Here is a 143,698-nt window from a genome sequence, read left to right as displayed (position 1 = left end):
TTCTCATCAAAAATTATTCCAAGATATCTAAAAGATGTTACTTGCTCAATAGGTTGGTTATTAATTTTCCATTTATGTCGGAGTTTTCTCTTGGAGAACACCATAATTTTTGATTTAGTGTAATTTATTATTTATTATTCCTTGCCCAATCTGAGATCTTGAGAAGATTGGAGACCCTTAGAAATAAGCTAACAGAGATGAATGCTCAGGAAAAAGTAAGAGAGAAAGAACCGGCAACGGACCAATTAAAGAAAGAGAACCTCTCTGAAAAAGCCAAGACAGACCCCATGAAAGATTACTCTTATAATACCTCTGCAATTGCAGAGATAAACCTGTTAACAACAGATCTAACACAGTGCGCAAGGGATAAACTACCATCTAAGAAGGAAACCATCCTTATGGCAACCATGAAAGACTACCCTTATAATACCTCTGCAGCTGCAGAGATAAACCTGACAGCAACAGATCTAACACAGTGCGTAAGGGACAGCAACAATCTACCATCTAAGAAGGAAACCATCCCTATGACAACCACAACGCGCTCTTGGACCAGCATGAGATACCTGGATGAGGATGAACTTGGTATCAGTCAAATAGAACACCTCAAGGTAGATTCGCCAAAAAAAGGAGTACTGATCACTAATGTTAGCACGCTGCACCCTTCAACTGATTCCATTGAGTACCTGGGCGATAATACATCTATGGATATTGCCAAAATGAATGAAATCCAACCAACAGATAAAAAGATAGGCCCAAAAAATCTTTCAAAGGCAAATTGACTAAGATCAATTTTTGGCAAGACAACGTGCAACCTTGCCTTGCTAACTTGGAATATTGCAGGTTGGCAAAAGAGGGTTTCTGACCAATCCTTTGTTAGCTTAAACTTTGCATTTGGGGGGACGTTTTTGGTTGGAGAACTGCATTGCAAAATCCAGAGAACAAATACATGCACTAAAACTTTTTTTTTTCCAATTTGGAATAGATGCAAAAGTCCAGGGATGTCCCCATTCACAGCAATTTGTTACAAATATGAATGAGCTGATGCCACTCTTTGGGGTGATTTACAACAATGGATGGTATAATGGTATAATGGATGGTATAATGATTTGATTGGATGGTAGAGGCTTTTTAAAGACAGGATTTTTAAATCATATGAAGAAACAAGCAAAGAGATAGTAAAGGTAAAGGTAAAGGTACCCCTGCCCGTATGGGCCAGTCTTGCCAGACTCTAGGGTTGTGCGCTCATCTCACTCAAGAGGCCGGGGGCCAGCGCTGTCCGCAGACACTTCCAGGTCACGTGGCCAGCGTGACAAGCTGCATCTGGCGAGCCAGCACAGCACACGGAACGCCGTTTACCTTCCCGCTGGTAAGCGGTCCCTATTTATCTACTTGCACCCGGAGGTGCTTTCGAACTGCTAGGTTGGCAGGCGCTGGGACCGAATGACAGGAGCGCACCCCGCCGCGGGGATTCGAACCGCCGACCTGACGATCGGCAAGCCCTAGGCGCTGAGGCTTTTACCCACAGCGCCACCCGCGTCCCCAAAGAGATAGTAGTAGTCATAATAATAAAATTTATTTATACCCCGCCCTCCCTGGCCAGGACCAGGCTCAGGGCGGCTAACATCAAAGTATGATACATTAAAAACATAAATCAAACAATCAATTAAATTACAGCTTAAAATCACATTTGGAGCAGAATAAAATCAGGTGGCAACCCACGGATTATAACTATAGGGGATAGGAACATTGAGTGGGACAATACTGACCATCTTTATTTCAATACTTCCAAGTCAGACACATTGCCCTGTGCTTGTTGATAAAAATTGGCCCTTTAAGGAAAGCAGAACTTAAAAGCTTAATGATAAAAGCACTGAAACAGAAATTACTGAGAAATATATATAATATTTTTATGATCATGGATTTATTTAAAAATCAACATATCAAACCAGATTTATTTAAACATGTTAGACCAGATGGAATGAGGGAAGATATTCCTGAAGAAGCATGGAATTGGGTCTGGCAGAGCTTTCCACAGCAGACTGTGAGCACAAGGCTTTGAAAGAAAGCTTTTATAAATTGATATTTTGCTGGTGTTTAACACCCACAAGACTCAATCGCAGAACCAGCCCACCCATGAAACGTAGCCTCAGGCAGCACCTACCAAGAGGTGCTACCCCATTCCACCTTCTGCCTCCCCATAGGGGCAGAGGAAGGGGGTGTGGTGGGGGCAGGCCGCTCCGGATGTCACCACTGAGGGGAGAGACAAAATGCTGGGCAGCACTCACCACGGGGTCTGCAATGCACCTGAGCCAAGTGTCTCTCCTGAGAGTGACACAGTGGCTTGAGTGCCTGCAGGCTCTGCGCTGCCCCAAATGGTCCGCCCGCCGCCTCCCTCTCAGCTGTAGGGCAGCTGAGTGGCAGGAGGCAGGCAGACTCCTCTGAGGCCCCACGGAGCATCCTGCCCCAGCTGGCCCCGCCCTGTGGGCAGCTGTCCCTACCCCTGCAGGTGGCTGGCCCTGCTCCCAGGCCACTCCAGGCGCCCAATCGGCTTGCTCTGCCACTGCCTCTCCCTCCTGCTGAGTTGGATTCTTGAGGAGAAGCTCTTACAGAGTTTGCTCCTCTGTTGTGGGGACGGTAGCAGGGCGTTTCTCCTTAGGGGCCAAAATGCCTTAGGCCACCCCGCAGAACAGCCAACACATGCTGGAGACAAGAAACACATCATATTTCTATGTCTTTGTTTTGTCCCAAAATAATGATCATTTGGGTGGGCAGAATAATTGAAAGTGAAATAATAACAGGGTGCAGACTTTGGGCTAACTCATTCAATAGATTACATGGAAATATGGTCTGGTCTTACCAGAGGTCATGGAGCTCACCATGCACCTTCTAATAGCCACTCAGCTAGCAATCTGCTATAAATGGTGGAGGGGACGGACTCAAGGGCACCTACAGTAGACAATTGGTCATTATAGTCATGGAAGCATTCCTATAGGGCAAAATTAACCAACATATTGAAACTGAAGAATAGCGGGCAACTTAATGACATATCAGTACAAGAAGATGTAAGAAAATATCTGCCCAATTGTATTGTTGGAAACGTTTTAAGGAACAATCTTTTTTAATGATGTCTCTGACCTTTTGCTGGATTATACAGATGTGTTTATATTTTTATACTTAAGCATGTGGGATGTTTCTTTATATTTCACATTTGTTTTATGCTTTGGTGCACCATTTTTATTTTAAGCAAACTGAACCAAATTGCCTGCTCATTTGTAGCTCATGAAAGTGTTGATTAAGGACTGGGGTCATGCTTTTATTCCCTGACATCGTCTCTTTCCTTTGAACAGCTGTGTGATTCGGGTGGAAGGAGAAGCCAGGGTGTGCGCTTCTGCTTGCTATTAAGAGCTCGTTGCAATTGGGAAGCCAACATAATCAGGGATGTTGATTTCTGTGTTGATTGGGAAATATCACTGAGCCCATTTGTACCAAATCTCAGGGTTCCAGATCATTGAGAAAAACTCCACGGGTTAGTCACTGAGGCCCAATGCTCTCTCATACCATACTCTTTTTCTTCCTCAGAAGCTGCTAAGATAATTCCCATCTCATGGCAAAGTCAATGTCTTTGATCTTCCTCCTTACAGCTGGGGATCTTAATGGAAGCTTCCCCCTTCTTTTTTGGAAATAGGAGGTCTTGGCCTTTATTCACTTTCCCGAAAAGTGAAAATAATCAATACAGCTTTAAGTAGTTATGTGCACTCTAGAGAGGGTTGAGGAAAAGGTGGTATGGCGTTTCTGTGCAGGCCCAATATGGTTACTGACCCATGAAAGAAGGTTTGTGGTTAGCTTGTTTATTTTTATGTTTTGTGGGCATGAAGTAACTTTGATGGTTCAGCAATGAATATTTCATCCCTTGTGGGAAAAATTCTTCTATGACCCTTTCCCCCTCAAACTCTGCACGGGGCATGAACCCACAGCCTTGCACAATGTTTCCAAGTCAGTTCTTTAGAACAGCAAAGCCTGCATTTATGCAGTTTTCTCACTGAGAGTGTCTACATTAGGCAATCTGTCCTACTGTGAAGCAGTGAGGCAGCTACCTTAGGCAGAAGATGCTGGGGACAGCAAATGACAGGAAAGTATTGCATATCCTGCAACTGCCCCAATTAAATTGGGACATCCTGGTTCACAGAGCCCCAAAATGCATGTTTTGGGGTAAAACATGCAAAATTGTGACCCTGCGCAAGATCCGTGATCTTGCACAGATCGCACGACTTTCACGGGAACAGGGCCAGAAATACGAAGGTCCCAGTTGCCGCAGTCAACAAAGAGGAAAAAAATTCAAAGAGAGAAGCAAACCCAATTTCCCCTCCAGCCGTAACTGCTGTAGTGGTTAGTGCCTGGTCTCAGTTTTGGGGCAAGGTTCAAGAAGACAACTCTTCTTTTACTGGAAAGAGCTGCTCTGACCTTCTTCTCTGACAGGTAATAGGAAACAGCTTGTCTCCATTTATTCCTGGCTCTGCAGTGCATCACGCCTAACTTAAGCTGCCATGTTCCATTATTGTGCTGCTCTGATGTGTTTCTTGTACCTCTGTCTGGAAGCTGGATGAGAATGCTAGTAAGTTAAAAGCTGAGGGCCACCCCTCTATGCTCCTTGAGTTGCTGCATTTGAAAGTAGACAGCCTTGCAGCTCAAAACCATAGAGCAAGCATCCAGCTGAAAATAGATGTTCAAAACAAGAGGGGTGGGGGGTGATCCTAAGAATGCCTCAAGTAATTGAATGTTGCTGGTAGTTGACGGCTGTTTATGAGAGCAAGCATTCCAGTTTGAGAGAGCAGGAAGCTGTCTTGCTCAGACATCACGACAGAAACAGAAACCACCATATTCCTGACCTCTTCCTCTCCAGGCAGCACAGCAAAGCTCTGTCTTCTTCCTGGCACATCCTTCGGTCACTCCAGGGAGTCACGATGCAGATTTTCCACTGGCGTCAAATGTGCATAGATTTATAACCTGGGGCTCATGAGAGCAGCTAAGGAAAAGAAAATGTTTTTTTAGATAACTGGCATACCTAAGAAATCATCTAATATGGGTCTTGATACTGAAAGGTCAACCATTTCCCAAAGGGCGTGAGAAATATTTGATTCCTTCAGCTGTGTGTATATAGTACTATATTATGTACACATAAGAAGTCACCTCTAGCTTAATAGCAACTTTTCCACTCAGAAAGTTAGAGATGGGTTGATGTTCTTAATCAGGCTTCTTCTTTTTTTGGCTGGGGAGGGCGGGAGATGTCCAACGATTGTATTCTTCAATTGCAATTATCCAGAGCGTAGGAGCGGTGACAGAAGTGTGCACTAGTTCACAAACAGCCTCAGAAGTGATCATACCTAATAAAGTAGTTGCCATGTAGTAGGAAGGGGATCCTAATAAAGGATGAGCACCCCAGAATTGTAACAAAGGGTTATATCCAACCCTGCACACCTGAAGTTTCTACACAAGCAATGAGATTTCCCCTTCCTCTCTTCTCCCTGCACACCGTCAAAACTAGGAAACAGCAGCATTTCATTGATCTCTTTGAAACAGCACCATTATCGATATGAATGAATGAACCTATCGGCCATCCACTTCTTTAAGGGGTGGACTGACCCCAAGAATAAGTAGAGACGAAACAGTAATGCTGCATTTCAGCACACATTTAAGAAATGAACAAACCTCTCTGCATTTGGACTATGGAAATTGTCAGGTGCTGGTGGTGGTTGCTCGTGAGTAACCAGGCAGGACTCCGACCTGTCTTTTACAGGTTTTATTGGTGAAAACTATTTACAGTGCAGATCCACAAAGTTCATGTCCGTCTCAGTCACTTGCTGAATCCGGGAGTGGCCCCTTCCGCTTTCTCCCCCAACATAAGAACTTCGGCACCCCAAGCCTCCTCCTCCCCTCCTTGCGTTTCACCCCTCTGCGCAAGCTGGGCGACGGTAGCGTGCCTCCCTCCTGGCCAGCCTGGTGAGGTGCTGGGGCTCTCAGCAGCATCCTCGAGCCCTTCCCTCGCTTGGCTGGCCCCTTCCCTCTCTTCTCCACTGGAGGCGTGGCTTTTCCCACCGCTGGAAGAGGAACTGCTCCTCAGGAGTTTCGGAGGCTCCCCTCGCTTGTTCCGATGGCAGTCCCCTGACAGAAATGAATCCCCATTACTCAAATACCCTTCATAAAGTGAGTACATGTAGCTGCTATACAAAAAAACCCTGCCCCAGTGGTTATATATTGGTGCTCTCCTGATGCCTTCAGAGAGAATATCTCCACATAGGCCAATCTTGATAAATATTCAAAGATCGGATCTCCATGCAGGAGAATTTGCTGGCGTAAAAAAAAAAATCATTGCGAAAGGAAAATCCATGTACGAAGATGTAGTTTTTAGCAACACATGAACAGTTATTTCACCTATTTGCAAGTGTATCTCTGTACCACCACTTGGACTGGAGCTCTTAAAAAGCTATCAATGTTGCCTTCCAAAAAGATTCTTTTTCTTTTCACACCAATGCAGATGAGAAACAGTATTGTGCATAAGGTGCCTTTGCATGCTAGGCGCAAGACAGTTCCAATTACCTGGCTGCTATCGGTGGACAGAATGTGTTGCTGGTGATCGCTGAGCTTGGCTGCTAGCTGCAGCCAGGTGCTTTTCATTCATCCTAGAAGCACCGTCCCTCAAGCCCTCAGCACAGCAAGATGACAATTGCCACACAACTCCCCCATCACAGGCACATTCCCAAGGATCATCTTTCCTTAGGAATGAATTTGTTTCAAGAGCGATCGGGTGGCAAACAATGTACTCTGCCAGCTGGGATTTGCAGTTTCTGTACTTAGCTTTGGAGGTAAGGCATAAACCTTCTACCCTCCTGGCAGCTTTTGCGTAAGCATGGATGGAACTGTTGAGCGCTATCTGGCAGTGCTAGTGGGAAACAAAAGATTTCTGTAGCTAGTCAAATCAGCCTTGAAATGTTATTGACTATGTTAATGTTGCCAATATACATGGCAGTGGTCAAATAAATAAATAAATAAATAAATAAATAAAGTTTTGTTACCAAACCTGACCTGAAACCTGAGTGTGGTGCTGATAATGCCAAGGTCACAGGTTCGATTCCCATACAGGCCAGCTGCATATTCCTGCATTGCAGAGGGTTTGACTAGATGATCCTTGGGAACTTTTCCAACTCTACAATTCTCTGATTCTATGAAACCCCCACAGATCTATAGAAGAATCAATGTGGAGGCCATGTTCTGTTTCTAAGTTGTGCTGCATCTTAATATCCTGCTCTAAGCAGGGTTTCCAAAAGCTGGGTTTCTAGCTGTTCTTGGACTACATCTTCCATCATCCTTAGCTGGCAGGACCAATGGTCAGGGCTGATGGGTAGTCCAAAAACAGATGGAGACCCAAGTTTGGGAAATCCTCATCTAGAGTAATAGATGCACTGGGGGTTCTCTTTCTCTTTCCTTGTGAGAAGGAAAATGCTCCAAATGGGCCTCCTTTGTTTGTCTTTAAATAGGAACTACAGTACTGTAAATGCTGAAATACAATCTCTCCTGATGACCTTGTTTGAATTATTCTCAGTTTTACAGAAGGAGTTTCCCTCCATTTTCTATTTTCCTATCTCCACTTTATAGGAAGAAGCCTTCCTGAATGTGCTCTGCCCTCTAGCCAACTCAGGGCACCTGCATGACAGCAACTGTCCAGTGGGATTGTCTCATCCATTGCATCCGCTTCATGGGAGGCAGGACTGCTGTGCCTTGGGTGGGGAACAGAACAAGATGGTCTTTGGTTTCTGCCAAGTCTCTTTCTTTCTAAAAGCTACTTTCTAAGATTTTTAACCTGTGGAAACAGAACCCAGGAAATGGTTATCGTATCAACAGGTAGCCTGGTCTGCTCTACCAGAGACACTACGAGGTTGGGGTAGATAATATCCTCTCTTTCCAGCCTAAATTCAGGGGAACATATTTTCAATTCTCCTACCTACACACACACACACACACACACACACACACACACACACACACCATGTTCAGGAGGCAAGGAGAGGAGAGAAAGTAGCTTCTCCTGTGTTGGGATAGTGGAGGCATCCCAGGCCACCTTTTTAGGCCAAGTTTGATTAGAGGGACATGAAGTCTCCCTTATATTTGCTGCCAGGCAAAACAAAACCCTGCACATTTTGAGGGCAGATGTGCTTCCCTCAAAATCCCGCTTTCCTTCCAAGCTTTATTAAACAAATCTTCCATACCCTGGCCTTTGTTGCATCCAGGGTAACTGGTACACAGAATTGCCTTCCGCTGCAACGGTTATTAACTGCATCTTCAATTACATGCTCGGCTTGTGAAATCCCTGCAGGAAACCACACCCCAACCACACTTCTCTTTCAGGTGTTTTAGTCATTTATGGTAAGCTTATGTAACCCTCGGGCCACCCAAGGGCCAGTTTCATAAATTGTGGAGGGTTGTTCTCATTCGTCTCATGAGGCTCCACCCACGAAACCTGGGAACCATTTTTGACCGGGTGACTTGCCACGCCACTCACTCACATCGGGAGTGTGTAACGCCAACCATCTGTTTACTTCAACTTAATAAGTGAAAGAGAACAAAGTTTTCTAGTAAATATCAAGTTCTCTTCCTCCACCCCAGCTGTGGCACAGAGTTCACTATGCAATCCAGGAGGTGACTTACTTTGCAGCCTGGCTGTCCTATTAATCTGCAAGTTACCGGTAATTGGTCAACCAATCTGGAGTGGCTCAGGCTTGAAATCTGGAAGCCACCAGGTCAGGATTTTTGCAGGAAAGAGGCAATTCTATTTGAGCCGTGTGCTCCATGTCACCTTCTCTCTGCAGGTAGTTTGCTCAGCTTCTGTTGCAGGTTCTGCTACTAGGCAAAGTCGTGGCTGACTCTGGGGTTGCGGCGCTCATCTCACTTTATTGGCCGAGGGAGCCGGCGTACAGCTTCCGGGTGTAGCAGGAACCCCCCCCCAATCATTCAGTTTGTACAAACTTCACACACACTCACACTTACACACTACATACGCTACGCTTCTGTTATTAATTCATAGAAAATGAACCATACATCGGATTTGCGCTGTTCCACTTTTATTTTACTCCATGAAGGAAGGACTACAAAATGGGGAAGGTTTGATACACGACAGCCATAATCCCTTGAGCATACCAGCATATCCACAGGAGCCCTGCCCAGTTGCTATGCCAACCCTGATGGTCCCAGACAGAAGACCATCAAGATCACAAAGAACTTGCATATGGGAGTGGATTCAGCATGGACTGGAGCAAAGGACAATAATCAGCTCTTCCCTCTGGGGGCAAGAAACTGCAAACTCTCCTCTGTCACCTGGAAAGTACTCATGGGGAGGGGAAAAGGGGGAACCAGCCAGGTGACAGGACACTCAGACCACAACTCCTCCCTCAACCCCTCCTTTCTGTGATGTATGTATCTGAGGGGTGGTCTTAGGTTACACCCCTTCTGTGATGTTTGTATGATGTTTCTCGGGGTGGTCTTTATCTACAGGGTGGCAATTTCAAAAGTCTTTATAAGGTCTTGCACACCATTTTTCTTTGTCCTTCCTCTCTCCTGCAAGTGAGGGGAGCACCCTGTTGCAACAGTTCAATAAAGGCCAAGCCTACAGGCTGCTGTTTTGCTCCAAGTAATCCTGGTTGGTGTCTTTGTTTTTGCCCAAGGGAGCCCTCGGATTTATCCGTTAACACGGGTCATGTGGCCAGCATGACTAAGCCGCTTCTGGCGAACCAGAGCAGCGCACGGAAACACCGTTTACCTTCCCGCTGGAGCGGTACCTATTTATCTACGTGCACTTTGACGTGCTTTTGAACTGCTAGGTGGGCAGGAGCAGGGACCGAGCAACAGGAGCTCACCCCGTCGCGGGGATTCGAACCGCTGACCATGCGATCGGCAAGTCCTAGGCTCTGTGGTTTAACCTGCAGCGCCTTGCTGCAAACTTACCTGAAGAGTGAAGTAGCTGTATTGATTCATTAAAGGGGCGGATGGGATGAGAAGAGAAATCGCCAAATCACAGCAGCGTGGACCCAGGGGCATAGCTACTTGATAATTTTTCAATACGGTGGCCTCCTCAGCACCACACCACACACATTTTCCATCACGGCCCTCCACACTTCCATACCTATCCAGTTTGTTTGCTGTTCTTGCATATCATTCTACTGCAACCACACATTCTTATTATTTGTATTATACATCTTGTGTCATGTTGCCCATTTTCAATTTCCCGCACATGGACCTTGCATGAGCTACCCATTACCTCCCCTAAATCTCCTTGCACTTCTTTCAGCGGAAAGAACGGAAATACACGCATAGTTCTTACTTTGAAATTTTTATTTTTTAAAACGTATTTCCAATAAATTGTTAAATTGCTACTTTGCTTCTACTGAACTGCATTGCTCATTGTTATTGCAAATGCATTGTGACAGGCAGCATCGCTGTATTTCACACAAATTGCTGCAGAATGGTTGGGGCAAAAAATAGTGCAAAAAAGGGGAAAACTTTCAGCAGAGTACTCCTGATGGGGCTCAATTGCATGCCATAGCAGTGATTCTTCCACTAGGTGGCTACTGCTCAGATTGTGTCTTCCTTCAAAAGCTTGCACTTCTTTCACCAAACAGTTCTTAGGGTCTCTAAATGAGTTTGGACAGCGATTAGTTACACATGCTAACTCTTTTTGTAGAGACCAAAGCATAGCTATGGAATTTTGACCACTACCAAAGCTTTAGGCAAACTTGTTTATTAGCAAGAAAGCATTCAGCTGTTTCTTTGCTTTTTTTTTTAAACTGTCCTTCTAATTCTAATTATTATTATTTTTACAATGGAGTCCAACACTTATCAACTTTGACATGTTCATTTGTGTGGCAAGTTCATACTAGTATTTTAATGCATGCAAAGCTCTTAATTCCTGCAGCAGACTCCAGATTTGAAGAAACTGGAGAAATGCCACCCCCTTCATAAATCTGGGTTTAGCATTAGCACAGGTTCGAGCCTATACAACATGAGTCTGTCATCTCGCCTGACTTCATGAAATTGAAAACAAACACAGCCTTTGTCCTGCTATAAAGTGCTCCCATTAATGAAATGAGAGCTTATGCAGTCCATCACAGGGTATGTTGGATTTAAGCTACAAGATCTGGTTTCAAAGCCCTGCTCAGTCATGCACAACTCACCTTTTCTTGGGCCCAAGTTCCTCAGCTGCAAGGGCTGGAAAGCAGCTCCTAATGATTCCTGCTCCTCTGGTTGTCTCGCTGCTTACAGTCTTCTAAATGCTTCAAGAACATTAATGCAATTTCTCTCTTAAAATCCTTTGTGACTGTGTATGGAAAAATAATGTACTCATTCACACTTTGGGGACATGCAAGAGAACAAAGAATAAGGTTGGATGAGTCTATGCCTTGGGCCCAGCACTGTCTTGCATGAGCAGGAAAGCACTCAGTTTCCTACTGCAGCCCCCGGTGACCCATCCCATGCAATTCCAAAGGGTCCATTTACCCCCCAGAATGACGTTGTTGTTGGCATCTATCTGTCTTGAATGACAATGGAGTGGGCCTCCGGGGGTGAAGTCAAATCACTGTGTTAGCAGCACCAAAGTGACCACCCTGGGGCAGTGTGTATGGAGCTCCTGGGCTGCCCAGATGACAAGACCCTCTTCTTGGCCTCACTGATGTGGTCCAAAGGAAAACAGAGTAATACACTGGGCAATAACTTGGCTGCAGGAGTTGCCAGAAGGAGGTATACAAGGCTTCATTCAACCATCTTAGGGACCCCACTCTGGATTTGTGTAGGGTTTAGTCCTTCGTCTTTTCTTCTCCCAGATGATGTAGGGGGGCTGCAATGGGAGGGGGAATGAGACAGAAAAAGCCTAATGCATGAGTTGAGTTCTACTCAATCATCTCTAGATCCAACCTAATATGTGTAGAATTCCTAACCTCTGGCTAGGTTGTTGAGCTGAGCACCTAGGCACCCTCCTCTTTCACCTGTGCTAAAGGAACTACACTGCCTGCCAATTAGCTACCTGAACAATTGGGATCAGGTTACCTGAAGGACTGCCTGCCCCTGTACCAGAGCTGGTCCAAGACATTTTGATACCTGAGGCAAAGGACAAGATGGTACCCACCTTCCATGTTCAGAAGGTGATTGGACTGAGAGCTGACTCAAACGTCAACACTGGCAACAGCATAGCGGCATCCCCCAGCACACCTGAGGGCCGCTGTCTATTTTAGAGGGTGTTTGGCAGGCCACCTGGAACATCCACTTCTGCCCTCCAGTGAAGTGGAACAGCCAAGAAAGCTGTACTTTTGTTGCCCCTCAGCAACGGCTGCCTGAGGCAGTTGCCTCCCTCTACCCAATGGTTGTGCCAGTCCTGCCCTGTACACACCTGTAATATCATTTCGATCATCTAGATATATTCTGCACAGGGCACCACACCTTGCAGAATATCAGAAGACAGTGGCTCGAAAATGGGCATTTTCTGCCATTGTCCCTGCACTCTGGAATGTCTTCCCTCTGCCATACCTGAAGCATCATCCATCAGGTATTTGGTGTACATTGTAAAGACATATCTTCTTTTTTTTACCAAGTTGTAAATAAGTAATTAAGCATATTTTCTTTAAAGAAAATGCTTTGTCTTGTCATGTACAAAAAATAACAGATCAGCATGGTTTGTTTATTTGTACTATTTGTAAAATTTAATTAAAATTATATAAAAAATAAAGACATACATTTTTGCCCTGGCTTTCCCTGACCCATAAGATTGAACACTGTTATTACTAGATTTTTGTTTTTATCTCTGTGTTTATTATGTTGTTTTACTGTTGTTTTGTACACCACTTGGAGATTTTAAATATTAAGCGGTTTAGAAGTGCTTTTAAACAAACAAACAATGAGCTTCCATAAGGGAGTACTAGAAGGAGCAGAAAATCAGATGCAAAACTGCACTGCAAACTTGGCATCCTTTCGTATTTACATTGCGCTGAGTTTCATTTGAGATTGGTTAGGCTAAAAATAAGAGTTAAGGATAAATGCATTTTCTTTCAGTGTGCATATCTGTGTGTTCTGAATATCAAATTTCACCTTGTTTCTTGATTTGCAGCTACTGAAATGTAAGGCAAATACTTGATTTGCATATTCATGGTGTTTTGATCACACTTTTGAGCAGTCTCATGTCAGTTTGGAATAAGGAGATAGGAAAGTGAGATACAAGGACAAGAATAATTAAAAACTGAATAAAACAGCCCAGGAGTTCAAACAAAAGACTAATCTCTTCTTTATAGGCATGGAAAGTTTAATGGGATTCATCTATTTCAATACATTTTATTAACTTCAGATGTTATCTAGTGTATTGCTTATTTTCTCATAGGTTTAGGGAGCCAATTTTTTCTTCTTATCTTGGTGCTGATATATGTTCATAAGATAGAACATCCTGGGAGTTAAGACGAGAATATCATGGAAGGGAAAGGGGGGGGGGAGTTTAGAAGTGTCTATCCCGGATCACTAATCAAATACGTAATCCTGTTTGTTTGTTTGTTTGTTTGCTTGCTTGCTTGCTTGCTTGCTTGCTTGCTTGTTTGTTTGTTTGCTTGCTTGCTGTCTACCTTGGACCAGCTTTCTTTTTCATTCTCACTAAAATGGTGCCTGTTCCACTGAGACCATTTGAAACTGCAGTTATTGTATTTTCAATTACTACATGCCCTGTTGAATTGCACACCTGGAACCAGTACTTTTTTCTAATATATATATATATATATATATATATATGCAGGTTTTGGTGTCCTCGGGTGTCTTCCCGTGTAAAAGTTGGGGTGTCTAGGCGACGTTTCGACGAGGTCTCACTCGTCATCTTCAGGCTGGTGCTTTCGGCTTCTTGTTACTGGAACAGAGCATTCCTGTACCCGTGAAAATCTACGAAAGCAAATATATATATATATATATATATATATATATATATATATATATGTATGTTTAGGGGTACTCTCATTTTCCTACTCATATTGAAATACTGCCCCTCAATGAGGCCAAACTTAGATTCACAAAATGTTTAGGGGTATGCGTACCCCTGCGTACCCCCCAGAAAAAAGCAGTGCCTGGAACTGTGACATTTTAAGCGATGTGCCACTAAGTGCAGCACTACTGTGCTTGTACCTTGGCAACTTTAATTATCTGACAGGCTTGATTCACACATGAAATGGACTGTCTGGAGAAAATGGCTTGGATCTACAGTTGCATGTGCTGGACTTCCTCACGCTTCCTCCCCAATGCCCCTAAAACACCTTCCCTGAGGATCTTTCCAATGGCATTGTATTTAGTTATTTATTTCCCAAAAATGTAGATACCACTGGATTGTTTGAAGAAAAGCGGTTTACAGAAAATATAAAATTATCACTTAAAAAATTTACAGCCAGAATTTAAAATATACGTAAAGTACAGTGGTACCTCAGGTTAAGTACTTAATTCGTTCCGGAGGTCCGTACTTAACCTGAAACTGTTCTTAACCTGAAGCACCACTTTAGCTAATGGGGCCTCCTGCTGCCACCGTGCTGCCAGAGCACGATTTCTGTTCTCATCCTGAAGCAAAGTTCTTAACCTGAAGCACTATTTCTGGGTTAGCGGAGTCTGTAACCTGAAGCGTATGTAATCCGGAGCGTATGTAACCTGAGGTACCACTGTATACGTAAACCATGTGATCCTGTGTGGCTCCTCTTCTGTTTCCCAACAGTGACTTTGCAGGGATTGCCCAGGTAGATGAGATAGATCTGGTAGGATCTAACCCAGAATGGGGCAAAGGTGTTTGCTTGTCAAGGAGAGGCATGAAGAGAAAAGATACGCCTGCACCAAAATCCTTCCACTGAAACATTAACAAAACAATGAAAACGATGGGGAAGCAACACAATTCCTCAGCTAGAACATAAAATAATATACTGTGTTTTCAGAAGTAATGGCCAGAATCCCAAAGCTATTCATTTTAAGCAGCTTGTGCTAGTCCAAAGGAATTTTTAATTTTATGCCTATGAATAGTAGGTCCCCATGCCATCATTTCACAAACTGGTTTTGAGATAAAGCACAGATTCAGGTAGGCTGGCTGCCATTTGGCACAAAAGCTGCTGGCTGAGAAGAGCAAGCTCTCTTAGGCTCCTTCCTCCTCTAATAATTCCAGACCACTTTTCTTTTCGCTGTGGGGGCCACCGGCTGATTGCCATCCAGCTGTCACGTGTCACAATGTTTTCCACTTCGTCGTGAATGAAATTAGGGGGCTTTTTGTGGTATATGAATTTCCCCTTTGCCATTGAACATAAAAAGGGAGGAAGAAAATAAACTCAAGGATAAACGGGTTTTATTTGCCTGCATATATCTACAAGGCTGAAACATAATCATTATTTTTTTTCATGTTGGTGTCTATGGTGTGTGTGTGTGTGTGTGTGTGTGTGTGTGTGTGTAGTGAATATAACAATATGGTGAAACACACACACAAAAGTTAGCAGAAGAAAGCCAGTGACCTGAAGTGTATTTGTGTGAGAAAGAGAGAGCACAGGAAAGAGAGGTGAAATTTAAATGTCTTGAGAGAGACTCAAGACTCATACATGAGAGATGCACTTAGAAAATCTCAAAGGGGTAGATTCAAAGGGGTACACATCCACATGCCCCCTCAAAATATTTAAGCTTTTCAAGTATCCCCTTGGAATTATGAGGGGTGGGGGTACCCTTGAGGCTTGCTTCTTCTTTAAATCTTTTTTTCCCTTTAAGCAAAACTATTTTTTTAAAAAAACAGGGTGGTGGTTTTTTTTACATAGTTCTCCTTTCTGTGCTAGTTCCTTCTTCCTTTGCCAACAACCTCCTGACCAAAAATGTACATATGAAAACGGAAAAGGGATAGGGAGCAGTGAGAAGACTTCATGACAATCATTTTCCAAAGCTGAAACTTAAGCTATTCCCTGTAGTACTCCATATGCAAAACATGGTTCTACATGGCAATAAACTTCTGCGATTGATTCCACACTAGGGCTATTTATTTATTTATTTTCTTGCATTGCATTTATATGCTATCTTTTTTACTGAGGTGGCTTATAATTTTAAGGGACTAAAACATGTAAATTTGGCCAGGGACAAGGAGGGGATGAACTGGAACAGGTATTGATGTTACCTCTGCCTGCCTCACTCCCCTTCTTCTTTCTCCTCAAGAGGACAGATGGTGTCCATTGGCCTTGTGGTTGTGGGGTGGGAGAAGGGACTGTTCGGCTGGAGCAGACCCTATTGTTGTCTGTGCCTGCTTCCCTTGCCTTCTTCTTCCTCCTCACAGGTCAGATGATGTCCTTCTAGCGCTGCTGAAGCACTGCTTTTCTGCAATCAGCTGAAAACAGAAGAGAAATGGTGGTTCTAAACAACACTTAATACTGCACTACGTTGTCCAAAAATCCCCTTCCCAATTGTCAAGGCTCTGCCACAATGTTTATTCACATGTATGTCCCAGTCAGGAAAGGCCCTCTGCAATGTAGTACTTTCTTCTTTGCAAGTTATTTCTCTCTTTTTTTGCTTCCTGTTCAGTGTGGCTAGGGGGTTAGCAGTAAATTGCCAGCGTCACATGAAACAACAATCCAACAGACCTTAGCTACAGCTCCTTGTTAGAGAAAGCTTAACCATAAGTTGGGACAAAAGGCTATGCCAAACCTTGATTTAGCTCTGCAGTAAAAAAGGACCAGGGAGGAACAAAGTTGCTCCTCTCTAGGAGCCTGCACATTCTCTGTAAATTAGTGTGCAATCCACATTTTTAATATTTTGTTGGAAGCAGCCCAGAGTGGGTAGGAAACCCAGACAGATGGGTAGGGTATGTATAAATAAATAAATAAATAAATAAATAAATAAATAAATAAATAAATAAACAAACAAACATGTTGTCAGCTTCTCTTTCTAGGGAAAAGGAGCCATTTAATAATTGGTTTCCTGTCACTTGTTTCTCTTTTTCTTTCTTTCTGTAGTAAAGAGAAGGGGGGGGGGAAATGTATTAGAGCCCTCCACTTCCCTCATGGGAACTAGATGAGTGATTAAGGGGCTAAAGCATCAATAGTGCTTGACCTGTCCACAAATCATTGTCACAAATCAGGCCTGAAAAAACATGAGCAGACAAAACAGAAACAGTGACTTTGCAACATCATCTGGATTCTCTGGTGATTTGACAACAGCGTCATCTGCATTCTCTGTCAAATGTGAGTGGACAATGAAAAGTGTGTATATCTAAATTGGACAGCTTCCCAGATCTGTGCAATATCCTTCATATAATCACATCAGAAATAAGAAAAGGCGAAATCTGGAAGACACTAGGTCACTTATCACACTGCTTTGAAAAAGAGCAAGATGTAATTAGCAGCAGCGACTGACAAAATGCAGAGTGGTAAAACATGGGCTAAACTGCAGCTCCTATGTTTGAAAAGCCAGTGTCAGAACAGCATCTTGGAAGAGGTTTTCTGAGAGGACATGTGTACAATGCAATGCAACCCAAATGACTTGTTTCTTCCACCCCACACAAACGCAGGCCAGAAAAATCCCTTAGCACTGCTAAATCTTCATATAGAACACGTATGCCTTTGTTTGAACTTACGCAGTCACTTGGCCTCAGTCGCAAAGAAGCTAGACAACAATTGTCAAAGTGTTAAACTGTATCTACAGGGGTGTGAAGGGCCTGTTCACACCATGCTGAACTAATTCTGTCAATAAAGCATTTCCTCTGTCCAGTCATGAAGGCAAGGACAGGAGGAGGAGAGCCAGGGCTGGAGAGTTTCAGAAATGACCCAAGTTAGCAATCTAGAAAAACATTTTTCTGTAGGGATTTGTTTTCATTCTTCACAGGGCCGTGCACAGCTTAGAGGGTTTCAATGCTGGCGTTTGGTGTGTGCAACAAAGGGGATATTCCCCCTCCTCACCTCGATATTCAGTTTATGTAAGGAAAGCAGAGTGGGTTTTGAGAAAGGGTTGCTTCCTGTGTTTAAATTGAGCCCTGACTGTTCTCTCTCACACATCCATCTCTTTGACATCTAAGAAAATAGACATTTTCTCTGCTTGTTGCAACAGAATCTATTATTCACAAGAACATTTTTTTTTGTCCAGAGAGTGTGATTAAGCCTGGAGGATACAGCAGGGTTCCTTTAAAATTGGCATTGGAACTGAAGGCAGCACTTGCTGGTTCTCTTCCCAGTGCTTTGTCCTACCTTAAAGGTTTGGTCAGTGGGGGATTTAAAGAAAGCAAAATGCCAATACTCTACACTTAACCTGAACTTACAAATGCTAGATAGTGGCTGCATTCAGAAACAAGCATTGGGCTCAGGCATTTCTACCCTCCTTTATTCTCCTTGTTTGCTGCCTTCCATGCTTCATTTCTGGTTTGGATCGAACAAGGGTCCCCCATTATGACTTAACTGGGGAGTTGCACTGTCACCAAGCCAACAAAATGTATAAGCAGGATTTAAAGGAAAATGGATTTGATGATAAAAAGACAAAATTTGAAATAGAAATATTAAACGATGAATGTAAAATAATGCCTAAAATGTATAAAATACTTCTGGAATGGCACTTGAGACAGATGGATGCCAACAATGCTTTTTGTAAGCCACTTTGAGGGCTTAAAAAAAATACAATCCAGCAATATATAAATATTGTGAAATAAAAATAACAAATAGGTGGAAACTTCCCTGTACATGTATGTGGATCTTTAAGGATAGGCATCCATTGTCCACCCTTAGCGTGTTTGCTGCAGAGTCACATCAGCAGCAATCATGTGGCGAGCATGATTGTCATGTGAAGTGTGGGGCTGCTTGTAGTCAATGGCAGCTGCTTGTATCCTTAGTGGTTTAGCCAGTCACATCTGTGCACACACAGAGACACACACGGCTGTGTGAGGGGGCTATTGTTTTGGTTTTGCTCTTATTTTGATTCTATATTTTGTGTTCTCATTTTTTATTGTTATGTTGTGAACCTGCCACAGAGGGAAGGAGTTGAAGCAGCCTCCTCCGGTGGTAACACCAGGGGGAGGTGGAAAAGAATCCGATGGCCACTGAAGCCATGCAGCTGCCACATTCAGCTCTGTCCCCGGCTCCTCCTGATGTCCTGAAGACACATGCACGACGTCAGGTAGTTGGGACATCACGTACGTGACATTGCCTCCTCCCCAACTGCCCTCATAAGCTGGCTCCTCTGGGGTCTTCAGTTTCAACAAATCAGAAACCCTGCTGTCTTCTGAGCAAAAACGCAGACGTCTTGTTGTATGGGAGGCAAACAATTCCTTACCTTAGTAATGGTGGTCTGTAGACAAACAAGATACAGTGGTACCTCGGGTTACATACGCTTCAGGTTACAGACTCCGCCAACCCAGAAATAGTACCTCAGGTTAAGAACTTTGCTTCCGGATGAGAACAGAAATCGTGCTCCGGTGGCACAGCAGCAGCAGGAGGCCCCATTAGCTAAAGTGGTGCTTCAGGTTAAGTACAGTTTCAGGTTAAGAACGGACCTCCAGAATGAATTAAGTACTTAACCCGAGGTACCACTGCAAGTACACAGTGAATATAAATCTCAACGATGCCCCTTTTAGAAGCAAACCTTCATTTTCAATTCCCATCTTAAATGCACACACACACACACACACACACACAGAAATGGTTTCGGGTTCTATGAAATTTGGATGATCACTTCATGGCTTTGGGCTTCTTGAAAGAGATGAGACTCATGAGAAACAAGGAAGAATGGCTAGCTATTAATAGAATGGCAGATTTTTCTCCAGGGCCATAAAAAACACGCACCCTCAAACCTTGTCACCCAGTTGTACTTGAAGCATAGCTCAAGAGAGCTTATCTGATTTTGGACGTCATTCCCACTAACATCTGCACATGCTGTTTCATTCCTCCCTTTTTCTGTTCTAAGTTATCCTAAGAGGTGCTTTCTGACAGATAATGTGAAATGCCATCTTCATCACTAGGTTGCAGAACTAATGGTTATACAGGTTGTCATCCTAAAAAAGGAACATTGTTAAGTTGTTGATAAAAAGAACTGCTGCACACTCCATGGACTTGCTGAATTGTGGAGTCTAAAGATGGAGAGGGTCCTATTAATGACTGAAATCAAAGCAAAGCAGTTTATTTTAGCCAACACTCAAAAAGCTATATAAAGTTGCATCCCATAAATGCCTATGGGTTCAATCTCTGACTGGGATGTCAGTATCTGCAGTTGTCTCAAGACTAGGAAATAAACAAGGCAGCAATTGGAATGGAATTGGCACTGTTTCCATTCCTCTGCAGTTGAGTTTCTGTCAAATACTACATTATTTGTCTTGCTGTCTGCTCTTTAACATAAGTTATATGGTTAACTATTTACATAAGTATGTAAATTACATTCACTTCAATCATAGCTGTCAACTTACAGATTTGAAAATAAGAGACCAGCAGCCTTGAAAATAAGGGACCAGCAGCCAAAATAAGGGATTTTAGTCAACCAGTTAAAAGGGACCAGATAATTTTGGAGAGCAGCGCCGGTTTTTAGCCCTTCATTTCCAGAGGTTACTGCTCAAGACACCAGCCGATGAAACTACTTTTCGCGCAAAACGAAGTCCAAGCTACGAAGATGCTGCTGCAGTTCTGTATCTTTTCTCTCGTGCTCCATTTGCAGCTCTCAATTCCATCAGGTGGGGCGAGAGGAGGGGGGGGAATAGCGCCCGAAGTAAACCCGCAGATCAGACCATCTATGCTAGTCTACCACTACAAATCTATGGGAGAAGCGCTTGTGGTCCTTCCCTTGCAGCCCTTGGAACACCTGCCCGTGCCTCTGCCTCTGCCTCCTCCTCTTCCTCCTCTCTCTGAACTGCTTTCTCTATGGTTGCCCTCGCTCTCCTCTCAAGGCTCCTCATAAATTCATAGACCATGTCAGGCTGACCATCTCATTCGGGTCCTTCGGTGGCGCAGCCGCAGTACGTCCTAGAGAGCGCAGCGGCGTAGGGCAGAGGGGAGGCCCCAGGCAGAGACACTCAGTTCAGCAGCCGCGAGGAGGAGGATGGTGGAAGGGCCCAAGGCTCCCAGCAGTCCCGGCGGGGAGGGGTTCCTGGGGGCCGAGGCTGCTGAGAGGAGGCTGGAGGGGGGCGGGCCGGGCAGCCAAGCAACACATTTGGAGCCTCCCTCCTCCCTGGCTGGCAGGGAGGGAGGGAGAGGAGCTGCTTCATTTGAAACCCGGGAAATTTAAGGGACATCCATCAATAAGGGACAGCAGCGGGACATGGCACTGGGATAAGGGACTGTCCCTCCAAATAAGTGATGCTTGACAGCTATGACTTCAATGTAAAGGAAACATCAAAACAATGTTAAAAAAAAATAGAGGAATAGATTATGTATCATTTGTTTGCAAACTTAAAAAACAAGGGCAGTGTGAGCAAATACCAATAATATTGGGACTGCCCCAATAGTTCTCTCAAGCCTTTCATGGATGGTCCCTTCAGGAGCTGGTGGTTATGAGCTCCCTGGCCTGGGCTTCCTTGCTTCCACCTTCCCTCAGGATACAGCCCAGAAACAATGGAAGACGCTAATGGGGCATAAGAAACCTCCATTATGCAATCCCTCTCAGGACATAAAGTCCCCCCGGCCCTCAGGGCTTTGCCTAAGCCATGCTCCTCAGAGCACATTCCCTCTCCCTAGGCCACAGTTCTCACCAGCCCTATCCCCAGATCTCTTCAAGTGCTTTTGCATGGCTGGAGTTTGTTCTTGAACTGTGGTAGTGACTCTTGCTTTCCTGCATGGAAAATGGGGGTGTGTTTGGGAATAAACCTTTGGCTTTACCTCAGCTGGAATATAGACTATTATATGAATGTACAAGTCACATCCATTGCTATGCCAACTTTATGCTCCTGAACCACCCACTGTTGGCATGTGCCTCCTACTGAAAGTTTGCTGACAGCTGTTGGACTGAAAAAAAATACACCCCACTTATCCTAATTTATACAAATGCCCCATATTGCTGGCCTCTGGAGATCCATTGTCAATATGTTCTGGGGACAAATACTTACCTTGTTCCCTGGTCCTAGTCCTTGATATGCCTATTCTGCAGAACAGAGTACATTCTATGGGGCTTGAGCTAGATTTGTGGCCAGGTGACCTCCAGAGTTAGAATAACACAGTTATTCCAGGCTGATTCGATGTGTAGGGCCCTCAGACCAGAAACATACATTTTATAACTGGTGGTTTTTAGATTTTCCATCAAACTAATTGACGATCAGGGGTTTTCTGAGCATAGGTAAAGCGTCATTTTCTTACCACCAAGTAATCACATACATATGCATATGTATACATAATACATATGCATACATAATACATACATACATACATACATAATACATATGCATAACTGGGGAGATTAATCTTCCTGCTCAGAGGTCGGACCTTCCCTCTCAGACATTTTGATTAAATTACGGTAGTATTCGCACATTGTGTCATATGGGCAAATGTGTTAACCAATAATTCTGAAGATGTACCTTTGTCCACCAGAAACTTGTTCTAGAAGGAGGCTCTTTCCTACGCTTTACTGAGCCAGCAAGCAAACAATGGAATATCACAGTTGCACACGTAGGAAATTATTTGTTTCATTAAATTGCTACAAAGACTCTGCCATTTGGGTTCATTCCAGGGTTCTTATTGTTTTCTGGCTTATGGTGGCGAAAGTAGTAATTGTGACTAACTGACATTCTAAGGAGCTGTTGACAGGAAGCCAGTAATTAGCCAAGATCTGGGACTTACCATTTATTGAGACCCATTTGAGGCTGTTTTTCTGGGAAACATGGAAACCAGAGGATGTCTTGGTGACCTGAGGAACTGTTTATTTAGTATTCATCCTGATTTGTTTCCAGGGAGATCAGACAACAATTGGTTATTTTGTGAGCATTCATTCTGATAGGTTTGCAGGGAGGTGACATGACGTTTCATCAAAGCAAATGTTATCCCACTTTCTAGTGGACTTCCCTGTCACTTGCCTCATCACAAAAAGTCCAATCATTTGGGAAGCATGTTTGTTGTGCAAGCACAAGACCTCTGAATCAACTCCAACTGTGCAACCTGAAATTTAAAGTATGTGATTGAATCCCACCTGAAAATGATGACATTCTAGAAGCTCCTTGGCTTTCTTTGGTGACTTTGGGAGAATACATGTATTTGGTTATTCCATCTAGACTCTTTTCATGCTCTCTATACTGAAGGATTAGGATGTTTGTCATGTTCTTTACCTGACCTTTGGTTTCCTTCCTTCCTTCCTTCCTTCCTTCCTTCCTTCCTTCCTTCCTTCCTTCTCAGCTTGCATGTATATTCTTTTCTATATTAGCTTTTGAAACTTTGTGGTATATCAAAACTTCTCTTCTTTTTCCTGCTTTCTTATTTAGGAGATAAAATAAAATGTACCTTCAGGAAATGTAGGTTCAATTCTGCTGTCCACAGAAACATCACCATTCAGCTGACAGGAGCAGCTATGCATGATGTGGCCTCCAGTCTCTTGATTTCCACGTGAAGCCAGAGGGCCTGCCTATCTAGTATCAAGGCTAGGAATGCCTTCTGGATTTGTTTGTTTTAATGGGAACCGTGGTTTAGCTTTACTAATTTTGACAGGGAGTGTCCAGAATGAATCTAGGAGTGGTGTTAAACTAAGTTAAGTGAATCTGTTGAAATGAATGAACTTAAGTTAGTCATGTCTATTAACTTCAAAGGGATTCATTCTCTTGTTCCTTTTATCTAGCAGGCTTAATAGCAGCTCTGGAGGCAATAAGGGCCTGTGCCTTAGCATTCATTTGTACAGGTTTTCAGAACCAAAAATGTCATCAAGAAATGTTGCATCAGAAGGGCACCTTAGAAGAGCAGTTTGTTTGATTTGGTGATGGTGCAGAAATTTACACAGTTCCAAGTGGTTTGCCAAAGGGAAAGACTTAACAGGGTGAAGAAATCAGCTGAGTTAGCCGAGTTGAAGAAGACAGAGGATGAAAACCCTGAATAACAAAGCAATATTTTAAGTGGGTTTTGAAGCGCTCACAACTATGGATGCCCAGGGCCAACATAAACAGAAGACAGACGATGACAGAGTAGTAAGAACAATCAAATAAGACAGAAACTAGTACTTCAGCTTGCTTAATGGTTTCTGAAAATTGTATCTGAAAAATGATGGGGATTGTGCTGTAATTTCCATACTTTAGGGGGAAAGTATAGTTTATTCTTTGTCTACAGTAGCAATCCTTTCTTGGACTAGTTAGCCGCTGCAATTTAGGTGTAAAAATGTTAGGTGTCCACCTAAAATGAGAGCATCTCATGAGGGGAGTACAACTGGATCAGACAAGGGTCCATCACGTCCAGCTTCCTTTTCTGACAGTGGCCAGCAAGATGCCTTTGGGAAGCCCTTGAGCAGGGCATGGAGACATCAGCCCTAATCATCCCCCATAGCTGTTGTGTTCATGTGTATGAAGTGAACCTTTTACACTTCCAAAGGAGCCCTGTCCATTAAAAAAAGCCCACTTCAACTTATCAATACCAAATCACTAAAACTGAATTCTAAGTAGGCAATTTCCTCCCAGTGTGATTTTTGAACAATGAACTGCAAAGCATTTTAGAATCAATAAGATATGAGTGCCAGGCAGGGGGAGAAAGTAAGGCGGCTGTGCTTTTCCCTGGTACTCACAGGCCTTAGGGCCTAGTTCTCACTGCGGCAGCAAACATGCATCTAGATCAGAGACTGGGTCTCAGCCATTCCCATCAGCTACCCTCACCTGGTTTAGCTGGCCAATCGAAGCTGTTTCCTAGGCTGTGGCCGCTGTTGCATGCTGACAGCTTCTAGAAGCCAAAGGTGAGAGCTGAGTACTGAGTCGGGACCAAAGGTAGACAGACAATAGGAGAACAGTGAGGTACTACCCTTCCCCTAATACCCCATACATATTTTATTTTTCAAACAAATGTCAAACATATTTAATAATTGCATCCATTAAGAATCACATCAATCAAGTGAGGCTTTTAATTGCAATTATGTCGTGTTTTCACTGTATATTCTCTGTCAATTTCACTCAAGTTATTATTTTCAGCTGCAGAATTCCCTGATATAATCCCATTTCACAATATTATAGGATATGCATCATGTACCAGTCTCCCCACCCACCCGCATTGTCAGTGCTAGGTGGAAGGTAAAGTAAATGAATGAATAAATAAATGCAACTCATCTGCAAATGAAGCTCAAGTGATTCAGGTCTACTGCGTTTGCTGGGCTTGGCTGACGTAGCTAGCATGAGAAAATTACAGACACACCTGCTGAGGAACATAAATGACTAACGCTCATCAGATGAGTCCTAGCTTCTGCGGCAGTGGGCTAAAGTAAACCTGGATCTGACTGGCAGGTTGTTGCTGTTGTTTTAAAAAAACCCCACTTCTTGCAGCCCATTCATTGTGTCTTTTTGTAAGCCTTTTGTCAAAATAAGAATGCATCAAGAATAGTCTGTTATTAGGCACTATCCTTTTGTTAGCATTTACTGAGATAAAGCAGCTGGATTCTTAAAGCACACAACAATTTAACACACACACACACACACCCCATAAAAGAGAAGAGCTCAAATAATCTAGCCATTCAGCAGATTGTTTGTTCCCTATTGTTCTGAAGAGACTTTTAGATTAAAAGCCCTGTATTTCCTCTTTTTCTTTCTTCTTCTATTCACTTTACTCTTGTCTATGTTTTGTTTTGTTTTTTGATGTCCTTTTCCTTTACTGTAACTTATTTTCCTTTAATGTAATTTATCTATTGGGGTTTTTTTTAAAAATCTGATGCTATTTTATGTGCTTTTAACTATTTTTTGTATTTTGTATGTCACCTTGAGACCTGGAAGGTGATTAGTGAATAAATAAGTAATATTAATTTAATAATATTTAGCTCTTTCTATAATTTTCTTACAAGATCTAATTTATTAGGTTTCCAATTACCTTTTTCTTGACCTTCCATAAAGAATCCTAGCCATAACTTATAATGCCTAGTTTTTATATTCTGGTCTTCTGTAAGTTTTCACATAATTCAATAAGCACAAAAGGGGATGTAATGGTACTTCAGATCCAAAGATCTCAGTGAGCACAGCAGTTACCATTTGCCAGAGCCTTTCATATTTTGAAAACGTTTCTCTCCCCTACCCTCTTGCTTATCACAGCAAGTCCCTCCTTTGTGGGTCAGTTCTTAATTTGGTACTCTTCCATCTGGGTGTCAGGCTTCAGGGACTCATCTTCTCACCCACCCCCACCCCCCGCAGTAGATAAGCAGAACAAAGCGAAGGGAGTCTCCTACCAGTTTGAAAATTTAATGATCATAGTGAGAGAACAAAGAATCCATTCCTAGGAAAATGAAGGTGCTCCCAATTAAGGATTCCACCCACTTTCCCCCAGTCACCCACATCAGTTCCGCGTCTTGCAACCTGATCTCTCAACCACTTTGCTTTCTGTGCTGCCACCTTATCTGCTCTCCTTGACCTTGGGCTGTGTGGATGTACGCTTTCCAGCGAGAGAGAGTCTGTTAACTGTCTCTCTCCCAGTTCCTCTTCTCCTAGCTGCTCACCACTCAGTTTTTCCCAACTTCTGTCTTCTGAACTATGTCCCTCTGCAAACCACTGCTCCAAATCTATACTGTCCCACTGCTCCTGGGAAGATTCAGGATCCTGATCAGGAGCAGGGGGAGGAGGAGACTCCCACCATTCCTCCTCAGTGCAGCCCTCAGCACGATCCCTGACACTGGGCACCTTTTGTTACTGGCCACAGGCCTGTATTCTGTAACTAATGCAGCCCTGTGGCTCCCACAGATGCTTTACAATCACAATCAGACCTCTCTTTTTCTTTAATTCCTTGCCTTGATTGTAAGTTATTCTCACTTACCCACACCTTACATTTAGAGATATAGCTTTCTCCAAAGCTATTTCCCAGCTTTCCTGGGAACAGTCATTTGTTATGGGCACTGGCAAACTACACTTCCCAGGATTCTTTGCAGGGATGCATATGCTTTAAATGTGTAGGAAACGTGCTTTCAGTGCGCCATAAGACATACTTTCCAGGGATGCTCAGATTTTGACTCCCAAGCTGTCATGGGAGTCAACTGACTTGCACCAGAATGTGAGGGGGGGGGGTGGAAACCCCTTGCCTTTTGGTCCAGCACTCTGGCATGAGCCAGCTGACTCACACCAAAAAAATTGGGACATTCTAGGATCCAATCAAAAGTGGCTTCTGTAATTCTGGAGTGTCCTGCTGAAATTGGAATGGTTGAGCAGTATGGTGAGGAGTATGGTGAGCAGCACCTCGGATAACAATACAGCATGGCTACTTCTGGGTTGCAGTCCCAGAATTCTCTGCAACACTGTGAAAAATCCCTGAGCACAAATCTTTACATCAGTGGCCTCCCTACTAATATTGCCATCCTAAACAGCCATTCAGGAAACACAGCAGTCCCTGGTTGCTGTTAAGGCTTTGCTAGCGGTGATGATCATTTCCCAGGATTCTTTGCGGGAAGCCATGACTGCTAAAGAGGTATAAATATGCTTTCAGTGTATGGTGTTGATGCATACACAGTTAACTGGGGGTCTCCACAAAGACTGCACCAACTCTAATCAAAATAAGGCTTACGCAGCATTTTGTTAACACCTGACCCTGAGGACTGTGTGGTGAAATATAGGACGTGTCAGGAGGACAGCAGTTATACTGATAACGAATTGTTCATCCCATCTCTTCATGCACACTATCAGCCTTTCAGCTTTTCTGCTCTGCGCGAACACAGCTCACGGCTGCTTGGTTGGTTTTAGGGTATGTGTGTGTTTGCCATTTGATTTTCCTTTGTTCGAATGACAAAAAGAAAAGGAAAGCAAGAAAGGGAAGGAAACAATGGAGATAGGATGGGGAGGGGGAGTTCCAAGCCCAAATGCTGTGCAGTGTCAGGAGTTCATTAAAAGTGGAAGGTTATAGCTCTTATTGTCCCTGCGTCAGTTCTCCCCTTAATGAGCTCTCCCCGTGACGCCAGGAGGAGCCTGTTAAATGTCAGCTATTTACTGACTGTATAGAAAAAGGAAGAAAAGTGGCTGTGTGCGGCTAGCCTGTCTGCCTACAGTCACCTCTCCTGAATAATCTGTTATGAAAGAATCAATCCAGCCTGCAAGTTGGCTACAAAGCCAGCCGAAGTCCAGGTGGGCTTTTCTTAAAAGGAAGCCACAAAAAGATGAGGAAGGTTCTGCTTGTCAGGTTCCGTGACCTTTCTTCTTTATTCCTCTACTGCTTTCCTCCCAAACTTTCCTCCCCATTCCTCCATCCCCCAAATGGATATCTCCATTTTCTTTTCTCCTGCAGTTGGGAATACACAGCCTAAATGGCAGGGACACTTTTCCTTTCCTTGCAACCACCAACGTTTATGAATCCAAGAGGGTAACAATTTATGGAGATGGTGATAAACTGCACAGCACATATCTGAGAGCTCACATAGTCACCAACGCAGACACGGGTGCACAGGTGGCCTGGCCACACAAGGGTCAGGGCTCAAGCCATCAGTGGATCTTGAGCTGCTGCTCTGAAGAATTTCAGCTACAGGGTTATCAGCAGTCAACTCTGGGCCTGTGAGGGGTTTGCAGAGAGAGAAGCAGGCAGAAGAAAAACTGGAATGCAGTTGCTGCCAACCATGTAAGGTTAAAATCACGTATAGTAAATGTGTGTAGGATGCGATTTGATTGTAACAAAGAAAGAATATGATGAAACCCTGGAAATACAATACAAAACAACAACGAAAACCACCCCTGTACAGCACATTGATTTCCCTTATTTCCACCAGGAGCACCACACAGTGGGAAGTTCAGGGGAGCTCATGTCTTGCTTATGCAAAGCCATGGGCAGGATATTCAAAACAGGCAATGTTACACAAAATGCACAACAAAAGTAAACAGATGTGTGTTTACTTTTGTCCTTGAGGAACAATATGTGTGAACAGCAAACAGCTACAAAATGGATGTGAAAAATGTGGGTTTTCAGTGGCGGTGCAGGAAAGCCCATTGTGTTGTTTAACATGAATAGTAAGCTTCCTGTACCTCCATTAATGCTCTGTTGTCCATATGAACTGAAGATAGAGGTAAAAACTTAACTATGCAAAATACATTTTGGAGGTTTACATCAATAATCAAGGAAGGCAGTGACATGGAAGAGCATCTCATATGAACAACGGGGAATCAATGAGAGGACAGTATGGATGGGCCCTAAGACACAGATCACTATACAAGCTGAGGAAGCTATTTATAGTACATCACATGGAAAGACAGTTGCAGGTGGCTGAAAATAAATCATGTATCAGCTTGAAAGGTCTGCTGGTCTCCTGTCAGATACAGTGTTGGAGCATGGCTTCCCATATTCAACCATGCATGCTGATAGTGAGAGATTCAGGTGCAATCTGTGGCAACTGTAGTAAGAAGAGTGCAAATCCTGGGCTAGGAGAGACCCCGGAGAAACACTGCAAGCCATAGCAGACAGTAGTGAGCTAAGTGCTCTTCAAGAGCAGCCCCTTTCGCACTGCCAAAATGTAGCGTTATTGAATTCAGGTGGAGGGTACATATCTGTGCATAGGCTCTGTTCAGAGAGGGACATGAATGCACAAGGGAGATCAGATGCAAGCCCCCCCCCCCCATATTGGAAGAACACATGAGGGACTCCATCACAGCTGCCATTCACACATTTTTGAATGTATCAGCAGTTCATTGTCTCTTCTTGGGTAACACAGCAAGGATAAGAGCAGAGTAGGAAGTGCTTGCATCTCCTTGAGTTCAATCAACCCCCCTCACCCTTCCTCTCTCATTCCCCATCATTAAATACCTTTTATCTGAAATGTTGATTTGGTAAATGAGCTGCTATTCAGCGTGCGAGGAGGGGGAAGCTTCCTCCAATTTTCGCTCCATGTAGTGATTGCGGCACGGAGAACGAATCTTTGCAAAATGACAACACCATGGGGCAAATCTTCAATGAGATATATACACAGATTTTAAACGCTGCAACCGTCGTTTACATTAATGGGAGCCGTATGGCCAAACCGCTGAGCTAGAAGTGGGGGGACGGGGGGACGGGGACGCGTCTTGCCCCCAGCCTCTCAGGTGAAAGGAACTGGAGGCATTAGGAGAGGGAACAAAAGATTCAATTCGGCCTCTGTGTGAGACTGACAGAAGACCTATCACTGAGGAAGAACTGTCACTCACTGCTAGCTAATCACAGTGACAGGCAGCAGGGGACAGGTATTGAAGGCTCAGGGAGAGGGCCGGAAACCTTTTGTGCATCGGTGACTGGAAATTCTAAATGAGATCCGCTGTGGTGACAGAAAGCACAAATCTCAGCAGCTTGCAAAAAGAGTGGGGGAAATGGCAATTATTTAACACTAGTTAAAAGCCTGTCCAAAGGCAGGCTGGGTTGGGGAGGTGGGGGGTGATTGAGCTCTCCTCTCTCTCTCTCTCTCTCTCTCTCACACACACACACACACACACACACACACACCTACCTACTGGCACTTCAACCCAATGGCTTCTGCTCTTGCATCTGGAGGCCATTCACACCAGAACCACATAGCCCTATATTCCTTGGCAGCAAAGGAAAATACTTATACCTCATCCTTCCCCAACAAACCCAAGATGGCTAACAACTTTTCTTAAAGAAATTAACTCCCCCCACCAAACAGTTTGATGACCACAACAATAAATGCAATAAAAGGTTAAACAGCAGAGTGAAAAGATGAAGAAATACAAACCACCCATAACAAAACCCTTCACTTTTGGAGAGGAATTAAGACCACTCCCAACTATTCATGACCCAAAAGTCTTCCTAAAAGGGAAGGTTTGGATCATCCGTAGATGACTACTAGAGAGTGGATGGTGAGATGATTCAGGGGTGATGTAGGCAACGAAACCACACTAGATATGTTCTTGTTGTTCTTGTTGTTGTTACTCAGACCAAGAGGAGGCCAAATGCTATAATTTCTACAATGTCTGTATGGCCCTGATAGCACTGTGGTTTCCAGCTCACTGCTATTGTTCAAACAATTGTCATTTTTTAAAAATCATTCTTCTTCAGGCTGCGAAGAAGTGGGGGCTCATATCACATAGACAGCCGGGTTGGTTGCCCTCTTGGAATCCTCCACCAGGTGGATCCTGCTGAACTCAGCTTTATTTAGGTCGCTGGAAATGTCAGGGGTTCTCTAGAGCCCCAGAGGTTGTCTCATTCTGAGGATCCCATGAGGTTCAGTCGTGCTAAATAAGTCACCATGTCCATGACTCATGGCACTTGTGGCTTCTGAGAAGTGATTCAGATATGAAATACTGTTTTGACTGTGCTAATTTGAGGATAATCTAAATGGGTGAGAAATTGGTTTTTTAAAAAAGAATAATAATAATAATGTTATTGAGCCTCATTTCTCAGGGGGCTATTTTTTTCTTACTTGACTGAACATTCTAGACTAAAAATCCTCAACTTGGTGTAACTAGAGAGTTCCCCAATACAGTTGCGTAGCATGGGGAGGCAACAGGGGTGGTTGGCTTGGGCACAAAATCCTAAAGCAGCTTTCTGCAGGCCTGCAGAGACTGAATTTACAGGAAATGAGGTCCTTGTGGCAACGGGATGCCTTTTGAGATGGGTCGTTACTTGAAGCTTTTTGAAAAATTATCTCGATCAGGGGTTGCCAAACTGTGGTCCATGAGCTTCATTCAGATAGTTTTCAGCATGTCTTTGGATTTGTGGTTGAAGACGGGAGACAGTATAAACCTTGCATGAAATATTCATATTGACTTTTAATTGGCTTTTTATTCTTCCTTTTATTTCTTATAATTCATTGCACTTTGATTTCCATGGAATTCAAACTGTAACGCAATAAATAAAAGCAATAGAAAGCAATTAAAATGCAATTAAAAATCATCCAGCATTATAATTGCTACAACAGGCAGGAAAAAAAAATCATTAAGTGGTCCACCAAGAACCTCAGCAATTAGTAGTCTGTGGGGCAAAGTTTGGGAACCACTGATCTAGATGACTTAGCTATGTGTCTCTGGGTTTCTGATGAAGGTGAGAGAGTAATAGATAAATTGATTTGAATGCCCCATTCAGAGAAATGGGGCCATGCACAAAATAGGCTTTTTCTTTCTTTCCTACTCTGTTCTGTCAGCTTCTTTTCTCTTTCTCAAGACCCATGAAGTCTACTGGTGTTGACTATATAAAGACACAAAAGGGGAGGGGGAGAGATATCATTTAACATCATGCACTCAGAGTACAATGAAAGCACCTGTGTTTTGACAAGAAAACTCAGTACATGTGACATGAAAATTGCACAAAAGAAATGGTAGATCAAAACAAGTACAGCTCAGAGGAAGCAAATTTAAATTAAGCAGTACTAGAACAAGGAATGGTCAGCTTTTAAAATGGCACATTTTCTTGTTAGCCACTTTCTGCCACAATGTAACCCTTGTTACAGAGTCTACCTTCCCCACCCCTATGCACCCAGAAGAAACTGGCTTTTCTGAAAGTTGAGATGCCATAATTCACCACAGGTGCACTGATGAATAGGATAAAATGATACAAAATCACACTTGAAGTATGCTAATCCTTGAAAAGTTAATTTCTAGTTTCTGAAAGTGCTCTTACAACTAGTAAATATAATAGCACCCTGAAATGCTATTAGAAATATATGATTTATGAGCTATGGTATCTCTCAGTGGCTTCAAATTTTGTGTGTGTGTGTGCATGCGTACATTGTTGCTGATTGAAAGTAACAACAAAAAAGCCAGTGCTGTTGAGTTTTTCAATACCCTCATTCAGATACACCACTGAAATTCACACACAGCCCTATACACTCAGAAGATGTGTCTGGAGTGAGTTTAGGACCTGCTTCACCTATCAGAAGACAAGTACAGTCGGTTTGATAGATTGGAATATGGGAGGTTTCCATCCAATTCCATCACCCATATATCTTGGGTACCAGCTGGCAGGTAGATAGTGTCACCCTGCTCCAGTCCTATAAACTGATAATGGAGCTGATGCATGCATCAACACCAGGGATGGGAAAATCTGTCAGTTTCAGTTTCTCCCAATTTCTCATTCCCTTCTCCTAATCTTTAGTTTAGTACAGTCATACCTCAGTTCCAGAACACCTCCGTTTTGGAACATTTCAGCTGTTCAATGACGAAAACCTGGAAGTAACTGCTTTGGTTTTTGAACGATTTTCCAAGCCAAACAGCTTCTGGGCTGTGTTTTTCATTTTTTCCTATTGACTTTGCAGCCAGTCCATTGATCCTCGGTTTTAGAATTGTTTGGAAGCCGAGCAGTCTTCTGGACCAGAGTAAGTTTGAAAACCGAGGTTCCACTGTACACTACATTTCTGCACCAGTTCACAATCTCTTTCTTTTTGAAAGTCCCCACACACAAAAATTATCAGCAATTTTGTTTCTTCTAATAGACATATTTGTGGTGGTGGTTTTTTTGTTGGGAAACTGTACTGCAAAATATGGAGAATTGTGATTATCAAAGGATAGCCGCATTTTCATTTACATAGTCTTTTGGGAAGTGAAAATTAGCAGTTTAATGCAAACCGAACAAAATTTTACCCCCATTCCTAGTGATAGCCTATTTCTTGCTACATACTGACTTCTGTGGATTTATCTGGCCCAGAATTGGGTTTCATTGTTGATAGCCTTCTTGTCTATGAAAGATGAAGATCTGCAAGCAAAATCTGCATTCCTTAGCCAACATTGGATGGGGCCCAAGCACTGGATGGTTCAAGGACCAGCAGACTGGAAAGTCATGGGTTGTTGTTTTTTTTGGTGCATTATGTAAAGCTGAAACCACCACTTTTAAGTAATTAGTATTAATGTGCTGTTGACTTTGGCTCTGAGTCACTGAATCAATGAAAGACAACACTTTTCCACCTTGCTCAGCTGTGACTTTCGCTGCTACTTAATACTTCAATTCCTTTTTGAACTTTTGGGTTGCTTGCTGAAGGAAGTTTTTGTTTTCTCTCAAGTGTACTTCTTTTTCACAATAGGTATCGCTTTCTTACTCAATGACCTTTAAAAGAAAACATACATGATTTCTTTTATATAATTTATGCTCTGTGACACAATGAATAATGGGATCCCCTAACCACCTTCAAGGTGCATGTGTAATGCTATATAAACTGATATGACTCATAAGACAAGCAGAGCGATGAAGAAGAAATAAGGCATCTTGCAGAAGTAACAGCTATTTTAGTGGGTGAAATATTAGAGCTGAAGGTTTTTGCTATTGATTGGTAAATACATTTGAGATTGCTCAACATTTGACTTTCCCCTGCATGGTATTGACTTCTATTTTCTTCCCAGGATGCTTCTTAAGAAATTACTCGACGCATTTTCATTGAGATGGCTTTTAAGTCAATAGACCCCGTTTATTTTGCCTTGTGGCCTCCCCCTGCCTTGTCTTTACAGATTTATTTTTCAGTGAACCAAAGGAGAAACTTGAGACAGTGACAGAAAAAGACAAAGCTGATAGGAAGAAAAATCCAGCATCCGAAACAGACCACAAATCATTCTTCAGTACTTATGTCAGCCTCTGCAGTTCAATATTGAGCAACCTCCCTATTAAGAGAGATCATTTTAAGTCATGGCGTTCAATCCTATATCCCAAGGGCAGCCAGTGTGGTTACCTCCAGACTACAGTTCCCCTCCTCCCTGACCATTGGCCGTGCTGGTTGGGGCTGATGGGAATTGTAGTCTGGAGGGTTCTATATTGGGTGCCCCAGCTGTTAACAGAGGGACAAGAAACTTGTTCAGATCCAAGAATTGCCATGAAAATATATATGGAATCTGCAAACATGGCATGTCTAGGGAGTTAATAAAAGGGAAACTTGCTCATTCCAGTTATAAAAAATGGTATTACAAATTGGGTGGTCAGTGCTTGACAAAAAAGGAATATTCCCCTGTTTAATGCTGCAAAGTTTCAGCTAGAGTATTCCAGAGGCACTGAGGTACTCTTCCCATATGTCATTTATCAGTTCCACTTCTCAGGTCTGGCTCCAGATTTTGAGAGGCCTGGCCTTGGGACAGGGGCCTAGGACAGAGATGGGGAACCATGTGTTTGGTGGCTGAATGTGGCCCTCCAAACCTCTATGCCTGGCCCTCAGGACTCTCCACAGGCCACACCCCTCATTGCCACTGCTTTGCAATACTAGTGCTTTTGGCTGGCTGGAATGTGTTCCTGAACTCTAATCATGATCCTTGCTTGCTTGGATGGAGGACAGAGGGTGTGTGTGTGTGTGTGTGTGTGTGTGTGTGTGTGTGTGTTGGAAGGTAACATTTACACCCATTGTACTGCCCACTTCTTTTCCCTCCCATTATAGGCATGTGGCCCTCAGAAGCTTCCTGAGAAGGGAACGTGGCCCTCAGCCTGAAAAGGGTTCTCACCCCTGTGATAGGGTTATCTGGTCAACAGCATGTGATTTAACCGCTGTCAGCATCCCGATCCCTGAGGCTCAAAGGCAAGACCTGGTGATGTCACAACAACATTCTGCAGGCGAAAAGGCATCAGCAGCTAAGAGAAGGAACAGAAGGCTCTAGCGGTTGACAGGGAACCCCCTGCCACAGCATAGGCCTTGGCAGGTGCTGGAGAATACTGACTCCAGATGCCAACCCTGCCACCAGTATGTAGCAGGTCAAACTGGAGGTGGCCACTGGTTTCCCTCAGTACTTTCAGGCACAGCAAATCTAGCAAATTCCCTCCACTTCTGCATTGAAAATGGCATGCACATCGGGTGCAGCTCTCAATGTTGGTAACGAATGCTCCCACATCTCTTTTATTGGGCATATCTGCCACGGAAAACCACAGTTGGGTCCTGTATCCCAGCAGCAATGTGAGCACTATGTGTACATGCATTGAAACAGGTAAGTATATAATTGTTTGAGGTGAACAGTTTGCGCACTGCTTCCTGCGTAGAAGCATAGGAAATTGTGTCACGCTGTAGGAACTCTTAAACACCATATGGAGAGCTTGATCTGAGCTTCGTCCCTAAAGTGTTTTGAGTGGTGGTGGACTGAATAGCAGCTTGCGTTAATGATAAAGCACTCAGAGAAATGCTTAGCTAGGAACACTCTTGAATCTGGGCTGCCAATTCAGAATGTTTAAAAACAGCACCTTGTCACAAGGGCCCTGTGAATGAGCTTTGATCTCCGAAACCAGATCAGATTTAACTGCTCACGCACAAGGGCCTCACAACACTGTATTAAGCAACAACATGAAAACACAGGCAAGGGTCAAATGCACCATTAGGAAGCAGGCAAAGATGAAAGAATTGAAAGCAGAGAAGGGGCAAATTAAAAGCTCCCCCCCCCCAAAAAAATGCCAGCATCTAGAGGGACATATATTTGTACCTTTCAGTTTTTGAGACTTTTCCAGTGATCAGGATGTCTTATAGTTAGGGATGGGCAAATCTGTCAATCTAGAGTTCCTTTCATTTCTCAGTTGTCCCCCACATCTGAAATTCATTTCTCTACATTTCCACATTGGCTTACAATTTCTTTTGCAAGTCCTAATTACAAATCATTAGCATTTGGTGAAACTTTCTCCTAATAAACACAATTTTGTGCGCAGTTTTACCTAATAGGCATATTGTTGTTTTTTGCGAAGCAACTTCCCCATATATATATATGTAATACATTTTTAAATGTTATTTTCACCAATATATGCATTTTATGCAAACTTTACCTAATATATGAATTTTTTTGGTACACATTACTTGGCTGGGGAACTGCATTGCAAAATTCAGAACAGTGTGAGTTTTGAAGGATTGTGTTTCAGTTCGTATATTATTTCAAGAAATGCAAATTAGTTAGGTTTGCCATTAAATGTGAACTGAATCAAATTTCTCCCCATCCTGCTTGTAGTGCATGAGTGCCAAATGTAAATGTTCCTATGCATTACAGAAGTGCCCTAATTATTTTGATACCCCTATCAACGAGGTGTTGCTCTGCCTGCCTGTCAACATATTTCTGGCTTCCCTTAAATACCTATGTATTCTATTTCCTCTGAAGCATGGACACATTTATGTCCCTCTCTGTGAAAGTCCCCTCTCCATGATTTACAAGTGGTTCTGTTTGATTGTAATTTATTTGAATCATGCCTTAAAATGTACTAGGGGCACTTCTACAAGGAAAAATAAATAAACAAATCCCTGTTCCAAATCCCAACTAAAATTTAAAAATTTGTTTGTGTGTTAAGGATTCATATTCATCATCATTTGTCACAAGACAAAAGTATTTAATTCAACGTTAAAATTAAGAACTCAAATGAAGAGAGGAGAAAAACCAAAGATCTGAGCAAAAGACAAATACTGTACTGTATTTATTAAATGAGAATGATATAAAAATCAGCAGTGAAAAGCAAATGGATTATGCAAAGCCCTTCAGGTAATATTGTCTAGATTCAGTTTTCAGGCTTTTGTTCTTGTAGATGTTGCTGGTGTGACAAAGCATCTCTCTGTTTTTACCTCCTGTGGGGAATATAATCACAATTATCAAGCCTGAAATGATAAGTGCATTGACCCTGAGAAAATGGCAAGATCTAAAGGGTGAAAAGCCCTGTGCAGTATTAGACACGGAGTCAAGGAAATCTAAATATTGGAGGAAGGGGATGTGTCAATAGTTTAGGGCAAGATGGAGCAGATAAAATATGCAAATTAACCAGCATGTAATTCAGGTGAATTGTTTGCTGTGGTGAATGGAGTGTCATCATAAATGTGCTCCTTGAACCATCTGACCACCAAATTTCTGTACAGCTTTACCCAGGAGCAGGTTACACTGAATTTACAGTACTTCAAAGTGCAGTTGTTCAGTCTGCTCAGTTTTGAAATGAATAAAAAACCTAGCCAGGTATAACAATAGTACACTATTTAAATACAAAGCAAATCGTCAGGGAGGGGAAATGGTAGCTCCCAAAGACAGGAATTGCCTGATGTGGTGGGAGCATTCAAGCTGCAATTTACCCCACCTAGAGTCTGAAGTGGTTCAGTCCAGGAGCAGCCATTCCACATTATACTTCTGAATATAATTTATATCCAAGACATTTGAATTATCTCCTACACACTAACGTGGTTCTTTACCAATGGGAAATATGCCTCTTCTGCCATACTGATCAAAAATATTAAAGGGGGGGGGGGGAGGTAAGTGGGAAATACTAAAACTATAAAGGAGTCCTTCTCCTGAAGGTGATATTGAAAGGAAAAGAGTTTTAAAAGGATAATTCTTAGTTCTGTATAATGTACAAGAGAAGAGCCATAGTTCAGTAGTGAAGCAAGCTCATAGCCTATTTAAACATTGCTTCAAAAATCTTCATAGGGAGCAATTCATAAATGAAAAGAAGGTTATAAGCAGCAACAATATTCTAGAAGAAAATAACACTTGCTAGGACTGATTCATGCTTGTTCTGTGACTGATAAATCTTTTCAGCTCTCTAGATTTTTGTAAATATTGTATGCATATTTTGTGTGGACAGAAATCTAAAGGTAGTCTAGAATATGTTTTTGATTGAAGTATGTTTCTGAGAGGAAGACCAATTTCTTTGTTTTTTTTAAAGGGAGCACTCAGGTCAATTTTAATGTTAGGCAGAAGGGTGATGGGGTTAGGGTCAGGGTGTGTAGAGGGGTGTAGCTTCTGTTCTGGAGCAGCAGAAGAGTTGACTGAGTTACTTCCACAGAAGAGACCTTTAGGGCTGCTGAGGCATGGTTTTTCCACAAGGAGCTAGAAGCAGAATTAAACCAGATTCCACAGAGCACTTTATTGCTATCCAATAATGTCCTTCCTTATGGCCAGCATCCTCCCTCGATGCTCAGCAAAGGTCCCACAACCATTTATCGTTAATATCCAAGCCAGCATCAACAGGAAGCAATAAAACTGACTGGTCCCACAAGTAAATAACTATTAATTGAGGTTTCCTGGAACCTTTGTGACTCTAAAGGCTGCAGGTGGCTATCACCGCCAGCATTTTTAAAAATAAATAAATCACAAGCTGTTTGCTTTGCATTATCTGATGAACTGATGAAAGTGAGATGCATCGGTAGATTGATGTTTACTGGAATCCCCTCGCCAAAATCTATGTTCTTTTTTATTTCCCTGCTTCAGTAATTAGTCAAATTATGTTACTGCATTTCTCCTCAAAGCTATATTCACCTTTATGCCATTTGCATGCTAATTTACCAGCAAGCTAGCAAGGTATTTGCATGTTTTTCCATCTAATTTGCCATCAGTACCATTTATAGCAGGTGCAACACTAATAAGCAACTCAAGTAATCAGCCTAGGTAGAGAAGCTTATGAGTTTCATAAAACATTAGTGGCTGGTCGCTCCTTTGTGCACTCCAACCCTGTTAATGCTGCTTTGGAGATGATGATGATGATGATGATGAAGAAGAAGAATAAGAAAGAGAAAAACTGAAGTCAGTGGAAATGACAGATTTGGGCATTAGCACTGGGGGCATTGGGAAGACGTATAAAGCATGTTCTTTTGTGCATTAGTTAATAATAGCCAACAGTACTAACTGTTCACAACCTTGTCCTAGACAGTTTCGGTCACACCGGTTGCAGAGCTTCTGGTGTGCAACTGCAGGCACTGCAACTATGATGTCCTACGGGAGGCGATAGGTGGGGGGTGCTGGCTTTTGGCATTGCACAGGGCACCACTGAAATTTGAGACAGACGCCAAGGTCCGCCACTGGGCAGGCCCCTGCGTGGACCACACTATGCTTGGCTGGATGCCTGAGATCCAATCACTCACTCACAGATCCATTGATCCAAGGGTATCATTATTCAGATACCTTCAGAGAAGATGCAGCTGTACCACTCTACACTCACACCACAATTGTGCAGCTTATGACTTGTTTGTGTGGTCCCCCCCCCCCCGAAGGTAAGCAACAAACAGACATAGTTCAACCCACTGGATAATTCCTCCAGCAATAAAGTAATAAAGTAAGGCTCAGGTGCTTCATAAGGCAATACAAGCCCAGGACAGTGTGGGGAATCTTTGCTGGTCCCAAGCACTCCATCTTCCTCATCTGGGTTTGGACCTGAAAGACCCAGCAAAAGTATGGGTAAGTTGTAAGCAAGTGAAATGTGAGATAGCCTTAACTCTGTTCTTAAACTAACACACACACACACACACACACACACACACACACACACACACATATATGAGCCAATGTATATATATGAGCCAAGGTGAGATAGCCTTAACTCTGTTCTTAAACTAACACACACACACACACACACAAACACACACACACACACACACACACACAAACACACACACACACACACACACACACACACACACACACACATATATATATAGGTTTGGAATCAGACAGAGGTAGTTGAACTTAGGTCCCCTTGAAATAACAGAGACAAGTACTGTAAGTCGGGACTTTTAAGTCCTGTTGATTTCCATAACAATCGAAGTAACTTAGCCTGAATCCAATCCATAATTTATATTTTTGTTTGCAATATGTGTACATATTAAAACACAAACACGCTCACATATACGTTTCTACCCATGGAAGGGCGTGTTCTGTTATCGCAAGTGGAGAGCCCCAGGGTTCATGACCTACTTTGCTTGCCACTCAGTCCATTAGTAACACAGACTTCCAGGCATGCAGTGATGTCAGAGCTGTCAAGATCAATTAAAAACCTGTCCAATCCTTGCTGTCACATTAGCTTCAAGTCATTTCTGTCTCCTGTGTTTGTGTGTGTTTAAGTGCGTTTCCTGTCAGATTTTGTAGTTTTGAAAAATCTGACAGATGCTGTGCAGAACAGTTCTATAAACAGGACTTCAGACAACCTTTGCCAGGAGGAAGCATGTTTTCCAGATCAAAGCCAGTGTTTTAATTTTACACAAAAATGCTGTCCTTCCTTCTCCCTGTACTACCTAGGATGCAGAGGATTTAACAAAATGGTAGAAAGTGAAACTCTTAACTGGAAATGGAGAATCTACTCTAAGGAAAGTGGGTATCTTTTCCCTCTGGAAGCTGGTCTGGCCCTACCATTAGGCAGAGTGAGACAGCCCATTCAGGCAGCAGATGCTGGGAGGGGGCAGGGGAGAGAGCAATGTGTACCATATGGCCTGACCTGCATCCCTAAGCTAGTCCTGTTTCCCTCAGGTGCAGTGGAGGACACTGTTGCTCACTTCAGTGTTGAAGTAAGGTTCAATTGCCAGGCTGGTTGGCTTCTGTATGTTGAATGGAGGGAGTCATCTTGTATTTCAACTTGCCTTTTACCTCAGGCTGTAAAATGGCTTGAGCTGGCTCTGTCTGGAACCCTCCCATGCTCTTCTCAGAAAGTCAGCAATGTGTTAAAGTAATGGCTCTTATGGCTCAAAGTTGGACTGCCCAGAACTGCTTTTGAACCATATTTTCCAGTTCTTGAACCCATGGAGAGACCCTTTGTGAGTTTAGGTGACACAACAGTGTCAAGGGTCTTGGCAGGTCTTGCTTTCCTTTTTGTCACAGGTCGCTGCGGTAGGAAATAGTGCGTCTGCCCAAATGAATATAAACGTGAACCTGGCCAAATGGATCAAAACTGCATATCAGAATGAAGGACATGATTAAACTATAGTATAGAGCATGCTGCCACAAGATGTAGTGATAGATGCCAACTTGTACAGCTTCCAAAGGGGATTAGATAGATTCATAGAGCTATTAGTGGCTATATGTTCTGGCCAGTCTCAGAGGCCCCATGCTTCTGGAAAACAGTTGCTGGACTTCATAAGAAGAAGAGTGCTGCTCATGCCTTGCTTGTGGGTTTCCCTTAAGCATCTGGGTGGCGACTGTGAGAACAGAATGTTGAGCAGGGTTCTTCTTAGGTCCTTACAAAAGCATTGCAACTGCAGAATCCAGATTTCAGTTTTAAAGCATCAGATTGCAGCCCTGTAGACCAAGTCGCCACATTCCTGACATTTAGAGCACACCCCATAGGAACACGGAAGAGGTTATGGGGAGTCAGAATCCCAGGTAGATGAGGCAAAGTCCTCACGGTGATTTTAGCTCATGGTCAGTTTAGTACCTGCACTCCAGTCAAGATTTGCTAAGAGCTTAGGGACAACTTAAACACAGTTTTGCACAACACAGTTTTGCTATAAGTATTTACAATTGCACACACACACACACACACACACACACACAGAGAGAGAGAGAGAGAGAGAGAGAGAGAGAGAGAGAGCCTTGTTTACAATTACAACTCTGCCTGAATCATGCTCTTTGTGTGCTGATTGAGTCAGATGAGTGGGGGTATCCTACAGGGCAATATGAGGAAGCCTGAAATTGAACAGGGATATATAACTCAGCTCCATGAGTCAAAAGGGCTTTGGTGGTTTCCTCTATTCATGGATCACGTTGCCTGGCCTGCCTGCCTGCCTGCCTGGCCTCTCTCCTCCTTCCCAACACTTTCCCTCACCACGTCCCCTCCTCTGCTGGAGCCACCTGCCGGGCAGTGAGGGGCTGGCAGTGGCTGTGGTGGCTGGAGCTGGGCTGGGCTGAGCACAGTGGAGGGGAGGCGAGGCCCAGGACTGAGGCAGCGGTTCCCTCCAGATTGGACTCCCAATTTCCCCCCTCCTGCTCCTGCTCCCTTCTTCCTTCTTTTCCTCCCTTTCCCCTTTTTGGGAATCCCAAAAGTTCGTGTTTTAATAACTACCTGTTGTAGCCTGATCATACAGTGAAGCGCATGCATGTGCAACAGACACATTTCCTGAGAATGCAATTTAACCCTACGTATGCAGCCAAACTAACCAGCAAATTCCATTATTGCCCATTTCAGTTCATTAGTCCTTCGATATTTGTGCCCAGAGGAACTTCTGAGTGTTCTTGCTAATATTCACAAATCCTGCCACACTCCCTGTATATATCAGTGACTTGCAAAATGGGGACTTACACATTTCCAGCAAACCAAGTGAGATAAACCTCAAAAGGTACTTTAAAAACAAGTATTTTCATATCACTTCACTCCAGAGGGTTGTTATGCCTCTAGCATTTTAAGTAAAATGTAACTCATAATCAGAAGCAAAGGTCATTTCATATCTACTGCATGAGGAATGTGCTCTGCTGACTACATTCATGCGAAGCACATCAGGCAGGACAAATATTTTGAAGTTCTTCAATAAATAGTTTTTGGCACCTTTTTTGCTCACTTGGTTTGTTGATTTTGGAAGCTGGTGCTGCTCTCCTTTGTTTCATTTTTGTTGACTCTTACATATCTCCCCTTCACTTAAAATGGCTGCAGAAGCCCATTATTCTTTGAACCCCTCTTTTCTGTGAGAAAATGGAGGACAGTGAATCATGGCCAGAACACTCTAATTGAATCCTCCATCTCACTCTAAATGGTCCCTGAAATGAATTTAATTGGCTGGCTGGTGTGACAAGGAGCAAATTTCAAGTAGTTCCTTGTGAAGCTCTTTGGTTTTGTTGAAATCACCTTGCATTGACAAGCAAGAATAACCTGAGGTTTTAACATCATTATGGGTATTTTATTTTATGTTGTTTTGTTTTGTTTTTGCCCTCTTGGCTCCTGAGTTAGGGAAGAAAACAATTGGGAAAAGCAGTCTTTATTTTGGAAGGCTGCACATCTTTACTTCAGAATGTCTGTTTTTGCACAGTTGCTTCAGTTCAACCTCCTCATCCCCATCCATGATTTCAACATTAAAAGTTTTTTTATGTGGCATTATGTGGTGAAGTAACTGACCACTCGGCTAAGTATACTGTAGTAATTGCCTAGTTCAACTTCAGATGTGGTCCAAGCCACTGTAATTGACCTGAAGAAATATTGTTGTCATTCTTGCCTATTGCACTGAAGGAGAGTTACCTACAAAGCCACAAACAAACCATCATTTAAAGGGTGGGGGAGTTTGTAGCCCATATAATTGAATAGAATTTCCCTGTCCAAATCCACAATCCTTTAAATGCTCCAGAATTCAGTAAGAATTCAGGCTGTTTACACCCTAGCCCACTTGTAGAATTAAAACACACACACACACACACCTTTTTTCTCAATTTGGAATCATTAGAACTCATCCTTTCAATCTAGATTGATTCTAGATCCTGCCATCCACAAGGGTAGGCATGGTTTCTTGGCAGCCTCTATTTTTGCACAGACCTGAGCATCTTCTTTGATGCGCAAATGCCTAGTCATTGATTCATAATGTCTTACATTCAACCAGCCCAGCTAGCCTAGTTTGCATAGGCTAAACCCAGGAATTTCCTTTGGCACAGTTCAAGAGAACTACTGCAGCCTATATTTCCCCCCTTCATTCAATATCCCAAATATTAGCTAGAGTCTGACATTCATTAATTTATTGGGTTGGGAGGTATCTCTCCCGCCCCTGTTCATAATAGTATATCTGATTTTAAAATGTACACTGGCCTGCGTAAACATTATTTATTTAAAGCATGTTCTGCCCTCCCACAAGAATCCTGGGAACTGCAGCTTACCCCTCACAATACTACAACTCCCAGCGTACAGTTCCCGGCATGATTTGGGAGCGCTTTAAAAATACAGTGGTGCCTCGCAAGACGAAATTAATCCGTTCCACGAGTCTCTTCGTCTTGCGGTTTTTTCGTCTTGCGAAGCACGGCTATTAGCGGCTTAGCAGCTATTAACGGCTTAGCGGCTTTAAGAAAAAGGAAACAAACTCGCAAGAACTCGCAAGACATTTCGTCTTGCGAAGCAAGCCCATAGGGAAATTCGTCTTGCGGAACGACTCAAAAAACGGAAAACCCTTTCGTCTAGCGAGTTTTTCGTCTTGCGAGGCATTCGTCTTGCGGGGCACCACTGTATGCCGTGTGTACACAGCCTTGGTCTCTCTATCCTACATTTGCAACATTTGCACACAAGTAACACAGTTCAAAAAAAATGAGGGACGCGGGTGGCGCTGTGGGTAAAAGCCTCAGCGCCTAGGACTTGCCGATTGTCAGGTCGGCGGTTCAAATCCCCGTGGCGGGGTGCGCTCCCGTCTTTCGGTCCCAGCGCCTGCCAACCTAGCAGTTCGAAAGCACCCCCGGGTGCAAGTAGATAAATAGGGACCGCTTTCTAGCGGGAAGGTAAACGGCGTTTCCGTGTGCTGCGCTGGCTCGCCAGATGCAGCTTGTCACGCTGGCCACGTGACCTGGAAGTGTCTTTGGACAGCGCTGGCCCCCAGCCTCTTGAGTGAGATGGGCACACAACCCTAGAGTCTGTCAAGACTGGCCCGTACGGGCAGGGGTACCTTTACCTTTTAACACAGTTCAAAAGTGAAAAGAGACCTCAAAGGCAGTAGAACAGTACATGCCTACTCCTGTCTTTGCTCCTTTAGGTCCATTTAGGGCAGGCATGGCCAAACTTGGCCCTTCAGCTGTTTTGGGACTACAACTCCCATCATCCCTAGCTAACAGGACCAGTGGTCAGGGATGATGGGAATTGTAGTCCCAAAGCAGCTGAAGGGCCAAGTTTGGCCATGCCTGATTTAGGGTTTGATGTCACAAAACAAAGGAACACAGGGTGCTTCCTTATGCTGAGAGTCAGGCTGTTTTGGTCTGTCTAGCTCAGTGTTGTTCGCAGTGACTGGCAGAAACTCTCCAGGATTTCAGACAGGAAAGGCTCCCAGCGCTACCTGGAGATGTCAGGCTTGAACTTGGGACCCTGGGCCTGCAAAGCACGCAGGTGCTGTGCCCCTGAGCCACAGCCCTTCCCCCAATAAGTCAGGGTTTTAAAATGGCCACGGCGTCAAGTGACCACTTTGCCATTCAGGCTGGTTGCTGCCAGAAGAACTGGTACAAACCAGACACAGTGTAAAGTTAATAGATAACTAGGGTCTTGAGGGGAACCTGGGAGATAGCCAGAATAACAGTGCCCAGCCACTTAATTAGCAAGCGCGGTAATTTAGGATGGGCACTACCTGGAAGCGTTACAGAAGACCTCGTTGACCGCCGCATGCCTCTCGGAGACACGAGCAACGGTCATTACCGCCACTGCTGAAAGAACCGAGCCTTTGAGCGCAGCTTGACACTGCTGTAATCAAGTGCTGCTCTTAATGTACTCCTGCAAATAATCCTCGCTCCTGTCACATGCCGGCAGCAAAGTGCTGCAGCAGGGCCCCCCTCTGGAAGGCAGGCTTATTTTCAACCTTCGTTTTTTCGCTGAAGGAAGGACATTTGTGCCATTGTGCAAGGCTTAGCCAAATTGGTTGGGCCTGGCGCTTTTTGCAGCTCTCGCTGCAGGGCGGTGTCACTTTATCCACACGGGTTTGGGGTAATGTGATTGGTGTGATTAATGCTAGCAGCTTGGCTGAAGGTGTGTGCAGTGCTGCTCTTTCCTCAGCTGAAAAACAATACGGGCTTGTCATTTTCCAGAACAAAGGCAGGAAACATCGAGAGCAGCAGCAGCAGCAGCAGGACTCAGTATGGTAGTTTACTGCTTGATCGAGCTGTGCTTTCTGTGGAAGAACAAAAGGAGCAGGATCGGCTACCATATATGGTGCTGTTTAAATGGCACAGGCCAGTCTCCCCCAACCTGGCGCCCTCCAGGTGTCTTGGACTACAACTCCCATCAGCCCCAGCCAGCACAAAACATCTGGGAGGGAGAGCCAAGTTGGGAAAGGCTGGCCCTGATCATTCAGGACCATAATCTCCAAGAAATACATGTCAAAAACATTTTCATTTTTCCTCATAATACTGCTTTAAAATAGCTTCAGATTGGTCAGAAGTGTTTAACTTCATTCAGAATGGTATGGTTTTTTTTTAACATATCCACGTATATTAAAAAAAAATTTTTTTAAGGAGGTAATCTCACTGCACACAAATTATCGGCGATATCTAAGCCATACTCAGAATATACCCATTAATTTAAATGAGGGTGCTTAAAGGTCACCCCATGGTTAAAGTCCCGAGACACTATTACTTATTTAGAGAGAACAAATACATTTAGGGAAGGCATTATGCCTCCATTAAGCCTTCCTGAGCTGTATTAAAAGTTCATTGGGTGCTGTGAAACAGTGTGCTCCATAAACGTTTGTGGCATTTTTCCCCATTATCACACACGAAACAAATTTGGCATAATAAACTAAAACAAAAGTCTAGGTTACTCAGGGATGAAATCTACATGGCACAGTTGAGTGCCTGTCCCTGCAGAGAGGGTAAACTTTGGGTAAACCACCCAAAAGCTATGCTGAAGAGTTTGCTAAAACAGTCATAGCAGAAGTAACGGAGCGCGTTACTTCCGGGTTTTGCCGCTTGTGCATGCACAGACGCTCAAAATGAGGTCACACGCATGCGCGGAAGCGGCGAAACGCGACCCACGCACATGCGCCGTTGCATCTTGGATTCTCTTCAGGATGCGAATGAGGCTCTGGAACGGATCTCGTTCGCATCCCAAGGTAGCACTGTAACTAGTTCTAGTTGTGAGGGTGGGGTGGGGGGAGGGGCCTCACAAGAGGAGTAGCCTAGGGCCTCTCTTTATCTAAATCCAGCCCTGCCACCTGGTAACAATCTTCCTCACTATGATAAGACATACTGTATTGTGTATTTCTTTTTAAATTATAGCAATTATTCCTACATTTTTGTTTAACGGAAAGATGAGTCCTCTCTTGTTCCTTTTGTGGTGAAGTATTTCCTCATTTTGGGTGATGGAGAAGTGCTGATGGTAGCATCCTTTCTTGCCAACTGGGCAGCGGAGGTGGGGGAGCGAGAGTCAAGGGTCCCCCTTAGTTGGCCACTCTGTGACCCTTTCTTTCCCCCCTGCAATCTGAAATAAAAGCAGAACTTCTACTATTCCTGTTTCCAGTGGTGCATGGAAACAGGAGGGGTGAGCAGGAGGTTATCTCTACCATTACTTATCTTCCTTTTAATAGGGGAGAGAGGAGAGGAAGCAAAGCTATAATCATGAGTGACAAGAACACCACTCAGCTTTCTGAAAAATAGAAAGGGACCTAATTCTGTTTCTAAAATAAAAAATAAAAAAGGAGAGCCATCTTTGTGTCTTACAGTAGCTGCTGAAAACTGTTCTGTTTTAATGAGATTTTCCGTTTTTCCTTTATTTATAAAATTTCTTTACCGCCTTTCATCCGAGGATCACAGGGTAACTTACAATATATAAACACCAAAATGCATAGCATAATAACAAACAAAAACAATAACCACACCCACAGTTTTAAAAGCCATGTATTGTTAAATAGATTATTTAATTAGCCAAAGGCCTGCAAGAAGGGGGGTATAGTTGCCTGGTTCCTAAAAATATGTAACCAAGGCTCCAGGCGAACTTCTCTGGGGAGAGCATTCCACAAGTGGGGAGCCACTGCAGAAAAGGCCCATTCTCGTGTTGCCGCCCTCCAAAACTTTCATGAAGGAGGCACACAAGGGCCTCAGATGATGAGTGCAGGGTCCAGGCCGGTTCACATTTCATATGAAGCGTTTTACCAATTATGCTGTGTTCCATTGTTCATCTGTTTTATCTTGTGACTATTTGGAATGTAATTAATGAACATAATTATTGAATTATTGTTTTTAATGAAAGTCGTTGGTTGTGTTGGCACACTTTTAGCTGGAAATGGCAGCAGGGTGTCATATGTGATGAGAAACAAGAAATAAGGCTGAAATTCTGATGCCAGCCTTAGGATACAGTGTAAATGCTGTTCCATCACTGGAATGGAGCTCCCTCCATGGGGCAGCACTTACGTCCCTCAGGAAACCCTAGATTTGACCATGGGGTGTTCCATAGGCATAGACATATTGCCAGTGGTGGGTCACTGCTGCTAGGGATTTGGAAATGGGGCATGTCTGGGGTGAATCACAAGATGTCTTAGAACCACAAGATCCAGTTGATCAGGAAGATGGTGTTTGGCCTGTTTTAGATAGGGCCAAAATTCATCCTATTAAAGGACCAGGAACTATTAATTCTGGCCTTAAGTGTGTCCTTCAGGTTATCCCTTGTTTAGACTGTGTACACATCACTAGCTTTAAAAGATTGTTCTTTATCTCAATTCAGATCAAAATTGGTTCAGGGGTGGGGGCATATAATAATGTGTAAGAAACAACAGGATCGATAGGGGTTGTGGCTATCCTCACTGTGTACACCACACAGCTCTGCTTACCCACTGTGGATTTGTAAACAGTCAAAGCATTGTTTGAAAATAGAATGAAAAAATATTTGGGCTGGGTTGAAAGTGGGCAGATTAGCTCCCTGTAAACCATATTTACAAGAGATATTTTCAGATGTATTTTCAGGAGAGCAATGACAGGAACTGTGCGGCTAAGGAGCTCCTCATCACCTGCTAAGCTGCTTATATTTGTAAAGAGGCATTTTCTCTCAGACAATGTCTACTGCTCTGTTCAACAAAAATGTGGATTTCTGCTGGCCATCTATGACAGAAACATTACTGAATAAGTGACCTCTTTTGTAAACAGTGCATGGACAGCAGGATTTTATATTGTTATGAGTTTGTGGCTGTTAAATTCTAATCAAGCCTTCTGATCCCTGGATCCAGCAAGTGTTAAAATGTAAGCCAAGCTAGCTTCCTGGGTTGAAGGTGATCACCTGGGTGATGAGCCAATAAGAGAACAAAGAAAGGAGGCTCTGTGGCAGACAGCAAATGGGTTGGGCCCCCTCCCTCAACTCAGAGATAATTATAAGGACAAAGCCTGAATTGAGAGGGCAGAGTTTGCTGTAATGTGAGGGGAAAGCTTCAGACTGGAAAACCAGAGAGGCAGAGCACAATGTTTGATTTCGGTTTTAATCCAAGGCTGCAGCTATGGGAGTAGCAGGACCTACTTGGTGTTGATGCTGTGAACCCTTCCATCATAGGCTCAGGTTGTATATGTGCATAAATAAACCATATATCATAAAGACACCACATTCTCCACTGTCTCATTCCCAAAGGGAAACACGAAACCTGAGTGAGCCCTGGGACCCCTGGAATCTCACACTGCTCAGAGATTAGGGTAGCATGCAATAATACCTTGGCAGGACAAGTTTTTATGGCATAACATTGCTAACATTTATAGTATGTTATGTGAAAATAATAACTTTTCTATGATGTATCGTTTAAACAAACTTAAATTGTCTTTCTGCCTGGAGTCTAAGATGTGAATTTGCAGTATGCTCATATTTAGGTTTTTAAAGCTGCCGTGCCACATTCAGAAAGCACACAACATTCCCCTAAGGGTAGCTAGCTCTGTTCTAAATGCTGAATTGATCTGCAATTATTTGATGAATTATTTGATGGGAGATTTTCTCCCTATTTTATGGACATCAAAGAACAGATGCAACTGAGGGGCTGTCAAAAGCAGTATAGAGCCAACTTTGATCCGTTTTGTGCCATTTGTGAAAGTATTGCTATTACCAGACACCTTTTTCCTTACTAAATGCGGACAGGAGTTTTACTTTAGCTGATTCCCGGAAGACATTAGAAATCCACTTCACCATTTTTGGATTCCCTTACCAGAACCATAGCAAAGCCTGACCTCTTGTGGTAGGTAGAGTGCAAAGCAATTGCTTCACATTAGGCAACCAGCTGCATGATCGCTATCAGATGGTTGGATCTAAACACAGGAATACAACACTGTAAATAAGTCAGAAATTAGATTGTTTTTACCAAAAGGAAAAATTACAACGAGAAATCCCATTTTAAACAATTCTCACTCTTTGGCGCCATCTGGTATTCTATGTTTAAAAGGCATTCAAATCGCGTTATTGTGATGAATGCACCCGAGTGCAGTCCGTAACGTTAAAAAGGTGTACATAAGTTATTAGACAAAACAAAAAAAAATCCTTCCAGTAGCACCGTAAAGACCAACTAAGTTAGTTCTTGGTATGAGCTTTCGTGTGCATGCACACTTCTTCAGATACCCTTTCTCTGTCTCTTATTAGAGACAGAGAAAGGCTTATAGGTCTGGAAGATGATGGGAAGGCCATCTAGCCCAATTCTCACCCAGAGCAGGACCCTCCTTGCCTGAAAGCTTCATTCATTTGACTTCTCACTTGTTTCTGAAGATTGAAAATCTTATTCTGGAAATGGGCTTGTTTCAGTTCCTAGCACTGCTAACAATATATGATCCTCAAAGCGTAGCCTAATTATCGATGTTCAAGTGGTAGCCACTTCCTGTCCAGTTAAGAGAGTCCATTCACTCTCCTACTTCAATTCCATTCTCTGTCTATGTCAAAAAAGTTGAGTGTCTGGACTGTAAATTCTTCCAAGTGCAGGATACCAACCCAATACCTTGTAGCAACAGAATGTATGATACGCAATTGTATATGATACTCAATATAATTATTGCATTTATATTGCATCCTTCCTCCAAGGAGATCAGGGCGATGTACACAGTTCTCCCCCCTGCCCCTTTAATCTTCAGAACAACCTTGCGAGGTAGGCTGAAAGATAACTGGCCCAAAGTCACCCAGTGAGTTGCATAGATGGGCAGGGATCGGCATTGCTATACAGTTGTACCTTGTTTTTCAAACAGAATGAGTTCTGGAAGTCCATCCGACTTCCGAAACATTCGGAAACCAAGGCACGGCTTCTAATTGGCTGCAGGAGCATCCTGCAGCCAACCAGAAGCTGTGGAAGTCGTGCCGGACGTTCAGCTTCCAAGGCAAAGTTTGCAAACCAGAACACCTACTTCCAGGTTTGCGACGTTCAAGTTCCAAGTTGTTTGTGAACTAAGCTGTTCGAAAACCAAGGTTCAACTGTACTTCCTTGGAGAAAGAATAGTTCATACAAGAGAGAGAGAGAGAGCACAGTTGCTAGAGCATGAAACTCTTAATCTCAGAATCATGGGTTTGAGCTCCACGTTGGACAAAAGGTTAGAGAAGGCTTCGTGGAGAAACAGAGAGAAGAAGGTGGGCAGGTTGGTGGGGAAAGAAGACACATTGCTTGTTTCACATTTTCTTTATTGACTGCCACTGGCTGAGTTCTCAGATTGCGCCAGACATCAGTAAAAGAGGTGGAGCTATGTTAGAATTACAGCAAGATTAAGGAAGATGGTGTGATAACACACAGGCCTGGGGGAAAGCTCAGTAGGGATTTGAAGCCTCAGCACTTGTGATGGACCCCCGAGTGGGTCTGCAAAGACCATGGAGAGATGTGCTTGTCCTTGCACCAGCAGAGGAAACGACAGTTGATGTTGTAAATGGATGTACTTTCCCCCCCTCTTTCAACTTTGCTAGAAAAAAGTTACAACCCTTTCCAAACACTTTTTGTGGTTTTTCCTCCTTTTAAAAAGTGCATGGCACATTCGTTACAAGTACCACCCACTCTTTCTTCCTCTTCTTCTCCCCTCTCACTAATCAGCTTAGCTCTCGCTTGCTCTTAATTACTTTAGGGTAGAACAAGCCTGTACTGTTGCTTTCGCTGCACCAAACTTAGCATTAACAATTGGTGCATTGAGAGCTAATGCTGCTGTCTGGCCAGCTCTTGTGTTTGGGGCTTGGCAGATGTTTATCCAAACTAGCACAGCATCCTAGACCATTTCAGCAAGTATGTCAGATCTGCTGTAGCACCCTTTCGCCTTCCAATGTCATCACAATGTTTTAGGCTTCAGCTTCAAAGTCCTCTAGCCGCTCACCCGGCCTCTCATTCCATCCAAGAGAAAAATTAGAACAAAAAAGAGAAAGAGAGAGAAACCCTTCTAGATATTCACTGATATCTATGTAATGGCTCTGTGAATGAGGCCTGCAAGTGAAGTGTGACAGCCTGGATGCTTCTTCAGCAGCAGCAGGTTCAGCCTAAGAAGAAGGAGCCGAGGTTGGCTTCTCCTCACGGGATACAGGGATGGGTCTCTCGCTGTGGCTGGGGTCAGTGTTGGACTGGACCTTGGGAGCCGAGAAGGTCAGCATGCCATCAGCAGAGAGAGAGCAGGTGATGGCCGCTTGGTCCACATTGGATGGGAAGCGGTACCGACGGTGGAATTCACGGGAAATATACCCATGGTCATCCTGACAAGAGACAAAAGAAACCAAAAGCATTACTTTTTTTAAAAAAAAATTGCAGCTGTCCTGTGAGATAAAGTAATCAGTATTTTAACTGCAGAGATAGAGAACTCAGGCTGAGGAGCTTACCAAACGCCTCCTCAGCTGTAACTTAAAGCGGAGTCTTGGATACAAAATGGAGTTCTCAGAGTGGTTTAACAGTCAATCCCTCCTCAAAGGGAACTCTGGGAATTATAGCTCTGGGAGGGGACTAGGGGGTCTCCCAACAACTCTCAGCACCCTTAACAAACTACAACTCCCAGGATTTTGGGGGGAAGTCACAACTGTTTAAAGTGGCATGATTCTGCTTTAAATGTGTAGTGCAGATGGTACCTAAGATTTCCACTCACTGAGCGTGGTTGTAGGCCTTGGGGTATTCCTGCCTTCCAGTTTTTGAAGGCTTTCCATTTCAGATGTACAGTGGTACCTCAGGTTAAGTACTTAATTCGTTCCGGAGGTCCGTTCTTAACCTGAAACTGTCCTTAACCTGAAGCACCACTTTAGCTAATGGGATCTCCTGCTGCTGCCGTGCCACCGAAGCACGATTTCTGTTCTCATCCTGAAGCAAAGTTCTTAACCTGAAGCACTATTTCTGGGTTAGCGGAGTCTGTAACCTGAGGCGTATGTAACCTGAAGCGTATGTAACCCGAGGTGCCACTGTAGTAACTTTCCAAGCCCAAGGCTCTTGATTCCTTCTTGTGTCTTGTTTTAACAATTCTCATTCGTGCTGGCTTATAAAAGCTCAGCCTTTGCAGTTGATTCAGAGCTACTGACCACTGGGAAATCCTCCCCAGTTGGGCTTCTATTGACTTTTTACCTAGTGTACCGCCTAAAATTAATTTCTAGCTTTGCTAATTTAAGACTAATTTGTCTTTACTTTGTTCTTTGCCTCACAAAGAAAACATTGGAATGATTGGATTGTGATACACACACACATGCACACACACACACACACACTTTCTTTGTCTTAAGAGTCATGGACTGACCTGAAACCAATTAGCACCCAAGGCAAGCTAATCTCATTTAGTCTTCAAGTCTCCAGCCCAGTCAAGCCATTCTTATCTCTCCACTCCCACCCAATGCCCAACTTGCAGGTTTTACTTAACATCCAGCTGGATGAAGGGTTATGAAAAACTTGAAAACTTGCTCATTATTTTTTTATATTTCGATTGGCCTTGGATTTTGTTTTCTATGGACCAACCCAGCTATCTATCCTGTTTCAGAGCTATTAAAGTGCAGACATTTTCTTGGAGTTTCAGATTACATTACATTATTTCTGTACTGAAAAAAAATTTTTACCCAGTGATGCCCACTGTCATCTAAGTGCTATGGAGTATAGGATGAAAGAAAATGGATTTTTAAAAATCCTAACCATAACAGTATGTAACATCAAATCTGACATTTGACCTTTCCTAAAGCAGATGCATACACCTCTGAGCTAAATCTCAGTAGTTAATGGTAAATAAATTAAATTTGTTTTTCATTCCAGCTGAGTAATTTGTACTTTCTTTCTCCCTTCTGCTTACCTGTCTCTCACTGTGTTTGCCATGAATTTCCACAAAGTCTTCAATGACCTTCACACTCAAATCTTCAGGAGAGAAATGTTTTACATCCAAAAAGATTGTAAACTTGTCCCGGTCAGATCTTACCTAAAAGTGAAATAACAAGAAACAACCCCCCACCCCCCAAACAGAATTAGAATTCAAACCGGTTGTTACTAACACTAGGCAATTATTTAAAGAACAAAGTAGCTTTTAAGTAATATCATTTACTCTGTGATTATATTTCTCAGATTCCCTGTGAGATAATTTGTGACGGCAAAATCATTAAGACATGTTCTTAAACCCATGAAATTAGCAAGTGTCTTTTTATTATTCTTTTCAGTTTTCAAAAGGATTTGTTTTGAAAAGCAGGTGAGAATTCAGTCTACAACTTGAGTCAGTTCACTCACAATTGGCACCAGTGACTTAGCTACTGGTATTCTGGATTGACAAGTTTGTAGGTTTGGGTGTGATTTTAGGATGCTACATACAATTGCTTAAATGCTGTTTGCAATGCAGCTTGTGGCTTCCATTCTTCACTCCAGTTATGACCACTGTACTATTCAGTTTCTGCCGAGTCACTTCAGCATTTATCTATTTTGTGGATAGATTATTTCTTGCCCCCAGCAACCCAAAGGGTAATCAGAGGCTTTTGGCAGTTTTCACAACTTGCCTGTATGACTCTAAAAACCTGGGCATGCACAGACACTGCAGGAGACTTGAGTTTCATGGCTAACTTTTAGAAGCTGCTACTGCTTTTCATCGGCTGAGCTCTTCCTAGATTTCTGAGCCAGACCATAAATGTATGCAGAATATCCAACAAACACCCAATATGGTCACACGTCCTATTGGAATGTTCTGAACACAGCCTGAAAAGCAACACTTTATGAATAACCTTTGAGCTGCTCTTCCCAAGAGACCACTATGCAGCGCATCAAACAAAACTCAAAACCCGCATTTTTAAAAAGGCAACAAAATGTACTTGATTAAGTAAGAATCTGCTTCATTTTTAGGGGAAGGGCCACAGCTCAGTGTTACTGAATCTGCTTTGCATGCACAATGTCTCAGGTTCAATTGGAGAGCTCAGTTAGTTAGAGTGTGGTGCTGATAATGCCAAGGTTGCAACTTCAATCCCTATATGGGACCGCTGCATATTCCTGCATTGCAGGGGGTTGGACTAGATGATCCTCAGGGTCTCCTCCAACTCCACAAGTCTATGATTCCATGAAATGCAACAATATACAAAGTCCCCAGCATCTCCAGTAGGGCTGGCAGAAACCTTGTAGAGCTACTGCCAGTTAGTCTGGACCAGGGATTGGGAATCTAGCTATCCAGACAGTCCTGGACTCCAATTCACATCATCCCTAGCCACCATGGCCAATGGTCAGAAATGATGGGAGCAATATCACAGGTTCCCCATCCCTGATGTCTACAATACTAAGCTAGTCAGACCAATTTCTGACTCAGAATAAAGCACCTTCCTATGTGGGTTTTTTTTTTTAAAAAAAACAACCACCTATTTTGTAAGTGACACAGAGATCATCTAAACATGCGACATACTCCCTTCAGATAGTTAAGAGATGTTAAAATATGATTTTCCAATTCTGCTTATTTTTCTTAAAACTGTTATCACATAAATCCTGAACTACAGTTTCTGTCAAATATTGTTCTTTCTAGCACCTAATCAATCTATCCCGTTCAATATGGGATTAAACTGATTAAACCATGAAACACACCTGGTGGTTTGCAAAGAGCTTGCTTTAAAAAAAAAAAAAGAGCTTCAAATGTATTCAGGAACACGAATCTTACCTCAGAGACACCTGACTCCAGAACGGTGCGGAAGAGAGATTGCCTGTAGTATGGGCTGATGGTCGAGGAAAGCAAAGGCAGGAGATCATATTCAAAAAGACCTTCTCCAAAAAACTGATCAAACAAACGGCTTGGAATTAAAGGTCCAAGAGCCCGTTTGAACCAGGGGTGCTGAATGGTAATATCCATGGTCTCTGCTGCTGCAAGTTTGGCGGTGGAGAGGAGACAGGGCAGTCACTTTGTGACAGTGAAGTCTTTGCTGGACTGCACAGTGGAGGTGTAGAAAACTTCCCTCTATATATACGACTTTCACAGAATGAAGGCATTAGTGGGATTTCTCTGGAAAGACATGATCTCATGATGAAGGCCAATCTGGTCAGCAGAAATTGTAGGGGCTGACCCGAGAGTGACAGTCTGGTTAGAATCAGTGCCAGATATCTCTCTGAACAGCAGCTGGCTGCCCTGCAGCATTCTGCGTACATAGGAGGGTGTCACCACAGCCTGGCAGTACAGAACCCTCACCTACACAAGCCATTCCAAAAGACTGTTATTGTGGTTGACATTACTGTGGAACATTTTAACAAGAAAACTCGCTAGCCTTTTTTCACTCGCATGTTGGTTTGGTGTTCGCCTGAGAGGGAAGAAAGCAAATATTTTACACTGTATACTTTACCTCTCCACCCCCCCCCCCCAAAAAAAGAGAGAGTCTCCACTAAATGACAGAAAATAGGAGGCATGCTTCCAGACTCTTACTGGTTTCAGGTTGGGTTCAATCATATGCTAGCAAATTCAGGCTGTGCATTTAAAGTTGATTTGAAATAGCTGGCTTGCTCTGCTCCCAGCACCTCATGCTGGGAGGCGCAAATTTTGGGCCCTTGGAGTGGTGTTATCCTCTAGGAACTGAGTCACTTCACTGGGTAGGGAAACATTCCTGAAGGCCTCCCAGTTGCGAAAACTGCAAAGAGGGCCTTGAAACGCTTTTGAGGTGTTATCATCTGAGGGAGGTCTTGAAACAGGACCTTATCTGGAAGCCCGTCTGTTGTCTGCTGCTTAGAGCATTCTTTAACACAAGAATGTGTTAAAGAATGTGTTTGTACTATATGCAGTGTTTCCTAACCTTGGGCCTCCAGCTGTTTTTGAACTACAATTCCCATCATCCCTGACCACTGGTCTTGCTAGCTAGGGATGATGGGAGTTGTAGTCCAAAAACAGCTGGAGGCCCAAGGTTGGGAAACACTGCTATATGGTTCTTTGCAAGCATTGCTGAAATGTTGATTTGGCAGTTGTAACAATATTTCATTTACTTTGTGGTAAACTTCTTCTCATTATCCATATACTGTTGGTACAAGAATATATTATACCAACAATAATATATTGTTTCGCCTTAAAACTTCAAACTGAAAGCTGTCATGTAGCTGACCCTTAAATGTAGATGAAACAACCTGGGGCCTTCAATATGTTGTTGAACTCCATTTCCCATCAGCAGCAACCAACAGGAGAATTGGTAAGTGAGGATGGAAGTTGCAATCCAACAACATCTGGAGAGCCACAGGTTCCCCATCCCTTCCTTAGTGTGAGACAAAAATCCACATAGGCAGAAATCCAAGGCTTGCTCTGGAATTCAGTCATCCAAGTAACTGAATGAGTGAAGCTGCTCTATCCTTGCATCATCTTTGAGCTGTGCCTCCCCCTCCTGCTACCCACAAACCTTCTTCCTTCCTCTAGCTGGAAGAGGAGATGTGCATTTTCAGGTACAGTGGTGCCTCGCAAGACGAAATTAATTCGTTCCGCGAGTTTTTTCGTCTTGCGATTTTTTCATCTTGCGAAGCACGGTTTCGGAAAAGTTTTGGAAAAGCTTCAAAAATCACCGAAGTCTTCAAAAACCTCAAAAAAGGCTACCACACTGCATGCTATGAGTTGCTCCTCGAAGTCAAGTCGCAACTGTATTAACGGTTTTAAGAAAAAGGAAACAAACTTGCAAGACATTTCCGTCTTGCGAAGCAAGCCCATAGGGAAAATCGTCTTGCGAAGCAACTCAAAAAACCAAAAACCCTTTCGTCTTGCGAGTTTTCCGTCTTGCGAGGCATTCGTCTTGCGAGGTACCACTGTAAGAATGTCTCTCTATCTCAATGGGATTTTGTGGTGGCTCTCCCTTACATATTCCTGGTCCATCTACAATGGGTATTTGTCATGTTAATTTTAAATTTATCATGTGCACAATGGCCTGCAGAGTGCCAACTGAGAAATTGCTGAATGTTAAGCTTGCATGGTTATTCCATCTTCTACCCTTCACAAGAAACAGGGAACTGGGCGGGGAGACCCCTAGTGCTGTGCAAGGCCACGACCAGACTGAACTTTGGAAAATGCTTGGTATCAGCTCAGTGTTTTCCAAAACTGGATCAGATCAAAGGCCTGTCTAGCTCAGCATCCTCTTCCCACAGCAGCCAACCAGATACGTATGGGAAGCCAGCAACCAGGGCCTCCTGTTTTTAAGGGAAATGCCTTGTCTTGGTTCCTGCCCTTTAGAACCATACAATTTTACCTTCTTCCATATTTAAAATTGTTAGGGGTTCATTTTATTGCAGCATGTGCTTGAATTTGGAGCAGCTTTTCCATTTGAGCTGCATGTTGGGAAAGCTAAATATCAGCTCTCTTTATACAAAGGCAGATATTTATTTTATCTAAAGAATTTATATAATGTCAACAGTCTGCCTGGGCCCAGCCAAAGGGGCTTAAAAAGTTACTAGCAATCCCTTTTTTCCACCTCAGAGCCCATGTCCTGAACACTGAGCAAATCCCATCAGTGCCCGGGGCGTATAATATCATTGTTGTCAAATCAATGGTGAATGTACGTGGTGTTAATCCCTGGCACATATTCAACCAAGCTCAGCAAGTTTCAGCAGCACAATACACTCCATGTCTTCATCAATGGATTTATATGGTGAATGAGATGCTCAACACTTCAGCCCATGGACCTTCAGGACAGTGGGAATGGGGAAAAGCAAGATCACATGGGAAGTGCTACAGATTAAGGGGAGGGCTGCCCCTTTGCGCATGGAATAAGATATAAAGGGCCACATTTAAGCACACTCCTGCCATTTTGTGTTGAGCGCATGATAACATTTTCAGCATTGAAACCACGCTGAAATGTGCTCAACTTTGGTTGCATCGTGCCAAAGTGAGCAATGCAGTATATCTTCTATCAGACGTAACTTTTGTTGTTAAGGGTCCGCTGAAGCATTGAGCAATCATGGCTTTCCTGGGCTCAATGGCTTGGATACTTACTAATAGTAAAACATTAGAGCTGGCTATTATATAGTTTGGAAAGGAAAAATAAGATGAGGAACTGTGTAATGGGATGAGTGACACAAAGTCATTATTATTTCCATATATTTGTGCCTATGTCATGTCAAATGATTATGCCCTGCAATGCCAGCGAGGACTTGTCCATTTGCTGTAGTCAACAGAACTCCTTTCCATGACTTTATTTGCTCTCCCAGTAAGTCTCTTAAACTCTGAAGAAAGTCAAAACATAGTACCATGAAATCCTAGAACCTCCATTTCCCAGCATGGTTCCGAAAAGGCAGAAATTTCAACAGTGGAAAGAGGGTGGTGGGCAAAAAGACAACAAAGGCAATGGAAGGTTCTGAAATGCTATACATTTTTTCCACCTCCCACCCCCTCCCGCAAAAAAAAATTTCCCTTGAAAACAGCTACAACTATTATCTGCTGTGAATGTTGTTACAAGGCCTTTGACACGGCTGCTTCTAAATACAGAATCTCAGACTTCACATCGCCAAGCTTTTCCCTCTATTATCTCCACAAACTGTAGTTCAGACCATTTGTTCAGTGTGTACACAGCACAGCAGAAGCAATGTGCCATCTTCAGCTGAAATCACAACATGTTCCATATCCATCTAGCAGCCTATCTTCCCATGGATTATGGCCTGGAAAGGCTGGTTTTCTCTTCTGTGAAGCCTTCAAAACCAATGTCTCACATGGTGGGAAGATTTGTAAGCCCCAGACCCTTCTTTTTGTCTAGACAGAACTTATATAAGTTGTCCATGTGCTATACTTGACACAGCTCAATTTCACTATACAGTGGTACCTCAGGTTAAGTACTTAATTCGTTCCGGAGGCCCGTTCTTAACCTGAAACTGTTCTTAACTTGAAGCACCACTTTAGCTAATGGGGCCTCCTGCTGCCGCCGCGCCGCCAGAGCATGATTTCTGTTCTCATCCTGAAGCAAAGTTCTTAACCTGAAGCACTATTTCTGGGTTAGCGGAGTCTGTAACCTGAACCGTATGTAACCTGAAGTGTATGTAACCCGAGGTACCACTGTATAAATGTGAACTGGCTGCAGACCTGAATGCTACGCATAAATACAGGGAGAGCTGCACTTCCCATTTAGGGACTTAATCAAGTCAAGGACAGAAGCTCATACATCTCCATGGGTTGATAGAAGTGCTCCCCATTCAAGTACAGAGCACGCATCTCCATGCAGGCCAGCATACACAAATCCTCACTCCTGACATTATGTATAAATATAGAAAGTGTGATTCATTTGCATTTCCTGAATCCAACCACTTGTAGAAGCAAGGGTGGCCAATGTGGTGCCATATATATCCAATTATCCTTGATCCTTGCTCATACTGGCTGGGGCTCATGAGAGTTGTAGTCCAACAATGTGTAAAGGGTACCACCATGTTGACTATTCCTGTGTTAAAGGGTACAGTTCAACACCTTGATGGATAACATAGCTCCTACTAACATGCTCACCAACATGTAGTGAAATGTGACAGAAGCTTCCTTGTGGTGACATTGTAAAGGGATATAATGCATTACAGTAATTACAGTAATCCATCCTTGAGCTTACCAATGCATGGCTCACCTTGGCCAGCTACCCTTATCCAGGAATGATCACAGCTGGGTACTAGCTGAAGCTGGTAGAAAGTGCTCCTAGCCAGAGCAGCCGTTTGTGCCACAAGGGACAAAGATGGATTGAGGAGCAGCACCCAGACTCCACCACACCTATTCCTTATGTGAAAGCGCAACGCCATCCACCCAATTCTCAGATCAGGGAACCACTCTTCCGCATCCACAGGGCTTCTGCCTTGTCAGGATTCAGCTTTTGGCCCTCATCCAGCGCAGCACTGCGCCCTGAATATGGGTTTCTACCGCTTACCTTATCCCACATCTGGTCTGAAAACAAAGTCTAGTAAAATTCCCAGCATTGGCATTCCAGTGAGGACAGCTGCTTAGGAAAGCAATGTGCTAGGAGAAGAAAACAAGCAGGCCTCTTGTCATTGTTAGCGGGCCAATTCAAGTGCAATGTATCACGCTTCAAAGCATTTGTTGTTTTTGCAGTAGCTTTGAAAGAGAAAATGTGTGTGTGAAAGAGAAAAAGTATTGCTTGGAATGATCACCGCATGAGAAGATGTGTTAATGCCCTGGTGTTAAGAAATAGTATGCTGTTCTTATATGATAACAGGCAAGTTTTCTCCACTGGACACTGGTCCAAGAGGCCATGTTTTGTCATCTACAAATCGTGCACTCCAATCTAACGAGGGAAATCCATATGCGGAAAAGAGGCTTCCATGCATGGATCTCCTTGCTGGATCAGAATCTGATCCTACCTATATCTGGATGCTCATTCGCACACATTATAATCCAGAAAAGTGCCCTGCTGGATCAGACCAGCCCATCTTGTCCCATAGTGGTCAACCTATGAAAAGCCTACAAACGGGACACGGGCACAATAGCCCTCACTCACTCATGTTCCCTCACCATGCCTAGTCACATGTGGAGGGTGATCCACATTGTACTACACAGCAGGGGGTATATATTCCCAGGATTAGGGCTGGATTGGGTGGCCTGATCTGTACTGAACTACCAAAGGAAAGAAGACCCTGAGAACCGAGAATAAAATTATTGTCTCTAAGAGCTTTCTTCACCCTAGCCCCATCCAGTGATAAATTCCAATTCCATCTAAGTGAAGAGAATGAGGATAGTCAACTCCGTAAGGTCAATGGATATTCATTTTATTATAAGAGATGGTTTCTTGAGAATGTCCCATTTCACACCATTCACATCCTTGCCCCACAGGTTCCTCTTCACCTTTTGTCCAGTACAATATGACTAGGATGCCGCTACGAGAGTTCCCGACATGCCCCGTAATTTTACCTACCTATTGTGGGCGGCATCTCTGAGTCTATAACAGGGAATGGATCTGGTAACTCTATTCTGAAAGGAAGTTAGTGCTGTCATTCTATGAACTTGAGGAACCAACCTGAAGATGGCTGTCTCCAGTTCTTCTCCTCAGACTAGTTACTCTGAAGAACACTAAAAATAGGCCAGGGTTTGGGTTCTTCTAAGCTATGGCCCTTCTCGATCCAGATTCCCACCTTCCCCAAAATTAATTTTCACTACCCCAAATTCCTTTCCTCGATGGGAAAGTGGGAGGGAAACAAATGATTGGGAAATTTGGGAGGGAAATTGCATAGCTTCTGGAATGGAAATTAATGTGTAAAGAGCAAAACTGTTTTCTGGCTATGTGGGGCTGAGGAAACTTTAAGTGGACCTGCTCCATGAAGTCCAGCATTCTGCGGCCAACAGCATCCCACCAACCAGGTGCCTCTGGAAATTCACAAGCCAGAGTGAAGCGGATGGCCTTCCTCTAATTTATCCTAACATCTGGTGCTCAGTGGTATGCTGAGGTTCCACTGAGATGCAATGACTATTAGCTGTTGACAGATGTATCATCAAGCATTTGTCTAAACCATTTTTTTAAAGGCCATCCAATGCAGTTGTCATTACTGCATTTTAAGACAGTGAATTCCACAAGATAACTATGGTCTGTATGAAGAAACCATCAGGAAATTGGGGTGCAGTAGTGGAGGAAGCAGCTCAAAGCATGGCATACCATGGACAGGCAGCAAGGTTTGGTGCTCAGGATATGTCTTCCACCTCCACAGTCTGAGGGCTCATCCACACTTAGCTTTTGCCCTATGCATTCTAGGCACAGAACCACGCTTTCCCAGTCCATGTCTGAGCACTTATTTCCCCAGGAAAACCCGCTCTTTCACGGTAAATCAGAACAACTGGCAATCTGGGGTTGGTTTTGTTTTGTTTTGTTTTTTGCAGAATTGCTTCCAGTGGTAAAGAGCAGGTTTTTGTGGGGTAAGCACGGGGGGGGGGGGAGGCACTTGGACATAAGAGCTTTAAAGTACAGACATGTGTGAGAAATGTGGCACAAAAGGAAGTCTGGATGAGCCCAGGCACAGTATGCCTCTGAATGCTACTGGGTGGGAATCACAAGTGGAGAGAGTGCTTTTGCTTTTGTTCCAGCCTAGTGCCAGGTTGATAAAGGCTGCTGCATTCATTACAGTGGTACCTTGGGTTAAGTACTTAATTCGTTCCGGAGGTCTGTTCTTAACCTGAAACTGTTCTTAACCTGAAGCACCACTTTAGCTAATGGGGCCTCCTGCTGCCGCCACACGATTTCTGTTCTCATCCTGAAGCAAAGTTCTTAACCTGAAGCACTATTTCTGGGTTAGCAGAGTCTGTAACCTGAAGCGTATGTAACCTGAGATACCTGAGATGGGTACAGCCCATCTAAAACTCTGATTCAGAAACCATTTCCTGCCTGCACATACTTCTCTGGGAGAAGTTGCTTCTTTTTACCACTGGAGGGAGTAACAGTCATATAAATGTAACACTGAGTTAAATTTTACTTCTCAGCAGTTATGGTGCACCTTTTTATCTCCACCCACCCCTCAACTTAAATTCTTGCTTAAGACTAAAATTCCACATACACTTACACAGGAGGAAGCCCAACTGATACAGTGGTATCTTGGGTTACAGATGCTTCAGGTTACATACGCTTCAGGTTAGACTCCGCTAACCCAGAAATAGTACCTCAAGTTAAGAACTTTGCTTCAGGATGAGAACAGAAATCGTGTGGCGGCAGCGGGAGGCCCCATTAGCTAAAGTGGTACCTCAGGTTAAGAACAGTTTCAGGTTAAGAACGGACCTCCAGAACGAGTTAAGTTCTTAACCCGAGGTACCACTATAGAATGGGTTACTTCTGATCAGCATGCACATGATTTTATGGTGTAATTTAATGAATTACTTCTTGGTTCAGGAGTTTTGTGGGTTCCTCCCTTCTCAATGGGCAATTTATTGTGATCGCGCGTCCCCTGTCATACTACAATACTTTTTCACAATACATTCAGCATGAGAGTCATACTTATGCCAATGAGGAAAGAACACTGTAGCTTGACAAAAAGCATGTTCCCAGATAATGTGAATGCAAGGTATGTGGGTGGGCTGATTAACTCTCCTGCTCCCATTTTCCTCCCTGTAGATGTGCACCCAAGATTCTGTTCTTCCACCCTGCCAGACTGTGGGTGTTTATTGTCAGATAGATGTTTCTCATGCATTCAAGTTTTTTGGCAGTGTCCTCGCATCATCAAAATGCCAGCCCATTTAAAATTCCCATCAAAATTCCCCACCCCATTTAATCCAGATTTGCAGTTTCTGGAGGAAATCCAGCAGCAGCCAGCATGGTCCTGTATCAGTCACAAAGCCACCTTGTTGGTGTGGGTTTTGTTTAAAAAATCTGGTTGCAAAACTGCTGAAAAAAGTTTTGAGCTGATAAAAGAGGCTGCCCGTACATTTTATCCTGCCCAACTGATGTTTCCATGGATGATCAAGCCCCCAAAGTGTTAATCAGACTTGCCCCGGTTAGGTGAGATTTGTGATCTCACAATAACAAGAGTGGTCCCTCCTCACCCAGGATAATGAATTTGGGAAGATGCAGGGTCTGTACTAGGAAAGAGAAGTGTCTGCTCTCACCTGCTTAAGACTATCATTAGCAGACCGAGGACATGCTTCTGGCATGTGGCAAAGGATGACAGTCAAGAATGTCCTTGGAAGTCATTCTTGGGGGAGGGGGGTCAACAGAAGGTTACAGGGACCCTTTGTCAAACAGAAGCAGCTTTTGGTATTAGCTTACTGAACCCTCTTGGCAGATTGGCAGGATAAGTGTCGTGCAAATCGGCTTTCAATTGTTTTACCGAACCCCACTCTCTGGCACAATGGTTAAAAGTAAAGATAGATTTCATTTTTTGTTCACTGTCTGTATAAAATCCATCCTGCTGCCATCACCTACCATTTGTAGAGAGATCAGTAGGAGTGAAACCAGATATGAGCCAAAAATCTTACATTAAAAAGGCAACTTTTTTTTAATTCTCCGGGACCATCTTCCCACATATCATGTAAGGATAGCTAAAATGATTTACCTTACAGAGCTGCTGGAAAGATGACATCTAAGGGCAGATTACCCTCCGTTTCTGGTAGATCACCCCCTCCCTCATGCAGAACCGCATGCTATTAGCTTATTCACCAGCCTGTGTCCACCAAAAACCGTCCGTCCGTCCCCCGTCCCCCCCCCCCCCGCACTGCGGATCTCAAATGCAGTTCAGGCTAACGAAATTTTAAAGTATTTCTATCGGCACCTTCACACAACACATAATAGGGCTTTTCCCTGCCCGGTTTTAAAGGCAAATACAGACATTTTCTTGGAACGGGGTACAGTTGCAGCAGCAAGGACCGGAGTCTGATCTGATTCCTTCCCAAATAAACTTTTATTTAATAATGGAACCAAGTATGGAGGAGTGAGTGACAAACCGAGACACGCCAGCTAGGAGCAACTGCCCCTATGGAGAAATCTCCGGGGTGGGCGTATCCCGAATGGCGATGGAAGAAGAACCGGGGGGGAGGGGGAGAAGCCAAGTCACCCCGCGCGGGCGCATGGCGGAGACAGCTGCACCAGGCGCGTGCGCGAAGCCTTTCCCCGCAGCCCCTGCCTTTCGCGCTGATTGGTCGCCGGCGCTTGATCGTTGCAGCGGGTGGCGGGCGGCGAGGCCGTTTCCGGCGCGGGGTTGTGACGTCTTAAGCGGGGTGCCGAGGTGTCCGGCGGGCGGCCGGGCAGGGCAGCTTGTGGGAGATGGCGGAGTATCTGGCCTCCATCTTCGGTACCGAGAAAGACAAGTGAGTGGGTTCTTCCTCCCCTCTCTCTCCAAGGGCGGGGTCCGGGCCGACGTGAACGCCCGTCGCTTGCGGGGTGGGTGGTGGGGCCTGTGTCAGCGCCCTGGCGGGGGCCATTCCTAACAATGGTTCCCCACGAGGAGCCCTTTTTCTCCTCGCTCTCTCGTGCGCGTGCGCGGTTCTTGGCCGTAGAAGCCTCGAGCGCGCGAAACCTCCTTCAGCCCTTGTTCCGTTGCTGCTGCTGCTGCTGCAAAGTGTCTGCCTCGTGCAAGCCGGAGAGGCGCTCCCTATTGGACCTTAGCGGGCGCGCTACTTCCTTCCCTCACGAGCCGAGGGAGGGAGCGCGCTCGCTCGCGCGCCTGCCTGCCCGCCAACAGCCCAGGGGGCGCGCGCGCCCTTCCGGTAAAGAGCTGATGGCGGGCTCACGACTGCGAGGAATCCCCCAGATTCGTTTTTTTCCTCCTCTGCTCTCCTCTTGGTTTTCCTCATGAGGGGAAGGGGGAAGGGCCGGCGCTGCTAAAATGGTCGGCCTGGCAGCAGGGTCGCCGCTGAAGATCTCGTGGGGGAAATCCCCTTGTGTGTCTCCTGGACGTAACGCTTTCTCATCACGCCTAAGGAGTTTTGAAGGGGCGCAGAGTTTGTTCTGTTAGTGCAACTACAGCCTCAATAGAAGTGTTCAAGCTGGCTTTCATGATCACACTCAAATCAATCAATCTATCTGTGTGTATATATATATATATATATATATATATATATATATATATATATATATATATATATATATATATAAAAGGTACATGAGGTAGAAAACTGTACATAATATTTTAGAGGAGGAGGGTTGTGGCCCTTTGAGCTGGGGACATCTGCCTTCCACTCCACTTTTCTGTTCACAGGGAGAGGAGGGAAGCAGGTCTCAATCTATCTAAGCTGAAGAAACTCCTTTGCTCACTACTAAACTTCATGTCCATGCACTGATACTGGGAGGAAGCAGTAAACTTGAATTTCCTAACTGGGCAGAAACAGTAAAAACCAGACCATGCAGCATGTTCTATTTTACTCTCATTGAAAGCCATTTCTGGGGGCAGCTTACTACTATGCTACCCAAGTTAGTGCAGCACTGAGCAACTGAATGTCTCCAACTTGCAGACAACGGTGCAGAAGACTCATTATCATATGTATACAAGTGTTGTCACATGCCTGCCAAAACTGCTTTTTTCAACTTTTCTATGGTGTGGAAATAAAGCAGCTGATATCTGCATTTCACACCTATGATATGAATGTTCCCACCCCATCTAGTATCCACCATGCCCTAGTAGTGGACAAATGGAGAGGAGAAAGTGCCATAGGTTGAGGCAGAGTATCTGCTTGTTTTATAGACGGTCCCAGATTCAATCCCTAGCCTAGCATGTCCAGATTGGGCTGGGAAAAGACTCCTGTCAGAAACCCTGGAGAGCTACTGAGTGAAGACAGTGAAGAATTGACAAGGATGCACATCTTCCCTCAGACCCCAACTTACAGCTTTCACCATTCTCAGTTTTAGAGAAGGCGGTACTGTACTTTAAAACAGCCAATATCAATTGTAGTGGAATCATTGCTAAAATATATGAACTAGCACAGGAACGGAGAACACCTCTTCTAGACCTCAGGACTCCGCTGGCCATGCCTTGGCTGGCCCTGCTTCACAATTCAAGTGCTTTTGCCTGGCCAGAGTGTATTCTTTTGATTAATAAGCTTAGCTATAACTCCATAACTAGTTTGTATAGAAATTGTTTCAGTTGATACAATTTTTGTGTCTTTTGGTTTCAGAGTCAACTGTTCTTTTTACTTCAAAATCGGAGCATGCCGTCATGGAGACCGGTGTTCTCGGTTGCACAATAAACCAACATTTAGCCAGGTTGGTGTAAATTTTTTTGGTAGAAGTCTTACATCCAATACAGCCATGACTTTCAGAGCTCCAATCTGTGATTGTTAAATCTGAGAAACTATAAAAGTATCATGTATATATTTGTTGATTTGTCCTTGAGTTGCTATTCATTTCTTTTACTAGCCCTTTGAAATATTTTTTTAAAACTTTAATGGTTGCTGAATTTTCCCCCAATATTAGATGTCAGCCAGTGGTAACCTCCTGGGTAATATTTAGCAACTATATAGCTGGTTTTTTTATTTAAAAAATGGGCCAAATTCTCTCTTGTAAACCAGGGATAGCCAAAATGGTGTACTCCATGTGTTGTAGTGCAACTGTCATAGTCCCTGAGCACTGGCCAATACTTCCATGGCAGGAGTAATGGGAGTTGAAGTCTAACAACTTGGAGGACACCATGTTGATTGCCCCTGGTGTAAGTGTGCATGTTTTCAAATTTAACCAAAATGCCCTGACAAAGCGATTCTGTGAAATAGCAAAAATGCACATATCCTTACATTAAGAGATGATGGCATTTGCAGATGTCTTCTCTACTACTTTATATTTCCAAGTATGGCACGTGTGGAATTCAGAGCAGTCCCTATAAAATGAGTGGGGGCTGTGTAACAGTATAAGAGCAGTATAATCAGTTTTAAAACCTTTAAAGTAGTTTGAGAATATAGGCCAGCATAAGGGTTCCCAAACTGTTGTTCATAAACCATCAGTGATCCACAAGCTTCATTCAGGTGGTCCATGGTGTGCCCTTAAAAATACAATGAAAAATCCTACAACATCTAGCACAGTGCATTATAATTGCTACAGTGGGCAGAGAAAACATTAAGTGGTCCACCAAGACCCTAAGACATTTTCATGTGGTCTTTGTAACCACTGGGTTAGCCTGCACAGATTAAAGCTGGTTGGGATGATCACATTCAGTTTGGTTGCTACAATTTTGTTTAATTTATTTTTGAACTCTAATTTTATTTTTAAAAATATCCAAGCTCCCTTGTATCTTAGCCTGCTCATCTACTTTCAAATAGTTAAGATTGACATAGTCAAAATACAAAACAAATAACTTCACCAACTTCAATATTTAAGCATGAAGTAAAGTAGAAAGAGGCAGTAAGGGAGAATGTGTTCACAGACTGACTGCTTGGGCAACTCTTAAAGCTAAACTCCTATGCAAACTTACTTGGGAATAAACACTGTTGAATGTAGTAAGACTTTTATGAGAGTACATGTAGAAGAGCAGACTGGAATAGTTTGGAACAATAGCTTGTCTTATACTTTGATCCACCTAGTATATATGCCATAATATTGTTGTGATCCACCAATACAACATCATAGTTTGATGCTCCACTGATGCCAAGAATTTGCTTGTCCTCTCCTGAATATTTAATTGTAGTAAATCAGGAGTTGAACTGAGCTGTGGTATCTGCATTTATTTGAACTTCGTAATAAGAATGCCAAAGCAGATGATTAAATGTGGCAAGCTTTTGTGGATTGTAGTTTAGGGTGAATTCCAATAGCTTCTGTGAGTGGAATCAACTTAACAATATGATTTTAGCATCCTGCCTTCTGTGCAGCCCTCGTTGTGCCCCCATAATCTGCTCCAGAGTGTTGGTGAGGGGACCTGGAGTGAAGCTGGGGTTATGGGGAAGAAGAGGAAGCAGGGACCCTGTTGTTGTGCACTTGCACAGTGTTGAATTTCACTTTCAGTCAGGGGTATTTACATCTGTCGTAATGACTGATAGAACAGTTAAGATATCGTTATTGGGAATCCAGGATTTGTTTGGAAGATTTTAACTTGCATCTTCTAGATTTGGAGGGACAATTTCTGTATCTTGCTTTTTCAATAGAATTTTGATCTTTGTCCCTCCATTATGCACACCCCATTTATATATGTGCATTCATATACTATTTTGCAGTTAGGTCAGCTAATCTGATCTGTGACTTAAATTTAAGAGTCTTCTTTCCTGCTTACTTAAACCAAATAATTTGGCTTAATAAATTAATGTCATGATGTGTTAGGTACTGAACAAACAGTGTATATATTGTGTTCCTACTGCTACTACTGAAATTGTTTAGTAATTCAATGTGGTTTAAAAGACTACCATGCTGGTTCCTGCCCAGCTTGCACTAAAATAGCGTTGCAGGTGAGAGAAAATTGCAAGTACTCTCAATTCGAAATAGGCTAAAAACAGTCAACAAATGTAGATGTATTTTGTCTCTACCGTGGCTAGGGACCAGAGAGGTTAACACTGGCTGGTTTTATAAAAACAAAAATGCTCTGAAAACAATGTTTTCTTTAAATACAGTTGGTTATATTAAATTTGAATGAAAGCTCATGAAAACTAACATTTTAATTAAGTAACACTGAGCTACTTACACTAATATGGACATTAAAACTCTGAGATATTAGATTACTAACTTAAACATGGTTTGTTTTTTCAGACAACTTGATTTTAAGAAGAACGATACAAATGTAAGGTTTCAAGTCTGCCTGGGCAAATCCTTCAAGTAGAAAGCACAAAGGCTGAAAGGATATTCTTTCTTTAAAGATCTGCAAACTGAACAGTTAGAAACTCATATTATTTAAACAGAAGTTCCACCAAGGAAATGCTTGTTTAGAGAAAGTGATGAATTCTGTTCCTTGTGGCAGTGGCCTTTTGTTAGAAAGGCACTGCATATTGGGGGCACCATGTAGCATTTTTTATGGCCCTCCGTATTTGATAGGATTAAAATTAGACTAAATTTAGGCCCATGCTAATAAGTTACTAAAATAGTATATTTCTAATTCTCCTTCTGGGAGCTGAGCTGAGGATGCCTCCCTTGATAAGCCAGTAGCGCAACTTCTTGGTGAAATTAAAACTTGTTTACATAATATGACTGAGTGATATTTCAAAACATGGTGCAAATAAAAACAAAAATAGTGTACCATTTGAATATAATTTTATATTAAGCTGTTCGCAAAAAAAGTTGTCTCTTTGCAATTGTCTATTATATGCACAGCAGCCAGTAGAATTCCCCTTTTTATTTTTTTTTCCCCGCAGACCATCTTGATTCAAAACATCTATCGTAATCCCCAAAACAGTGCACAGACGGCTGACGGCTCACACTGTAAGTCCCACAGTTGGAGAAATTTTTTTTAAGAATGGTGTTAAAGAGCCCATTCCTAAATATGAGAAAATCATGTTGGCTTCTGAGCTGCTGACATAAAGCTGTTGCAAACAGGACAAGTGACGGAACTCTTACATAATGATCAAGCATTTGTCAAATGCCTATGTTATGTGCAAAAAAAAAAAGGTTAAAAATGATTGGTTTTTTTGCTTCAAAACTTCCCATATAAGGACATGAGCATTAAGACATGTTCATTATTTATAGTACACCTTAGGCATTTATCAAATGACTTGATATTTTAAAATCTGAAAACATAGGCTTTTTTGCCATATACGGTAAGTGATACTTGGGGATTTTTGGTTCACCTTAACATTCTTAGGCAATAGAGATTTCATAACAGCCTTATTATTGTGTGTTACAGTGGGATCTAGTTCCTGACAATTTTCAACCTTTCCATATGTTAAGGCTATTTATTGCTTCAGGTTCAAGATTTATGATAATAAAATGCCATTATATGCATTTTAAATAAATGCAATAATAAGTGTTGTGAGATCTCTATCTTTTTTTCCTCAATACTAGGGTGGTTCAGAAGGGTCACAAGTCAAATGGCGCATATTTCCCTCGGGAGAAAATAACATTCTCTCTTTCAGCACTGAGACTCAACTAAAAGTGATCACCACAAGGAAACCAGTTTCTTGTTAAAACTTATTTTCCATAATATAAAGTTGTTGCGTTTTGTATTTCAGACCATTGCCCTCTTGAACATTTACCGTAACCCTCAAAACTCTTCCCAGTCTGCTGACGGTTTGCGCTGTAAGTTCATACAAGTTCCTTCACTGGTTCCCTGGGCTTGATTGTCAGAGCTCAGTGTCAACTGAAGCTGGTCTACCATTTTTAGTTTAATGGAGCAAACTGATCACATTTTATTAAATGTGCCTGAAATTTTTGGTCCTTCACATATCCCATGCCCACCCCACCCCCCAAAAAAACTTGTTTCCTCTGAAACTTTGGCTACCTGCCTATTTTATGAATTTTTTTAAGGGACACATTTTAAAGTTTTCTTGAGCAATGGCTCTCTCTACTCCATCCTTGCCATTGGCCTCCATCATTTTAATGTGTCCTTGATTATATTTAATGTCACATATTACTGTTATCCAAAGGCTAGGTCAACAGCTTATTAACTTAAGCACTTATCCATCTGTTTACAGATGTTAAAATCACTTTAATTTGATCTCTCTGCATAGGTACGGTTAAAATTCCTTCCTTGCTTTAAAATCTGAAATTATGAACTGATATTCATTTATGGGAAAGTGTGGAGATTGTCTTGAACTAATTCTTAACACTTGTGTAGTTATAAACTGTGAAAATATTTGTCTACTGTACATCAGTAGAAGTAAGTGATTTAAATGGGTAAATAATTGAGCTAATCTGTGATTTGCTCTTGAAGCAGTTAAACAATGCAATAATTAAATGACTTATCGTTAAGCACAGTCTGGTATTTACAACACTATTTCTACTAGCACTGCTAAATGATATTCAGTGTTACGTTCGTATCTGGGCATGTGCTAAAATTTCCACCAATCTGGTATAAGTAATTCATGCTGTAGCTGCATGGTTTGCTGTGGAACTCTTTTTATTTGTCCGGAATTGACTGGCTGAACAAACATAGCAGCAAGTCTCTTTAAAATGATAGTTCAAATGTAATGTTTAAAATTTGGTCTCAGTTGAGTAATGCTGCTTGAGAAATCAACAGCCTTTTGCTGTTTTAGGAATTGCATGGTTTGTTATAGTTATCTAGCAAATATTTACATTGTTTAACTATTCTGCTCTCCATATATGTCATATAGTATTATCAGTTGTGTCTAGTAGTCGAATTCTGGTGGTGTACTTGTTCAACCTAGTAAAACACCATCGCTTAATTTGGTTTGGTTTAGTGTTATGTCTTACAGGGAAATGGTTTTATCAAGTTTTAAAAAATCACATATGGCAACAATTGATATGTGTTGAAAAACCAAAGTAGATTTTTAAAAATCTTGTTAATGACTATTTCTATTTCTGCTGACAACTGAGAAAACAGTTAGCTATTAAGCTATCTTGATATTTTGGTTTGGGACAGTTTAATCCATTTTTATCAAGCTCATAGTGTATTTTAAATGGGATTCGACATCAGTCAGTCAACATTTAGTTCCTAATTCAATAGTGTCCCTTTAAACTATAGAGTTGTAAAATGTAGAGTTGTAAGTGTGGTCATAGTTTAATAGAAAATAGATCCGAGAGTGGATCTCAGCTACTTTTTCTATTCATTAAAGGTGGTGGGAAACTGAATTTTGAAAATACCATAGAATTTTCCCATCCTTATGTATTTTAGATTTATATATGAGAGGGTAAGGTGCTTTCTAGAACTACAGACCACTCAGGGTCAGATAGCTATACATATAAAGCTTTAAATTGTGCTTAATGTATGCTAAAATGCTATATCCGTCAGTTTTTGCCATACATACTGGTTTGAAATTCATATTTATTTATTTAAAACCTCCCCTGTTTATGAACAGGTGGTCTAGATGCCTGCAAATGCTTACTTAAGGGCATGGAAATAATATAGCATGACTTACTTTAAGTATTCTGAAAAATGTGAAGACTGAATTAGCTTTTGGAGCAAAATTGGGTTCCTTTCCCCCCGTCAGTAAGCCTAGTTTTGCTAATTTGAAGGAAGTAGAAACATGTTAATATTGCGTTCAGTAAAGCATATGAATTGTGAACAGTTTTAATTAGCAAACTAATTATAGTGTACGTGGCCAGACTCCAAGGGATGCTGCTCTGCTGTCGTAAGGTATTCAGCAACAGAAGTGGGGGACATTTTTAGTAGTTCCTTTTACCCACTAAAATCCCTACCCCCCAAAAAACCCTGCACCAGAGGATTGGGGAACCCTCAGTCACATTTGGAGGGAGGGAAGCCTGCTTGAGAAAGAAGGATTTGCTGAAAATTTCCTTCTTCCCTGTTCTGTTCAGAGATGCCTGCTGTCAGTAGAGCAACACCTGTTGGATTCCACTGTTTGCTTTTAGAATATTTTTTAAATTAAATTCCCTTATACAATATTTTATTTCTCCCCTTATTTGAATCCTAGTACATTCTTCAAAGGCTGTTCATGAAAATCTGGTGCACTAAAATTAAGATGGTTGGAGCTGGGGGCGGTTGCATTCTATATCAGATCAGTTTCCTTAGATTTAAACCATTCTCCATGGAAGTGTGCTATCTATCAGGTTATTGATTAAAACTATTAAGAGATTGTTGTGATTGTTTTTTCTTTAGGGGCTTGGCAGAACTGTTTATGGTCTACTCCTAATGGTTAGCTACATATTACGTATTTTTTACTCCAGTAGACGGCTTCTACTTACTTTTCTGCTTACATAAAATATTTTTAATGTGCTCAGAGTCCTTTGCCTTGTTTGAGATTAGATTCTAATTAATTTGGCTTGGTATTTGCAGGTGCTGTGAGCGATGTTGAAATGCAGGAACATTATGATGAATTCTTTGAGGTATGTTACACTAAGTAATGCTTTGAAAATTTTATATAAATGAGAACAACAAGCACAGTTAACATTATAAGCTTTGAAGTTTATCTTAGAACAAAAGACGAACAAAATTATGCCAGATACTCTTCTTCAGCAAGAGGGGAGTATTTGAAATTCTTTGTTCCTTTGATTCATCTAAGTGTATCTGGCTTATGTAATAATTCCCTGTAACAAACAATAGATTATGGAAAAACGTAACGAGTGATATCCAGCTAGTGTCCCTGAGGGCATTTTTCAAGCCTGTAGGCCCCACCAGACCACTTTGGACAAACCACACACCAAGATTGTTTGACATCAGGCACCAAAAAGTTCAAGCTGTGGTTGCAAAGGAAGAATTGGGAAAGTACTTAAACCAGATGTTTTCAACCTTTTTGAGTCCATGGCTTCCTTAACCAACTACATTCTTTCTGTGGCACCCCTGTGGGGCTCAGGAGCCCAGTTATGTCACCCCTTGCCTGCAGAGCCAGCAGCCTCTCACCCTTTTTCGAACACCCTCCCTTCTGGAGTGTTTCCTCAGTCTCCTCTCTCTTTTCTTTGGGAGTCGTCCAGGCGGCTTCAGCTCCTGCCCCTGTTCTCTGAGCTGCCCCACCCACCCCACCCCAAAGAGAGTTGCCTCCTCACATTGCCCCACAGGGGCCTGGGCAGAGGATGCCCCCAGCCTTAATGGCCCAGCGGAGACTGGCCAAAGGTGAACATGCACCTTACCGTGGGAGGCTGCAGTGGCGGCAGCAGAGTTCCTCACCCCTGAACAAAGTCAGGGTAGGCCCATTGAAAGAAATGGGCTTAAATTACTTAATTTTAATTCATTGAATCTGCTCTGAGTGTTAACAACACAGGATATTGCCCATTTTATTATTCAGTCTTGAGTTATTTTAGTTTCAGATGTGTAGTTTAATTTTGAATTCTTATTTCTTAAAAGCTATTTATCGGTCCTGCCTTTCTGGATACAAAGGCTTCCAAAGTGGCTTACAAGTAACATCAAGATGCAGTCTTTGAAGCCATCATAAATAATATCAATATATAAACATATCAGCATATAAAATTGTCACGATTTCCCCTACAGGGCAGTTGGTGGTAGATGGGAAAGAGAGCAGTTAGGTCAAACAGGCTCTCCGGTCTGCACCTTCCTGCTTTCTTCTGAAATCCTTCCCAACAAGACATCTAGTGGTAGATGGCCCTGTGGGGGGAATAGGGATAGAGCCATTGCCAAACCCTGTGTAGCCAAGAAAAACAGATTAAATGCCAAGTTGGTGATGTATAGGCTTGCTAATCCATCTAGTTTAGATCAAATTAACACTCATTTTTTCTTCATTTAGGAGGTCTTTACAGAGATGGAAGAAAAATATGGTGAAGTAGAAGAGATGAATGTCTGTGATAATCTTGGAGATCATCTGGTTGGAAATGTATATGTAAAGGTAAGATATAAAAAGTCCACAACTGCTGATCAAAATCTTTAAATGTCTTGCTTTGTATATTTGAAAAGTAACTAGCAGTCTTGAATAGTTAGGCTATGTGTATAGCATAAATATTAATGAATACTTTCAAATGAAACCTATTAAGCCCAGCAAGAAATGTAAATAAAGAAATGTGGTGAATGAACTTAAAATGCTATCTCCCTTATCTGACTGTCTGCTTCGTTTCTATTTCCCCCCAATATCACACTCACCATGTCTGTAGACACTTAATCCTCTTAATTGTGCTACAACACAGAGCAACAAATGTTTAGAACGACTTTTCAGATTGGGATTCATATATGGAACTTTTGTACATGTACTCTCCCCTTCGCTGCATTTTAACATTACAAAGTAATTGGTTCTTGTATCTTAACTATTCCTGATTCAGGTCCAGCCTGGGGCTTTTTCCTTTTTTTATTCTCAAAAGTATACACTTAACACCAGGCATTGGTCAGCACTATAGCTACTTAACTACTTTAACCACCCGGGGACGCAGGTGGCACTGTGGGTAAAACCTCAGTGCCTAGGACTTGCCGATCGTATGGTCGGCGGTTCGAATCCCCGCGGCGGGGTGAGCTCCCGTCGTTCGGTCCCAGCTCCTGCCCACCTAGCAGTTCGAAAACACCCCTAAGTGCAAGTAGATAAATAGGTACCGCTTTATAGCGGGAAGGTAAATGGCGTTTCCGTGCGCTGCGCTGGTGCTGGCTCGTCAGAGCAGCTTTGTTACGCTGGCCACATGACCCGGAAGTGTCTTCGGACAGCGCTGGCTCCCGGCCTCTTAAGCGAGATGAGCACGCAACCCCAGAGTCAGTCACAACTGGCCCGTACGGGCAGGGGTACCTTTACCTTTATAGCTACTTAAAGTGGTTGTTAAATTGTGTAATTCTGTCGAGGATTTTCCCAAAAGGAGAACGTAGTTAACTAAAATTATTATTATGACATAGGAAACTATTAGGCAAATCTAAGGAACATCTAAGAAAAAAACTAGAAAAAGCAAAATAAAAATAGCCACTGAAGTGCAGTTGGATAGTGAACTAATGCTGCTAAAAATGACCTATGTGTTGCTGGAGTATATCTTGGAACGATAGCTGCCACATCCACTTGAATAAGCAGGGCTTATTAAAATCTTTTCAATTGACATTGGTGAAAACATTTCCCATTTCATTCTTTCCTTGGACAGGCAAAACTAGACACAGATGTGTGCCCCTCTATTTATAAATATGCTGCTACTCAAACCTGTCATATTCCCTTCCCTGACCAATACATTTGGGTCCAAGATACTTTGGTTATTGTTGTCAGAATACAGTACAATGAATCTGTTTAATTGTATTGTTATTGTCAGTCAACTAAGGTCAACATTGAATACAGTATCAAACTTTACTACAAGCAACTGGTACATTTCTATAGTGGACAGACTACATTCACTTTACTTCATATGAACATATATTGGTTCTCCCCCCCCCCCCTTTTTTTTTTTTTTAGAAATTTAACAAAGGATTTTTTAAAAAAGGATTATCAATAAAAATGTAAACATGACAAAAATTGAATGGTATATGAAGAATAATGATACCTTTCGGGGACACATTAAGGATATACAGTGGTACCTCGGGTTAAGTACTTAATTCGTTCTGGAGGTCCGTACTTAACCTGAAACTGTTCTTAACCTGAAGCACCACTTTAGCTAATAGGGCCTCGCGCAGCCAGAGCACGATTTCTGTTCTCATCCTGAAGCAAAGTTCTTAACCCGAGGTAATATTTATGGGTTAGCGGAGTTTGTAACCTGAAGCGTATGTAACCCGAGGTACCACTGTACAGTAATCTTGATTCTAATAAAAGTATATCATGTTCTGAAAGAATTCTGCCCTTATGCGTTGATATGTTATTGACGTGCTGCTTGTGTCCCCGTCCCCCGAAACATGCTTCCTTACTATTTCGCTAACACTACGTAAATGAAGCTTTTGTGCTTTCCTAATTTTCATGTTGGCACTGAGAATCATGTCAGTTCCTAGTAATATGTAAAAGCGGAGACTTCATTTTTGTAAACTTAACCTTTTTTTCCAGTTTCGACGTGAAGAAGATGCAGAAAAGGCAGTGATTGACCTGAACAACCGCTGGTTTAATGGGCAGCCGATACATGCAGAGCTCTCCCCTGTGACAGATTTCAGAGAAGCTTGCTGCCGCCAGTATGAAATGGGGTAAGTAAACTGTTTTCTGCTGTCTTCATTTTTGAAATGCTTTTTTGTGTTAAAAAATCATGAGTAACAGGACACTGCTCCATGGTTTTGAATCCTGATTTGCCCTCTGTGAATGGACATATTCCCTCCATTCACAGAGGGACCTGGGATCCAGTAGAACAGGCTTCCTCAAACTCTGCCCTCCAGAAGTTTTTGGCCTACAACTCCTATGATCCCTAGCTAGCAGGAACAGTGGTCAGGGATGATGGGAATTGTAGTCTCAAAACATCTGGAGAGCTGAGTTTGAGGAAGTCTGCAGTAGAGGCTCCTGCTGTAATACAGGACAGGAAGAGCATTTTTTTAAAATGCCTCTCGGTTGCTGTCAAGGTTCCCCAGCTCAACATAGCAGATTTTAAAGGGGATACATGAGGATTAGGAGATCAGCAAGAAATGCTGCCCTCTTCTGGCAGAAGCATCCTGTTAGTGGAAAACCACTCATAGAACGGTCTCGCCAGCAGAAAGTGTGTTAGAATCTAAGCCAATAGCATTTGCTTAATCATCATCAAAACCTTGCGTTGTTGTTTTTCCCCCCTCAAGGGAGTGTACACGAGGAGGTTTCTGTAACTTTATGCATTTGAAACCCATTTCTCGAGAATTGCGACGTGAGCTGTATGGCCGCCGCCGCAAGAAGTAAGTGCTTGTTGTTCTTTTATATATATAAAAAAACTTCTATTTTTAAAAATGTGTGTTTTTCTACAATGGGAGAACTTGTAGGTAAGCTAGATGGTGCAATACTACCAAATTTGTCACAGTTTATGAAGATGAAGACTGATGCAAGTACCAGCAATTCATGGTTTTCATGTTGCTTCCCATCCCATTTCAGTTGAATGCAAGTAACTTTAGCAAACTGAAAACTGAATGCAGTGACTGACAAACTGAGCTATTAAATGTTGGAGTAATAAATGTGCACTTGTTAAATTGCTGATACTGTGTTTTTTCATAAGAATTGTACCTTAGGGCTGATAATGATGGGCAATAGTGCCCTATTTCATGCAGAGTACATAAATGTTGCAATAAGGTGTCTCTTACTGTGTATGGGTGATACCATGAATTGCTATTGTTATACCCCACCTTTTCCCCTGACAGGGACTTAATGGTGGCTTACAGATAAAAATAAGAACAGCTAAAAACATAGGGGGAAATAATTTTTTTAAACAATTAAACATTGATAGAAATATATATAATCTATTACAGCCATTCAAATATATTTATTTAATACTGGTGTGCAGGTTAGCAAAGCTGGAGCAGGATTGAGCACAGGTGATTGGTTTTGCAATACAGCTCTAGTAAAAAGATTGCATTGGGTTGTAAAGGTGTGAGTTCAAGACTAAAATAAGACAGACTGGTGAAAATGTTGATTTATCAGGACATCATGCAACTTTAACCACAGGTTGAAGCAGTTCATTCATCAACTTAATTAGGGTGTTCCTGTTCTCCCATTAACACTTCTAAATATATTTGCAGGAGTCTGGTATGAAGTTGCTTTCTCTTATTTGAGTTGTAAATATGGTATGCATCTGTAGCTTACAAATGCTAGCTCTCATAATTCTAGCTGAGGTGGCCTTTTCCCTTCTTAAACGACCACAGGGCTAGGGAACATCTTGAGCCAGTGTTGTAACTTGTGTTGATCAGTTTGTTACATAATTCTAATCGGGGCTTATTGTTTAAATATTTCTATGTAAGCAGCTTTGTGAAGTTTGCCTAGAAAAGTGATACATCAAGTATCTCAATATTTATTTAAGTTTTATTTGAAATCAGTGCTTCATTCTGAAAACAATATCTCAGTGAACTTTTTAATCTCTAATTTTCTATCGCCACCTACCGCTGTTTAAAACCAAAAAACAATCACGTGATATCCAAGTACGACTCATTGAAATCAATGGCCTTAAGTTGTTGTTGTTTATTAAATTTCTATACCGCCTAAGTTACTTAGTCCATTGAGAAACATCCAGTGTCACACCAGGAAATGTAACATGAGTCCTGTTCCTCCCTTCCTGCTGCAGGTCCCATGGGGGAGGGGAGGAAAAAACAAGTCTCATTTGTGCAAGCAGAAGTGTTGCACAAGTGTGACTCCACAACTGGAAATCAGCCATTGATGTCTATGGGTCTGCTCAGAGTTTGACTGACGCTGGATATCACCCGTTTTGTCAGCGAAAAGTTAGTCCCCCAAAGAAATTCCAGGGATTTCTCTGGAATGAGTTCGCACATCTTCCCCATAATGCAAGAGGAAGCTCTATCTGCTTTTCCCAAGTTTAGCTGTATCCACAGCTCTACAAATACTACTTTTGGGGGATCGGATCTATTATATAATTATGCCAGCACATGCTGGTTTAAAACCTGAATGGGGCAAGGTAGTAGTACATAATTGGGAACTACTTGTTTGTCACCTGCTACATGTGCTTGGTAAAATGCTCCTCTCTAAAGGATAATTCATAATTGAATTTAGGATGTAGTTGCGTAAGCTTTGAAATGTTAGAAAAGGCCGTTGCAGAATATTGCAGCACACAAATTCTGTATTTTCCTTGCATCTGGTTACCCTCCTCTATGTGGACCACTTCCACAAGCTGCTAAATACATAGTAGTATTTATATACTGCATAGCATATGCACAGGCTCTTAGATGTGAATCCGATTCTAGCACACATTATATTGGGACAGATGTTGTTGGGTCTAGCACTGCTGCCTCTGATGTAGCTCAGCTGGATGATGGCAGGGCCTGGGGGAAGGTAGGAGCCGGGAATGGAATCCAGCAAGGTCTGTGTTGGCACAGCCATCTTAATTATGCTTGCCCTACAATTAATTGTTGTATGCTGGGGGGCAGGGCAGTAACAATCATGTTTGATATTGTACTTGTAACTTGCCCTAGGGACTAAGAAAAGAAATCTAATAAAGAATAAGAATTAGGAAGTGACAAGAAGGGGCCACTGAGGGCAGTTTGCTTATTTACATGTTGTTTTCCCAAAGGGTGAAGACATTTACTAAATATTGAAATACTCTTTGACCTGTTAAAATTGCCTTTTATAAATGCCTAATGTGTGTGTTCTGTTGTTGCCCTATTCTAATGCAGCTATATTTGGCTGCAAACAAGACTCCACACCCTTCAGCTCCATCCATTTAGAAGAGGGCAATTACTTACCAGGACCAAAGCTCAGGTCTCCTAGGTTACTAACAAAAAGTATGGGCAGCACAGTTTTAGTATTCAAAAAAGCAGATTCCTGCATAAAAACCTTGAACAATTTTTTTTTTTTAAAGGTTTGTATTTGAGCAGTTGTTGCTTACATAGTCTTGATGCAAGGACAAATGTGAGAAAGTTTTTCACTGTGCTCATTTTTTTCTACCAGGCATAGATCCAGGTCAAGGTCCCGTGAACGTCGCTCTAGATCCAGAGATCGTGGTCGCGGAGGTGGAGGTGGAGGAGGTGGTGGCGGCGGTGGTGGTGGCCGAGAGCGTGATAGAAGGCGGTCAAGAGATCGTGAAAGATCTGGACGATTCTGAGCCATGCCATTTCTACCTTATCTGTTAGAAAGTGTTGTAGTTGATTGACCAAACAAGTTCATAATGAAAACTTTTTTTAAAAGATGGGCTTCTGAATAAAAATTTGTAGTGATACAGTTTTCTTTGCGTAACTGATTTCTTATGGAAAAAATATTTCTTTGACCTTGATGAATGATTTGGGTGGGGTGGGGATTGCGATTACTGCAGAAGAGCTGGTTTTTACATTTGGATATGCATTAAATTGTTCATGTATATAATACAAAATATTATATACATTAAATTGTGCATAAGCAGTTACTCATTTAAGTTTCCCTCTTTTGTTATGCTTTCTGCTTATTTAGATTAGCGTAGGCACCTCTAAATGAAAGCTGTGAAGGAGCATTTCTTTACTCGGACAAGATGCTTAGTTATATAAATCTGTATGTTTCTTTGTTACTAAGAAATCTGTTCTCTGTGAATGTGGCATTTACAATAAATCCAGTTTTTGAACTAAAAAATTAAAGCCTATTCTCTAAGCACTCCTGAGTAGTTGCAACTCCGGGTTGTGCCAAAATTCAGAGTTTATTTCCACATGGAAGCCAATTTTAAAGTGCCATATGAAAGCTGAACTTGGGGGTTCTTTATTATAACAAACTCACAATGAGTTTTAATCTGCAGCTTGGTTGTAAAAGTGCTGAGGCAAATGTGACTTGCAAAGCAGGCTTTTTGTCCAGCCTCAGGAAGAAGTCAGTGAGACTTGCCAGTTCACCTAAAACAAATGCCACCTTTTAGTCGTATTTATTTTATGAAATTGCATACTACCCTTAAATTAATTTGTATGCTTCCCCTCAGTCAATTGCTTCCTAAGATCATGAACAATAATATGATGGTTCCAGGACTCAGCATAGATATCTGAAAAAAACAAGTCATGCCAGGCCAATCTCCTTTCTTTTGATAGAGTTACAAGCTTGGTGGACCAGGGGAATGCTGTGGATGTAGAGTATCTTGATTTCAATAAGTCTTCTGACAAAGTCGATGTGGGCTGGATGAGGTAACTGTTAGGTGTATTTGTAGCTGGCTGGCCAAACCCAGAGGGCTCACTAATGGTTTCTCATCAGCCTGAAGAAATGACATGTGGGGTGCCCATAGGGTTCTGTTCTGGGTCTGTTGTTGTGCAACATCTTGAGGGGATGCTCATCAAATCTGCAGATAACACCAAACTGGGAGGGGTAACTAATGCTACAGAAGACAGAATCTGATTCAAGATGGCCTTAACAGATTGAATTTCAATAGGGAAAAATGTAAAGTTCTACACTTAGACAGGAAGAAATATAAGATAGGGGTGGGGCACAAATATAATAACAACAACAATAACAATTTATTTATACACCACCCATCTGGCTGAGTTTCCCCAGCCACTCTGGGCGGCTTCCAATCAAGTGTTAAAAACAATACAGTATTAAATATTAAAAACAACAAAATGGCCCTCAGATGCTATCCAGACTAACACCCCACAACATAAACTGGTCAATTGCTTGAATGCTGTACTCTTGAAACTTTGTCTTGCTTTTTAAACCCTTCTTTAAAGCAAATCATGGTGCTCAATGTGGTTTGTCCATTGACTTGAGTGCATTACTATTGCAACTCAATAAGAAAATGCATCTTCATGCTGGGTGCAGATGAAAATCTTCACCAGGGTATCCATTTCACAACGTGTGAAATGTCCCTCGATCCTACAAGGGCACGTTTCATGGGAAGAGGCGACGCCAACGGACGGGGCTCGCAGCAAGAAACGAGCCTACGATGATGAGTCAGCAGTGGCGCTGGTGGCTCCCTCGGCAACGCAAGCTCGCGATGGATCGGGCGCGCTGACTCAGGCTTGCTTTTAGCTGCGGCGCAGGGGCTCCGTATCCTCCTCTTCGCGGGAGACAAAGCGCATCGCCCGGCAGCGTAGTCCAACGCAGGCGCTGATTGGAGCCACGCAGCCCGGCACCCACGCATCTTGCGCTCCGCGCCGCCGACTTGAGATATAGGGAAGAAGCGCGGACTAGCACGCGCGCCCCGAGACTTCCGGTGTGATTTGACAGCTTCGAGTGGCGGCTGCGCAATATGCCTATTGCTTGAAAGGGAAGGCCAGCCGCCAGCAAGAGTTGAGACTGTTTACAGGAGAGGTGGGCAGGGCAAGAGCAAGGCGATCGTTTTTTGCTGCTGCTTTTAGTGTATGCAAAAGTGTGAGAGAGCAGGCTGGAGCAGTGGGGGAGATGAGAAGCAGGGCCCTTTGCATCGCTGCTAAAGGAGCAGCTCTGCCAAAGCTCTTCCTGTCTACGAACTCTTTTCATGCCAGTTGGTCATCATAAAAAAATACTACAGTATTTAACGTTAAGAGCAAATGTCTGAGTTTGCTTCCCACTCTTTCCTCACCATCACGTTTTGCTTTTGTGTCGCGTCTTTCAGGTTATATAGGCCTGCAGGCTTGTACTAATTTGGTTGTATATAAGCCACTTGAGAGGTTTTTTGACTGAAGAGTGGGGTACAAATGCTCTAAATAAACAGCAATAAGTAATAGCTGCTCTTAGTGTATCGGAGACACCGATTTTTAAACCATATAATCCTGCCACATGTTAGCATCTCTGCTGAATGTTAGCAGTGTGGTGATGCAGTAATAAAACTGGTAGCACATTTGCAAAGCTAAGCAGGGTTCGACATGGTATTAAACTGGATGGGGGGCACGTGTTGAGATTCCTATTGGACTAATGACCTGTAGGGTCCCTGAGGAGGAACAATGAATATATGTGAACTGTCCAAGTCAAGGTGCTTAGTACTCAAGGCTGGGCAGGTTATTTCAGTAGCTGAGGCAAAAAATCTCACAAGTGCCTCTCCCTGTCAGTAAAAATACAATAAATTAAATAACAAGTTGGTGATTGTTCATGATACCCAGAATTAGCTCCTTAAGGCAGTTCTTTTGCCAGTTGGAAGATGCCTGAGGCACATATCTAAAATCAATGGCAAATAAGATTCAGAGCTAATTTTAAAAAACATAAAAAACAAAACACCTAAACATTAGCAGCTTAAAACACAAGCCATATTTACATAGCATCTTATTATGAGCAGCTGTGTCAGAGAGAGAGAGAGAGAGAGAGAGAGAGAGCGCCAAGGCATCAAAATTAACCCGGAAAGCGAGTCTTCAAGCAAAAGAACTGCTGCCCTACAACCTAGCTGAGTTCCCTGTGTCGTAATATTTCCCTTTGCCATGCAGCTCGGAGAAACCATCTGCGCAGGCTGCAGGACTGACACGCCGCCTTCTCATTGGCGGGGTGTGTCCCCCCTACGCCCCCGTCCTAGCCAATCACCGCCCGCGCTCTTTCCAAAAGAGAATGTGGGCTGGGAAAGGCTGCTTGCACACGCCGAGCAACCTTCTGCGCGGCTGGATCGGGCGCTGCTTCTCTGCTCTGCTTGCGGGGAGCGTTTCCCATCCGCGCAGCTAGCCCGCTGCCCTTTCCTTCCTTTCAGGCACCAGGTGAGTCTTGGTTTTATCCTCTCCCCGCGATTAGTTAAGGAGTGGGATGCGCATCTGATCTAGGGCAATAAGTGGGCGAGGAAAGGACGAGGTGCAGGCAGCGCCAGTTCTGACCGCCCCAATCGCTAGAGGACTTCTTTGTTAAGGGTGTGTTTGCGTTGGGCACTTTTTCTCCCCCTCCCTCTCCCCCACGTCCCGGAGCCTTGGGGCAGCGCCTGTTTCTTCTCATTCACCTTCCGGTTGCATCATCTAGTTCTCAACAGGTGAACTGGAAACAGCGCCAAACGGCAGATGATGGGTTTTAATTTATTCTTTCTTGCTTTACTGAAGGTTGCTTCTGAACGAACTTTATTTCTTTAATTTTTCTTGGTTGGGGGCCAGCCTTACCTTGCTATCTCTCCAGAAAACAGCAAAACCCCATTAGGCAATGAAGGGAAAATGCTTACTAGGACAGAGGCAATATTCTATGTTATTGATGTTGTTGTTTAGTCGTGTCCGACTCTTCCTGACCCCATGGACCAGAGCACGCCAGGCACTTATGTTCTCCACTGCCTCCCACAGTTTGGTCAAACTCATGCTGGTAGCTTCGAAAACACTGTCCAACCATCTCGTCCTCTGTCGTCCCCTTCTCCTAGTGGCCTCCATCTTTCCCAACATATACTTCTCAGGAAATCCTTTACCTAGGCTGTGTACATAACCATACATTTAAAGCACACATGCACAGTCATGGGAACTGTAGTTTTCCTTTCAAAGAGCTACAATATTTTTCTTTTGGGGGAGATTTAATGCATGGTGTGTACACACATGGGCAAAGCAAGGGTTTTTGTTGGGGGAGGGGCAGGCATTTTGTTAGGGGAGGCAGAACCTCAGTTAGCTATGTATTTTTATTGATTTTTATTGATTTAGTTAGTGGGGGAGTTGCCCCTCCCTGCCTCCTTTTGGCTAAGCCCATGTGTACACAACCTGTTTCAGTTATTAAAGCAAAAACAAACCACAAAAAATTGGGCAAGGACTATTATAGTTTCTGGGCTTGATTGATCATGGTGTGGGATGGGCCTTTCGTCTGCTCCAGCAGGCCTCTTTTTATGTATTCTAGAAATAGATTTCTTAGGGTGGTACTGACTGTGTGACCCTAAGTAATTTTGCTCTGAAATGAGCTGTACTGAATTCTGTTGGGCTTACTCCCAGGTAGGCGAACGTAAAATGTTGCTAGAGCCGTTTGCACTCCCTACCAGGTGCAGATGTTATGAGTTTTAAAATGCAGTTGCAGCATTCATTTTGCAGGCCTCCTTAAGCAAAACTCAATTCCAGCCTTATAAGTGAAAATGTGATTAATCTGAAATGCATCATTTAGATGAAGAACATTAACGCTGGATAGAGAATGAGTGTAGTTCTCAATTCAGTTCTACATTCTGGCCCCACTATGTAGGAAATGAAAAGCTGAACTTCACTCAAAAGTGTATGACTCATTTGAGCCTACATCTTGCCGAAATGCATGGACATTAGAAACAGGATCTGCCTTGGTTGGGCATCTTGTGCAAACTCAAGTTACAAATGCCTTTTGCAGATACGATGGTTGGAGAGCTTTTCTGAAAGAGTTCAGAGGTCAAAAGATACGGGATATGGTTCCAGTCTGGCAAAATTCCAGAAATTTCTGTGGTTTCCTTTTTCTTAAAGGGATCCGTTCCTACAGTGTGGTTTTTTTTCCATTATTCCTGCAAATTCGTGCTATGAGACTGAATGCTTTACCTTTTGTTGCAGGTATACCCTTTTTGCCCTGGTGAAGCAGTGATCTTAGATACTGCACGTGCTTCCCAGGATCTTTTTGTTGAAAAGGGGCAGGCATATTTAGAAGCAATTTACAAGAAAAGGTACAAGTTGTTCCTCAGGGTCCTTTCCAACTATACAATTCTATGATTCTATGAAGATAAAACAACAAATGTCCCTGAGGCTTGAAATTCTGTGACTGATTTACAGAGCATTTGTACTTGGCAGTAAGTCCCACTATGTTCTATAGGGGTTGTACCCATATAAGTGTGCCTTAAAAATCATTTGTATGCAGTTACTGTAAGTGTGGGTAAGCAAATAGTTATGTGGAAGGGGAAACATTTTTAAAGTTCCACACTGCTTTAGAAGTAAAACAGTGAACAGTGCTTTTCCTATACAGTGGTACCCCGCAAGACGAAAGGGTTTTCCGTTTGCGAGTTGCTTCGCAAGACGATTTTCCCTATGGGCTTGCTTCGCAAGACGAAAGCCCATAGGGAAATCTCCGGGACAGCGGGGAAGCGCAGCGTGTCTTCCCCACTGTCCTCGGACCTCCTCCCGCCGCCCGCCATCGGAACGAAGCTCCGATGCCGGGCGGGGGGGGGGGCGGGAACGCGTTCTCCCGCCGCCCGCCATCAGAACGAAGCTCCGATGGCGGGGGGGGCGGGAACGCGTTCTCCCGCCGCCCGCCATCAGAACGAAGCTCCGATGCCGGGCGGGGGGGCGGGAACGCGTTCTCCCGCCGCCCGCCATCGGAACGAAGCTCCGATGCCGGGCGGGGGGGCAGGAACGCGTTCTCCCGCCGCCCGCCATCGGAACGAAGCTCCGATGCCGGGCGGGGGGGCGGGAACGCGTTCTCCCGCCGCCCGCCATCGGAACGAAGCTCCGATGCCGGGCGGGGGGGCGGGAACGCGTTCTCCCGCCGCCCGCCATCGGAACGAAGCTCCGATGCCGGGCGGGGGGGCGGGGACTCCTCCTCCCGCCGCCCGCCATCGGAACGAAGCTCCGATGCCGGGCGGGGGGGCGGGGACACCTTCTCCCGCCGCCCAGCATCGGATGGCTTTCCTGAAGACTTGGGGTGGGAGGAGGGTTTTCCTTCCCACCGCCAACATTCAGAATGCTGTTCTGAATGTTGGCGGTGGGGAGGAAAAACCCTCCTCCCACGCAAGCCCCGGGAACAGAGGGAAAGCGCTGCGCGCCTTCCCCTCTGTTCCCGTACCTGTCCTGAAGGCTTGCGGTGGGGAGAAAAGCCCTTCTCCGCACCGCCAGCCTGGCAAGCGGTTTCCCTAGGAACGCATTAATTGATTTTCAATGCATTCCTATGGGAAACCGTGCTTCGCAAGACGAAAAACTCGCAAGAAGAATAAACTTGCGGAACGAATTAATTTCGTCTTGCGAGGCACCACTGTACCTGGTTTATTCTTCTGAAGTCTTAAAAAAGATGCACTATCTGAGATAGTGTTTACTCTTGCTAATTATTAAGTTGTTGACGTAATATAGGCAGATTGTATATAACTCTCACATGAGTCTTTGAAGATGCAGTTTGGTGAGCATGTGCCTCAGGGAATAACAAAATGAGTGTTCTTGACACACCCTCCTCAACTGCATCATTGGAAATGTCCTAAAGACTGAAACTGAAACTTTGTTCACACCTTCATAATTTCGCATTCGTTGAATATATGGAGGGGAAGTGGGATCATTATGCTTGCTAGCTTTGCCACTGGCTGTGCTGAAGGTAAGAATGTGCTCTGAGTGCATGCAACTGGAGGGTCTTCATTCTTAGTTGCAACTCCTGATCTTCAATTCAGATCCTACATTCACACAGAGCTTGTTCTCACCTGTGGGTAAATGTATCAAGGCTGGGGATAAGGTAAGCAGAAACAATCCTGGTCCCTCTTGTGCATTCAGTGAATGTGTAAATATAAAATGAGGACAGGGCTCGTGCACTTTGGGGATAGTCAACTGACAAAATAGGTGCAGAATATAATAAAAAATATTACGAATACAGATGGGATAGAAATGGAATATTAGTTTGAACATGCTTGTGAATTCTCAATTTTCAAATAGCAGAGGACCCATGTATGTCAGAATTTTCCACACTTTTAACATCTCTTCTGTATTTGTGGGGATGAAAGAGACCCCAGGTGTGTGTGTTTGTGTGGTAATGATAGATACCTATCTTTTGATTCCTCTCAAACAAAATGAAAATCCCAGTCTGAGTGGAAGGGATGATAAGTATTCTGTGAAATCGTTTCATGAGTTGATGAACATGTTTGTATGATTATTGTAGCTGTTTAAGGGAATTCTATCTTGGACATAACTTTCCAAATACTTAGATGTGGGTTTAATTGCCTGTACCAGTAGATGCAGCGATAGACAGGACACCTTAGCTCAAATACTTTATTAATAGGTTGTGCATGTCCAAAGAGTTTTGTGTTGTGGTTTTGTTCTGTGGTAACTCACTTTCTGGCAAGAGCGTGTAATTGCTGTCTTTATGCCAACAAGCATTCATATGTGAAAGGTAATATAACTGCCATCTTCAACGTTGTAAAGATAACAGACATAGATATGGGTATACACAAGGTTTGAAGATGAGGCTGAAAAACAAGGTTGAACAGGATTATTATTTTTTAAATAATTTAAACCCTTTGATAAGTAATATGGCTTGCTGGTGAGATGCTTTAGGGTGTGTTTGGCTTTTGTTTGGGCCCCTCCAGACTGCTGGTTGTTTATTTTTGCGGGTGTTTTCTGCAATGTGACATCAACACAGTAGTACATTAATAGTGGATTTATCCTGGGCCATCATTCTGCTTCATTAGTTGTTCTGCAGTTCTTTCCCAATGTTACTGCATTCTTGCCTCCTGGAGGAGCAGTCTTGGGCTATAACAACAACAAAGCCCCCAGAACGTGTGTGCTATGAAAAGTCACAAGATTTTAGCAGAAAATGTAATAAGGGCATGCATCTATTACAAATGCAGCAGTGTGGTCACTTTAGAGCTTTGCAGGCACAAATGGTATTCATAGAACCATGGCTTTAAATTGTGGTGCCCAGAACTGGACACAGTATTCCAGGTGTGGTCTGACCAAGGCAGAATAGAGTGGTACTATTATTTCCCTTGATCTGGACACTATACTTCTCTTGATGCAGCTGAATAGCATTAGCTTGTTTTGCTGCGATATCACACTCTTGACTCAGGTTAAGCTTGGGTATAACAGTCCTGATAACATCATGAAAAACCCATCATGGGGAATCCTCAACATCTGGTGAGGCCCTTTCTATGAAATCTCACTGTTTAGTAAAGTCAAACTTTGGCTTTCAAGATAGTCACTAGTTTGTCAGTTCATGATTTCACTACAAATTGATTGAACTGTTTGGTTTTGTTTTATTTGTGCCAAAAGATCAGAGTTCTTTCTACTGTTGCAGCATTACACTGTAAAAGTCACTTCTGGCCCTGTTCAATAACTTCTGGCCTAGTTATTGAAAAAATAACTGTTCCAAAGTGGGCTGTACTGAACTTCTGACTTTTCTCTCTATCCATACATATATCAAAGTCCTTAGGTGGGAGGTAAGCTTTTTTTGAATACCCATCAGAGCATGTCTATTGTCCCTTTTCTCACCCAGTGTTGATTCCTCCATAAAATGAGGTAAGCTTTGTAGGTGGTGTACCTGCGTGAAAGTGTGAGAGTACGCACACAGGCTTTTTGCACTTGAAATTGCTGGTTCATATTTGAAAGATGGTCAGAGAGTGGCTGGTGCAATCCAGTCAGATGGAGGGGGTATAAATAAAATTATCATCATTATTAAACTAATTATTATTAAGCATGTTTTAGTTTTCTGTTGGTTTTAATTTACATGCTACTTTTCTTTTGTATGTCACTTTTGAGTTCCATTTTGTAAAAAGAAATGACTACAAAGTGCAAATAATAATAATGTTGTTCAAAGTGTAAATATAAACCATCTGATTACTATCTGTTGAAATCCTGTTTCCCTCTCAATTCCCTGATAGCTTAGCCAACCAGTAAACAAGTAATCAAGATAGGGATTGCCTTGTGATGTTTGAGAATGCCAGGATGTTGCTTAATATATTGATTCTGCAAATTCCAGTTATGTCAATATACCATACCTTGGCTCTGTATTTTAAAAATATTGACATCAGGTGCTTTGCAGCACTTCTGCTATCCTGGAGATTTATTGACAGTTACTTGGAGCACACGAGTCATGCTCAAGGTGGCATGTAGCAATGGGAAAATCAATATTTATGCAAATGCATACAAACAAAGACAATTAAAGCACCTGTTAAAATATCACCCATTCAGTGTCTCTGCCAGAAAAATAAGCCCGAATGATACAAATTTTTAAAAACCCAATGAAGTCGAATCTAGGAATTGGGGTTTCAGACACTGAGGGTTCGGTGGCCTACCTAAAGACATTATTGTAGTTTTTGGCACTGCAATGGAGAAACCTCTATCCAAAATGTTGATAAACACAACTTTGCTAAGAGCAGGTTTCTAGTTCTGTTCACCTCCTAGGAGGGAAGGAACATCCAATTAAACTGGAAAGTGACAGTGATGGAGTCCATATCACTGACCTCATTCAAATCTGAGGAAAGTTAAAGTACTATTGAGATTTTTAATTAAAAAAATTAAGGATTTGCTGGATTTTGGAGTCCGTTTTGAAATGTGTGGCTTAATCTGAGGGCCTTATTAATGTGAAATATCTGAAGTTGCTAAGGGGCCATTAGATTTTTGGCATCAAATTGCCCACCTTTTCCGACAACTCTCATAATGGGTAGGCCAGGAACGGAAAGGTAACATGGAAGCAGGCCCATGCAGAGCTTGCTTGAAGCCTGGGGCAGGAGTCTTGTTAGAATAAAGTTATGAACTCAAACAGGCTGCCCCCAACCCTCTACATGGAAGAGTGATGAAATGCCACCCTTTTGGCGCCATATAATTGAATCCTCCACCCCGAAATGTTCCTGGCAGCAGGCTTGTGGTTCTCTTCACGCCCCATGGCCCACTAGTGCTAACTTGCCTTGCCCTGCCTCTAGGCAAATGAAGCCCAGCTCCCCACCCAATTGGCATCTCTGCTACATGATGTGTGATCTGGGGTTTCCCCCCACAAAATTATCTTAAAAGCTTTTCTTCTCCTCTTACTTATATTAGGGAAGTGAACCTGTAGGGGTAACAGAAGAATTAAAAAACCCCAACTAAAATATTTTACAAAGATAGGCCAAGGCTGGGCAAAGTTCAGGCTTGTATCAGCTCTACCGTATTTTTCCGTGTATAACACAATCCAATGTATAAGACGACCCTTATTTTTGGGAGCCCAAAATTAAGAGATTTAACAATTAAGAAAGTTATTGAGGGGTTTTTTTTGGGGGGGGGGGAGTTGCAAGAACAGTTGTTGAGCTTCTTTTGTAAGTTTGTTAAGCTGTTTTTCAACGATCCCCCCACTCTGTTTGATGGAACTGGTGCCGTAACTCACCGCATACTGATACCCACCATAAGCAGCCCCCTTGCCAATGTCCCTCACCCACCTGCCAAAGTTGGCCCATAAAGGGTCAGGGAGATAGCAATCTAGCCAGCCCCTGCTTTAGGAGATGAAGAACACATAATTATTGAGAGCAGTTGTGCATAAAAAGTATTTAACATGTGAAAACAAGGAAGATTTAAGGTAAACAACCTGAAAATGATTCCAGAATGCAGTGTTATATCTTGTGTTATTATCTTTAGGAGATTTGTGTGTAAAGCTTTTCTTCTGGGCACACCCTCTCCAGTCATAACAGAGCCCAATATTGTTTTCAAGGTCTGAGAAGTTCTCTTATCAAACTACCAGAGTCAAAACAAAAAAATTCCTTCCAGTAGCACCTTAAAGACCAACTAAGTTAGTTCTTGGTATGAGCTTTCGTGTGCATGCACACTTCTTCAGATACACATGCACACGAAAGCTCATACCAAGAACTAACTTAGTTGGTCTTTAAGGTGCTACTGGAAGGAATTTTTTTGTTTTGACTCTGGCAGACCAACACGGCTACCTATCTGTAACTCAAACTACCAGAGTTACATCTGTGAGTCAACTGTGGGCTAGCTTTGACTTGAGACTTTCTCTAGAAATGGAAAGCAGGTGATTTTCTTCCACAACGAACTGAATTTGTGACGCACCACTTAAATAAATACAGCCACACAAGGCGAATTCCATTTTCGAGGAGGAGTGGTTGGTACATAAGCATTTCTGCTAAAGCATGCTCCACCCCAAGGTTTAAAGCAGAGCTTTCCAATCTTCTCATGTTGGTGACACACTTTTTAGACATGCATCATTTCACGATGCAGTGATTCAGTTTTGCGTCATTTCGCGACACAGTAGTTCAGATTTACTAAGAAACCGGAGGTTAAACTATTCCCTTTCCAGCCCCTGGAGGAGCGTAGGGTGTGTTCGCATGACACACCTACACACTGCAGCCGACACACTAACGTCTTGCAACACACAGTTCAGAAAGCTGTTCACAATTCAATTCAAGCTGTACCGTTCTAAGATGCAGAATGGGAAATCACATCTTGGGACGGTCCCCAACAATGAAGTTTTGAAAATCCCAGCACATAAAACTAGCACATCAGAGCAAGTCCTACCTGTCGCTTTTGTCTCAGATGCAATACTTTCCTGCAAGCAGGGGCAGGCCTGTTAAACTACCCACCAACTAATTTTTGACATGGGCCTTGTGCTGAATTTACCAGAGACTGAAGGTCCAGTAAAATTGGGCCATCTTGCTGACTTGCTGCCACACAAACCTAAAGCACAGGCTGATCCCTAGTGTGATCAGCAATAGAGGCTTTTGTTCAGCCCTTCCCTATTAAAGCCCCTCAGCTACTTGTTACGATTTGCTTGTCTTTCTATGATTCTCCTCTCTGTGCTGGACATACACAGTTCCTTTCTGACAGAGACTTGTTTTCTGTACTCCTGACCATCTTTGTTCTCTTTGTCTGAACCCATCCCATCATTTTTAAAATGTATCACTCAGAACTAGACAGTTCTCCAGGCTGACTAGAGCAGAATAAAGTGCAGCTATTACTTTCTGTGTCCTGGAAACAATCTGTTAACCCAGCCTGCTGTCGCATTAGCCGCTTTGCAGCTGTGTCACGCTGCTGACTCATGTTCAGCACTGACCGGCTGCAATCCTGAGATCATTTTCACATGTCTGACTGTCAAGACACTTTACCCAATCCTATACCTATGTATCTTATTTCGAAATCATTTAATTACCTCAGTGCAGACCTTTGCATCGGACACATATTTTTAAAGGAGTTCAGTTACATGTATTTAAAATCCCACTCTTTTAGCCAAGAAAGACTCCCAAAGCAGCTAAGGATTCTCACACAGAAAGACAGAGATAGATGCTGCCCTCAGGATTACAATCTTAAAAGACACAGAACAAAGTGAGCATGGATTGGGAGGCAGGTGGAAATAATTGAACAGTTTCAAGTTCTTAGTTACAGTTTGTTCTAACAGAGCATGTACCTAAGATGTGAGATGCAACAGTTCAAAGAGAGGAGGCACTAAAAGTTGCTGCAGGCTTAGCTGCAGCAATAGGTAGATTCTGGCACACTTCTCCCGCCGCCGCCGCCTCCTCCAATCTGATGTTAATCATAGAGCTGGTAGGGACCACCAGGGTCATCTAGTCCAACCCCCTGCAATGCAGGAATATTTTGCCCAATGCGGAGCTCAAATCCACAACCCTGAGATTAGGAGTCTCATGCTGAGTGAGCTGTCTTGGGAGCCCAGCAGTCAGGTGACAGTTTTGCAGGCTGTTTCTTTTCCTTTTTCCTGTACAGTTTCACGCTTTTCTATATATCGGACCCCAGGACAGTGGAGGGAAGGGGAATGCTTTAATTTCTCATTTCTCTTCTTCCCCGCCAGCCCAGTTTGTTGCTCTCCCCTGCTTCCACATTGCTACTTCTTGCCACTTCTTGCCATTGCATGCCGTGCCAGGATAGTATCGTAAATACCAACAAGATTTTGGAACGACTCCCAGGCTCCTTAATATAACTGATTAACCTTAGGAAAGAGATATCCCAAATCTGTTTGGCAAGACCCATGCTATGAGTGGAGCTGAGATTACACACCCTTAAGGCCATAAATGTCATGCAAAGTGCGATGACTTCGGCTTCTGTACACTGATACACTGAATGCCACTCAACTGGGTGTTGCATAATCTTGGCACGCATAAGGCATTACTATGAAGCAACTGAGATCCTCCTAGTATCATTTGCAACTGCCATGGAAGTCATAGGGCATAAACAGAAGATGGATATAGAAGGGTCTATATCAGGGAAGGGGAACCCGGTGCCCTCCAGGTGTTGCTGAAGCCCAGTTGCCATTACCTCCAGCCAGCATAGCCAGTGGTTGGGTATGATGGGAGCTGGAATCCAACAAAATCTGGAGAGCTACAGGTATATATGGAAGCACATTGTCCTGACCTGGACCAATGAGGGCAAACAACTGCGTTTTAATTATTTCTTAGTGAACCCGGTTATATCAGCTCCTAATGTGCAAGTGATATACAGCAATACTCCCCACTAACTACAGCTTCTGTCCTGTGCCTGTCTTCGCCCATTTGGAGCAATGGGATATATCTACCCCCCATTCCTCCTTAAAAACCCTTGGCTGATGCTCTATATTCAAAATGAGCCAGGCGCCAGGCACAATTTGCACCTATCAGCCACTTGCGACCAAGTGAAGATACCTGGGTGCCAGGATGGTGTCTGACACCTCCATGATCTGGAGAGGCATTCCTGGGGATCCTTGGATCTAGACTGTTTTCACACACTCATACGACATCTCATATAATTCTATCAGTTACATTTTATCTGCATAATCAGAATGAATTTCAGGAACCAAAATGCTTTTTCTGTGCAGCAGGAACAGTGAACAGCATGATAGTTAATTGTTATTGCTTGTCTCCACCTACCCCACCCCACTGCCCTGCTCAACAGTTGGGAAGAATATTCCCTTGTTATAAATAGTCCATGTCACCATTAAGAAAAAGAGATAGGAATAGGCCAATATATATGTGGACGGTCCCTGGGTCAAGGGACTTATCTTCTTTATTTTTTTGCAAAAAAATTATTAGTTTTTACAATATCAACGACAAACAAAAACACAAAACAAACAAAACATAACAAACATAAATCATAACCTTATTGAAAATAACAGTTTTTTACTTTGTAAAACGACTTCCTCGTTTCCCCTTAGTTGAATTTCATTGCATATCCTTATAACGGTTTTCCAAATCCCAATTTTGATACCCTTTAAATTAAACATTAACATCTTTAAATCTTCTCCTTCTTGTATTAAACATATTATTTTATAAGTTAACATAAATACAATCCTAAGCCCATTAAGTATCTGGAAGCTATTTCCAGTTAGTTTAGCTTAACAAATTTAGCTAAATAATCATTAAATTTCTTCCATTCTTCGTGGTGTTCCTCCTCCTTCTGGTCGCGGACTCTTCCGGTTAGATTGGCTAGCTCCATAAAATCCATCATCTTCATCTGCCATTCTTCTACTGTTGGTAATTCTTTAGTTTTCCACTTTTTAGCTAACAAAATACGATCCACAGGTGTGGCATGCAAAAATAGTTTAACATCTTTCTTGGGCAATTCCGAACCTGTTATTCCAAGAAGAAATGCCTCTGGTTTCTTTATAAATGTATATTTCAACATTTTTTTCAATTCATTATAAATCTTTTCCCAGAAGTCTTTCACCTTGGGGCAGGTCCACCACATATGAAAAAATGTTCCTTCCTTTTCTTTACATTTCCAACATGTATTATCACAATTATGATACATCTTTGCAAATTTTACAGAAGTCAAATACCATCTATACATCAGCCAGTGTGGTGTAGTGGTTAAGAGCGATAGACTCGTAATCTGGGGAACTGGGTTCGCGTCTCCGCTCCTCCACATGCAGCTGCTGGGTGACCTTGGGCTAGTCACACTTCTCTGAAGTCTCTCAGCCCCACTCACCTCACAGAGTATTTGTTGTGGGCGGAGGAAGGGAAAGGAGAATGTTAGCTGCTTTGAGACTCCTTCGGGTAGTGATAAAGTGGGATATCAAATCCAAACTCCTCTTCTTCTTCTTCTTCTTCATAATATTTTCTTTTAACAAAGTACATGCGGTGAACTTAACCCCTTTCTTCCACAATCTTTCCCAGTCCTCAATATCTTCTTTAAGTTCTCAGAGCTCTTAATTGCCATCTGAACTAGCCAGATGTTTAACTGATAATCACAGCCAGTATTGCAAAATAAGACTTTTCACAAATGTTGAAGTACGATTCAACTGCCAATCCAGTGGGCTTCTGTATAGAGAGAATATGATGGCGTGAGGTGTGTCTTGCAATAGGCAACAGAATGTCTTGTGCCAGTTTAAACTGTCTCAGTATTCTTTTGGCAACTGGCAAGTTAATGTTACCCAAGGTGTGGAGCATCAGGTGTGGGCCCTGAATGTGCCTCTCTTTCTCTCTGGCCCTCTGAAGACTCCTCAGACCACACACCCCTGGATCCTTTTCACACCCTGGTGTTTTTGCTTGGCTAGAGTGTAGCCTTGAACTTGGGTGATGTCTCGTGGTTCTCTGGATGGAAGATACAGAGGGGTGTGTAAACTAGCCTGTTGTTCAGAGGGAAAATTTACATCAGTTCCACCTACGGTTTCCTCTGACCCTGCCCTGCCACTAGAATCTGACCCGCAGATATTGCCCAGAAGGAAATGTGACCATCATGTTAGAAAAGGTCTCTTCCCTCCCCCCCTTACTCTATAAGAGTTGTGGACTTTTTTATTCTTATCAAAAAGAGCAAGCTGGGACACAATATGCCAGGCAAAGCAAATGAAAGTTTGTTTTTCAGTAATCACCTTGTTACAAAGCAAGCTCAGGGTCTTTCACAACAGCTTTAATCTAGAGCTCTGGTTTTGGAATTGGCAACTCCCTTATCTAGAACACCCCAGTGATAAATCCACAAGGATCTCAATGCTGTGTATGATCAAAGGCTGTCTTAATTCTAACTACGATACACTAAGCACTACTTTACTGTATGATGCTAGCATCTATTGCCATCTATTGTCCAAAAGTTGTTTCGTGTTGAGGTTCATCTGGGGATTTTAAAGTAAGAAGGGGAGTTGCCATTGGAAAATGCCTGACGTAAGGCTTCTTCAAATTGGCCAGTTACCGGTACTCCCTCACTTCTTAGACTTGGCCTGTGAAATAGGGCAAAGCATGAAGGCCACTTATGAGATAAGCTAGTGGCTTTACTTGAGAAGGAAATAAGAAATAAACTTTCCCCTGCTTCCTTTGCAAAGCCTTTTTTTCTGGTTACATTTGCATAAATGTTATAATTAATGACTGACAAGTGCAGGAAGTGGATTCAAGATGGCTCCCAGCGGGCTAATGCTCTACTTGCTACATGATTGGTCACCTACTAAGGAGAATATGAAGGTTCTTCAGAATGCAGTAGAGAAGTCTCAAACTTCAAGTGAAATGCCGCTTTGTAAAAGCATTTCACTTCACAAACCCCACAGTTTAGTCTGGCAAACTGTTATGTGGGGCAACGCGGAAGCTTTTTTGTGGATCTGGAATTTAGGAATTTGTACTGTCACCTATCCTGTTCCTTGTCACTCTAAGGGGGCCCTTTTATGACAGAAGGATATAGCCTTCTGTGATCTTGTTTCTGAATCAGCGCAAATGGGTGTTGAGAGGTAGTGAGAAGAGGATGCTGCCAAATTATCAATGTCTGCTGACAATTATGGAGTCAATCTCTAGAAATGCACCAATTCTAGAAGATTCCAAGTAGTGTCTTGCTTGGGAGTATTTTGTGCACTTTATTATTTGTCCAGGGGCAGCATTTCCTAGTAAACTTGAAATTTCTAGTTCTAGATTTTCCGGTCTTTCAGGCTTTAATGTTGCTGTTGATTATTTATTGATATAACTGGGCCTTTTAACCTCTTGTTTCCTGAGATCTTGGAGAAAAGCATTGCCTGCTGCGTGTAGTATAATAAGGGAAATAACATTTTCTTTCAGGTCACATAAGTCATATTATAGGACAATTTGCAAGATGATCATGGGAGCTGAAAGGAAAGGTTACAACATTTGGCCATTTTTAGGGCAAGTAAAGGAGGCTGGGGGACATGGTAGAGATACATAAAACTCTACCTGCTGTGTAGAAAGTGAACAGAGAGACATTTTCCTCCCTTGTACTATTAGACCAGGGGACGTGGGTGGCGCTGTGGTTTAAACCACAGAGCCTAGGACTTGCTGATCAGAAGGTTGGCGGTTCGAATCCCTGCGACGGGGTGAGCTCCCGTTGCTCGGTCCCAGCTCCTGCCAACCTAGCAGTTCGAAAGCACATCAAAGTGCAAGTAGATAAATAGGTACCGCTCCGGCGGGAAGGTAAACGGCGTTTCCGTGCTCTGCTCTGGTTCTCCAGAAGCGGCTTAGTATGCTGGCCACATGACCTGGAAGCTGTATGCCGGCTCCCTTGGCCAATAAAGCGACATGAGCGCCGCAACCCCAGAGTTGGTCATGACTGGACCTAATGGTCAGGGGTACCTTTACCTTTACCTTTACTATTAGACCTGGCATCATCCAGTGAAGCTGAAGGCCAGAGGTTTGGGGACAGACAAAAAGAAATACTTTTTCACGCAGTCTGTAGTTATCTATGTAACTCACTGTCACAAGATGTAGTAAGGGGTTTAGACAAATTCATGGGGCCTCAGGTGATCAATGGATCCTTGTCCTGATGGCTGTGCACTGCCTCCACTGCTGGGGCTCTGGGGAGAGTTCTGTTTGCGCCCAGGTTCTGCTTTGGAGCTTCTAGTTTTGGCATCTAGTTAACCACTGTGAGAACAAGATGCTGGACTACATGGGCCATTGGCCTGACCCAGCAGCAGTGTTCTTTTGTTCTGTTCAATATTGGGAATTGTGCGATCAGAACCAAGGTAGGGAAATGAATTCCAGATGAACTAGTCTAGAATTTGTAAAAACCGTGGAAGGTGTCCCCCCGCCCCCTTAATTTACTGAGATGTTCCTGGTGTGTGAGAGAGAATCGTTATCAGGATTGGAGAGGGTACAGCTCTGTGTTAGAGCATATGCTTTTCATGCAGAAGGTTCCAGAGTTTAACCTTGGATTCCCCAGCTGAAAAAAGGACTGGGTACCAGCTCGATGGTGATGGGAAGGCATTTGCCTGAGAGCCACTGCCTATGAGAGTACAGTCGTACCTTGGATCCCAAATGCCTTGGTACTTGGGCGTTTTGGCTCCCAAATGCCGCAAACCCAGAAGTGAGTGTTCCAGTTTTCAAACATTCTTTGGAACCTGAACGTCCGGCGCAGCTTCCGATTGGCTGCAGGAGCTTCCTGCAGCCAATCGGAAGCCGTGCTTTGGTTTCCAAACGTTTTGGAAGTCGAATTTTTTGCATTTATTGACAATTACTGTATTTTGCCTAATGGCGAGTGAAAATTTCATTAGTCCCTTTCTTCCCTTGAGGTCACAATGCCATCGTTTCCCACAGAAGCCGGGATGGACACCTTGGCTTGCTCTCACTTCTCAGCCAGCTGCACACCCAATGGAATTCCGGAGAAGGAGCCTTGCAACTCCCCAGAGAAGGAGAGGAAGTGGATCAGGCCTGACATTCCAAGCAAGTGTACCTGGGAGCTTGGGAAATCTCCTTCTGAGTCGCCCCATCGCCATGTTGCAAGGTAAGCTGCCATTCAATAGAACCACAAACTGAGGTCTGATTAGCTTTGGTAGTTAGAATCCAGCACGCTCGTTTGGTTTGATACTTTGCAAGCCATGTTGAGGTGCTGGTGGATATTGCTGTGGGGTTTACAGTTGTTTTCCATCCCTGCTCTATGCTCCTGTATCTTTCTGGTTTAGATCCGAGACTCCAAAAATTATGCCAGACATCCTCAAGAAGATCGGCGATACTCCCTTGGTGCGAATCAACAAAATTGGGAAGCTCTTTGGACTTAAATGTGAACTTTGTAAGTATCTTCTGGTTAGCTGGAGTTGTAAATGCAAACATTTGTGCTGTCGCAATGATCAATAAGGACCAGTTCAGCCAGGATTTTGGTAGTGTTTGCTGTAAACTCGGCTTGACTGTAAAGCCACTGGCCAGTTCAAAAGAGAAATACAGCATTGGGCTGATTCAGAGCTGATATCTCAAAAGCCTTTTGTTTTGTCACCTGTGTTAAATTATATTTCTTTAATTTTACTTCTGTCATTTGTAGACTGCCCAATTGACAATGTCCTCTGGATTGACATAAACCAGAAACAATAAAAAGAAGCCCAGAAAAATAAAATATAACTAATCACAGTACAGAACTAACTAAATAAATAAACTAGCAGTGCCAAAATGATACCGAATGAATAATTAGTGGGTGTTGTCTGCAACGGGGTGCAAAGGAAGTGGGAAGCTATTGCTGTACCATGTGTGTTTGTGCACCCAGCGAGGCTATAAATTGGCCAGGTGCATTTTCCCCCTGAAAGAGGACTAGACATTAAAAGCTGACGTGTCCCCTCTTTTTGATAAACGGGGGGGGGGGGGGGGATGAAACCTAGTTGAAACATAGTCTTTGTGCTTTCCAGTGGCAAAATGTGAGTTTTTCAATGCTGGAGGGAGTGTGAAAGACCGGATCAGCCTAAGGATGGTAGAAGATGCTGAAAGGGATGGGATTCTGAAACCTGGAGATACCATTATCGAACCAACGTCAGGAAACACAGGTACGGTTGCTTGGGAGTGAGAGCAATTGTAGTGTGACTCTGGGCTGTGTTGCTGGGCATAGCAGTAATGCAGACAGGAGAATAATAGGACAGGGATTGCTGAACAGGTATCTGGGGAGCTTTATTTCTCCCCAAAATGGAAGCATCATGACGGATATGAGAACATTAAGCATGTACTTAATGCTCTCCCATGGAAGTCAGTGAGATAATCAAGCCATATCTCTGGTGCAAAGTCATGGAGCTCTTTGTGTTTACCAAACTGAATGGGAAACACTGTCAGAGCTAGTTTTCCCAACAGTTTACCTTTTAGAATCTATGTTCACTTGCATTTTTTTTTTTTAAAAGGAAACTCATCCTTCTTTTAACAATTCCCAGTCCTTTATTAGATTATGCTTTCAACAGAGCTGTGGAACATTACTCATTCGTATAGATACAATGTGATATCACATCCAGAGGAGAAAACAAGTATGGAGAAAGCTTTAGTTGTCCCTATACGCTGGTACAGTATAATGGTTAAGGACATGAACTATGAGCTGGAAGGTCCCTTGTGTGAAACACATTAATTCAGCCTTGAATTCACTTGATAGCTTTTACTGCGTCTCTGTCAGACCCCCCCCCCCCCAAATCATCAGGGTGTTATATAAACAGCAAATGTCGCCTGATCCTTTTCATTGAAAGTCTTGGAAACTGTTACATCAAAGTGTTGCTTGAAAGCCAAGGACTGATGTTGTGGTTTAATTGATCAGAAGTTGTTCAGGGGCCTTTGAATTCTTAAGTTCCTTGATGCTCCACTTAACACTCAGCAGTCAAGTCAGAGAAGGTAAACCAATGGTAGCCAGAGCTGCCATGACACCTCTGGCTGCAGAGAGACACTGTGAAATCAGAGCTGATTGGCATCAAGAAATGAGGGTCATGCAGAGTGGAAGAAATGGAGGGGGCGGTTGGAAGACTGAAAAAATAAGTGAACACAGAGGAGCTTTTAAAGGGGAACAGAACCATGATCTGTTGTAATGACAGGGCCTAAGCTAATCTGTAACACGGGGGCGTTGTAAGGGTTACTGAGCAATGTATATGAACAGATAGCGTTTCCTACCTAAATGGTAAGCAGTCTTATTGGATTAGCTTTTCACTCTTCTCTTGGGAATCTTTCCAGTGCTGCATAATTCTGCAAACATATTAGAACATCAATACTGCTTTTGTTAAAAAGAACAGTGTGATCTTTGGCATCTCTTAAGATCTAAGCTGTACCTCTTGCTCTCCTGCACTCTCAGAAAACACAGACCGCTCTGTTGTGGTTCTGTTCTGCACAGGCCGAGTTTAGAGTGTTATCATGATTGTTGTTACGTACAAGTGGACACAAAACTTCACAGCAGGCAGTTGTCCTTGTAGTTGAAACAGCCTTAGTTTTTACAGTGAATGTATTGAATGCTTCCTCGCCAATCTCTGAAATGGTACCTTCCAGTGGTTAGCGATATTGCCCCCTGATGTCTGGGGAAAAGATGAAGCAGGATGTAATCCTAAACTGCCATGTGTGTTGGGAGAGAAGCATCCACACAACTAGAAGTGTCTTGAAAGCTTTTTTAACTACAGCCAGAAACTTGGCTAAACAGGCAGTCTGCTTGTTAATATAAAAATGGCTTGTTCTATCAGTATGAGTACCCAGTTGGTCCAGAATGGCGGGGCATACATTTCAGGGATGTCATAACTCAGTGGTAGAACATAAGCTCTACCTACAGAAGGTCTCAGGCTCAAATCCCTGGCATCTCTAGAAAAGCTTGGAAAAGGTTCCTTTCTGAATACCCAGAGAGACACGTCTGTTGTGTAGACCTGCCTTCCCCAAACTGGTACCTTCTCAGATGTTTTGAACCACATCTCCCATTATCTTTGACCGTTGACCATGGTGGCTGGGACTGTTAGTAACTCTAGTCAAAAACATCTGCAGAGCACTATCTTGAGGAAGACTGATATAGACAGTACTATACGAGATAGGCAACTAGTTGGACTCTGTGTAAGGCTGGTTCCTCTGCTCCTGCAAGTAAAGAGTTTTAAAATATAAATGTGTGGCTTCCTTCAGTGATGCGTTTCCTTGGTTCCAGGGATCGGACTGGCTTTGGCAGCTGCAGTGAAAGGTTACCGCTGTATCATCGTCATGCCAGAGAAAATGAGCATGGAGAAGGTCAGAGCTGCTTATCATTTCAGATGCTTACAAATCGTCACTTGTTGTGTAATTGGTTAACTGGGACATCGTTAGCCAGCAACGCAGATGGCTGCATATGGGGTAGATGCTGTTTAGTAAGGTAGTGCTGAAACTTGCTGTTTCAGTGAGGTAGCAAAATGTTTAATGAGGTTCAGGATTTGGACTGACATTCAGTATTTTAAGTTTAGACTGGCATTACGCTGGGAGTAAAATAGCTAACATCTGAATTAATACATAGTGAAAGCCACTCAAAGTCTTATAGCTTAAAGTTTAATTTCCCCATTGCTCAGGTGTTGTGTGGTGCATTTCACAAATTTGTTTTTTTGAAATCAGGTGGATGTTTTGCGTGCTCTTGGGGCAGAAATTGTGAGGACTCCAACTACTGCTAGATTTGACTCTCCAGAATCTCATGTCGGCGTGGCGTGGAGACTGAAAAATGAAATCCCTAATTCCCACATATTGGATCAGGTAAAGAGGCAGAAGGAGAGAAGTACTTCAGATAGCTAGGTCCTAAGTGAAATACAGTCCTTTTCATTCATCGTTCTAATATCTCACTGAAGCTGATAAGTTATAATTCCCAGTTCTCAGGCAAAGGGATGGAAAAGTCCCTGCCTGAAACCCGGGACAGCCTTCACAGGTCAATATAGACCAGTCTTCCCTGACTTGGTGCTTTCCAAGTATTTTGGACTACTCATCCCATCAACATCAGTCGGCAAGACTAATGGTCAGTTATGACTGGAGCTGTAGTCTAAAACATTTGGAGTGGCACAGGTTGGGAAAGGCTGATGTAGACAATACTGAGCTAATAGAACTAATGGCTTGTTTCATTATAAGTCAGTTTCCTATATAATCTTAAGTCAATTGGACTAAAGTTAATTGCACTTAACATGTCCTCCAACTCATACACAATTGTCATCCTGTGGGTGGGGCTCTATTGTGGGCTAGTTAGCCACTGAAGAGGAGCAACCATTGGTGGTATGTAAGGAGCTTGAACACCTCTAAAAAAAATAAAATTAAGTTAAGTGGTGCTGAGACCATAATTGGAACTCCCTTCCTATTGCTATCTGAAAAGTGCCTTCACTGTATTCTTTTTGGTGCCTGCTGAAGACATTTTTATTTAGACAAGTCTTCCCAGGTGTTTAGAAAGTGTGTATGAGTTCTACTTTGTTTTAGCCTATTCTGTTGTGGGTTAAACTTTTGGTATGTTTTAAATTATGGTTCTGAGCATTTTAGTGAGCATTTTATTGTTTTATCTTTTTTGTAAACCACTTTACAAAATCAAGCGGTATGTAAATTTTATGAAATAAAATAATAGTACTTTGGCAAAGAAATACCCCATGTTCTACTCTGGGGGTATATCAGGGAACAGGGCCTTCTCAGCAATGGCCCAAAATTCCAGAAACCAGATCCGTGGAAGATCAGGCAGGTGCTATATGTAGAGATTTTCCAGTGGGCTTTGAAGACTTTGTAACTTTCTGTGGATTAGGTAAATTAGACTGTCAAAATAATGTCCTAAATTGAAACATGGGAAACTCCCTTCTACTGAGTCAGGCCACTGGTCATCTAGCCCAGTTTTGTCTACTGGCAGCTGTTCTCCAGGGTTTCAGGCAGTTTTCCCCAGCCCTGTCTCAAAACACCAGGAATTGAACCTGGCTTCTTTTGCACGTGCTCTGTCATTGAGCTGTGGCCCTTTCTGATAGCATGAGGATTTGAGGTGGTGGGTTGTTCTTGTGTTTACTTTTTAGATTATTATTAAATGGGCTTGCTTTTAATGGTACTTGTACTTGTAATAGCTGCTTTTTGCTATTGTATACTGCCTTGTGGAGGATTCTTCCTTTAAAAAGCAGCTTATAGATTTATTAAACATTTAAATCCATGTGTGTTCCAGCAACAGCCCTCTTTGTAAACATGCCAGACTGTTGTTTTTCTACATTTTCCTTTCATTTTTCAACATAGTACCGCAACGCCAGCAACCCCCTGGCCCATTACGACTCCACGGCTGAGGAGATCCTGCAGCAGTGTGATGGTATGTTCAGCCAGCAGGTAACCCTTGGGCCCCTCATCCTAGATGCTTTGAGAAAAGGAGGGTTCTGGGAAATTGCAAGGCTACTATAGGGCCAGGATGCATAGAGACGTGGTGTCAGTGGGTGTCCAACAGGCCCCAAGCTACTCTTCACCTGAAAGTTTGCCATGCCTGAGAATCATAGAGTTGGAAGGGACCCCAAGGGTCATCTAGTCCAACCCCCTGCAATGCAGGAATCTAAAGCATCCATGACAGATGGCCACCCAGCCTCTGCTTTAAAACCTCCAAGGAAGGAGAGTCCACCACCTCCCGAGAAGTGCTATGACGTCTTTTAATTTGCATGGTGTTCTAACGGCTGGAGGCCAAGATGAGGCTTCAACATTGCTATAACTTAGCAATTCCACAGCACATGCCGGTGCATAAAGTATTTTACAATTCTTATTTCAAATTATTCTCAAAATAGCTCTCTGCAGCTGGTTAGGCTCGGTGCCAATTAACACGTTGCAACAAAGCGGATGTACTACCATGTATTTGTGTCACTGGGTAAATGAGGTACATGTCCGCTTCACACATTATCAAGTACGCCCTAAATGGAGCATTGCATGAGTGTGGGGTGGACCTGCGACATCCACAACATGTGAACCAGTAGCTAGAGACAGTGCTTTACCTAAAACCATCGGTGGAGCTTTGTGCCAGAGCAAAGATTTAGATATTGGTTTCCCATCTTGAAAGCCCATATCTATAGCTCTAAATGAATATCTCATAGATCCATAGATACAGGATTATTGTTTCATTTGCTTATGTATTATTACATGCCCTAGGCTTTCAGGACCTGGCAGGCCAGACAGATTAGTTAAGAAATACATATTAGTAAATAAATACATTTGCTGGCATTTGCTATAGGGTGGAAATGTGAATCTAGGATTCACATAATCTATGGATTCTCTCTTATGTTTATGCAATTAATCTGGGCTCCAGTTGATGTTTTGGGGCATTGTAGGGGGTTGGACTAGGTCATGTTCACAGTACAGTCGTACCTCTACTTACATATTTCTCTGGATACAGAATCTTCGGGTTACGGCCATGGCAAACCCGGAAGTGTATACTTCCGGGTTTCGCCATGCACGCATGTGCAGAAGCGCGCCTCTATTTACATAATTTTCAGGGTGCGAACGGACCCCCGGAATGAATTAAGTTCGTATCTGGAGGGTCCACTGTATAACCTATTGCATTTTTTGCATTTGCTAGCTTAAGGCCAGTAGAGGGAGCTCCCACATAGCATTTTTGTCTGACGAAATGTCTTTCTTCTGCCTGTGCCATACTGAGGCAAAAACCCTTATACCAGAATTGGCTAAAAGACTGTATCCATTCAGATTTGTGTCTTTAATTCTTTTTGGCCATGCAACTGTACACATGTTTCTGCCTCTCTGATAGGTCATGTAGACATGATCGTAGCTGGAGCGGGTACGGGAGGCACCATCACTGGCATTGCCCGAAAACTAAAGGAGAAATGCCCTGAATGCAAAGTAAGTCCCAGGCTAGGGCAGGCATCTCAATCACTGCTTCATCATTTTCCATTGTTTATGGATTTATGTGATCCCGAGACTTATTGGGGTACAGGGAGTCTCATGAGCCTTGTGTTTTCTTCACCCTGCTGTGTTATTATCTCTGTTTGTGAAGCCTTCTGTTCTCATGTTCCAGGATGGGCCCAGGCAGACAGGAATTTCTGCCCTTAAAGCAGGCACTGGGACCTGTGAGACAGGCTTCTCTCGACCAGAGTTTGCTTCCATTCTATTCTACGGCTTCTGGGGTGACAGCCTTCACCATGCACACAGATCTGCCCCCCAAATGGAGCTCATTAGCGGTCATGGTGCCTGGGAAAAGCACTGTGGTGCCATGATGGCATGGATTGCCACCAGCTATATCATTGATTGCTGCCTGTTCACTTGCTATTTGCATTTTTATCCTTGTGTGTGTATGTCTAAGGAAAGTTGGGACTACTTGCACAGGCAGAACATTCTTATGTAGACCAGCTCATTATGTTCATGTTAAGCATTCTTGATGCAAGAGTGTCCTTTATACTGTTGCACACCTTGCGTACGGCAGTCTGGTCATCACTTATTCCTTATCCTTAAATATGCACATGGAAACCCACAAGGGAAAAGCAGTTGAGGAACGATTCTGAGCAGAAAACCAGCAGTCAAGGATAGGGTCAAGTGCCCCAGAGCCAGTCGCCTTGGCATGTACCCCAGAGCCAGTCGCCTTGGCATGGATGTTGAAATCATCCAAAACCAGCAATCCAGGGGTTCCTCAACACCAGCTCTTAGACCAGCTTTGTCAGTTCAGGCAGGGAGACTCTAGCAAGGTGGGCAATAAACCAACAGAATCCCTAGTCTATTCTGATTGCCCAATGCCAGGAACACAAACTCTAGATCAACCTCCCAAACTAGACAGAAATTCCTATACTTTTAAAAATTTGGGCAGAATTGTGTGAAATTTGCCAGCAAGGTCACCCCTTTGGAGAATGTGACTACCACCAATTTTGAGAAAGATGTTTCAAAGAATCTAATAGTTTTATTGTGTCCAACATAGGCATTTCATCCTCACAGGAAACAGAATACTTAGTAGAATCTTAAGAGTAATAAAACACGCTGGACATCTTGTATCCTGTACTGTGATTCCTTACAAAATTATTTGAGTGATATAGAGATGTATGTCACTAAGCACATAATATCATGTTTCCGTCTGCATCACCTGTTGGGGTTATATATATGTAATGAGAGCTAGCATCTGAATGGGATCCAGAGCACACTTGTTGACATTCGCCCTTTCACTAAGCCAAACGAAAGCAGTGTAGGAGCAAGTGAGTTTTTTTAGGTTCTTTAAAAGCAATGATTGACATCAGGTTTGGTGTTTTCCAAGTTTTAATGACAGGGAAAACATCTTTGCGATGCCACAACAATTTTGACTTACCATGACTGATTTAACAATGCTGTTCTTGATAGCCAAACGCTGACTCAATGCTAAAAACTCTCTTGCAGATTATAGGTGTTGATCCCGAAGGATCCATTCTTGCAGAGCCTGAAGGACTAAATAATACAGACAGGACAACTTATGAAGTGGAAGGGATTGGATACGACTTCATCCCTACTGTTCTGGACAGATCAGTAAGTCAGACTCCCCTCATGTGCATGCCTGCTGAACACATCTTGCTGGTGTGTCCATAATTCTTATGTCTTTGTGAAAGGCCTTTTTTGCATCTGATTTCCTGCTGTGAACTTAGTCACGCTTCCTCAGGAAATGCATAGACACTGAGTGTTTAGCTTTGCTTTCCAAGTTTTCCTATGTCCTTTTTCATAGATCCTCATCACTCTTTGTCTTTATTTCCCTGTGGCTACATGTGGCTCATTCCTTGCCAAAATAATGCAGGCAGAGCAAATAATGGAGCTCAGAAATGCATATGCAAATGTGCCTAATATTTTCCCATTGAGCAGTAGAAAATCTGTGGATGTAGTCAGCTGCCTTCTGCTGACTCAGACCATTGGTCGGTCTAGTTCAATATTGTCTACACTGGCAATTGCTGCTCTCCAGGGTTTTTGGGCAGGAGCGTTTAGCAGCTGTACCCGAATATGCCAAGGATTAAATATAAACATCCACCATTGAAATGCAAAATAAAACAACCCCGTTAATATACAGCACAGCAGTTGGAACAGGAGACTGAGGAGATCGAGGGGATGCCTGTTTATGTGGGCAGCAGGAAGACAGTTTCCAGACTTTTCCCAAGAATCTGCCACTAGAATCCATGTCTTCTGTCCCACACTGAATTTCTTGGCCTGCTTAGTATTGACTTAAAGGCCCAAGTGCGGAGACAGGTTCAAGGCTTCATGTTTTTTTGTTTTGTTTCCTCACCCTTTCTTCCAGTTGGTGGACAAATGGTACAAGTGTAATGATGAAGAATCTTTTGCCTGTGCACGCATGCTAATCAGAGATGAAGGATTGCTGTGTGGTAAGTGCTTTCTGAGAGCTATATTTGTATTCGTTGAGAATTGAGTACTCAGGGTGACAGTAACAGTTGAGAAGGAACCTCTTTGCTCTCGAGACCAAGTCATACTTTCCTTTTTGTCACAATAGTGGGTCACTGGTATATGAGTACTGTAAAGCACCACGTTTGGTAGCTTTTGAAAAAATAAAAACAGCAGTAGATTGTTGTGAGGGATGTATTCTTAATTGCCCGCATAGGCCTGGCAGAATAGAAAAGTTTTCCGCAGGCGTTCAAAAGTTGGCACAGAAGGCACCCGTTGTTCAGACATTAGAAGACAATGTCACTTCTTTTAGAATATATATGCAATTAAGCACCTGCAACTGTACCTGTAGTTGCTTCTCTGCTTCAGCACAGAATATAGGCAGCTCTAGTTATAGAGCCCTTTTTTATTTTAAATTTTTTATTTAAAACAAAGATAAAACAACTACATACAGTCAGAGAATCATCTCTGAATACTCCACAGAGCTTTGTCAAAGCATTTATGCTAAAATCATCACAATCTTAACAAACACAAAATGATGCATTATAACCTCCATCGCTTTGGCGGTTCCAACTGAACATTTCCACGAAAGGAATGAGTTTTTGCTGCTATTTGCTGGCTCTTGCAGAACACCAAGCTTTTCTGAACAGAAAGAATGAGGAAATGATTGCTTGGGTTGTTTTCTTCCCTCCAACACCGCTGTTGCCTTTATGATACACATGCCAGTCTTGCTTGTAATATGGCAGTAGCAGAAAGGCAGTCTTGAGAGGAAAGGCAAAAGATTCATTTAGAAAAGTAAGCTCCAAGGTGCTGGAGTTTGTTTGTTTTTTTTGCCAACATTTTTACATAACTCCATTACACCATGTAACAAAATTGAATTTCCAGTGCATTTCTGGGAACAAGTTGTGAGGTAGTGGTTGCACCAGGCTGGTCTACTTAATGATGCCCATCTTATCCTGGGGCGAGTAGGGATATGTCCTTTTTACAGTTATTGATGGATGAGCACTTTGGGGCACCTCTGTTGTTGTTTGAATACTTGTGCTGCTGTATGTTTTTTATGAAATGTTAAGTCACTTTGAGACAACTTTTTTGTGAAAATTGATGAGATGGTGATAATGGATACTTTGTTACTTGATCATTAGGCTCTCCCACTGTTCTTTGTCTCCTTTTACATCTGCATTTTCAAAATGGCTTCCATGCCGTTTTAATGGTGTCCTCTGTCTTCTGTCAGGTGGCAGCTCAGGCAGTGCTATGTCTGTTGCCGTCAAGGCTGCCAAAGAGCTGAAAGAAGGACAGCGCTGTGTCGTCATCCTTCCAGATTCTGTCAGGAATTACATGTAAGTAGGTGTCTTATTTCTCTGTTACTGACACTGAGGTAGGGGACCCTGCCTGCATGACTAGCACTGCCCATTTGGCATTGCACCTCTGAATGTGATGGTGGCAGCAGCATGGCTAAGTGGCTCCAGCACCGCTGCTATAGTGTATGAAAGGCAGCGACTCTGAGCGGCTCCCAACAGAATGTTAAAAACACAATAAAACATCAAACATTAAAAATTACCTGAACAGGGCTGCCTTTGGATGTTTTCTAAAAGTCAGGAAGTTGTTTATTTCCTTGAAATCTGATGGGAGGGTGTTCTGCAGGGCAGGCGCCACCATCGAGAAGGCCCTCTGCCTGGTTCCCTGTAACCCCCGGAAGGCCCTCGGTGCTGGACCTCAGTGTCTGGGCAGAATGATGGGGGTGGAGACGCTCCTTCAGGAATACTGGGCCGAGGCCGTTTAGGGCTTTAAAGGTCAGCACCAACACTTGGAATTGTGCTCGGAAACATACTGTAGGTCTTTCAGGACCGGTGTTATATGGTCTCAGTGGCCACTCCCAGTCACCCGTCTCGCTGCTGCATCCTGGATTAATTGTAGTTTCCAGGTCACCTTCAAAGATAGCCCCATGAAGAGCACATTGCAGTAGTCCAAGCAGGAGATAACAGGATGGGCACTTGAAGTTATGGCATCTCAGATGAGGCCCACCCTCTCACACTCACTGCCATTGCCCCTGTACTGCCCTCCCACCTCAAGCTCACTCACTCAGAGAGACTGCCACTGTTCAGTGACTTTCTTGGGTCTGGACCCCCCTCTGCCAGTTTTTCCACCCATCCTTCCCAATGCCACTTTCATGCCCTAGCCCAGTCATGTTGACTTCTCCCTTGCAGGACTGGTGCCTGTGTCATGGCCCAGTTTGACCTGTGGGTGAGCCAGCCTGATTATATTCTCCTTATGTAGACTTTTACAACTGTCTCACTGAGAACCAAGCATATTAAAAGAGAGCTGTTGATTCTACGTGCAAGCTATGAAATGTTATGCTGTGTCATCCTTTACAGCTTATTTGCTTTTAAGGCAGGTATAACCTAAATTGCTACTTGTGACTTGTTTCGTTTCTTGATTGCTTCCAGGTCCAAGTTTTTGAATGACAAATGGATGACTCAAAAAGGCTTCATGAAAGAAGAGGATGACATTATTAACAAGCCCTGGTGAGGTGACCATGCCTGTGAAGGCTTAGTAAAATAAGTTGCGACCAAAAACCCACCCTTAAATCAAAATATTTTTTCTAATATGGATAGTTAAGTCTACACAAGCTAACTTCATAAATATGTCCAGAAGTAATGTTGCTTTGGATAATTGCAGCTGTTAATTGAAGTTATCTGCCCCTTTCCCTGCATCTACCCCCACCTCAGTCATAAATATTAAAATGGCATCCTAGTGCCTTGTTGGCATTACTCAGCTTTAACTAGGGAGTTTATAGGGCAGTCATTATTCAGTACTAGTTCTGGTATAATCCATTTACAAATTGTGGGAGGAAATTAAGGGTACATTTCTTGCCAGTATGGTATAGTGGTTAAGAGCAGTGGACTCGTAATCTGGTGAACCGGGTTCACTTCCCCGCTCCTCCACATGCAGCTGCTGGGTGACCTTGGGCTGGTCATACTTCTCTGAAGTCTCTCAGCCTCACTCACCTCAGAGTGTTTGTTGTGGGGGAGGAAGGGAAACGAGATTGTTAGCCGCTTTGAGACTCCTTACGGTAGTGATAAAGTGGGATATCAAATCCAAACTCCTCTTCTTCTTCTTCTCTTAAATTCTCTCTCCCCCCCCCCTCTATTTTTGCTGTGATGATTATGCATGGAGGAAGTGAAACTGAAGAGAAAGTCAATGACTTGGCAAAGTCTGAACCTAGGTCTCCAAGATGCAGTAATATTACAACTCATATTGTCCACACTGACCCACTCTAGGCTCCGGAGATATAACAGTGTTTGTTCGTGTTGAAGATACAATTCCAGCTGTAGTAAACTAGGCATTAGATTTTGATTTCCATGTTAATCTGTTGCAGCAAAAGGGTGCTTATGGCACCATATAAGCCAACGGGTTTATAGTGGCATAAGCTTTCATGGACTCAGCCCCACTTTATCAAATCCATGAAGTGCTAACCACAGTTGGCAGGGGTGTGCGAGAGAGAGAGGCACATACACAAACACACAGCGACTGTGAAAAGTACAGGCTGTGGAAATTCTAAGCCAGGCTTAAGGCACACAGAGTGACCCTTCACAACAGCAATAACCCAATTATCCAGATTTTATTATTGTGGTAGGATGGCTGTGTTATTGTCAGTTATGGTCACTTTGCTTAAACTGCATAGGATTGTCACAGACTGTCCTTTTTGCATTCTATGGCTGCTACTTCCATTTCTCTTTTTCCCTATGTCCACTTGTGTATATTCATAGTCGTACCTCCGTTTATGTAACCCTCTGGTTACGTAAACTTCAGGATGTGTGCACGGCAAACCTGGAAGCATTTTACCGGGTTTCGCCGCATGCACAGAAGCGGTCCTCAGGTTGCGGAAACCTCGGGATCCGACTGGACCTCTGGAATGTATCCCATCCACAACCGGAAGTAAAAAGGTAAAGGTAAGGGTACCCCTGGCCGTTAGGTCCAGTTGCGGATGACTCTGGGGTTGCGCACTCATCTCGCTCTATAGGCCGAGGGAGCTGGTGTTTGTCCGCAGACAGCTTCCAGGTCATGTGGCCAACATGACTAAGCCGCTTCTGGCGAACCAGAGCAGTACACGGAAACACCATTTACCTTCCCGTCAGAGCAGTACCTATTTATCTACTTGCACTTGACATGCTTTCAAACTGCTAGGTAGGCAGGAGCAGGGACCGAACAACGGGAGCTCACCCCGTCGCGGGGATTCGAACTGCAGACCTTCCAATCGGCAAATCCTAGGCTCTGTGGTTTAGACTACAGCGCCATCTGTGTCCCTTACAACCGGAAGTACCTCTCTGTATGTATGTATGTATGTATGTATGTATGTATACACATTGCTAACTGAGGACAACTCTTTGTGTGTCTAATACAGGTAGACTATAATCACAAGAGCTTGTGTACTTTTTAAAAAAACTCTTAGTCATTCAGGGGGTACAAGACTCTTTAAAATGTTGATGGTTAACTCTTTTCAAATAGGGAGGTGTTTTATTTACTATTTGTCCTGGCTCTGAGCATCCATATAGTCTCATTTGAGCCAAAATACACCATATGGTGAAAGGTTACCCCAGCCAGCATGGCCAGTCATCAGGAATGATGAAAGTTGCATGCTTTAAACGTCAATCCATCCTAAAGACAAGCACGTGCTCCGGAATACCCTGAACAACCTTTTCTGTTAGTAGGACAGAGGGCACTTAAATACAGTAATTGGCTTCATGAGCGTTTCCAGGAAAAGCTTACCTTAAGATACAAACTACTAAGATGCCACTGTTTCTCGGTCTTTGAATTGCTTGCGTAAATTCCTGGGTGGAGAGTGATTTTATATTTGTTTTGTTTATTTTCCTAGGTGGTGGCACTTGAAAGTTCAGGAATTGTGTCTCTCTGCTCCCCTGACAGTACTACCAAGCGTTACCTGTGAAAAGACCATTGAAATACTCAGAGAAAAGGGATTTGACCAAGTACCTGTTGTTGATGAATCTGGGTATGTGTAGATTTTCCTCCCTTCCAAGTACATCCAGTTTCTAAGTGTATATTTAGTACCTAGGTGCACACACATAGTCATTCCTGCCATTTGGTTTCATCCACCCCTTTTCATGATCCCATCTAGCTTGCTTCTCTGAATTTTCAACTATGAGCCTTCGCCTTCATATTGCTCACCAGATCATTCCCAGAATGTCTCCTGAAATTGGTTGGATGAATGATCAGGCCCCTGATTAGAGACTAATTGGGAGCGAAACCTCCCACCTTCTCTTTTTTTTCTATCCCTGTGCTATATAGGAGATCAACAGAGATTTTTGATTGTCACTTCCGTCACAGGTGTGGCTTTTTAAAATCTTCTCTTAAAATCTTGGTATGGTTTATTACCTTTTGAGGGCCAGAGTCATCTGCTTCAAATGACCCATAAAAGAATTAACTGAGCCTAAATTGCCTCTTAGTCCTGAAGTCACCAGGTATGAAATAGGCCAGGGGGATGGTCAGCATTGCAGGTGGGTCAGACAGGGACAAGTTGCAACGCAGGCAGGATGCTCACTCCCAAAAGTTCATCCCAGTTAACAACGGAAGCTAAACGAGGTTTATTCTGTGACTCTCACATCGTTTGCAATAAAAGCAGTGCAGGCAAAAGAAAGACCAACTTTATCTAACACACAATTTTATCCAAATTGTACAGAATGAGAAACTGGGGAAGTGATGACTGAGAAAGACACATCATATTTGAACTTTCTGTTTACAGCAACAAGGCTTTTTATGTTATCCAAAAGCAACTGTGTTAGGAACTGTGCATAAGTCTTTGTCTAAGCATATAGCTTTGCAAGAAAGTCCAGCAAAGCAAGTTGCTCTGAGTGTTGTACATAAATGGAAAAATGACTCATATTTAATAATAATGAAACGACAATAATATAATAATTATAATAATAATTTATACTGTGGTACGCATTCCCGCAATGTATTATTAATTATTAATTCCTCCTCAGGGTTTATGGCACACATTTTTTGGCAGGGTAGCAATTAGGAAAGGGGAAACAGTAAGCAGGGAAAGTTCCTCATCCCTTCCATTCCAGCTCCCCACACTTAAACTCCTTCCTCCAGAGGTTTATAAAGAAAATGGTGTTGGGATGCTATTAAATAGAACCTGTGGTTTTACCCCTAAGGATTCTGCATGCCCCTGAATTCAAATTGAGAGGGATTCTGTAAATATTGGCCTAAAACATTAAACTGATTAAAAAAAGGAAAGAACCCGCAACTCATCCAGTAGAAAACTGTGTCTAATACCTTCTTCTTTTCAGATTGATTTTGGGAATGGTTACCCTTGGCAACATGCTTTCTTCACTGCTTGCTGGTAAAGTGCAGCCATCAGACCAAGTCAGCAAAGTAATCTACAAGCAGTTCAAAAAGGTATCAAAGTCTTCTGGTGTCTCTTGTTCCTTTCCCTGACCCACACCATTGCTGGCGGGGGGGGGGGGGAGAGGTTTTTGACAAGGGGGAGGTTGTTTGATTAAAATGTATGATGCACATTAAGGAAATTATACACAGTTACACACGGTTTTAGAAACTGTTTTGCTGTAGGGTTGTTCACATGTTACACTGCACACACAGACACAGGCGGTCTCTACACATTTGCAAGGGCTTGTGTGAAAAAGTGAACACAGCTCAACTGCTGTGTACTCTTTGAACATTACATGCGAACAAGGTTACATATACTGATCAACTCCTGTGTACACGATATTGTAGATATGAACACCGCTTACAAAATCTGGATATGCCTACACATGTATTTAAATGCAAATGTTTTAAAAATATTTTACCTGTTTGTGAAAACCCAGGGGTAATTTGTGTGCCGCTGAATAGCATTTGCTGGAAATCACAGCTGGGAAGAGTGTTGTGGCCTCCAGGCTCTGCTTGCAGGCTTCCCACAGGCACCTGCTTGGCCACTGCAAGAACAGGGTGCTGGAGTAGATGGGCCATTGGCCTGATCCTGAAGAGCTCTTCTTATGTTCTTAACAGACTCCATCTGTACTATACAGTTAAAGCACCATACATACCACTTTAAACAGTCATAGCTTCCCCCAAAGCAGTTTAGAAACTGTACAGCTGTACCTTGCTTCTCAAATGTAATCCGTTCCGGAAGTCCGTTTGACTTCCAAAAATGTTCAAAAACCAAGGCGCGGCTTCCAATTGGCTGCAGGAGCTTCCTGCACTCAGTTGGAAGCCACGTCGGACGTTCGGTTTCCAAAAAACGTTCACAAATCAGAAAACTCACTTTGGGGTTTGCGGGGTTTGGGAGCCAAAACGTACAAGTACCAAGCCACGACTGTAGTTTAAGGATGTTGAGAGCTGCTAGGAGACTTCCATTCCCCTCACAGAGCTACAGTTCCCAGAGTGGTTTAAGTCATTCCCTCTTCCCAGGGAACTGGGAATTGTCGCTCTGTAAGGGAACTAGGGATCTCCTAACAACAGAGTAAAAAGATTAAAAAAAAAATACAGAGTAGTATGTTAGCACAGCAGCTGATGTGTATCTATGTGTACTAGAGTCGGGATACATTTAGCCCATCCCAAGTCAAACAGTCGTACCGAACGCCGCAAACCTGAAAGTGAGTGTTCCAGTTTGCAAACGTTCTTTGGAATCCGAACGTCCGACGGGGCTTCCACGGCTTCCGATTGGCTGCAGGAACTTCCTGCAGCCAATCAGAGGACACGCTTTAGTTTCCAGACATTTTTGGAAGTTGAACGGACTTCCAGAACAGATTCCAGACAGAGGGCCTTCTCGGTAGTGGCTCTCACCCTGTGGAACACCATCCCATCAGATGTCAAAGAGATAACAGCTACCTGACATTCAGAAGACATCTTAAGGCAACCCTGTTCAGGGAGGTTTTTAATATTTAATGCTGTACTGTTTTTAACACTTGACTGGGAGCCGCCCAGAGTGGCTGGGGAAACTCAGCCAGATGGGCGGGGTATAAATAATATATTATTATTATTATTCCGTTCGACTTCCAAGGTACGACTGTACAGGCCTGGGGAAAATGACTGAACTCTGAAGAAGGGCAAACATGCCTAGCAATTCATGCTAGTAATATTTTAACACAATACAGATAAATAGGGACAGTTGGAGGGTATGTTAGTCCCATTTTGATTTTGGTCTCAAGAGTTTGAGTCTTCCCGGTGGATAATGAGACTCTTGGCATCTGGTGTTGTAATTTTTTAGCAGGCACAATAGTTTTCTGCAGGATTTTGGCAGCTGATTCGTGGCAGTATTAGGATGGCTGGATCCACAAAGCCTTGTTTGGAGGGGAATGCAAACTATGGCAAAGTAAAACCAAGATGCAACACTTTGGGTAAAATTACCATTAAAAGCTTGTTTGCAGCACATAACTGAAATAGACAGCTACATACTCTGTGAAACTGCAGCTGCAATCTTGTGCGCGTTTATTGGGGGGGGCGTAAATCCAATTAAACTAGTGACATTATTGTAGTTTACTTTGGTCAATGTCAGTGAAATGTTCTGCCTATTAAATTCTCTAAATAGGAAGCATGGACATTCATTGGGGGTAGTCGTCCCCCCAGATGAACTGTAACTCTCAGATTCTGAGCTTTTATTTTTCTGAAAAGCGTTTGTAGCAGCTGAGATGAGAGGCAAATTGTGCCGGCACAATTCTCAAAATATTTTGTGAGAAACTGCTCTTGAATCTCAGTTTTTTACTTTGCCTCACCCTGAAAAATATCCTGCAGACGCACAGAGCTGGAAGAGCTGCACTTTACAGCTTGTCACAATCCTAAGCAAATCTGCTCAGAAGCTGGTCTCCACTGAGTTCCTTGAGACTTACTTGAAGCCTAAGGGAACTTACATGCAAACCAAGGTGTACCTTAAAAGAGACACTTCTACTTCGCATCAAACTAATGCTTTAGCAAATATATTTTCTAATTGTTAAAATTCTGAGGCTAAAATGTAACCCTGCACCGAATCACTTCATGTTTTCTACTAATGCTTCGTGGTCACATTAAATGAATTTAATTTCTTCCCTAGCTATCAATTGAATCACCGTGCAAAATGTATAATCTGGTGCGTAATTAAGCAACGTAGCTTCTCTCCTCTCTTAAGTGTAACTGGTGTTCTTACGGTGGAGGGGCCCATGTTGCCTAGTGGCAAATAGCAAGGTCACATAAGCTGCAGTCTGCAGGCAATTACCACACCAAAAAAAAAGAGAGCTTCTGACGCTGGGAAAAAATAGCCCTTTTGGACTGGAGGCCAGCCGCTTCTGCAGTCAAATGTTCATCCCCAGGTTGCGGGATTGGGGAAGAAGGATGCGACTGGGTTTAAAGATGTGTGCTGTTTGCCTCTGGATAAAAAAATTCAAACCCTGTATTGTTTATTCCTTTTTATGGCTAAAGCCAGGGCTGTGGACCTTTTGCCCTTGTGCCATACAAACTTGGCAAAATGAGCAGATGTTACATAATTTGCATAATTTATTCAGGTTGCAGAATTTTTGCCTTAGCATGGAATGTTGATTATCCTGGCACAGAATTTTAATCTGTACTGTTACTTTTTAGAAAGTAGAGTATACCCAGCCCTGGCTGTAGTTCCTAGTTCTTTAGTGACAATTTCTGGGGACTGTCTTCCTTTCTTCTGTGAGCTCAAACACTGTTGCCTGGAGTGTCCCTCCTTCATACAACTCCTTTACTCTGTAACCAACATTACCACTAATAATTTCATTCCTTTTTAAAAGATTGCTAATGTACTACAAAGAAATGTGATAAAATGGCACTTTTTAAAATTTTGAACCATAAACTCTGTCAATCTACTTTAGATGTTTTGTCACTGAAAGAGAAAATCTTGAACAGCCTTATTATTATAGAAGAAAATTATTGGGTATGCTTACAGTTGATTCGGTTTGACTGAGAGACTGAGTTGTTCCAGTAAACCAAGAAAAGGTTCTTTCCATTATGTTAAGATACAGTCACTCCTAAATTTATAGTATTATATTACATTTAAAATTACGAAATCCTGATGGGTCTTTGTAAGCATAGATCGTGATGGATTGCCATAATGGTATTGGTGATTAAAAAGTGCAGGAAGGCTCCTGTGAGTATAAATTGAAAGCAACTGAATTAAAATACAGCGCTGTTGTGCTTAGTGCCTCTGTTCTTGCTCTGTCTGCTTCACTCAGAAAATCTTATTTCCTACTGAATTGACAAGTACTGGCATTCTTGGCTCACAAGCCTAGAATCTAGGATAATAATGATGATGGGCAGAAAATGTAGATTTTGTGTGCTTGAATGTTTCGGAGGACATTGTTTCAAGCCAAGTTGGTATGGATAAAATTGCCAGCTTTATAGACTACAGTGATAAGTCCCTACTTTCTGTTGTGTGAGACTGAAGAAAGGCCAAAGGATACCACAGCCTCCTGTCCCTTTCTCCTGTTGTATCTGAGCAGCCTTGTTTTGAGGACTGAGCTGATCTCAGTTGTGTTTCACAGGTTCACAGTTATGAGTTGGCGCCAAAGAACTGTAAGTGGAAGGGAAATGCCTGCTAGTGACCTGCCAGTAAAGCTTGCACAGGAGTTTGTGTGCTTCTGTGATAGGTTTTGTGGCACAAGAGATTGCACAAGCGCTTGTTCAAGTGTTCACTTTTCTCACATGGTGCTCTAAGCTTAAAGCTTGGTGAAAACCTGGGATGGGGAGACTGTGGCCCTCCAGGTGTTTTGGATGGCAGCTCCCACCTGCTGCCACCATTATGGCCAATGGTCAAGGATGATGGGAGTTCATCAAGCCACTGGTTCCCCATCTCTGGTGTAAAGCAATGTTTTCATATGCTGAAGGCTCCTCCGGCTTGTGGAAGGGCCCTTTTGGATCTAGGCCACAAAATACAGGCAGCTTAGATAGTGCCTTTTTCATCCTGCAAGTTTCTTTTGATTGATTGAGCCATAGTATTTTCTGTTTTCCCACAGCTCACGTCAATAGCAATACATTTATATCACAACTCCTGAAGTCCAACTCCCTGTCAAAGTGAGATATCTGCTACTGCAGCGCCTGTAATACTTGGCCATCTAGACTTTACTTAAGTGGCCTGGGTATTCATTGTTTTGCTGGCCTATATTGCTAGGAATGAAAAGCAATATCCCTGTGGGGAAATTCAGTTCTGGAATATGGACTTGTACTTTGTTTCTACTGAATGGCTTTTATAGTTTTTCCTCAGACCTCTTATTTTGTCCCAAATCGCCTCCTTCCAGCTCTTATTGCCAGAATTGGAAAATAAACCACTAGTAAAGGTGTGTGTTTCTGAACTTGCAGTTGCTGTGCTTTAAGCAGAGAGAACATGTGGCTCTCATTGGGTTTTTACATTACCATGCTCTACAGACATTTTTTTCTTTCATTCCACTTCTCTTTAAAACACCAACATTTAACATGAACACACACACTGAAAAATAAAGATTCATATGATAACTGCCATATAATGACGCAAATACTACTTTCAAAAGCTTGTTGGATTGGGGTGCTTATCTATCAAACTTGTAAGGCTATATGCAGTTGGTTTTAAAGTCTGTTTCTATTTGCAGATTCGTCTGCAGGACAACTTGGGGAAGCTCTCCCATATTTTGGAAATTGATCATTTTGCTCTGGTGGTGCACGAACAGATTCAGTGTAAGTAGAAGACCTGGCAATAATCCTACTGTCTCTACCACACTCCCCGTTGACTATATAACATATAATAGCAGTTAATGGCAGTGAGAATCTTCTGTATCTTATATAGGGCACATGAAGGAGCCACAGGATATTCTCCACACATATGAGGGTAAGAAATAAGCTATGCTAGTGGAGGCTAAGATTCTCACTATGCCAGTTCTGGGTTAGACAGGGGAAGTGCCCAATGCATACATACCCTGGCCTCCCATTTCTTTGGTGCGTCTCCAAGAGTACAATGTCTCATGATATGAGTAAGTGTTTGCAGAATCCAGCCTCATATGCTGTTGCATTGCTAACTTAGTTGCAATCCTCCCTGAGTTGAAAATCAACAGTTTCTCACCTGCCGGAGTCGTCCTCTTGTAATTTGGGTTGCCTTTCTCCAACAGAGCCCGTGGTCTGTTGGTGCCTCAGTTGGTGAATGTAGGCAGGGGAAAGTGGACATTCTGGTCCCACCACATTCTGTTGTCATGGTGGTGGTGCTTCTGCTGCTTTCCACTGCATTGTCCTTCACAATTTTTATTTTAACTGAGGTGCAAGGCAGAAGACAGAGGACTTGAAACTCCTGCATTTGAACTAGGACTAGGCAGAGCACAGTGGCTCTATCTAGGGACGCCTCTGCTGTTTGTGCTCTGAAGGTCTTAGTTACAAGATGACAGGCTTTGAGGCCTAACCCTACTTACCCCGTTGAATTTAGTAGGATGTACTTCTGAGTGAACATGAGCAAACAGGATGGTTAGACATGGATATCTATGCCTCTATCAACATAAAAAGCTTAAAAAATATGATGTGGAACAAGCAGAAAGACTGGTGCCTCAACAACTAAATAATACACTCCATGCATGCAAAAGCTACAGTGCCTTGCTCCATTTACCTATGAAATGCTCCTTGCTTAGTGCTCTTTGTCTAGAACATATGGTTGTGGTGTTAAGATGACCGAGTCAGGCAAATTGCCCTTAGGAGATGGTAGCAATCCCATATTCTTCATTCACTTCCTCAAAAATGCCTGTTTGGTGCACTGACACCATATTGACTTGAACTGAATGCTAACACTGCAGTGCCAACAGCATAGGCAGGACCAGTTACCAGGAGCAGATTAAGGAAGCCATCCTCTCCCCTTGTACTGATCTTGAGAATGCCTCGTATCAATGGCAAGCTAGGATCTGCCTACTATACTTTAATTTCGGTTGCTTTTTTTGGTCTTGTATTTTTAAATTAGTTTTATAGAGGAAAAGTACATATATTTTCAATAACCAAAACATATACAGTGCAGGAGAAGATACTCAGGCCTTGAGACACAAGTAGTAGTTTGAAAATTGTGTATGCTAGGGTTTGGTTCCTCAACTTATGCCTTGTCATGTTCTTCTCCCCTCTGTAGATCACAGCAATGGCCAATCCAGCAAAAAGCAAATGGTCTTTGGTGTTGTCACAGCAATCGACTTACTCAACTTTGTGACTGCCCAGGAGCGACGAAGAAAGGCAACCTAATTTCAAGAAGCACATTGGTGGCAGCTGCTTCAGTAGCTTTTAGGGTTTTAAGTATCTTTTTTTCCCTCTTCCCATTTTTGTTAAGACAATCTCAATTTGATTTTATTTTTTTAATCTAACCAAATAAACCAAGCATCATTAGTGGAACCACATGGGTTGCAAGCAAGGTTCTGCAGTCATAACTTCCAGTATGTTAAGGAGCACACTGAAAAAGTAACCCAAACTGAATTTATGGTAGTCATCAGGATCGCTGCTGTTCAGTGAGAGGTTGTCTCCTCCACAAAGATTGGTTCTCTTTTGCTATGATACAACTGAGTTGCAGAACCCAGAACTGAGGAACTAGCAATAATGGCTGGGGTGACCAAACCGTTAATGTCTCTGATAGTGGCCACATGGGGTTCTCCCCAAAGCACACCGTTCCTGCTTTCATGAGTGCAATGTACCTTCAAACTCTTCCTCACTAGTGTTGCAGGCTTGGGAGGCCTAGCTGCAACCTTAGGCATCTTATTCACCTTACAACCTGCTAGGTGTCGAGGCTCCTGTCTTCTGTACTGAAAATACACAAAATAACATCCAGGCCTTCAGTTCTCCCTTACTAGATGTTTTATATCCTCTTCCGCACTCGGGGAAAATCGTGGACATGGGGCACACTGCAAATTATCTCTTTGTGTTGCCAATTTACAGTCTGGATTATTGTCTGCACGTTGCTCATAAGGTAAACAGATGTACAGCAGCAACATCAAAGAACACTAAATTCTCCATTGCTTTAGGTCATTGACTCTGCCAGGTGTAATATGGAGAGTTTTTATTTCCATTAACCTAACCTTGGACAATTTGACTAATAGACTATTGAACACCAAAATTATTCTATAATAGCCACCCTGCGTAGGCCAAATAAAGTTTAACAAATGCCCTAATCTTTCATGGAAAGTCTTAATGATTATTCTTAGCTAGAAGTATGTCTACATTTGTTATATTGTGTTGCTTTATGCCAGCTTCTGTTCTACTTTGCACATGAGTAAGCTAATGTTGTGTTATGTTTGGCTTGGGGGTGTTATGTTAGTCTTTATGGGGGATACGGGAAACACATTTGGCTCTTCATTTACTCAGGTGAATTTGTTTAATTGAATTGATGTCGTTTTCCCTTCTGCGACTTCCTCTAATTTTCACTGGAAATTTTTAAGAAGCATGATACCGATACTGTGATTTGATTTGTTTTGTTTCTTGCCGTTCTATCTATACTTGTGTTTTATGTCAGAAAACCCTCTTGTTACAATCAAACATTCAGTGAAGTGTGCATAAGAACATTGGTTTCATGTAGAAAACTCAGATTTATATATAAAACTTACCTCTAGGTGCTTTCTTAGTGTAAATTCAGTTTGGTCCAGTTTATATAGCAGATGAAATACCCGTTGTCCAATATTTTGTTCAGTATTGTAATCACCAAGAATTAGCATTTTAGCATTATGAAAAAAGCAAATCCATATGTTTCTAAAAGTTTTGTTCCAAAAAAGCTAAATAAAAATTATTTCATTTCTGACAAACTAACTAGACTGCACAGTTTGTTATTATCGTTATCATCATTAATTTTCTTGTCTTTGAAGTACTTCTGACTGCAGACATATGGGTCCTGAGGGGGTGAATCACCTTGATCCTTTGTTGGGTGGCAGGGATGCATTGTGGCACCAAACATATTTTTGGAGTCAGTTTTCAGTCCAGCACAAACTTCAACCAGGCCCTGTGTCTGGTTGGGTTGGGTATCCAGAAAACAATATCCATATGCCCATATACATGAAATCTGAAATGGAAGCTAATTCTTGCTTGTGCGGTTATAATACTGGTTGTAGCATTGTCTGGTCTGCCAAGTTGGGAGTACATTACTGTGGAGGGTTTTTGTGTGTGTGTTTTTTGGTTTTTTAAATTGATCCTGGAGCCCTTAATCTGATGGGATTGACAGAGGTACATACGGTATTGCCTCTGTCTTTGGCAGATGCGCCTAATGTATTTGCACTAATGCAGATCACTCAGCTTGGGTGGGTGTTAAATCGTGCATCCTTGGAGGAGGATGTAGACCAGACCATGAATTGTTCCTGAAGTGACCTTGATCTTCATGTTTACAAAACCAGAGAGGAGGCCGGCTTTATAAACTGTTGTACCGCAGCATCTCTGCACTCTCACTGAATTTCTTCATGCAGCATTTCCTTCTGTTTCTTGAATGTCTCCACAAATGTGGTAGAGGATGTTGGAACTGCTTGCAGCCACAAATAGGTTTTGTGGGTCAGGAGGAGTGGGCAGACTTCAGGATTGTTTTGGGCTACTTCTTTTTTAAAAAGTAGAACCCGAAGATTGGCCAACCCTGAGCCATATCTAAGAAACATGCGGACAGAATGAAATAAGATAATGCATTGGAGTTCATTCTGAACCTAGGAATTAGTTTTCAGTACTGGACTTAAGGTCCTTTCACGTGTAAGTCCACTCTTGATTAACTTTTGCAGCAGCCTAGTTTAGGTGAGCAGCCTAGTTTATTTCTTTAGTTAAGACAGCCAACTCAGTAACACTGCTGATTGCTGAAAATTCATCAGGTATCGACCAGCAGACACTGATCTACATTCTGTCCCCTCCCTATCTCAGGTGCACTGAGATGTTAAAATGGCTGGTTTATTCTTTCCTTTTTAGGAAAATAGGGTCTAGTTTGATGGAGATGGAGCCAGATGGTGCCTTTTTTAAATGTCAGTGCATCAGCTGACTGATTAAAAATGAGGCTGCCCTCATTCACCCTATTACGTGTAGGTGAAACAATAGGGTTAAGTTGAGCACAGTGTGTTCTGTGCTGTACTTGTTCTGTAGATAAATAGAGGACTTCAGTCCACAGCATTACTTTCATAAGTAATAAATATCCCCTTAGAAAAATAGTTCTGTGTCTTTACCTCTCAATTACTGGGTTGTCTGAGGAGACAAAGTTTAAAAAGATTACAAGTCTTTCCCAAAATCACCAGGAGTCCTTTCAATAGAGGGTGCAATTAATGGAGAAAAATATATTTAAATTTTGTAACTGAATGCCACAATGATTAATATGGCAAGCTTTTTCCAAACAACAACCACCTACCTATATTTGCGGCACAGTTGCTGGGAAAGTTTCATCTACATGAGGAAAAGAGGAAGGGCGCGATTCTTTTAAAAGTGAAGCGCCATTCTGCCCGCCCCCCCAAGATTTCCCCAAGAGCCTGTGAGAGGATTCTCCTCCTCCTGCCACCATACCACCTAGCAAATCAGCTGATGCCTTCAAGGAGCTCCCCATGCTGTGGGATATTACCCAGGGTTCATGTTTACTTTTGGAAGTGAGGCGCAGTGGAGACTATGATGTCTTTAGGACATATACTGGTAATTTATTTATGCATATATACAACCTGAGCCTATGACGGAGGAGTTCACAGCATTAGCAAAGCAAGAGATCTCTCTCTGCCTGCCACTTTGCTTCTAGGTCACATCACTCCTCAACTCTGGTTTTTGTCCTCATTATCTGGGAGTTGAGGGAGGAGCCCCACCCATTTGCCATCTCCTACAGAGACACTTAATTCCCCTTAATGGCACATTATCATCTCAGAGGAAGCTAGTTTAGCTTGACTGGATTTTAACAGTTGCTGGATCCAGGGATTGGAGGGGCCTGGTACCCACAAACTCCTAACAACCAAGACATCTGTCCCTGGATGTACAAACAAACAGCAAAATACAGTTTCCTTGTAGAAAATTAACAGACAAGTTAGAAAAGGCATTAGAACATACACATTCATAAACAGATAATAAAACACAATTATACTTTTAACCCCCTTAATGGTATACCACCCAGGGTATCACCTCACTGGAAGCTACCTTGACGATTAGATTTTAACACTTGCTGGATCTGGGGTCTGGCACCCGTCTTAACACCCCGAACCTCGATTAAATTCTAACATTTGCTAGATCCACAGATTAGAGAGATCAGGCACCCACAAATTCAGAACACTATATATCAGCCTACCAGTAGGTGACATTCATTTGTACAATAAAAACAGATCTCTTGTCATTTAGTTCCAAAATTAATTCAAAACTGATAGGCTTCAAAGCTTATCAAGGTGGTTAAGTGCACAGAGTATAGCAGTGTGTGTGCATCTGTGTGTGTGCCCTTGGACTCTAATCTGTACCTTAACTGTAGTTTTATGGCTTATGGTCTAAGAGCCTTGAAGAATCAAAAGGAAAGATGCAATTACTCGGGGCATGTGCAAAAAGTCCACCTGGAGCCCGCCCTCTTTGGATCTAATCTAGAATAAGACAGCAAAAGGGGGTAGTAAAAATTCACAGGAATAAAATGTGATCATTATTAGCCATGAGACTAAACAGAACTTCCGGGCAGTATCCAAAGTTCCCATTCTTGTTAAAAGAAATAGATGGCATTATTGTCACAACAAATATGAAAAGTTGCCCTTCTTGCTCATTAGCTTGCATGTGTTTGAGTAGCAGCCTTCTAACAGCCTACAGTTTTACTGTATATTGTCTGTTTCCGCCCACTGTTCCCACACTCTGAGTGATATGCCAATTATGGTAAGTGGTATTTCATATTCTATCTTAGGTTACATTATCAGCATCACTTTCTATTGAATGGCTCAGGCCACATACAAAGTACTATTCTCACTTCTAAGTGCTGTATTTTGTGAAGGATTTTGACAAACTATGGTGTCCAGAAGTGGATGACTAGCATGGTCTGGAAATCAAGTCCTATGTGGAACAGTTGAAAGAGCTGGATATGTTTAGTGTGGAGAAGAGAAGATCAAAGGGGGACATGACAGCGGTCCTCTGATATCTGAAGGGTTGTTAAAGATGCAGAAGATTTGTTGCTTCACAGGGCAGGACTAAAGCCCATGGGTGGGAACTGCAAGAAAGTGAAGTGCAAGCCAGTACACACAATGACAAATACAAGATCAGTGTCCCATAATGGGTTAGAACTGGTTGTGTGTGTTTTCAAGGAAACCAAGGAACGAGCTCTAGATGGCCTAATGCAGACATCCTTAAAGTAGCCTTACATTCTGTCTCCTCTGTTCTTGAGAGGTGATCCTTACCAAACTTTTTAAATTCAGGTTGTCCCCATGTCTCCTGGAAGAGGCTCTGTGCCTTGAACAATAGGCCAAAATGCAATGGGTGAAGCTTTGCCACCCCAACAATTCCCTATTAGGAGTTTCTGCCTGCCTGTTAAAGGCCTCAGAGGCTTTCCAGAAAGAGGCGACTGTCCTGCTCATAATGCAGCCTTCCCGAGACTTGGGTACCCAGATGTTGCAGGATTACAGTAACCATCAGCTCTAGCCCGCATGGCCAATAGTCAAAGATGATGGGACTTAAATATTGAAGGACTTAAAGTTGGGGAGGAGTGTTCCAATGCACAAAACACCCCAACAGTTAGTTTTCTTTCTGGCAGCTTTGATGCCAGTGGAAGTTCTGAACACACCCAACCCTCCAGGGAACAGAAACCACAACGAGATTGCAAATGTTAAATGACATGCTAGTTATATCCGCATAATCTTGCTTCTCCCTTGCCCATCAATTCTGGGCTGTTTGCATTTTACAGCTTGTTTGTTACGTAAAAGAAAGATAAGGGTTATATAACCTTACAACACAATTTTTACTGTTATGCATAAAAATACCTTGTGGAAAGTGTCTATGAACTCCATGCCCTAGATACTTTCTTTAGACATATTTCCACTGACATAAAGTGGAATGGATAGTAGCAATCAACAGCCCTCTCTTTTAAAGTCATCTTGGTCGGTGCACATCACTGCCTCCTGTGGAAGTGAGTTTCACATTTTAACGGTGTGCTGTGTGAAGAAGTACAATAACACTTTTATCATCTTCACAGTATGCTGCAGGTTCTTGTTATTCTGGTGGAAGGGAGGGGCTACATGGCAGCAGCTGGTGGGACCAGAACTCAAAGACTACATGGGAGACAAGCCACTATACATAAACCCATAGAGCTGCAAAGTTGGAAGGAATCCCAAGGGTCATCTAGCCCAACCCCACAATGCAGGTATCACAGCTAACAAATCCGTGACAGAATCTGTTTAAAAAATCTCCACTGATGGAGAGTCAGCCATCTTCCATAATAGTCCGTTCTCAATGTCAGAAAGTTCTTCCCAATGTTTAATTGGAATATCCTTTCCTGCAATTTGAATCCATGATGCTATATAGCCTCTACACAATTTCTGGGGTTAACCCATCAGGATGGAGTGGAGTTTGGATTTGATATCCTGCTTTATCACTACCCGAAGGAGTCTCAAAGCGGCTCACAATCTCCTTTCCCTTCCTCCCCCACAACAAACACTCTGTGAGGTGAGTGGGGCTGAGAGACTTCAGAGAAGTGTGACTAGCCCAAGGTCACCCAGCAGCTGCATGTGGAGGAGTGGGGACGCAAACCGGGTTCACCAGATTACGAGTCTACCACTCTTAACTACTACACCACACTGGCTGAATGCGCAGTAAACAGGCTACCTGGAAGAGACCACTATCAAGGAGCTACCTTTTAAAAGTTAACAGAAATTGGCTAGTCTTGGTTGTTTCTCATTTTATCTATAAAGCACATTTATCTGAAGCACATTCACTTGAACAGAGATGGTTCTACACAAGGCTTTTTTTCAGCTGGAACTCAGTTCTGTCATCTCTCAGGTGGGTGCCAGTGCCGTTATAAGAGAACAAGCGCAGCATTCATGGTGAGCTCCAGCACTTCTTTTTCTAGAAATATAACACTGGTTCTACAATGTCAGGGAGCGAAACAGGCAAACAGGGTCTGCTGAGTAGAGCAGTATGGATAGGGTTCTTTCTCTTCTAGAACTTCTGTGTTCTCTTGTAATTAAGATTGACTGAATTTAGGTATGAGAACGAGTGCTGGAAAAATATTCATATCCCACTTGCAGCTTGAACCTCAGTGCTACCTGGAGTGTAATTGTACTTTGAATACGAATAAACAGATGTGGGTCAAGAGGAGCCAATCACTGTGCTCTGAGCAGTGTTCTAAGGAGGCTTATCAGCTTCCTGGATCATAGACACAGATATAACTGAGCAGTCAAAAGCATTAAGAGGCACTCACAGCAAGCAAACTGACAGGTGAGTCGTCTTTTCTGATAGCTCAGTGTTTAGGTTCACCCTTTTAATGGATTTAGTATCCTTTGTGTTGATTCAATTATGTCTGTGGCTTTTTTTCTTTTCTTGCTTGATTGATGTTTACTGATTATCTGACATTTGAAGAGGTGGATGAGATTGCAAAATGAGCATTTTTATGCAAGTTACTGAACAATATTCTAGAAGTTCCAGGATTTTCATATTAGAACTACTAGATGAGGAAACTAGAAAAGTTTGGCAAATCTTATTTATTATGCTAAACCCTTCTTTATTATTTTATTTGATATAACTTGGGGGATTTCTGCAGAAAATTAAGAAATATTATTGCCCCTCAGAGTTGTTGCCACATATCCCAATAATCAAAATAATCCGTTTATTACCTCTAAAGCTATTTAAACATTAACAAAGGCCTCCTGTGAAACTATTTGAATCTTTAAACTAATGCCTTCCAAGTGCATTCCATATCTTTTAATATAATATAGCATTCTTCCCATCACCTCTACCTTGTGATTTCTTATCATTTCATTCTTCGCTATGAAGAAATTGCATTGTGTATTTGCACATGGACCTTTTCTGTAGCTTAAATATCTAAACGTAGGAGATGATAGACAAATTTTGGAAAACACAAGAGTTGCTTAAAACCACCAAACCATTGCAAAATGGGACAAGGATGCATGCTGTACAGAAACCAGCTAACAAAACCAGTTGTCGGAGGGAGACAGGCTGTTTATTGTAAATAGTTGTCATTGCAAGATGCCACAAGCAAATTTATCAAATTATTTAGGCAGCTCAGCCCAAACATGGCAGCCATCAGATATCAAGTATCAATGCATTATTTTAAAAAGGAAGTGTTATTTAATTTTACTTCAAAAACATTTCCATTGAGGAAGTATACAAAGAGCAACAAACAATATACAGTGTACAAAACTGTCCAATTCTTCCTGGGAGCAAATTTGTGCTACTAGGAAATTAAGTGGATCTTCTCTGGTAAGTATGGGGAAGGCATTCTTTGAAAGTAGAAGGTGGCAGTGTCTCCCAGACAGATAACTCAGAGAAATAATCAGGGAGGCCAAAACTTATCTTAAGATAGTGTTAAAACAGAGAAAACTGTGTGGCATATGTAGCACGTAGCTGTCCCAAGACCCTTTGGTTTGTCTTTTTCATACAGTACACTGCCTTGTTTCACTACAAGAAACAGCTTCTAAAACCTTAAGGGAGAAGGACCTCACACTTATTTTTCACTTGTTCCAAATAACTTTTTTTTTAGGGGGGTGAGGTTTACATTTTTGTAAGGTGTACAAAAATGCACGTACTGAAGCAAAATGTTCATAAAAATGCACATATTAGTGACGATAGCATGCAATAATTCATTGCATTAGGAAAAATTGTTTTGCAAAAATGATTGTATTAGGGGAAATGGCATACAAACTTGTGTATGTTAGGATAAATTCACACTACAAGCCTGATAAATTTTTATAAGGAGTTTTTGTATTACAAAAAGAATTACAAGCTGATGTGGAAATGTGGAGAACTGAACTTAAAATAGGAAATAGTGAGAAACGGCGGGAATCAGAAATGGACAGATTTGCCCATACCTGTCTGCCAGAGGTGAGACTGTGGAAGACTTTCCTAGTGGCTGGTTATTTGCTACCCACTGCAGGTTGGATGGGAATAGGTGACTAGTTTGTTCAATAGGTTGCCAGACTTCTGCATGCGATGAAACTGCGGCATTCCATGTGCTTAGTTGTGAGTTACCAATTGCAATGCGAGCAATTATAAACTTGCACAAATTAACTGACTCATTCCAAACTACGTTTGTCCTTAAGCATACGATAGCAGTTGTGCATCTGCTTAGGGTTCTTTATATAAGTGTACCCTCAATGTGAACAATGAAACAATTTTTTCTTGGTAGTTTTTTAAAAAACTATTTATATTGATTCAGAGTTGTTTTTGTTTTTAAAAAAGTATTTAGCTCATGCCTTAAAGTTTGTCTCAAGTTTTATGAAATCACATGTCCTGGATTGGGTAACAGACCAATAATGTTCAAATATTTCAGACCCACAACTCACCCTTAACTTCTACCTACATGAGACACAATTTTAATTTTGTTGTTTTTTTACTATTTGTGTTCAGCTTTCCTCTAGTTTGTGGGAGCTGTTGTGACCAAATAGAAGAGACCGTGTGTGTGTGTGTGTGTGTGTGTGTGTGTGTGTGTTTCTATAGTGCATGTGTTTTATCATTTGCATGGTAACGGTTTCTAATAAAGCCAGAATAAACAAATAAATGTAATCTAACAAAAGAAGTTTAATGTTTAATGAGCAGACTTATTTCCCTGATAGCTGGGAATTTCTTTTGCCTTTAAAATAAGCATCAAAATTTGAGGAGGTGACACATGCTTCCGGTGCAATCATATACAAGTAAACTCAGAATAAATCCTCACCAAATTAGTGGTGTTTACTACCATGCAAGGGCACATGGATTGCAGTCTTCAGAACTTAAGGGAGGAAAGAAATGGGTTTGGAACCAGTTTTGCTGTTTGCATTTGTGGGAGCCAGAGACTGCAGGCACAGAAGGGTGCAGGGTTTTCCCTGAACATCTGGTGCAGATTCGGCAACCTTGTTGCCTGCCATAGGTGTGTCACTTTGCATCCAACATGGTCTGCATGTATATTTATAAATAAAATGGTTATCACACAGACACCATTAATAACACTCTCATTCAGAGGAAACAAAACCGTTCAAGGAAGTGGAGAGCATATATCAGTAATATATGCTGCTGCAAAGCCCCCCCCCCATCATGCCATCCCCAATACTTCACTCGCCCCCACCCCCATAAAGGTCAATGATTCTGACCTTCTCAACCTTCCCAGCACAACTTCGTTTGCAAACATTCTGCTTTGTGTCCCGTGTGGTTAGTTTTCTGGTTAAGAAAGCCAGCTACTGATAATACTTAAGCTTATCTCTGCTTTGTGCATAAGTGACTTTGCTCACAGCTCCTCAGGATTAATTTTCTACATTAGGCAGCCACCAGTTTCCACCAAGAAAGCTGATGGGTCCAAAACGAAAACGGCCGTTTCCAAACTATTTTAAAAGCACCCTTGAAGGTGCAAATCTAGGATTGCCTCTTGGCGCTGCATTTAGCTACTTGTGTAACACACGCAAGAAATTATCCAAAGGACCAAATGCTGAGCTTGTACTGCTTTGTTATGACTGGGGCGAGGGAAGGGGCACCTTGAAGACGCAGTATTCAACTAAGGGAAGCTTACCTTTGAGTAGACATGCATAAGATAGCAGAACTCTGGAAAATTACCAGACGTCTTGCAATGGTTGGATGTAATCCTCACCTTTGACCATTGCACATTGCAGAGAGGTGTGTCTCTTCAGCCATTTCCTGGTTGCTTGAGCTGTTTCTGGCTGCTACACCTTTAAAAAATGTGACTAATATAATGTCAACATTAGTTATCAGACCTAGTATTGGAAGAAGTCAGTCTTGGGGAGATATTTTTAGCTCTCTGTCTCTTTTAAACCAAGGGCTTGCTGACAACAACATGCTCAGAATCTGGTTTGTATCACATATGAAAAATTAAAAAACCTGTATCTTTTACTTGGAGAGATATGTAATTTTAAATGAGGGCTAGCTCAGACTTCACAACCTATGCTGGTAGAATGTATGTAGAATGAGGAAGGAATAATAATAATAATTTATTATTTATACCCTGCCCATCTGACTGGGTTTCCCAGCCACTCTAGGCAGCTTCCAACAAAACACTAAAATACAATAACCTATTAAACATTAAAAGCTTCCCTAAATAGGGCTGCCTTTAGATGTCTTCTAAAAGTTTGATAGTTATTTTTCTCTTTGTCATCTGGTGGGAGGCATTCCACAGGGCGGGTGCCACTACCGAGAAGGCCCTCTGCCTGGTCCCCTGTAACTTGGCTTCTCACAGTGAGGGAACCGCCAGAAGGCCCTCGGTGCTGGACCTCAGTGTCCGGGCAGAATGATGGTGGTGGAGACGCTCCTTCAGGTATACTGGACCAAGGCCGTTTAGGGTTTTAAATGTCAGCACCAACACTTTGAATTGTGCTCGGAAACTTACTGGGAGCCAGTGTAGCCCAAGCACACAGGAGCAATCTCCGAAATAGAGGCAACTGGAAGATGGAACATGTACTTGGTGATAACATGCTATCTGCAAAGAGAATTGCAAAGTAGGCTGATGGCTGGTGCAGGTGACTGTGAGGGGTGTGTCACATACACCTGTGATTTGCTCTGCAGAGCAAAGGGTTGTATCTGCTGCACCTTTCACTACATTAGTTCTGAGAGGTCAGGATCTGAGAGAGAGAATGTTCATGTTCCGGAGTGTATTGCACTTTGAAAACCAGGGAACAGTGCCAAATGTCATAAACACCGGCTTACTTACTGTGCCATTGTGCAGTGTGACTCCCATGCCCTGATTGTGCTATTGATATGTGGCAAATACACAACTGATACAGCATTTAAACACACAGACTGGTTTTCCCCAATGCACAGTCAATGTTCATCTGATGCCTTGATTTGCTGCAGTTAATTTAGTTTAATTTCTTCTTGCAAAGATGTGGCGTATTTTGGATATAGAACAGTAGACGCCTTTCCTTTTGGTGCTATCCTATGCATGTTTACTCAGAAACAAGTCCCACTTCAAAAGGAGTTATTTCCAGATAAATGTACACCAATAGAGCTGCAATCCCAGCCAGGCTTCACCTATCCTTATTGTCTGGATAAACCAGTGGTTAAAATAAATTGAAAGATACAGTGGTACCTCAGGTTACATACGCTTCAGGTTACATACGCTTCAGGTTACAGACTCCACTAACCCAGAAATAGTGCTTCAGGTTAAGAACTTTGCTTCAGGATGAGAACAGAAATTGTGCAGCAGCATCGCAGCAGCAGCGGGAGGCCCCATTAGCTAAAATGGTGCTTCAGGTTAAGAACAGTTTCAGATTAAGAACGGACCTCCAGAACGAATTAAGTACTTAACCCGAGGTACCACTGTAATTTACTTATATTACGCTAGTAGCCTTGTACCTGACATTGTTTGGCAACTCTCCTAAACAAACATATCAGAAGTTTAGCAAGGTTCAGTCTGCCGTCTTCATTAAAAATGGCATCCAGCTGCATCCAAACAGAGATGAAAACCATTGTGCAAAATTTTGTTATGACATCTTTGGAGGTGTCCAGCTGCATAGCAAATAAACAGAAACAACTTTCTAAAATATATAGTAAATTATTTTTTAGAACTATCCTCAATACTGAACTGGGTTTTTTGGAGATTATTCCTTTAGTGACGGTGCCACCACAGCAGAAGGCCCTACTCATCGTTGTCCCCAATCTGACCCCTGATTTGGAGCAAGGCTCCCTCAGATATCCTTGGTATATGAATGCTCACTTTGTTCCCTAAAGTAATCTGGGCCATGACCACTTATGTCTTTAAATGTTAAAACCAGCACCATGAGGCAGAGGGCCTTCTCAGTAGTGGCACCGGCCCTGTGTAACGCCCTCCCATCAAGGCAATAAACAACTATCTAACTTTTAGAAGGAAGTTTTTAATGTTTGATGTTCTATTGTGCCTTTAATTCTGTTAGGAGCTACCCAGAGTGGCTGGGGAAACGCAGCCAGATAGGCAGGGCATTAATAATAATAATAATAATTTATTCTGAGAAATAAAGGGAAAGCCATTGTAATTCTTTCGACACAGTTGATATGTTGCTCCCATTGGCTCATCTCCACCAGGTAGTGTGCAGCCACACTTAGAACTAACTGAAATTTCCGAACACTCTTCAAAGGCAGCCTTATGTGAAATAGCAAGTAGACCAGGGAGATTGCCAAGGCATGAATCACAGAAGCAAGCAGCAAAGGGAAGATAGGCTTTGTATAGCCAGACAACCCCCATACTAGTATACTTCCGTGTTCCTATAGCGTTCCTCAAATGACATCACTCACAATCGCCTTCATGATCACAGACTTGTGATAATCAAAACTGACTGAGTCCCATACACGTTGTGGCAGTTGTGCCACCTGGCAAACTGCCGAGCAATTATCACTTGGCAGAGTTTCGGGCGGTGTTTTACACCTGTGATCCCAAGTTGGGATTCGAAAAGAGGGCAATGACTTCGCACCTGAGTTCATTAAAGGAATATGAGGTATAATCTGTCTTCTGTTTCTCACATGGGCTTCTGCGTGGACTCTGCGCCTTTAGTTGATGCAAAGTTTCACTAAAAGCCTCAGTAACACTGCTAGGCGGAGTATGGGGAAATGAAGGATGACGCCATTGCGAGAAAGTGGTGTCAATGGGATTTCCCATCCAACTGCCCCAGAAGCAAATACTAGCTTCAATGGAGGGGTGCCTCAGGCCCAAGGACCATGATAAGAGAAGAAAGGGTTAAACTCCCCTTCCACGCCTGCCAAAGTTCCCATCAATTATTAGTTCCCACACAAATGGCCTTTGGATGGAAAAGCTGCATATTAAATCCTAAAATACACTAAAGTCTTTGGCCCATAGTTTACTGGACCCAAAGGCTTTTCTTCTTTGATAGACACAGTTAAAATATTGAACTAAGTAAAGTAGGACACCTTTTCCAAAAGTGGAAGGGTGCAAGAGACTCTTAGGAAATTGCTCAAGCAAACCCAAGCTTGGTTGTACAGTACACAGGTTTGCTTGTTCCCTGAATTAAAATGACCAGCCATAAGTCAGGGTAAGTATCCAAAATGGAAGCTGCATTCTTAGATTTCAGCCTTCTTTCTAAAGGTAACAGATGTGAAGAATGGAATGGAATTGCTTTATTTAAAGAACTGCTCCTTGGCATGTCAAAACCTTCATGAAAGGGTGAACTATCCCTTACTTTCAAGCTTTCGCAGTAGCTTCAAATTGTATAACTTTTAAGCAATTAAGGTTGTTGATACCCTGTAAAGATGCCGTTGGTTGTACCTTGGCCCTGTTGAAGTCAATAACCTGCAATTACTTCAGATTTAACCGTAGTCTGACCCTTTTAGATATTTCTTAATCATACCTTTGAACTCAGGATGAAGTGAATTGTGGAAAACACAAGATAATCTTGAAGACGTCTCTCAGAGCATTGGAGCTCTCTATCTAGCCTGTCATTCAGGACCATGGAACCCGGTTGAATTCACAAGTGTCTGCAGCTGAGAATGGCATTCTTGGTAGAGATTATTTCCAGAAGGGCAGCTGTATTAGTCTGTTGCAGCACAAAGCAAGAAACAGTCCTGTGGCAGTTTAAAGATGAACACATTTACTATGGCATAAACTTTGTGTGGACTAGAGCCCACTAGATCTGATGCATAAATTGTTTTGCTGAGTAAACATACATAGTTGTTTTTGTTTTGTTTTTTGAAATGGGGGCAAGATCAGTTGTGAAGTCACAAGGAAAGGAAACGCAGAAAGTGCAGAGCCAATGCTATTACAACCAGGAACTGCAATATTAGAAAACCAGCAGGAGAACTTTTTAACTGTAGCCAAAAGTGGCAAAATTAGAACGAAAGAAATTCTGTGGAAAGTTGCAATGTGAATGTGTGAAATTGCAATTCATCAAGAGAGACGGTTGTGGGGTTTGTTGGTTTGTTAGTTATTTAGTTAGCTAGTTTTCAAAAAAATCATGCTACATTTGTTAATTTGCTTAATCTAGGATGTCTAGATTATCAACAACTGTTTTATGAATAATTAGTGTTAATTATGTAATTATGACCATCCTGTTACTTTTTGCATTTCACTTCTCTTTGGCCTCACTGTTAGTGTTTACAATCTCTGCCCCCCCCCAAAAAATAACCCCAGAGTTTGTGCTTCTGGGCTATCACTTAATGAATTTGATGGAGTTGATTGTAGTCTACAGAAGCTTATACACAATAAATTTGTTTGTCTTTAAGGTGCCACAGGGCTCTGTATTGTAGAGAGGAATCTCATAGCAAACGTGAAGATCTGAAGTGATTTGACAGGATGGCAATTCTCTGTGGCTGCCATGCAACTGAGTTCCATAGAGATTTGCCAGAGTCTAGACTTGAATTTCTGGCTTGTGAGCTTGATGGGCCTGGTCACATTCATTAATGCTCAGCTATTTTAGAAAAATAACAATTTACTACTTCCCTTTTCAAAGACAGCATGCCAGAAATTGTAACAAATACATTAATAAGCACATATCTGACACTTCAAACCCCCCTCATTAGAGTTGAAGAACTGAACTTGTTTATCCATATGCTTCCACCAATTTCCTCTCTTTCTGTAGGTGATGATGGCTTCTGTGTTCACATCCAACAAAACCATCAGGGTTTGCCCTTTCCTCAATGGAGATATCGAAAACCCAGAGACCAAAACCAACAACAGTAACACATGGATCCGTCCTAATTTGCCCAGCAGATGTACATGGAAACCAGGAAAACCCATCTCAGAATCACCTCACAGCTGTGTACCTATGTAAGTAGCATTTAGAATTTTAAAAATTACCTCTCAATGCCCACTCCCACCTTGAGAGGTTCCTCCTAAATATATATTGTATGAATCACAAAGCAGATGTTCATAAGTGGTATTGTGAGCATATTTCAGTATAGTTTCAGATCAGAGATTCAGCATGTGGTTTTCAGGCTTTCGCCCCAATCTAGTTTATTAGGATTTTCACACTATTACTAGTGAACAGTACAGTCCCTTATTCCCACTCCCCACTCCTAGATTCCCTCCCTCCAACCCCCCACTCTCTTTTTTTAGCTACAATATTTTCATCATTGATATTCAATTGTTCAGCATGCTAGTACTTAAGCTGCACACATATATTCTATACCTGTACATCTATACCTGTACACCTGGTTAAACATCTGAGTAAACCAAATGCATAATCACCTATATAAGCCTTTGGCAACCTGGTAACTTCCAGATGTTTTGGACAATCATTTGCATCACATCTGGATGGCACCAGGTTGGTACTATACTAATGTTCTGGTCATTTCCTTCTGAGCCTAATTTGGATGAGCCTAATTTGTCCACAAGGGACGCGGGTGGCGCTGTGGGTAAAACCTCAGTGCCTAGGACTTGCCGATCGTATGGTCGGCGGTTCGAATCCCCGCGGCAGGGTGAGCTCCCGCCGTTCGGTCCCAGCTCCTGCTCACCTACCAGTTCGAAAGCACCCCTAAGTGCAAGTAGATAAATAGGTACTGCTTTATAGCGGGAAGGTAAACGGCGTTTCTGTGTGCTGCGCTGGTGCTGGCTCGCCAGAGCAGCTTCGTCATGCTGGCCACGTGACCCGGAAGTGTCTTCGGACAGCGCTGGCTCCCGGCCTCTTAAGTGAGATGAGCACACAACCCTAGAGTCGGACACGACTGGCCTGTACGGGCAGGGGTACCTTTAATTTGTCCACACGGTGGCTTCTTATTCTTTGTTGGTTCTCAGCTTTTGAATTACAAAATGAAGACATTGCAAAGTGTCCCAGGAACCTTTTTCAGATTCCCAGGATGAACATACATGCTTTCCATTGCACGTTGGTCCTGCAAGGCTTTCTTCAGATTTGAGGGACCCTGGCCAGAGTATCTTTGGGTGGGCCTACTCCTCTGTCAGTGAGCCCAGGTAGGCTTAACTGCCAGTGGTGGCAGTTTCCCAAGTATTCCTGCATGACTGGGCCTTTTCATTCCTCACTGTGCTCCAAGGTGATGCTTGGTCAAGGACATTGTGGGGAATTAAAAAGGTGATGAGATCCCACAGCCTGGGGCTGCTTGAGGGGCAGACATCTGCAGTGTGATCTGCCAGGGTGCTGGAACCCAAAAGTTACTCAAGAATAGGAGGTGTTGATGGTGACCCCCTGTGAACCACATTTATTATGATGGGGAAAACAGGGAAAAAACACCCTACGTCTCTAGACTGGGAGACTTGGAAATGTTGAAATGACCATCCAAGTCACTGAAACCAGAACTTCTATGGTTGTGTTTGTGCTCCCATTTGCTGTGCATTCACTGCATTCCCATTGCTGGGGTTCACATAACTCTTCAGAATGCATATGTGTCCTGCACTTTGTTGTGAAGTACTGCTGTTCGAAGCATTGTATCTCAAACCAGCTTTACATCCTTTGGAGTCCTTAAGCAGTTCCTAATACATCTCCAGCCAAGGTGCAAATACCTTTGCATAAAGTAAATACATCTCCTTCCCGGCAGCGAACCGTCAATGAAGCCACACTAACATGAACAGCTTTGGGGGGGGGGGGAGAGTGCTGTGAAACACACAAGTGAAACAACTGCAGTGTGCTCTAAGGCGGTAATGTGGACAAGTCCTACATTTAAAAGAGATTCAGAAGAGCAGCTGCAGTGTGGCACAGACTCATTCTCATCTGAGTTTCAAAATGCAAACAGTAATGAGTGGCACCCTTAAGGCTTCTCTCTAATCTATCTTTCGTGGTAGCTGGTTTGTGTGAAATGATAATAGCTATTCACTGCATAAGCAAAAGAGCAGTAAATCTGTTTAGAAATTGCTCGGGGAGGTGATCTGTCTGAGAGCAGAGCTGCGGCTTCCCCTATCACAGGACCACCTGCACCAGCAGCTTGGTGCTTAGTTCAGCTTTTCCACCGATGAAAAAGGCTGTTAGAAATACAGTGGTGCCTCGGGTTAAGTACTTAATTTGTTCCGGAGGTCCGTACTTAACCTGAAACTGTTCTTAACCTGAAGCACCACTTTAGCTAATGGGGCCTCCTGCTGCTGCTGCGCCGCCAGAGCACAATTTCTGTTCTCACCCTGAAGCAAAGTTCTTAACCTGAAGCACTATTTCTGGGTTAGCAGAGTCTGTAACCTGAAGCGTATGTAACCCAAGGTACCATTGTAGTTCTCAAAAACCAGAAGCACTTCTGGGGGTCCTGTTTGTTTCATAACAAAGGGAATTGGAGAAAACAGCATTTTGGGCAAAAGGGCTGATTTATCCTCTCAATCTGACATAAATGAATTAATTACATTTTGGAACAATTATGAAGAGTATAAATAAAAGAAGACATTTCTTCCATGTCATCAGATAAAGTAGCATTGGTTGTTGCAATGTGTTCTTTTACAATATAACTGGTGCACCTTCTTGCAACTGTACAGTACAGTGGTACCTCGGGATAAGTACTTAATTTGTTCCAGGGGTCCGTACTTAACCTGAAACTGTTCTTAACCTGAAGCACCACTTTAGCTAATGGGGCCTCCTGCTGCTGCCATGCCACTGGAGCACAATTTCTGTTCTCATCCTGAAGCAAAGTTCTTAACCTGAAGCACTATTTCTGGGTTAGCAGAATCTGTAACCTGAAGCGTATGTAACCCGAGGTACCACTGTACACTTAAGAGCAGTAGCTTATTTCCATCTCACCACTCAAAACAAAACCAAAGCAAATTGTTTGGGGGGAGGGTAATGAAATCCTCTTGCTTCTGCCAAGATCTACAAACCACCATCAAATTTAGCAACATCAAAGTATTTCCTAGCTGTCCATTGTAAGGATTTTTTTTAAAAAATCATTAAACTATAAGAGAGGAAGGCGGAAGAAAGAAACCCTGTCCTTCTTTATTAAATGTGTAGGGTGTGCCAGAGCTCTACACTTCACAAAGTAAAACAAAGTTTTCTGCTTGAACCTGTGCAAGATAACATAGATCTGTAACCGAATGCTTCCTGTAGTAAAATGAGTTAATGATAAGCAGGAGGATTTAGAGGTCATTTGGGATATCCTGGTGACTTGTTTGTTTAAAATGTTAGCTCTATCTCTTCTAAGTACAATATGTCCTAAACGTTAAGGCATCATAAATCTCCAGACATACCTACCTAGCTCAGGTGAGGAGGGGGCACGATTCTCTAAAGGAAGGACTTATTTTTTGGATGATCTCTTTTCACTGCTAAGCAATAGATCGTCGCTGGAGAAAGTGGAATTATTTCACCATGATGAAGGGATACTGTGATCTGAAGCAGTTTGTGGGATGTGGGAGTTGCATGAGAATCATAAGCACTTAGTTAGGGGAACATCTCAGGTACGATTAATATCAGTTTAAGACATTGTTCATTTTTCTTGATAATTTTGCCAATTAGAAAACTGTTTTCTCCTAGAGTTCACTTTGCTTTCTTCTCTGTCTGGCAAACTTGTCACCGCTGAATGTTGCTCCTTTCTCATACATGAAATGAAAACTACAAGTAGCCGAGGCAGTCGGTTTCAAAGCACACGCACGATAAATTCCAGTCCCCTAAGAATATTCCAAAACGATGAGTTCAAAGAAAAGCCCCTAGAGGGAGCTCTTTTACATATTCTCTAAGAAGCTGTGCAGTGCCAAATTTATGGGATTGGAAAACTCTACCTCTGTGATTTCTTATACAAAAAAAGCCTGATCCACACCTCTTGGATTAATTTGCTGTCCACCCAATCTTGCATTTCTCCAGATGTTCAACCAGAGCTTACACAGATATAAATGGTCATTTTCAACCCGTATTTTGAGAGGAAAGTACTTATCTAAATACCCATGAAAGGGTTGTAGCTGAGCAGTAGAGCAGTAGCCCCATTATTATTATTATTATTATTATTATTATTATTATTATTATTATTATTATATTACATTTGCATACTGGGCAGCCCATACTATGCAGACCAGCTTCCTGTGTTCTTATAATAAGCAGTTTAAGTATTTAAGTACACAGAATCACAGAAGTGTAAAGTTGGAAGGGAACCAAAGAGTCATCTACGCCAACCCTCTGCAATACATATTTTGAGAGCATTAAAAAAAATAGAAGGTCATGTGGAACTAGAACTGGAAAAGCTATGAGTAAAAACATGCAAATGTGACGTGGAATTGAAATAAGCATAGTCCCCTATCCCTATCCCGAAGCCCAGCCTAGTAGTGAGACTGTGCGTTCTCT

The 143,698-nt window shown here is 42.7% G+C and overlaps 4 protein-coding genes and 1 long non-coding RNA gene across 14 annotated transcripts in view; 3 read left to right on the top strand and 2 right to left on the bottom strand.

The window, feature by feature from the left end:
- Positions 1 to 6,682, bottom strand: part of LOC114595341 (uncharacterized) — a 10,409-nt gene extending 3,727 nt beyond the window's left edge. Inside the window, exons 1-2 of the long non-coding RNA XR_003706261.2 lie at positions 6,595 to 6,682; positions 4,887 to 5,023 (exon numbers count right to left, since the gene is read on the bottom strand). This is a non-coding gene — a long non-coding RNA (uncharacterized LOC114595341). The remainder of the gene's footprint in view (positions 1 to 4,886; positions 5,024 to 6,594) is intronic.
- Positions 6,683 to 51,948: 45,266 nt separating this feature from the next.
- Positions 51,949 to 65,810, bottom strand: CRYAA (crystallin alpha A). 2 transcript variants are annotated; one of them, XM_028727298.2, is made up of 4 exons: positions 65,695 to 65,810; positions 56,393 to 57,023; positions 54,569 to 54,691; positions 51,949 to 53,009 (listed from the first exon to the last, which is right to left on the bottom strand). In XM_028727298.2, exons 2-4 carry the CDS (start codon positions 56,579 to 56,581, stop codon positions 52,800 to 52,802), a joined length of 522 nt encoding a protein of 173 aa, XP_028583131.1. In that variant the 5' UTR covers positions 56,582 to 57,023; positions 65,695 to 65,810; the 3' UTR covers positions 51,949 to 52,799. The 2 variants fall into 2 exon arrangements, with proteins under 2 accessions (XP_028583131.1, XP_028583132.1); XM_028727299.2 differs by having other exon boundaries at positions 56,393 to 56,731; positions 65,695 to 65,804.
- A 478-nt stretch (positions 65,811 to 66,288) lies between these two features.
- U2AF1 (U2 small nuclear RNA auxiliary factor 1) lies at positions 66,289 to 82,336 on the top strand. 4 transcript variants are annotated; one of them, XM_028727295.2, is made up of 9 exons: positions 66,289 to 66,445; positions 68,249 to 68,336; positions 70,797 to 70,827; positions 71,396 to 71,462; positions 74,950 to 74,999; positions 76,352 to 76,450; positions 78,551 to 78,684; positions 79,261 to 79,353; positions 82,064 to 82,336. In XM_028727295.2, the coding sequence occupies exons 2-9, from the start codon at positions 68,290 to 68,292 to the stop codon at positions 82,215 to 82,217; spliced, it is 675 nt and encodes a 224-aa protein (XP_028583128.2). In that variant the 5' UTR covers positions 66,289 to 66,445; positions 68,249 to 68,289; the 3' UTR covers positions 82,218 to 82,336. The 4 variants fall into 4 exon arrangements, with proteins under 4 accessions (XP_028583128.2, XP_028583126.2, XP_028583127.2 ...); XM_028727293.2 differs by lacking the exons at positions 70,797 to 70,827; positions 71,396 to 71,462 and adding an exon at positions 72,209 to 72,275; XM_028727294.2 differs by lacking the exon at positions 70,797 to 70,827.
- Positions 82,337 to 85,431: 3,095 nt separating this feature from the next.
- LOC114596126 (cystathionine beta-synthase) lies at positions 85,432 to 125,222 on the top strand. 6 transcript variants are annotated; one of them, XM_028727292.2, is made up of 19 exons: positions 85,606 to 85,713; positions 87,475 to 87,707; positions 101,006 to 101,217; positions 101,396 to 101,502; positions 102,107 to 102,241; positions 104,338 to 104,417; positions 104,772 to 104,906; positions 106,395 to 106,464; positions 107,896 to 107,987; positions 109,503 to 109,628; positions 110,383 to 110,467; positions 111,715 to 111,820; positions 112,928 to 113,005; positions 115,357 to 115,491; positions 116,795 to 116,903; positions 119,533 to 119,568; positions 122,063 to 122,147; positions 122,257 to 122,298; positions 123,565 to 125,222. In XM_028727292.2, exons 3-19 carry the CDS (start codon positions 101,012 to 101,014, stop codon positions 123,672 to 123,674), a joined length of 1,737 nt encoding a protein of 578 aa, XP_028583125.2. In that variant the 5' UTR covers positions 85,606 to 85,713; positions 87,475 to 87,707; positions 101,006 to 101,011; the 3' UTR covers positions 123,675 to 125,222. The 6 variants fall into 6 exon arrangements, with proteins under 6 accessions (XP_028583118.2, XP_028583120.2, XP_028583121.2 ...); XM_028727285.2 differs by lacking the exon at positions 87,475 to 87,707 and having other exon boundaries at positions 85,432 to 85,713; XM_077927370.1 differs by lacking the exon at positions 87,475 to 87,707 and having other exon boundaries at positions 85,586 to 85,713; positions 101,031 to 101,217.
- A 13,839-nt stretch (positions 125,223 to 139,061) lies between these two features.
- Positions 139,062 to 143,698, top strand: part of LOC114596125 (cystathionine beta-synthase-like) — a 23,096-nt gene continuing 18,459 nt past the window's right edge. The window contains exon 1 of the mRNA XM_077927369.1: positions 139,062 to 139,272. Coding sequence (XP_077783495.1) covers positions 139,088 to 139,272 — 185 coding nt within the window. The 5' untranslated portion in view covers positions 139,062 to 139,087. The remainder of the gene's footprint in view (positions 139,273 to 143,698) is intronic.

This window comes from Podarcis muralis, chromosome 4 (assembly GCF_964188315.1).
Source record: "Podarcis muralis chromosome 4, rPodMur119.hap1.1, whole genome shotgun sequence".
Lineage (NCBI taxonomy): Eukaryota > Metazoa > Chordata > Lepidosauria > Squamata > Lacertidae > Podarcis > Podarcis muralis.
Note: the sequence above shows the minus strand (reverse complement) of the source record. Positions and strands in the feature narration are given on the sequence as shown.

Excerpts from the sequence above, each read along its gene's own strand:
- CRYAA (XM_028727298.2), bottom strand. The coding sequence starts at position 56,581 with ATGGATATTACCATTCAGCACCCCTGGTTCAAACGGGCTCTTGGACCT. Across the intron at positions 54,692-56,392 it reads TGGAGTCAGGTGTCTCTGAG|GTAAGATCTGACCGGGACAA; the intron begins GTAAGATTCGTG and ends TTTCACTTTTAG. Across the intron at positions 53,010-54,568 it reads GCAAACACAGTGAGAGACAG|GATGACCATGGGTATATTTC; the intron begins GTAAGCAGAAGG and ends GTCTCTTGTCAG.
- U2AF1 (XM_028727293.2), top strand. The coding sequence starts at position 66,402 with ATGGCGGAGTATCTGGCCTCCATCTTCGGTACCGAGAAAGACAA. Across the intron at positions 75,000-76,351 it reads ATTATGATGAATTCTTTGAG|GAGGTCTTTACAGAGATGGA; the intron begins GTATGTTACACT and ends TTCTTCATTTAG. Across the intron at positions 78,685-79,260 it reads TGCCGCCAGTATGAAATGGG|GGAGTGTACACGAGGAGGTT; the intron begins GTAAGTAAACTG and ends TCCCCCCTCAAG.
- LOC114596126 (XM_028727285.2), top strand. The coding sequence starts at position 85,447 with ATGCAGCTCGGAGAAACCATCTGCGCAGGCTGCAGGACTGACACGCCG. Across the intron at positions 113,006-115,356 it reads GACATTATTAACAAGCCCTG|GTGGTGGCACTTGAAAGTTC; the intron begins GTGAGGTGACCA and ends TTATTTTCCTAG. Across the intron at positions 116,904-119,532 it reads TCTACAAGCAGTTCAAAAAG|CTATCAATTGAATCACCGTG; the intron begins GTATCAAAGTCT and ends TTTCTTCCCTAG.